The 123,956-nt window shown below is 41.0% G+C and overlaps 6 protein-coding genes and 3 long non-coding RNA genes across 18 annotated transcripts; 6 read left to right on the top strand and 3 right to left on the bottom strand.

The window, feature by feature from the left end:
- Window positions 1-22,218: 22,218 nt before the first annotated feature.
- Window positions 22,219-28,610, bottom strand: LOC103707184 (transcription factor GTE11-like). The gene is made up of 11 exons (XM_039126066.3): window positions 28,451-28,610; window positions 26,305-27,599; window positions 26,138-26,189; window positions 25,927-26,061; window positions 25,786-25,850; window positions 25,611-25,668; window positions 25,430-25,504; window positions 25,035-25,153; window positions 24,848-24,914; window positions 23,194-23,315; window positions 22,219-22,994 (listed from the first exon to the last, which is right to left on the bottom strand). Exons 2-11 carry the CDS (start codon window positions 27,460-27,462, stop codon window positions 22,728-22,730), a joined length of 2,118 nt encoding a protein of 705 aa, XP_038981994.2. The 5' UTR covers window positions 27,463-27,599; window positions 28,451-28,610; the 3' UTR covers window positions 22,219-22,727.
- Window positions 28,611-30,912: 2,302 nt separating this feature from the next.
- Window positions 30,913-39,767, top strand: DEG15 (protease-like protein). Of its 3 annotated transcripts, none has more exons than XM_088722677.2 (15): window positions 30,913-31,247; window positions 31,372-31,418; window positions 31,602-31,782; window positions 31,872-31,922; window positions 32,067-32,144; window positions 32,493-32,609; window positions 34,492-34,623; window positions 34,787-34,890; window positions 36,332-36,417; window positions 36,499-36,593; window positions 36,666-36,767; window positions 36,850-37,390; window positions 37,523-37,724; window positions 39,230-39,318; window positions 39,433-39,767. In XM_088722677.2, exons 1-15 carry the CDS (start codon window positions 31,182-31,184, stop codon window positions 39,663-39,665), a joined length of 2,124 nt encoding a protein of 707 aa, XP_088578803.2. In that variant the 5' UTR covers window positions 30,913-31,181; the 3' UTR covers window positions 39,666-39,767. The 3 variants fall into 3 exon arrangements, with proteins under 3 accessions (XP_088578803.2, XP_008789792.4, XP_088578805.2); XM_008791570.5 differs by having other exon boundaries at window positions 32,493-32,630; XM_088722679.2 differs by lacking the exon at window positions 30,913-31,247 and having other exon boundaries at window positions 31,872-31,971.
- A 2,705-nt stretch (window positions 39,768-42,472) lies between these two features.
- On the top strand, window positions 42,473-62,593 carry LOC103707176 (uncharacterized). Of its 4 annotated transcripts, XM_088722663.2 has the most exons (21): window positions 42,481-43,005; window positions 44,483-44,539; window positions 44,849-45,020; window positions 46,674-46,701; window positions 46,790-46,912; window positions 48,627-48,738; window positions 48,906-48,943; window positions 49,062-49,115; window positions 52,970-53,038; window positions 53,120-53,236; window positions 53,368-53,436; window positions 56,740-56,819; window positions 56,978-57,193; window positions 57,295-57,541; window positions 57,627-57,719; window positions 57,821-57,988; window positions 58,099-58,190; window positions 58,284-58,422; window positions 61,841-61,965; window positions 62,056-62,214; window positions 62,313-62,593. In XM_088722663.2, the coding sequence occupies exons 5-21, from the start codon at window positions 46,877-46,879 to the stop codon at window positions 62,350-62,352; spliced, it is 1,854 nt and encodes a 617-aa protein (XP_088578789.2). In that variant the 5' UTR covers window positions 42,481-43,005; window positions 44,483-44,539; window positions 44,849-45,020; window positions 46,674-46,701; window positions 46,790-46,876; the 3' UTR covers window positions 62,353-62,593. The 4 variants fall into 4 exon arrangements, 3 of the variants coding, with proteins under 3 accessions (XP_008789788.4, XP_088578789.2, XP_008789790.4); XM_008791566.6 differs by lacking the exon at window positions 44,849-45,020 and having other exon boundaries at window positions 42,473-43,005; XR_015987512.2 differs by lacking the exon at window positions 44,849-45,020 and having other exon boundaries at window positions 42,478-43,005; window positions 61,576-61,965.
- Window positions 62,594-63,144: 551 nt separating this feature from the next.
- On the bottom strand, window positions 63,145-71,886 carry LOC103707175 (uncharacterized). Its single transcript, XR_003385730.4, has 3 exons — window positions 71,687-71,886; window positions 63,552-64,261; window positions 63,145-63,452 (listed from the first exon to the last, which is right to left on the bottom strand). It is a non-coding gene; the product is annotated as an uncharacterized LOC103707175 (long non-coding RNA).
- On the top strand, window positions 64,049-68,806 carry LOC148715186 (uncharacterized). Its single transcript, XR_015987519.1, has 2 exons — window positions 64,049-64,190; window positions 68,547-68,806. It is a non-coding gene; the product is annotated as an uncharacterized LOC148715186 (long non-coding RNA).
- Window positions 71,887-73,328: 1,442 nt separating the features above from the next.
- Window positions 73,329-76,938, top strand: LOC103707174 (uncharacterized). Its single transcript, XR_016412389.1, has 5 exons — window positions 73,329-73,480; window positions 73,707-73,752; window positions 73,852-73,996; window positions 76,498-76,604; window positions 76,801-76,938. It is a non-coding gene; the product is annotated as an uncharacterized LOC103707174 (long non-coding RNA).
- A 281-nt stretch (window positions 76,939-77,219) lies between these two features.
- LOC103707173 (protein TPX2-like) lies at window positions 77,220-106,045 on the top strand. 4 transcript variants are annotated; one of them, XM_089930577.1, is made up of 23 exons: window positions 77,220-77,340; window positions 99,181-99,263; window positions 99,365-99,432; window positions 99,616-99,700; window positions 99,780-99,832; window positions 99,929-100,044; window positions 100,931-101,177; window positions 101,259-101,364; window positions 101,457-101,573; window positions 101,676-101,771; window positions 103,301-103,477; window positions 103,563-103,625; window positions 103,705-103,785; window positions 103,868-103,944; window positions 104,063-104,141; window positions 104,230-104,364; window positions 104,455-104,541; window positions 104,637-104,756; window positions 104,851-105,017; window positions 105,095-105,203; window positions 105,479-105,538; window positions 105,638-105,732; window positions 105,852-106,045. In XM_089930577.1, the coding sequence occupies exons 2-23, from the start codon at window positions 99,186-99,188 to the stop codon at window positions 105,937-105,939; spliced, it is 2,304 nt and encodes a 767-aa protein (XP_089786703.1). In that variant the 5' UTR covers window positions 77,220-77,340; window positions 99,181-99,185; the 3' UTR covers window positions 105,940-106,045. The 4 variants fall into 4 exon arrangements, with proteins under 4 accessions (XP_089786703.1, XP_008789786.4, XP_088578726.2 ...); XM_008791564.5 differs by lacking the exon at window positions 77,220-77,340 and adding an exon at window positions 98,423-98,833 and having other exon boundaries at window positions 101,262-101,364; XM_088722600.2 differs by lacking the exon at window positions 77,220-77,340 and adding an exon at window positions 98,423-98,833.
- Window positions 106,046-107,841: 1,796 nt separating this feature from the next.
- On the top strand, window positions 107,842-119,234 carry LOC120110601 (putative protein phosphatase 2C 62). 2 transcript variants are annotated; one of them, XM_039126071.3, is made up of 5 exons: window positions 107,842-108,114; window positions 114,124-114,375; window positions 114,552-114,828; window positions 118,522-118,676; window positions 118,894-119,234. In XM_039126071.3, the coding sequence occupies exons 1-5, from the start codon at window positions 108,082-108,084 to the stop codon at window positions 119,029-119,031; spliced, it is 855 nt and encodes a 284-aa protein (XP_038981999.1). In that variant the 5' UTR covers window positions 107,842-108,081; the 3' UTR covers window positions 119,032-119,234. The 2 variants fall into 2 exon arrangements, 1 of the variants encoding a protein (XP_038981999.1); XR_005511772.3 differs by having other exon boundaries at window positions 107,867-108,114; window positions 118,522-118,814.
- Window positions 119,235-120,457: 1,223 nt separating this feature from the next.
- LOC149768594 (uncharacterized) lies at window positions 120,458-121,561 on the bottom strand (the record flags this gene model as incomplete). The annotated part of the gene is made up of 1 exon (XM_089930553.1): window positions 120,458-121,561. A coding segment is annotated over one exon (987 nt), but the record flags the coding sequence as incomplete, so codon positions are not given.
- Between the last annotated feature and the right edge of the window lie 2,395 nt (window positions 121,562-123,956).

Below are 123,956 nucleotides of genomic sequence, written 5' to 3'. Positions count from 1 at the left end.
CGCTATGCAGAGGGTGTCGCGTCGGCTGGAGCTTACCAAACGGCGCCTTCGCCGATGGAACCGTGAGGTCGTCGGCAATGTCTTTCGGAGGTTAGAAGTGGTGGAGGCTCAGATATCGGAGTTTCAGGGGCGGGAGGATCGAGGAGAGGAGCTCACGGTGGAGGATATGGCGGGCTTACGGCGATCGCTAGCTACCCACCACTCTTTGCTTCGTCAGCAGGAGATCTTTTGGAGACAGAAATCTAGAGTACAGTGGGTTAAGGATGGTGACCGAAATACCAGCTTCTTCCACCGGTCGACAGTCATTAGAAGGCAGAGGAACATGATTCGCTCCTTGCGGGTGGGGGCAGGACAGCGAGTTGAGGAGGATGCTGCAGTGAGACAGGTGCTAGTGGAGTTCTTTAGATCGAGATGGATGGAGGATGATGGATCATATGTTACAGGTCACCTCCCCAGGCCGAGGGCCTGCATTGGGGAGACAGAAAATGCAGCTTTGATTCGGCCCGTATTAGAGATGGAGGTGAAGGAGGCGCTATGGAGTCTTGCTGAGGATAAGGCCCCAGGGCCGGATGGGTTTCCACCTTTTTTCTTTCGGAGGTATTGGTACATCATTCAGAGGGGTGTGGTGGAGGCAATACAGCTTTATTTTAGTCGGTCGGTGATGGCAGATGAGTGGAAGGCCACCTTTATAACATTGATACCGAAGCGGCTGGATGCTTCAGAGCCGAGTCATTATAGACCCATCAGTTTATGCACTACTTTGTACAAGGTGGTCGCGAGGATCTTAGTGGGGAGGATGAAGGATATTTTACCGAGGATCATTAGCCAGGAGCAGGGAGCTTTCGTGGGCGGGAGGAGTATTTCTGACAACATTCTGCTAGCTCAGGAGCTGATGGGGGACCTAGTGCGTGCCTCGAGGAGACGATGTTTGATGGCTGTGAAGTTGGACATGGAGCGTGCCTACGACCGGATACGGTGGAATTTTCTTCGGAGGGCGCTGGAGAGCTTTGGTTTCCACCAGATTTGGATTGACTGGATTTTGGGATGTGTGCAGAGGCCCAGTTTCTCTATTTTGATTAATGGCACGCCATCGCCGTTCTTTCGAGCTACTATGGGTCTGCGTCAGGGATGTCCACTATCCCCGTATCTTTTTATTATTTGCTCTGATGTACTCTCTCGTGCTTTGCATGCTGCTTGTGGGAATCGGGAGTTGGTCGCCTATAGTCCAGCTCCTGGCACCCCCATTTCTCACCTATTGTTTGCAGATGACTGCCTCTTGCTCACTCGGGCGAGAGGGACTGATGCGAGAGCCCTTCGGAGGGTCTTGATGGAGTACTGCGAGATGTCTGGGCAGAGAGTCAATCTCCAAAAATCTGCCATACACTTCAGTCCGAGCACGGAGCGGAGGGTGCGACGGGAGGTCAGGGCGATCCTAGGGATGCAGGAGGAGGAGGGGGCCCTGGTTTACCTGGGGGTCCCCCTTACAGGGAGGAGGCTGCGGGTGGCGGAGTGCTCTACCTTGGTACAGAGGGTGCGGAGCAGACTCGAGGGTTGGAGAGCGTCCTCTCTCTCTATGATGGGCAGATTGACGCTGATCAGGTCAGTTCTATGCTCTATGCCTATTTATTTGATGGCACATACTGTTGTGCCGAAGACTGTACTGGAGGAGATTGAGAGGCTCATGAGGAGGTTCCTATGGGGCTCTGGTGGGGGAGGTCGCGGAGTACATTTGATGGCCTGGGAGAGGGTATGTTTGCCACTGCGGGAGGGAGGTTTAGGGGTGCAGTCACTCCAGGCGCGGCGCGAGGCTCTACTGGCACGACGGGCTGTACAGGTTGTTTTGGAGCCACAGGGCTTTTGGAGCCAGATCATGTTAGCTAGATACGGTCGTGCGGGATTCACTGTACAGGCGGTAGGGGGCCGCAGAGTTTCCTTTATATGGCGAGAGATTGGGCGGCACTTGCCGATGGCTTTGGCTCATACTAGATGGTTGATCGGCGATGGACGGAGTATTGATGTGACTGAGGACTCATGGGTGGATGCGCTCCCATTGAGATTATGGCCGACGATGTTTAGTGGATCGGGGGCAGAGGGACTCCGGGTTTCTGACCTTCTCAGGCCGGGGGCGGCAGAGTGGGATGGTGACAGACTTGACCAGCTGTTTGGAGAGCATTTGGCAGAGCGGGTTCGGGCACTTCCCATTCCAGTGTCTGCAGGTCCGGATGTCAGGGTCTGGAGCACTACTTGCAGAGCGAGTGTCGGGGTTGGTGATGTTTCCCGAGTTATTCAGCGGGAGTCTATGCCAGGCCTAGATTGTGGCTGGGTGTGGAGGTTTGGGCTACACCAGAGGGCTGCTCTTTTCCTCTGGAAGGTGGCTTGGGAGTGTTTGCCGACGTGTTCAGTGCTGAGCAGACGAGGAGTGGGCCTCTCTCCTCTATGTCCGGATTGTGGGGAGGACGAGTCGGTGGATCATGTCCTATTCCAGTGCGATCGGGCACGGGATGCTTGGAGGCTGACTGGGATTCCGGAGGATGCGTGGAGTCGGAGGGACTGTTTTTTGGAGAGGGTCCAGCGATGGGCGAGCACCCCTCTGAGGCGCAGGATGGCTATTCAGGTAGCTTGTACAGCTTATCAGATATGGCTGGCCAGTAATGCCCGTGTTTTTGGCGAGGGTAGGCCTTCACCGCGTTTTGTGATGGAGCGGGCCAGTGCTCAGGCAGCAGAGATTATACATGTAGACTTAGCCCATAGACCTTTGATAGCTCGGGACACCTGGGGCCCCCATTCTGCTTCGGCAGCTTCACATAGGGTATTTTTTACCTGGGAGCCCCCACCCCCGAGTTTCCTCAAGGTCAATTTTGATGGCTCAGTCTTGGATGGAGGTAGGAGAGGAGGGGCTGGTTTTGTTATCAGGGGACCGAGCTCTGGTGTGGTGGTGGCAGGGGGCTGTCAGATTTTTGACACTTCGGTTCCTGGGGCAGAGCTGCGGGCAGCCTGGATGGGTATGTGCTATGTGCGGCGTGTGCTTCAGGCGACTTCTGTCCTGTTAGAGGGAGATTCTGCTACTGTGATCAGCTGGGTTCGAAAGGGCTCGTGCAGCTATGGGGGAGTTCACCCTCTGATCCATGACATTTGGGATATGGCGAGGGAGGTTAGTTTCCAGGCCATGCATGTATATCGCGAGGCCAATGGGGCGGCCGACTGGGTGGCGGCATATGTTGCGAGCCACTCAGGAAGCACCCTATGGTCAGGCGAGTGTGAGTTGCCCAGAGCTCTTCGGGGCCTTTTGTTTTCTGACTCTATTGGGTGTATTCGTACCCGTGTTGTATGAAATGCCCGTTTCATCAAAAAAAAAAAAAAAAGAGAACGACTTCTACACAGTTGGTTGCGTTGCCAGATGGACTAAAGCATCCTTGTTTTATTCCTTATGGCTCTCCTATGAGTATAATTTCTTCCAACCAACGAAGAGTGACTAGAATGAGGAGCAGGAGCGCAAAAAATGGATATTTGTTTTAAAAGAAACTATGTTTCTCTTCTCTTTTTCTCCTCTAACACTATGCGTTACTCTCGATATTATTAAACATTATTAATCGTTCAACGCAGTCCGGCATTCTCTATGGGTGTAATTTCTCTCTTTCTGTTATTATCTGTATACAAGATTAATAAAGAGTAGGAGGAGATGCAGGAGAGCGCAAAAAAAAAAAAATTTATTTTAAAAGAAACCATCTTTCTCTTTTCTTTTTATCAAAGTTAGGAGTCAGCATTTTTTTTTTTCTCTTATCTCCTCTTTTAACCATATGCGCCCCTCTTAATATTATTAAACATCATTAATCTACTAAAATATTATTAATAAAAAATATATTTACTAAAATATATTATTTTTATTAGAATAATATTAGTACTATCAATATTATTATTATTTTTATATTATTATTATTTTTATTAAAATATTATTATTATTAATTAATGTTTTGAAATATAATATTGTGGACGTGCTGTTGGACCAATTTTTCCAGAGATGGACGCAAAAGAGTGCGGCTGTTCAGCGTGTCTATAAAAAAAGGTCCCACCTTGGGTTGGCTCCAGCTGGTCGTCTCCACGCGATCTCGTCCGTCCGATCAATGCTTTTTTTGTCCCTGGCAATTCCTTTAATTACCTTGCGATGGGGTGGTTCTATATACACCCCCCTATTGCTAAGGACACCCCCAAAAACCAAAAAAAAATACCCAAACTAACCTTTAGTGTAATTACCATATTGCCCTTAAAATTTTCTCAGTACACCCCCCCTTCCTCCTCCTCCGTTTCGTTTTGAAAAGAAAAAAAAAACACCCCTCAAACCCCCCTTAAACCCCTCGATCCATTTACATCGTTTAGGCGATCTTTGAAGGAGATTTAAACCCCATTCGAAGCATGGACAAGCAACTAGTGATTTGGGACGAAGAATCGGCCGCAAAGGTACGTGTTCCACCTTGTTTCGAAATTTTTTTTTTTTCACGGTTCGTGCTCCGTTCGGCACTGGATCGCCGAACAAGGTGGGACGTACCATTTCTAAGAAACCCAGAATTACGTTAGGTTGTGAGAGGGGTGGGACGTACCGAACCAAAAAAAAAAAGCGAATAAAGACTGCCTGTGGGACAAAGAAGTGTGGATGCCCTTTTACATTAAGAGGAAAGAAATTGGATACTGCGGATGATTGGATATTACTGGTCGTATGTGGAGTGCACAATCATCCCGCTGCAGAGAATCTGGAGGGGCACTCATATGCAGGGAGATTATCTGAGCAGGAGACGGAATTGTTAGTGGATATGTCAAAGAGTTTGGTTCGTCCAAAGGACATATTATCCACATTGAAGGAAAGAGATGCCCTCAATGTTACGACTATCAAGACTATCTACAATGTACGTCAACGGTTTAAGGTTGTAGAGAAAGCCGGGAGGTCTGAAATGCAACATCTATTAGGTAAATTATCAGAGGCTAAATATATTGAGTGGCATAGGAATTGTACTAATACGGATGTTGTGCATGACTTATTTTGGGCACACCCTGGCAGCATTGATTTGTTCCGTGCATTTCCCCGTGTGTTGATAATGGATTGCACGTACAAGACGAATAGGTATCGTCTTCCGCTCTTAGAGATTGTGGGGGTGACATCTACTGACATGACATTTTCAATTGCTTTTGTATACTTAAATTCTGAGCGGGAAGAAAGCTATACTTGGGCATTAGAGAGATTGCGCAGTGTCATAGCTGATGATGTTTTGCCTGAGTTGATTGTTACAGTGCTGTCGGAAAAAAATTTTTTGAATTGAAGGAGAAATGGGATAAATTTATTATGAGTTGGAATATACTAGTGCTGTCCTCCACGGAAGACGAGTATAATGATCGCTGGAGTGCACTGCAGAGAGAGTTCGGTACCTATCCAGATGCACTACAGTATGTGTCAGATACTTGGCTGAGCAAATACAAGGAAAGATTTGTTGCGGCGTGGACGGATACATGCAGGCACTACGGAAATATGACGACAAATAGGTATCACAAATAAAGACTCATTTAATTTTAATTTGCCTCAATTGTTATATCTAACTTTCATTTGTTTACTAGGGTCGAGAGTGCACATGCAAAGCTCAAAAAGCAGCTTGGATCAAGCCAAGGAAGTTTCGAGTCATCTTGGACTAGAATACATGGATTGATTGAGTTGCAGCACAGCTCCGTTAAAGCCTCATTGGAGAAGAGTTTATTGGTAGTGCAGCACAACTTCAAGCCAGCTGAATTCAAAGAGTTGCGAGGTTTCATATCTATAAGTGCGTTAAATCATGTCCTCGCCCAATCGAAACGAGCCAATTCAATTGGGTTTGATGATTCAAATTGTGGGTGCGCTATTCGACGCACACATGGTATACCATGTGCTCACCAGATTGCGCGGTACAGGGTGGAAGGTCGGCCCATTCCTCTCGACTGCATAGATCCTCATTGGAGGAAACTTGATATTGTGCCTACCCCCCCCCCCCCCCCCCCCCCCCGTGCAGCCAATTCAGTTGAGTTGTGATGCAGAGTTAGATTTGATTGCGCTACGATTCAAGAAGTTAGATGGGGCTTCTCAATTGCAGATGATCAAGAAGTTACGAGAGATTGCAAGTCCAGATAGTACACCTCTTTTAGAGCCTGCAAAACGGAAGACCGGTTCACGTGGGCGCGCTTCAATGAAGGTTGATACGTCTACTCGACGTGACCCGTCTGCGTTTGAGTTGGTTCTATCTGGACAGGATAGTTATTCACCTGGTGTTGAGAAAGTTACCATCCGCAATCCATCTACTCAGATTCAAAAGAGGCGGCCCAAGCAAAAGGTAAGTACCAAATATTTATTTCCTTACAATAGGTATCACAACGTCTACGGGACGGTCCGTGCCGTGCCGGTATGTGATGTGCCGATACGGGACATGTCGGGACGTGCCGTGCCGAGATGTGCCGATACGGGACATGTCGGGACGTGTCGTGCCGAGATGTGCCGATACGGGATGTGCCGTGCCGAGATGTGCCGATACGGGATGTGCCGTGCCGAGATGTGCCGATACGGGACATGTCGGTACGTGCCGTGCCGAGATGTGCCGATACGGGACATGTCGGGACGTGCCATGCCGTGCCGGTACGGGATGTGCGGAGACGGATAACTATTTGGATATTTCTGCCATTGTTACATATTTTCTATCATTTGATATTATTTGCAGGTTTTTCGTACTAGAGCCCAGTCACATACGCCCATTATCTATATTGATGCTATTCCTTCTGCCTTGAGACCATACATCCAGCATATCAAGGATGTAAAAGCTGATGGGAATTGCGGATTTAGGGCAATAGCTGACTTACTGGGATTTGGAGAAGATGACTGGGTGCGTGTTAGGAAGCTGACCAATGTATTTTGGTCGGCCCCATGGGGCCGACCCAATTGCAGCGGGTCGGCCCCATGGGGCCGAACCGAAGGCACTGGTTCAAAGAACCAGTGCCGAACTGATGACCCAAAGATTGATTCATAGATTGATTTTGATAATCACAAAATCTTGAAGTATAGATACTAATGTTTATGTTGCAAGGAGAAAGATATTTATTTTGCAAGGAACATAGCAAGTTGGGAGAACACAAGAAGGCCTCCAAAGCTCTCAAGTTGGAAGAAAGCTACAATTTATTGGCCCAAGCTTAAAGTTCAAAGGATTCAAATTGGAGGAGTAAAATCAAAGGAAAAATTCAAAAGAATAGTCTTCGAGTCGACTCCTGAGGAATTCGAGTCGACTCCAATGTTTACCGAGTCGACTCCGGGGAAGTATGAGTCGACTCCTAGGAGTCACAGGCAGAAAAGTCAGAGAGCAGTTTTCGGGTCTGAAATTCGAGTCGACTCCAGTGGAACGCGAGTCGACTCCGATGGTTGGCAGGTCGACTCCAAAGAAAGCAAGAGTCGACTCTCAGCGGTACATAAAGAAAAAATCAGAGGGCAGTTTCTGGACTCTGAGATTCGAGTCGACTCCCGCATTGCACGAGTCGACTCCGAGACACCGCGACCCCAAAGAAGACAGAAGACTAATTTGCTGACTCTGAGATTCGAGTCGACTCCCAGACAGCTCGAGTCGACTCCAAGGCAGCACTTCACCAAAGACACAGAAGACTAATTTTCAGAAACTGAGAGCCGAGTCGACTCCAAGGAAGTTCGAGTCGACTCCAAGACTGGACGAGCCAAAAGACAGAGGATCGGGAGTTCGGGCTCTGAGATTCGAGTCGACTCCCAGGACAGTCGAGTCGACTCGAGAGGACAAAATTCAAAATTGGATCCACGGACTTCAGTGGATGAGCCGACTCCGAAATTGCCAAGTCAGCTCCAGAAGTTGGCGAGTCGACTCCAGGTTAAGACGAGTCGACTCCCAGTCGAGGCAAGCACATTAATTCAAATTTGGAACAGTGGCCGAGTCGTCTCCGGTAAAACACGAGCCGACTCCTGCAACAGGCGAGCCGACTCCTGATCGCGCGAGTCGACTCCGATCCCAACGGTAACATTGTCAGGAAATGCAGACTGTGTCCAACGGCTCTTTTTCTTGTCTCTAACGGCTATATTCTTGTTTCCACGCCATCTAAAGCTATAAAAACAAGAAGAGAGCTAGGGGAGAACTTATGGAAGTGGGAGAGATCATTTAGGAAAGAGATTCCAACGAGATTACAAGGAAAATCTCCCATAAGCACAAAAGGGCCATTCAAAGTAAAATAGAGAGAAGAAGAGCATCCAAGTGAATCCCAAAGCTTCTTCTCCATCCGTGTGCTGCCTCGGTGATCCTCTACTTCGTGCCAAATCAGAAGAGGGTCAAGTAAAGAAGAAGCCGGGCTCCTTCATCTTCAAAACTCGTTTGAGGGCTTCTCTTTACTCTATTTGTTTATATTGTCATATTTGCTTGTTTAAGAAGCTTTGTTTTGTTTTATACTTTGTTTTAATATCTTGTAACTTGATTCAATCAAGGGATTGAATCAAGGGGTTAAGGTTTGTTGGTGAGCCAAAGGGAAAACCAACTGTGTAAGGTTTGTTGGTGAGCCAAAGGGAAAACCAACTGTGTAAGGTTTGTTGGTGAGCCAAAGGGAAAACCAACTGTGTTAGGTTTGTTGGTGAGCCGAGGGTAAAACCAACGAGTAGGGTTCGATTGTGATCCCGGGAAAACAATCGGAGTGGTTCTAGTCGGTGAGCCTGGGAAAACCGACCGAGTTTGTTATGCGCTCGTAAAACAACAAGTTGGGTTGTGAGCTTGTAAAACAACCGGCTGTAATCGGTAGGATTATAGTGAAATTCTCAAGAGGTCTTGGGGAGTGGACGTAGGTGCTGGGGTGCACCGAACCACTATATGTCCTTTGTGTTTGTAATGCCTCTCGTTATTGTCTAACTAACACACTTACTTACTTAGATAAATTGCTTGCTTAATTCTTATCCGCACATCCTTTAGTTGCAAGCATATTTAATCAAGTCGAAGTCTATACATCAAACCCTTGCTAAGTTTAACTTTCACTGTGCATCTATACAACTTAGCATAGTTAATCAAAAAGTTTTAGAAGTAGCATAAAAGTTTTGAAAGACCCAATTCACCCCCCCTCTTGGGTTGTATCTACTGGGCAACAAGTGGTATCAGAGCAGGTGCTCAAGATTAATTATTGATCTCACGATCAAGAGCCAAAGATCATGACAACTCAAATAGATAGTTTTCTAGGAGAGGGACAGTTAATTAATAGGCCTCCACTGTTTAATGGCATAGACTACACATATTGGAAAGCACGCATGCGCATTTTTATTCAATCACAAAACTATTATTTATGGAAAATCATAATAAATGACCTTCATACACTCTCTAAAACTATTAATGAAAAGGACTTAGCACAATTGAATGCTAATGCTATGAACATATTATATTGTGCTATTCATGAAACAAAGTTTAATGAAATTTCTGCATGCTTATCTGCTAAGGAGATCTGGGATACTTTAGAAACTATTTATGATAAATCTCAGATTAGCTCACATGTGCTTCAATTGCGTACTAACAATGAGATTGCAGAATCCTCCACAGTAGCCGAGTCGACTCCCAGTTTGTCCGAGTCGACTCCTAGAGAAGAACAGTCTGAAAGGCAGAGACACAGTCTTGAAGACCCTGTGAACGAGTCGACTCCAAGTAGTTCCGAGTCGACTCCCAAGCTAGCCGAGTCGACTCCAGTAAGGTCCGAGTCGACTCCGAGGCAAATCAGCTTCCTAAAGACAAGAAAAAAGAGGAAGCAAGAAGAAAGGAAGAAAGAGATAAAAAGGAAGAAAGCCTTGACCAAGAAAGAGTCAAGCCAAAAAATAAAGGTTAGGAGCAACAATGATGATATTAGCTCCAAGAAACTACAAGAGGTAACTGACTTGTGCTTTATGGCACAAGAAGACAAGGTAAAAACTGAATCTACTCTTACATCAAATAATTTTCAAGAAAAATTTTCTTATGATGAATTATTAAATGCTTTTCATGATTTGTATGGTGAATGTAGAAAATTAGCTGTAAAGAATAAAAATCTTAAGAAACTAAATCTGAAAATTTCAAAAGAAAGAAATTCTAATGATGAAATACAAGAGAAACTAAATTCTGAAAATGAATGCTTAAGGTCATTTTCAGAAGAATTGATTCAGAAAAATCATAGCTTAATTAAAGAAAATCAAAACTTAAGCGAAGAAATTAATCAATTAAAATCTTGCATTAACAAATTCACCGTAAGCTCAGAAAGATTAAAAATGATGTTTGAAAGCCAATATGTTACTTATGATAAATCAAAACTTGGCTTGACTTCTTTACTTAACAATAAATCTCTAGAGAAAAAGGTTATTAATTCACCAAACAAACCATTAAATAAGACAACTTATTTCAAAAACGAAAAGAATGGGCATAACAACTTTACCTATCGTTCTAACACAATTAAATCAAATGGTAAAGTTATTAATATTAAACAAATATGGGTTCCAAAAGGAACCATATGTCCTAACTCTCAAGGACCCAAGCAAGCTTGGGTACCCAAAATGAAAATATGAGGATGTAGACATAGATGTGCCAAGATACCCATGGAACAAATAGAACTTTCATACAAATGGGTGCTCTAGACACACATCAAAAATGAAACTTAAAATATACTTATGAAAAGTAATTTTAAATGAAATAATAATAATAATGAAATCAGTAATCCTTGCATCTCATCATTATTTTTGCTTTAGTATTTGATATGAATTGCTAGTATTGATCAATTTTGTGATATAGAAAATACTTTTGAAAATATAATCAAATCATTTCATTTTATAGTATACTTTACTCACTATTGGATAAGTTGCTAAATGATTAAACAATTTATTAAGAATAACTCTATGAATTCTCTATATGCTTGATTGAGAGTTTTTATCCATGGCATTATTGTTTAAATGATAATGTGTACTTGGTATGCTTTTGAATATATGCACTATGAATACCAAGATTAAAGAAACCATCTTTGACATATAAAATCAACTCATGCTAGTATGTACTTAATCTCAAAAGACCTTGTCATTGCCTTACTTAGATTATCTTCTAAAAGGTCAAAGTTTGCTATGCATGTTAACTAAGGAAACAAACAAAATCAATTTCTAAATCTAATGATGTTGTTTCCAATACTAAGTTTTCAAAAGCTTACACTGGCTTTGTTCTTGGCACGTAAATTGAAATATTTTCTGCATTGGCACAAACTCACAAAAAGGGTTCAAATGAAAAAGGTTTGCAAAAGTATCATGGGATAGTCTTGAAAACCAATTTTTTATCAAGTTGTGCATAGAAAATAATATTGAATACAATTGTTTCAGCACCAAGGACACCATAAGTAAAATAGGATTAATAGATTTCTTGAAGAAATGAAAAAGACAATTGTGTATGTTAGTAATTTTTAAAAGCTATCATCACTGCTTGTCATACATATGATTTCTATTAAATCTATTTTTTTTGATGAAAACTCTTTTTGATATTCTGAAAAATAGAAAATGAACTATTGCATATCTTTCATATTTATCAGTAGTATATGTTATACTTGATATGGTTTCTTGAAAGTAATGCCAAATCTGATAGAGATATGTCTATCCTTGGATATCATTCATCAAGCAATGCATATAGAATATTCAATGAAAAGATTTTAGTTGCAGAAATATCAATTCATTTTATTCTTTATGAGACTATTGATTTATTATCAAGATACTAAAATCAAATTATATATGTATATGGTTAATCTTTTACATATAACAATCTGAAAACATGTTAATAATTAGAACCAAATTGAGCTTTTCAGAAATGCACTTAATGAAGAAAAATTGATGACTACTAAAAGACTAAATCAAGAAAAGATGTAATAGATCTTGATTCTTGCATGATTAAAAGTAAAGATCACCACTATCATTTGCTTGCCTCATGAGCTTTATATTCTGTCAAATGAATGTGTAGAATTCACTCCTATGTGGTTATTTCATTAAAAAGGAGATCTAAATAAAATAACCACCATATTTAAAGATTACACATTACATATATGATAAAGCAATATGTGATTTGGAACAAGCATCAAAAGCATGATAGCTTAAGTAACCTTTTTGATAGAAAGTAATCGTGATAAATCTATGCATCAAAAAGAAGAACCTGTGAGGTCTTATTTGCTCAAAGTATACATAATTTTTGGTTCTACTAATGAAAAGTTATATGAAGATTTTACTTAGCTCATGTTAAGTGAGTTTGAAATATATATGATGAATGAATCAACATCTTCTCTCAAACTCCAAATTAAGACAAACAAGAAAGGGGATCTTCATTGACCAACATTAGTCCACAAGAAAACTCTGATAGAAGATTGGCATGAAGAAGGTATGTCTATGATCCCATCTTGTAGAATTTGTAAAGGATGAGCAAAGTAGATCTATTGTTTAAAGCTGTATTGAAGCATGATAGAATAATTATTTTATCATACAGCTAGTAGACCAGATTGTATGCTCATTATGTGACCTTGTGCAAGACTTCAATCTAACTTTAATTAATCATATTTTATTGATAACAAATACGTCATAATCTGAATTTTGATAGAAACAAACGTTTAAGATAAGTTGATTAAAACTTAGTTAACACATCTTATTGATAATTATCTTAAGCAAATAGAATCTAAACTAAATTGATTTGACCTTGATAAATCTGCCTATTGCCTCACATGCTTGTCCTTGAACAGTCTTGGTTAATGAAACTATCTCTTTAGTTCAAGTGACATATGTTTGCTTATGTTTAGGCAATTTCTTGAGTAAAGTGACTCAACATTCAATTATTATCATATCTTAGGTTGAGTTACCTAGTTAAGAAATATGCTATATGAATGTTTTGTATCTTAAAGAAACTAAAGACTTTCTTTCAAGAAAGAAAAGGAGTTTGATAATAATGCAGAATCCTTGAGCAAGAAAATGAGTGATTTCAGCTTGAAGGACACCTCCACATAAGATACAATAAACATCCACATGCAAACAAGAGAGAGGATCTTCTTCAGCCAAAAGTTCACACATAAGAAATCTAGTTTGGCTTGAAGAACATATAATGAATAAGTAATTCTAGATATCTCTCTCATAAATTAGCTGAGCAAAGTCAATAACTTTAAATCTTATTATGACATGATTAAAATCATTAATTGTTAATCTTTTGATATCATGTCCATATATGTATTAATTGACTTATGCTTTTAGAAATTGTTTCATGGTTTGCCCAAACTAAATGATTTCTTAGCCTATATCATAACCATGAAATACACAAGTATATGCTTAAAATTTTGGATGTAAAATAACTTGTGAGAAGTTATGAATCCTTGAGCATAATGAAAATGTTGTTTGCATGATATACATATATATGATACGTAAGATTAATTCTCTATTCTGCTCTCTCATGAAAATTACTTGAGAATAACAAAAAGAGAGAGAAATAAAGAAAAGAAAATGGATATTATTCAAGAGAAGTAAAATCCAAGTAGAGGCAAACACTTCAACCTTAAGGAAAAGCAAAACAAACTTAATATATTCGACACATTTGTGAGACTTGTGTGAGCATTCTTTTGGAAGGGATAAAATCCATAATTAATTACACTTAAACAGGGAGGTTTTGAAGTAAACATTTTAACCTTTCTATATTGCTCAGATGGTGCCAATGGGGAGGCTAGTGGTAGTACCCGGCACTATTTGACCCAACTATTCGGTGTAGGGCATATTAGGGACGGCACAAGAGGGAGGCTAGTGGTAGTACCTCGTGCCCCTTCCCAACTCCACCGGATAGGGAGCAAATAGAGTATAGAGCATAAGAAAGTTATAAATGAAAAACAAAGTAAATGAAAGTAGAATTAAGTCAAATTTTTAATCACTTGAAAACACACTTTAAGGATGAAATCATTGCAAGATTATATTTAAATAGGGGGGTTTATTTGAAAAGAATTGATTTTGATCCTTGACATTCTTGTTCTTAGTATTTTAATGCATGACTTAACACATGGTATATTTTGCATATGGTATGATGTCTTGATTTATGGGTTCTCAATATTTTGTAATGTTTCATACTTGGACAATTTGATTGAATGTTTGAATTGCTACATAACATCTTTTGTTTAGTTTTATTGAAAAGAAATTTCAGATTTGTCATTCACAATCATTGTTAAAATCTGAAAGCTAAATAAAATTGTAGAAAGGAGAAGAGAAGAACATCTCTATTTAGGGAAAATAAATTGATATTGATCTATCTTTCTACTTGCCTAACTTTGATACATAATGTCCTAATACTTGTTAAAATATCCTTTATTTTGTATCGAAACTCAAAATTAAACACAAAGATTCTGAAAGTGCTTTAATGTTATTGAAATATGTATTTTTCAATCGTAACAATTTAAGATGAGCTATATTGTGAAAGATACATATCTCATATTATGACTTAGAAAGCTTCTATTAAAAATCCTATGTAATTCAGAATCCGATTTTGTATAAAAGTTTAAACTCCATATGATTACTAAATAAAATATTAATGTAAGAAAAACAGAATTTATTTTGATTGCTCCGATACGCATCCGAAACATATCATTTCTTATCTTCAAAGTATACTAATTTTGATTCAAATGATGTGTCTTACGATGATCTTGATTGCAAGTAAATATTTTTAAAATATATGACTTTATTTTAATATTTAAAAATTTATTGAGCTTCATGTATACATCGCTGAAAAACTATGATTAAGAAATTGAGTTCTAAAAATATATATACCTCAATGATCATCTATATATTTTTCTCGCCTACATTCTTAAAGATTTCCATCAGAATATATATAGAGTGAATGATCTAAAAACTAGAAATATTTCACCTCACTCAAATGACTCTAAAAGAAAGAAAATGTAAATGCTGTTGAAAGAAACTGAGCGTCAAATGAATCATTTTCTGATTAATATTTCAGTACATTTTCTCAAAGATTAAGAGGAAGCATAACTTGTTCTTGATAGATTAAAAAGGGTGATTGCTATAAATTTTGAATAATTCTTGATCACTCTCCATTCTCGATATCATAGAATTTCAGTTCTATTCACGTTTGTCATTAAAATTTGAAATTCAACAAAAGAAAAGAATGATTAAAGAAGTATGCATCTTTTGAGGGGGAGCTTTAGATATTCAGTATCTTATCCTAAAGTTACTTCAATTTGATGTATACCTTAAATCTTATGGATTGATTTTTATGAACTTCCTTATATTGCAAGACATGCTTTAAATTACCTTGAGATGAGTTCTATAAAGGTTGTCTTATCTCAAACCTTGAGTCTTATGAAAATAAGCTGAAACTTATAGAAAATATATTTTTGAGATTGACAATTTTATTGAACATCATCTTAGGATTCTAAACTCTTAAATGGAATGATCAATTGAGGGGGAGAAAGAAAATTTCAGAAGGAGAGGTCTTATGGAACTTAATCGCATAAATCTATAACTAAAGGAGAGAGAAAGAATACTAAATGAAAAGTGATTCTAATACTCTCCAATATATATCATCTGAAATTTAAATCTGAAAATCTTTATGATACACCTTGAGGCATGTTATTTGGTTAGTATATCTCATGCATCACTCTTGAACCAAATTGCAAATCTTAAGAGCCTCTAATTTAATGAAAAAGGAGGAGAATAATGTGTTAAATTTTCTTGAGTATCTCTTAGAAAATCTATTTTTTTAAACTTCACTAATGAGCTCTAATTGGCTTGGTTTTTGGAACTTCAATTTTGTGCAAATTCATTATTTTATGTATCAAATTGTGCTTATTTTCTAAAGAAATAAAAGAAAGTCTTTAAAAGAGCTCTAAGATGTATCAAAAATTGCATGAATGTATATTTTGATATTTGTGCCCCAATGCTCCTATTATCATAAAAGAACATTGATGTCATTAAGAGAATTAATTAATTTGCTCTCATGGTTGATAAAATACTTAATAGATTGGGCAAAAGGTCCTAAATGAACAAGCTTTCATACTTATTATTGAAGAGAGGTTAGATTTCCATTCGTGTGGTACTTCTTGAATTAACTTAAGAAAGATTCCACCTACACTTGCTTAGAAAACTATCTGTGGTATCACATTCGATGTGTTCTGCTCTGAAATTATCTTAATTGGCTCTGATCTATGCTCATTAATCTGATTCTAATATTATTGCCTTGAGTTATATGATTCATATCCTTGCAATAATTTGACTTGCAAATCAGAGTACAATAAGGAAAAGAAATATATGAGCATTCTGATCTTTGTGCTTAATGTTTCACTATCTTTTTGATGTTGTCAAAAAGGGGGAGAAATATCTAAGTATATGCTCATAATGCCTTTATGCTTTGAATTGAATACAAATCAGCTTAAATTGAAATATGTTGATTGTGTTAAGCTGATTAAATCTAAAGCATTATCATGAAGTATGTTTTTTAAATATATATGTTTTCTACTTCATGCAACTTAGCTATGTATTACTTCTAGAAAACAATATCTTTTATATTGCATATACTCCAAGTTTTATCATCATCAAAAAGGGGGAGATTGATGACCCAAAGATTGATTCATAGATTGATTTTGATGATCACAAAACCTTGAAGTATAGATACTAATGTTTATGTTGCAAGGAGAAAGATATTTATTTTGCAAGGAACATAGCAAGTTGGGAGAACACAAGAAGGCCTCCAAAGCTCTCAAGTTGGAAGAAAGCTACAATTTATTGGCCCAAGCTTAAAGTTCAAAGGATTCAAATTGGAGGAGTAAAATCAAAGGAAAAATTCAAAAGAATAGTCTTCGAGTCGACTCCTGAGGAATTCGAGTCGACTCCAATGTTTACCGAGTCGACTCCGGGGAAGTATGAGTCGACTCCTAGGAGTCACAGGCAGAAAAGTCAGAGAGCAGTTTTCGGGTCTGAAATTCGAGTCGACTCCAGTGGAACGCGAGTCGACTCCGATGGTTGGCAGGTCGACTCCAAAGAAAGCAAGAGTCGACTCTCAGCGGTACATAAAGAAAAAATCAGAGGGCAGTTTCTGGACTCTGAGATTCGAGTCGACTCCCGCATTGCACGAGTCGACTCCGAGACACCGCGACCCCAAAGAAGACAGAAGACTAATTTGCTGACTCTGAGATTCGAGTCGACTCCCAGACAGCTCGAGTCGACTCCAAGGCAGCACTTCACCAAAGACACAGAAGACTAATTTTCAGAAACTGAGAGCCGAGTCGACTCCAAGGAAGTTCGAGTCGACTCCAAGACTGGACGAGCCAAAAGACAGAGGATCGGGAGTTCGGGCTCTGAGATTCGAGTCGACTCCCAGGACAGTCGAGTCGACTCGAGAGGACAAAATTCAAAATTGGATCCACGGACTTCAGTGGATGAGCCGACTCCGAAATTGCCAAGTCAGCTCCAGAAGTTGGCGAGTCGACTCCAGGTTAAGACGAGTCGACTCCCAGTCGAGGCAAGCACATTAATTCAAATTTGGAACAGTGGCCGAGTCGTCTCCGGTAAAACACGAGCCGACTCCTGCAACAGGCGAGCCGACTCCTGATCGCGCGAGTCGACTCCGATCCCAACGGTAACATTGTCAGGAAATGCAGACTGTGTCCAACGGCTCTTTTTCTTGTCTCTAACGGCTATATTCTTGTTTCCACGCCATCTAAAGCTATAAAAACAAGAAGAGAGCTAGGGGAGAACTTATGGAAGTGGGAGAGATCATTTAGGAAAGAGATTCCAACGAGATTACAAGGAAAATCTCCCATAAGCACAAAAGGGCCATTCAAAGTAAAATAGAGAGAAGAAGAGCATCCAAGTGAATCCCAAAGCTTCTTCTCCATCCGTGTGCTGCCTCGGTGATCCTCTACTTCGTGCCAAATCAGAAGAGGGTCAAGTAAAGAAGAAGCCGGGCTCCTTCATCTTCAAAACTCGTTTGAGGGCTTCTCTTTACTCTATTTGTTTATATTGTCATATTTGCTTGTTTAAGAAGCTTTGTTTTGTTTTATACTTTGTTTTAATATCTTGTAACTTGATTCAATCAAGGGATTGAATCAAGGGGTTAAGGTTTGTTGGTGAGCCAAAGGGAAAACCAACTGTGTAAGGTTTGTTGGTGAGCCAAAGGGAAAACCAACTGTGTTAGGTTTGTTGGTGAGCCGAGGGTAAAACCAACGAGTAGGGTTCGATTGTGATCCCGGGAAAACAATCGGAGTGGTTCTAGTCGGTGAGCCTGGAAAAACCGACCGAGTTCGTTGTGCGCTCGTAAAACAACAAGTTGGGTTGTGAGCTTGTAAAACAACCGGCTGTAATCGGTAGGATTATAGTGAAATTCCCAAGAGGTCTTGGGGAGTGGATGTAGGTGCTGGGGTGCACCGAACCACTATATGTCCTTTGTGTTTGTAATGCCTCTCGTTATTGTCTAACTAACACACTTACTTACTTAGATAAATTGCTTGCTTAATTCTTATCCGCACATCCTTTAGTTGCAAGCATATTTAATCAAGTCGAAGTCTATACATCAAACCCTTGCTAAGTTTAACTTTCACTGTGCATCTATACAACTTAGCATAGTTAATCAAAAAGTTTTAGAAGTAGCATAAAAGTTTTGAAAGACCCAATTCACCCCCCCTCTTGGGTTGTATCTACTGGGCAACACGAACGACTTGGGGAGGCGGGGGGGGAGCTACCTCGAGGTGGTCGTGGAGGCGCCGGCGAGGTGCTCGTTGCTCGGGAGATGGCCGGAGAGGTGGTTCCGGGAGAAGCCGGCGAGGTGGTCGGAGATCGGGAGAATGCCGGCGACGAGAGGGAGAAGGGGGAACGGGGGGGTTTTGGGCGTTGGCGGGTGTTTTGGAGGGGAAGAGCGGGGTGGGGGGGGGTTTGGGGGGTGTAGAGAGCAATTTAGGTGAGGGGGTGGGGAGGGTGGGGGGTAATTTAGGAATTTTTAATTTTTTAGGGGTGTCCTTAGCGGGCAGTTCTAAATACACCCCCCTATTGCTCAGGACACCCCCCAAAAATTTAAAAAAAAATACCCAAACTAACCTTTAGTGTAATTACCATATCGCCCTTGAAATTTTCTCAGTACACCCCCCCTTCCTCCTCCTCCGTTTCGTGCTCCGTTCGGCACTGGATCGCCGAACAAAATGCTTCTGTTCGGCTGAACGGTGCCGAACAGAAGGCTTCTGTTCGGCGATCCAGTGCCGAACAGAAGGCTTCTGTTCGGCAACCCTCAACCGAACAGAATCCTTCTGTTCGGCGGAGGGGAGGGGAGGAGGGTGGGGAGGAGGCGGCGGAGGGGGGAGGGGTAGTTGGAGGAGGGGGAGGTGGAGGAGGAGGAGGAGGAGGAGGAGGGGGAGGTGGAGGAGAAGGGGGTGGAGGAGGAGGCAAAGAAGGGGGAGAAGGCGGAGGGGGATGCAGAGTAAGAGGGGATGGGGATGGGGGGTGGAGGTAGAGGGGTGGAGGAGTAGGAGGAGGGAGGAGGGAGGAGGAGGAGGAGGCAGAGGCGGGGCGGAGGAGGAGGGGAGAGGGATGAGGAAGAGGCAGAGGTGGGCGGGAAGAGGGGGAGGGGGAGGAGGAGGATGAGGAGGGGGGAGGAAGAGGAGGCAGAGGCGGGGCGGAGGAGGAGGGGAGAGGGATGAGGGGGAGGCAGAGGTGGGCGGGAAGAGGGGGAGGGGGAGGAGGAGGATGAGGAGGGGGGAGGAGGAGGAGGCAGAGGCGGGGGTGGGGAGGTGGGGGGTGGGGAGGGTGGGGGTAATTTAGGAATTTTTAATTTTTTAGGGGTGTCCTTAGCAAATGGGGGGGTGTAGAGAGTATTTAATTTTTTTTTAATTTTTGGGGGGTGTCCTGAGCAATAGGGGGGGTGTATTTAGAACTACCCGTCCTTAGCAAATGGGGGGGTGTAGAGAGTATTTAATTTTTTTTTAATTTTTGGGGGGTGTCCTGAGCAATAGGGGGGGTGTATATAGAACCACCCCTTGCGATGGGAGTGTCACACTGGGACAACCATAGAAATACTCTTTGCTTTCTCCTAAACTACACAAATGCCCTTCAGAAACATTTCCATGCGAAATTAAATGATGGAAGGGTGCAAGATCCTAATTTGAACTGCCCTTCCTTTTCTCCTAAACTACAAAAATACCTTCCGGAAAAACTTTTGCGTTAAATTAAATGACCGAGCTCTGCATCCGCTTATTTTTATATTATATTATATTATATATATATATATATATTAATTTTGGATATTAAAAAAAAAAGCTGAGACCCTCTTTCTACTAAAGAAGCAAAATCCATCTTTATACATGGGATGGGATGGACTATACTCTTCTAGAGATAAGAAGGTACCTACTTTTTTTTAAATCCAAAATCAATAATCAAATATTCAAATCAAAGATTCGCATCATTAATCATAACCTATATCTATTAAAACATGTATAAATTAAAAATTAATAGATTTTAACACTTAGGTCATAACAAAATATGATCTTATGTCATTTTAACTGTCTATTTTTTTTTTACCTACTTAATTATAGGCTTGAGAGCATCAAAATATAACTTTTCGTTTTCTAGATATATTTAACAATATATATCATAATTAATAGTATAGTTCTTTGATTTGAATGTTTGATTGTTGATTTTTTGAATCTAAATTGAGCAACGCCCTCTACTATCAAGAAGAGCAAAGTATTACTTCTCTTCGTATGAAAGAGTATCTTTATCTCTCAAATCCAGGATGAATAATTCTGCATCCAAATCAAAAATCCACACCGCCAATTACCTTCTATACCACTAAAAATATGTAAAAGCTAAAAATCATATATTCTAGCAGTTTGTAATGTACATATCATATGAATACAAAATTGAATGTTAAAAAGCTATAAGGTTATGTTTTGCTATGATTTAAGTATTAAAATCTATTGATTCTCAACATATATTAGATTATAGCTAATAAAATAGATTTTCAACTCAAACACAAAAATCATTTCTTTTTGTCTCCACATAATATATAGGTTACATATTATCAAAATATTTGATCTTTGATTTTTAGATATTTATAATGTTATAGATTATGAATAACGGTGTAGATTTTCAATTTGAATACTTCTTTATTATTTTTGAAACTAAGAGGAGTAAATACCCTCTCTTGTGGAGAGAGGAACATAATCAATATATATAATGGATATTTAAGTTGGTTGCTACAGTAAGAAATATTGTTTAACAATGACATTTGTTGAGCTAGTTAAAATAACAACCATTAGTGATTCAACTATGTAAATGAGTTCATAGTTTATACAATAATATCTGATTTTAGAAATAAGGATAGAATCAAATTATGTATAAGTGTCATAGTAGAGTGCCAATCTACAGCCTTTACAAGTACATATATTTTATTCATTCGTAAGGAACCAGAGGCCCTCCTTTGTTTTCAAATATTTTTATTTCACTAACTCTATTAAAGCTTATTCTTCATTTATTCGATAAAACTGTTAATTCCTTTCATGCTTAATATTTTTATTATTAATTAAAACTAGAGTTGTTTTATATTTTTCCGAAAGAGTAGTGCTTTGCATGTATGAACGGGTGCCAAAGTGGGTTTCTGTGCACCATTAATGGGGAATGTTGTTGATGAAGCTAACATGGTAGCTTAGGAAAAGCCACGTCGGAGGTACATTAAGCATTTTCCCTTCTGAAATTTCAAGAAAGTAACGCTCATCATTGGAGCTTTTTGTCAAATAATCAAGTTAATTGTTTGATTGTTTAAATGCAACTAAAGCTTAACAAATATTGTGTTTATGGAGATTTATCTGTAAACCAAAGAAGATTTGAAGATTGGATTGAACACCAAAAGGGGGGAAAACAGAATGGATTGAGCCAGTAGCAATTGTCATCTTGCTAAAGCAATGGGACCGCTGCTTCAGTTTATTTGCATGGCACCATAAAAGTTTCAGTTTCAGTGCGAGCAAAGCCAGAATAAAAACTAGTCTGCTGATGCAGTAAATAGGTAAGATAAAATTTAGTTTGCTGATAACATTATTCAGATAGATCTCATATTTCTGCTACTTATTTGCACAAAAAAAAAATAAATCGTAATATAACCATTATAATAAAGTGTAAAATGTCCACATATATGAGATGAAATTTAAAAAAAAAAAAAAAAATCAAGAACACGGTTTAAAAGCCTCGATGAAAATTGAAAACTAGCTAACATAAAGGCTAAAGCCTCCACAGGTTGCATCACAATTATCTCAAACAGCACGGAAATTACATTAACTTTAAAATCTCCAGAGTACCACCATGACTGTCAGAGAGACTGGCAGCAACCATTCGGGCTAAAAGACTGCTTCGGTGAAAAATCCCAGTTAGTTTTGAACAATGAACCGCGGGAACAAGACTTCTTTTTGTCCTTTGAACAGGGTGCCACAAGATCACATATTTCTTTATTCATTCTTTTCTCTTTCAATAATTTAGGATCCGGCTGCAAAATTTCCCAATATCAAATTGTGCATCTCACATCATCAGCTGCCAGTGATGGAGAATCACAAGCCAGTGTAGAATGAAAAAAAGAAATCACACTGAAGTTCTTCCTCGCTTTCCCTCTTGAAACAGAACAACAGAACTACTATCACCTATCACCCCAATGTTGATATAGGGCAACGTTACAGAAGGACATGTGATAAGATTACGAACAACCTATCTCCCCCTCTTCCACGTCACCATTGTCGGTGGCCGAGATCCAGTTATCAACTTCCTCATCCATATCTTCGTTCTTCATGAACAAACCCAACTGCTCCAACGGATGAGCAAGACCAGACTGCACCTCAAACCCGTCCATAAAATTAACAACCATTTCATCAGGCATGTCAAGGTTGTGCCCTGGCTGTGGATATCCGAAGTTTTCAAGATCTTTCACTAAATGGCTATTGTCAACATCAACAGTCTTTTCCATCTGTCAACAAAAAAGAACACAAAATATACAACCATATCAGTTTGAGGACTCAAAATCTGGAAGAAGAAGAAGAAGAAAAAAGAACACAAAATATACAATCATATCAGTTTGAGGACTCAGAATCTGGAAGAAGAAGAAGAAGAAGAAATAAAAACAGAAATCAGTTGGCTACATTTACGAAATTAATATGTAACAAGACCTTTTGCAGTGCCAGGCGAGCTGCTTCTCTTTCCCTCTCCCTTTGCATTTTCATCTCAGCTTCTGCCTTCATTCGTGCAGCTGCTTCAGCAGCCTTGACTTCGGCCTCAATCCTTGCCTTTTCTGCTCCAAGGAAAAAAATTACAAGCAGAAAGTTAATTCCGGAACTGATATCAAGAGTATGGAGTTTTTCATACGCCAATCATCTACAAGCACAAAACTATACAGAACTTCCAACTATCAAGCCTTGTTACAACTATATGGGGTTGGCTTTAAAAATTGTCATTTAGCTATCAATCCTAGCAAGGGTAACCACTGATACACATGTTCTCCATTATTCCTGCGTACTACAGGTCACTAGGACTAAAAGAGTACATTTCAATCTGAGGTAGATGTGCTCTGAATATAGGAAAGGCAACTCTCAAATGTTTTACATTTGACATTAAAATTTAAGAGATACAGGTATCTCAATACTAGTGTTTTTAGTATGCCCTGCAATATTTGCCACTCTCAATGCAAAATCCTTGGCATTATATTTGATAAAACAGCTTGTTCTTTTGACTGGACAATGCTGAATGTGTATATACAATGCAATTCGATGATATAAAACAGCATATCTCTTTGTTACTTATGGAAGAAAAGCAAGGCAGATAAAGGCTTAATGCGTAATAACGAGCCAGCCCGGAATAAAACAAATATAGAATATTTGATGATAATGGGATCAAAATGAGTCTCTGCAAATACACCACAATGATTAATTCCACAATTTTGCGTATCATTTAGTGAAATTGCAAAGACAGATAAAGGCCTTTCTAGCAGAACTAGAGGACAGTGATCGAAGGAAAACACTTCCAGAGTGGTGTGATCTCATGTCTAGAGGACTAATATTAATCAATAACAAAAAGGGTGAATGAACTCAAAAAGCTGAGTAACAGAAAGGGTGAAACAACATAATCTGTGCACCATAGATGAGTAACAAAATGGACGAGCAACAAATCTATCAACAACAGACCTTGGAAGTAGTGCACTGGAGAAAGATCTTTCATGGAGCTCGGAAGTTGACCGCATAAAAAATGTCACTAGTACATGCAATAATAGAAGATGCTCCAGTGACAAGAAAAGGCTGGAATTTTAGAGTCGAATGTTGTAAGGAAGAGTTTTTGTGTGTGTGTGTGTGTGTGTGTGTGTGTGTTTGCTTTGATAAGTAATTAGCCCTTGACATGGAACGAAAGGAAGGACTCATATTGAAAAACATGCATAAAAGTTAACTGTAATTATAAACTATCTCCATAAAAACACCTTCTATAGGCATAATCACTAATCATCTTGATAATAATCGCATAATTTCCAAAAAAATAAAATAGTTATTTTATATTACTAATTTTACATTCTCTAATCTATTAATTATGTAAAAATGCAAGCTACAAAATCTTCTCTCGATATAGAAAGTGAAGGCTGATACCTTCGCTTCTTTCTAATTATAACATGGCGTAAGATAAATGTATGCACAACAGATTTTAACAGCACACAATATTAATCGTCACGGTTACCAGCATGCTTTCCAAGAATGGAAAAAACCACAATTTTAATGAATGAAACAACTTTGCATGAATATCCAGGTATTCGAATTCATAGGGCACATAGACATCATTTACCATCCCGCTGCTTCTTTTCCAACTTTTCTCTTTCTCGCTGCAACTTTGCCGGGTCTACTTTCTCACCCTAAGTGATGAGAAGATAAACAGGTCAGTGCAAATCACAAATTTGTCAAGCTCTTCAACAGCTTAGATCAATCTTTAATAAAAAGTAAAATCAACGAAAGCATCAACAGAAAAGGAATACATGACTCAGAAGTGTTTTCTGTTGTGCTTTCAGGATGGTGTCAGCAAAACGGCTCTTCAGCATTGCAGCACGGAGAGCTTTAGTTGGTGATAACTGCCCTGCACAAAGATCAGCCTCTCCTGGATATGAAACAGCACCCAAGCACCATCAATTAGAAAAATTACCCAAGCTAATGATCAACAAAATCAAAAACTAGTAAATCTGAATAACAATCATGTCTTCTTGAAGAAGAAAAGAGAAGAACAGGGAGGAAAACTAAGAAAGCGTTATATAAGGAAGACCTTTACCTAGCAGTGGTAGCTGGAGTACAAGTGGAGATGACTAATAATTATGTCTTATTCAAGATATTGAATCAAGATTAAAAGACAGGCAGAGAGAGAACCAATAAGGAAAACCTTTTGTAGCAGTGGTAGCTGGACTAGAAGGATGAGAACCAGATTGGACAACATCTTTGTCAACAACTGAAACCCCTGGATATTTCATTCCAACATATCAACCAGTAAATAGCATGACAAAATGATGATTTTAAAATAAACTTAGTACTCATAGATGTTAGAAAATAGAAATAGTGCTCACCATCTGAATCAGAATTTGGATCAATCCTCTGCATTCCAATTTTAGTCTTCCTAAAATCCTGCTAGTTCAGATCAATGAAAGGACTGTAAATGGATTCTTATGTTGTACATAATCTAAAGACTTTATCTTCCCAATAGGCTGATACATTTACAAGGAAAGCATACTCAACACATACCGGATCATACGCAATGGAATGGCATGAATGACCCTCTCTATCTGAAGATCTTTCAGAATCCACATCTGGCCCAAAACATAAAACAAATGTAAGCATCAAAAGCCAACGAAATGGCCAAACTAAGAAAAGTTGGTATCTGACCACTAGATGAAGCTTGAGTAAAGTCATTGTGATAATTGCAGTGGCTATCCATATTAGCGCATGTCATACAAGCTGAAAGGCTCAAAAGGGCTTTACTATTGGCACCATCAGATCTAAGTCCGGTTCCGCCATTACCTACATCACATCTTGTCAATTAGGCCTTAGACAAGCTATGCGGCAGGTAATGTCAAGAAAATTATGACATCCAGACCTTTGCATGAGTCCTGCAAAGGGCGCATGACACTTTTTTTTGCCTGTTCAGACTGTAAAATATGACATTTCAGTATCAGAAAGACGAAGGGGAAATAAAATGGTCTCCTTCATCAAGAACATGATTGCAAGTTACAATAGCATAATACTTCTACCCATACTACTTACCTCAATAGGTCTTACATCCACAGAACTCCTTATGATCTGTTGCAATTCCCACAGAGTCTCCTCATCAAATATACCAATGTCCACCTTGATTATGTCTTCAATTTTGCCAAGTAAACAAGTTTTCTTCTGAAGAAAATCAAGCAACTGTGGTGACATTTTTCTTACTGGCATATTTGCTAACTCTTCTCTCAGCTTCAGTTTGTCAGCTGATGTTAAGCACCTTCCGGGCAATGAATCCGCGCGACAGACAGGTTTTCCCTGACCCACTTGCCTTGAGGCAAGAGCTGGTGTCTGCAAGTTCCTTACTGACTGCTGCAAAGATGTTGAGCTTTCCTTTCTGCATTTTCCCTCCAATGTTTTCCATCTTGTATTGAAAATGTTATTTAATTCCTTGGCCATGATATGGACATCATTTCCAGGAGGATTATAATGCATTGCGTTGGAGAATGTAAGTTTAACATCTGCTGCAAACTGATGAATGCTCGAGTACTGCTTGCTTGCAAGTTTATGTTTTACAGTGCCTAAGTCCATTGGTTTGGAGATAATTGCAAAATAATCTGGGATGTTTAACTTCACCGGATCTACAGGTTGCTTGAAGACCCAGCCAAAAGGATGATTCATTAGTTTCCTCAGGATACTAGCACACTCCCTCATCTTCGTAATATCCATTTTCTCACCTTTTCCAGTTTGACTGTCCACCTTTCCCCGGGTATTTCCTTTATAACCACCAGTCACAATGGATGCTGGTTCAGACTTCTCAGTGAGCATGATCTCTTCATTATTAGAACAATTATCAGTATCATTTTGATTTGTGTTTATTTCAGGTGTTTTCCTTTTCTTGTTAATCGAAGCCTGATCATTCTCACTGGTCAAGAACAGCTGGCTGTCGGAATCAGAAAAGGAATGAACAGATTCAACAGTGTTACCAGAACCACCATTTTCAAGGACATCTACATGGTCTTCCACGACAGCAGAATGTTTCTGAGACAATCTTTTCTCACAATCTACTATGACATTTTCAATTGCGGATCTCACTTGGACAAGTTCGGTCTTAAACTTCTTCTTCAGTGACAGTTTTTCAGCACCAGGCATTTCTGTCAGGTGAAAGAATTGAAGAGGTGCATTTTGTATAGTAATCAAGTTGCCTTCAGAGACCATGATCAAAATCAAATTTCAAATACTCTCGTCTACTCAGAAGATTGATGCCAAGAAATTTTGGCAAACAGCTGAATCTGCTTCTCAACTCAATCAGATAGCACACAGACAAGTAGAACAGCAAACCCAAGAACAAAAACCTGAAATATATCATGAAGCTGGTAAGAAGACTAACCAGGACCAAGAAAATCCTATTGTTTTTATCTTCTAAATTATAGATACCAAATGCATCAAACTCTTCACCTGCGATCTTTTGCTATAAATTGCAAAAATTATCCATCCTTAAGCTTTAAATGCAGCAAATCATATCTCATCAGCTTCACACATTAAAGTGCAAAATTATTTATCTTTGACGACATCACAAAACCAGTTTTAACCTACCACTATGTGTCTGTGAAGGCAAGTTAGCTGGAACGAAAATTCGAAATTTTGATCAGCCAAGATAGCTGAACTGAAAACCCATCAAGAACTGATCTTTATATGACAGCAACACCTGATTAGTCGAGTTACAAATTTGAAATTTTGATATTATTATCCTGGTTTATTTCTATTTAGGATTCGACTCAGTAACGTCTTGTATTCTTGGCGACAAAAATAGCTATCAACGTGCAGCTGAAAAATCCCCGCTCTTCCCCCTTCTTTATAACACCTAGTGAAAGTAAGAAACCTCCTTCGCATTGAATCATAGTATTATAGAAATTTCCACAGCCTATCCTTCAGGAAACTGTACGGTACTAAAGATTTAGGGTTTAGCTTTCGAGATACCATAAAACCTCGTGGACGGGCACAGTAACTACGGTGAACCAAGAAAAATTACTTCCTTGTGACCAAAACCCTAGATTTTCTCTTTGTGGAAAAGAAAACCAAAACCCCAAGGCTTCAAAGGGCAGCAGAAATCATTTCAGATTTCCCAACAAAAGAAGAGAAGCACTACTCTACTGGAGAGAGGGAGGGGGGAGGGAGGGAGGGAGGGAGAGGGAGGGAGACTTACTTTAGATCGAGGGCGAGAGGTGGGCTGACCTCACCCGCTCAGCGCGAAGGAGAGCGAGTGAGACACAGGGGGGACGACTGAGGGCGGCGAGGAGGAGACTATGTAGGGCTAAGCAATCCGAATTCGAGCTGATGTGGGTCTTGGAAAAAAAAAATAAATTTTATATATATATATATATATATATATATATATGCAGAATTGCTCGAGACTTGCGCGTGAAGGAACCGCGTCCGGCTACAGATGTTTCACCGCTGTCCGGAGTGAGAGGCGCGTGGGAAGGAACGGCCTTTTGGCTTTAAGATGGAAACGCGTTTTCCGCTGCGTTTCCCCACGATCTCCCCGCAGAAGGTGCAAGCCCGGTTTTTTACTGCCAGTCGGCCACGGCGGCCAGATATTAATATCGGACGAAAATACCAATTTTGCTCCTGAAGTCCAAAACGGGGTTTACACTTTCACAAATTACAGTGCGGATTTATAGTTGAGCTTAATGGATCCGATTGCTGAGTTTCCTAAGGTTACAGAATGATGCATTGCTTAGTTTATTATTGTTCTTGGAATCTTGATGACTCTCATTTGGTGTTTTTTTTGGCTTATACATGGAGAACAAAAATCATATGGGTCTAGTACCCAAAAAAAAAAAAAAAATGGCGGATTCCTATTTTGCAACATTTTTTCGAGTGCTCATCTTTAATTAAAAAAAACCCAAAAGTTATGGATCTCTTTTACTATTGGAGCCATTAGTTTCGTAATTAAAAAAACAAAAAAAAATGGAAATCGCAATACATGCTACATGGTCAAGTAATATACACCAAATAAATTAGTTATTTAGCAAGTCAATACATGCATCTAGGTAACTTGATCCACAGTTTTTAGAATATAGTGTTTGCTGGTAAACAGTACACAATCAGGTGGTACACACTTAGTAAAATAACTATCTAGCAACCAAATATACATATCCAAGCAAATTAATATATATTTTTCAAAACATTATATTTATCAATACACACTACATGGTATGTGATATACACTCGTCGCATTCTTGATACAATTGCAAACTTATCTGATACGCACCTATCAGTGATCTAATACACACCTCTAGATAAATGTTACACAGTTTTCAGAATATATTTTTTACTCATACACACTATATAGTCAGATGATACACATCAAGCAAATTAATTATCCCGTAAGTCAATATACACCTCTAGTAAATTGATATATTTTTTCAGAATGTAATGCTCATCAGTACTGATAGACAGCTTATGATATATACTCATCAACTTTTTGATACATGTTGCAAGCTTATTTGATACACTTCTAGCAGTGATCCAATATACATCTTTATGTGAATTGATACATAGTTTTCAGAACATGTTTTTTACTATTACACAATATATGGTCAGGTGATACATACTAAGTAAATTAATCATCTTGAAAGCCAATACATACGTCTACGTAAATTGATACATAGTTTTTAAAAATATTGCTTACCAGTAACGATACACATTTTTCTAGCTTTGTTTAACATAAAAAATATTATACATATCATTCAGATTCCATGAATTCTTAGGTGCTAAGATCTTAGAAAATAAAAAAAAATTTATAAGAGGAGAAAGGGACTCGAAAAGAGAAGGAAAACTTTATGGATGGGATAAATGGATCGATAAGTAAAAAAATAAATGGAGAGGCTGAACGAGGAAGAAAAAAGGTGCAAACGATTTTTCTCCATGGACGATATCCCTTGGTGCATGTATTTTTTTATTTTCTTAAAGTTATAAGATTGACGGACTCTGTTAGTAGAAGAAGTCTTATTCTTATTTGACTTTTAGATCTTCTCAATATATAATATCATATGTGGCTGGATTTTTATTTTGCTACGTTACCTCTATAATGAGATGTGACAATAATTCCAATTTACTACAATAAGAAAAGAGTATGTTTGTGGTGGAGAAAAGTACAAAAAATTGTTGCAATAAATATTAAAGTGATTTTACATAGTATAGAAACTCGTTACCTGCATAACTTATCATAGAATAATTTTTTATATTAATATTAATAAATATTAATAAATAATTTTTTGTATGTTTAGTTTATCATAGAATAGTGGCACATTTCAAAATAATTTATATTTAGTAGTGTTTCTATTTTTTTAAAATTTATATACAAATCTATTACATCTTTAATAAAAAAATATATCTAATTTTATATTTAAAAACATATTTAAAACTTATTTTAATTTTTTACGTCTTATATCATTTTTTTTCTAAAATATAAAAAAACTTATTTCTATAACAAACTTACTTTTTCTTATTTTTTTTAAAAAAACCTCAGCTTAATAATTTCTTTTAAAAAATTTTGCTGTTCACCGTATTTTTTTTCCTCCCCTCCGCCAAAGCTGATGGAATTTTACATAATCTTCCCTTGTCTTGTCCTATAAAAGCCAGCCGACTCACTCAAACGATGGCCATCCCTTTATATAAGACTTAGGAACGAATGTATAATAAAGATTTTGTTAGGTACCTCCAAGTAAATTTTCTTTCTGAGGAGCCTCTGTCGCCGTGGGGCTTTCCTCCCTGCCGAGCCTCTTCTTCCTCCTCTTCTTCTTCGTCCAATGCCTCCTTTCCTTCCAAAACGGCCCCAATAGATCCATCTACTCCATCTCTTCACCTGGTCTTCTTCAGTCCATCGAGTTCTTTAGTTCTTCGAACTGGAGGTGGAGAAGAAGAAGAAGATGGAGGTGCCTGAAATTGCCCGATTCGCCCGTGACTTCTCGGTCATGGTCAGGATCCAGGGCCCTGTGAGTTCCTCTCCTACCACCGTTTCTACCCTCTCCCTTCTTCTCAGTTTCGCTCTTTGATGACTTTGGAGCTGATACCTACCTTCTTTACCAAACCTCTCCATTTTCTCCGCGTTTCTTTCAGGATCCTAAACGCCTAAAGATACGGAGGCATGCGTTCCACCTTCATCAGTTAAGCAAGATCAACATTTTCGTTTTCTCTTTCTGTTTTTTGATAAAAAAATTCTTCTTCTTCTTCTTCTTTGCTTTTACGATGGAATTTTTCTATGATTTCTGTCAGCTTTTTTCACCCTTCAATCAACTGATCGATTTTTGAATAATAATGCAAAATTGTTGATTTCTAACAATTTTCAGGTCAGGAAAGACCATCCTCTCCGCCTCTGGTCTTCTGCTGCCGATGGGTTCACTGAATGACACTCCTCCGGTTTTCGATCATATCTGCAGCATCCATGGTTACTCTGGTGCTCTTGTTGTTACGGTCGCATCAGTTGTGGAGCCTTTCATGACTGCTCAATATAGAAATAACCCCTCCCAGGTTAATGCCGAGATCATGCTCAAATAACTTATTGTTGGGGGTTTTTTGGTTGCTTGTAATGGAAAAGTCTTGTGTCTGGACTTGTTCAGGAATTTGTCCCCCAGTTGATTCCCGGTGCTTCCATTGATGTTCTTGTAGAGGTATCTACTTAAAGAATTGATGGATCATTCACAAAAGCACACATGTCAGGTTTAAAGATATATGTATCTATGATATACTATAAGTATTTCTTGCATCTTGTATGCATTTCTTACTTATAAACTGTGTTTTATGCTTGACTGGAGGGTGAGAAGACAGGGACTAATGGGCTTGGCGAACATGAGACTTCTCATAGTTGGCTTCCATCTCATCTGCTGGCTTTGGTAGGCTCTCGCTATTTCTACCCACAATGCTTTTGCCTTTCTAATGTCTCTCATCTTTGTTGTGCATGACCAGACCATTACAATTAGTTCGCCACTTTACCTGTTGCATCACTTTGGATGAAATATATCTTTCTGAGCTGTTTCTTGATACTTATTACCTCTAACAGAATTTTGATGCCAAATTGCATAGTTAATTGCCACGTTCTTATCTGTTGGTTGATGCAAGTTTTATTTAAAGTTTTAGTGGAGGCTACTATTTCTTAGTTTTCCATACACCGGATCTAGACTAAATTCTGTGAAGGTTGCCACAGGGCTTTCCTAACTTAGATTGTTATCTATTTGTAATAGGTCGATGTTTCTGCATCTTCTGCTGCTCTCCTATCCTTGATTGGTGCTCATAATGGTTCATCTGAGCATTCTTCATGGGAATTGGGCTGGTCCTTGGCACCCTTGAAACATGAGACGGTAGGTGCTTTCCAAAAACAGGTTTTCTTCTTTTTTTATTACTGCAAGGCTTTCATTTTTGTATCTATTTTTTGCCTTTCAATATTGTAGTGCTTTTTGCCTGCAGTCATCATGTTAGTGTATCCATTTAATTGATTAGTGCAAAGTTGCCAAGTTGGAGCAAACAAAAATTTAATTTTAAAAAGAAAGGAAGGGATGGCCTGCAATGGCCTGGGCAGAAGTGTAAGGGATCAGAAAACCTTTCCTAAATGAAGGACATGCCAATAAATAGGAATTTTGGTAAAGATAAATGCAGAATCATGATAAAGTATTGCTTCTTATTTCTAATCATGTATTTATCATTTTAGAATTCTTTTACTTATTTTATGTACTTTATCTGTGGAGGCTCCTATAAGGAGAGATACTTGAGTTTATGTTGAAGATTTTAAGAAAAGGAAGATCTAAATTAACATGAATAGAGGTTGTGATGGAGGATATGGAAAAACTTGGAATAACATCAGAAGTGGTCCTGGATAGGAATACTTGGCGAATGAGGATCCATAAAGCCAACCCCAAATAGTCAGAAAAAAGCTAGATGGTTATGATTATGTAGAAAGAAAATAAGATCATATGTATGGATATTTTCCATTAGGTTGACTTCTTCACATAATTGGAAAGGATCTCATCATCTATAGTTCTGAAACCTTTGACAATTGAGACTGGTTCTCAAGAAAAGATACATAGAATCAACAAAAGGAAAAGATATATGACTAGATAAAATCTATGGTGACCAAGTGCCGCTCGAGTAAAACTAAAATACAGCAAACCAATAAAGACAATATAAATGATGCATTCTTACTGCAACCTGGAGTTGCTCAGGACCAGCCTAAGCACAAGGTCCTAGCAAGCCTGGAAAACCGGGCTGAAATGAGCCTTGAGTGGCAGTGTGTCTCCTATTTCAGGTTTAAGTTGGCAATTTATGCAGATTAGAAATCTGGATTTGAGCAGGAATATCAAAATATGGCAGATCAAATCAGTGATACTTTTGTCTGTTATTCCTTTCCTTTTATTTTGGAAATTTAAGTTGATTTGGAGATGCATTCTAGTTTATTCTTAGTTCCGTATGCAACAGTCATTGTGGAACAGATTGATAAGATATTGGTGTTTGGCTGGCTGTCTACACTGGCTACACCTATTAATGAATTAGAAGACTGGCTGCAAGGGGATACCTTTTTTCCCTTTTTCCGTTTATTTTCCTTTTTGGAGTTTTGGATGAGAGGAAAGGAATGCAAGACTACAGCCCTCTTCTTCTCCTTTTCTAAGTCTCTTCCTTTTCCTTCTTCCTTCTCTTCCCTCTCTTCTTTTGTTTTTTTGCCGGCGGCAGATGTCAACAGTTTCAACAAACAGATATGTATGGGTCTGAGTAGGAAAATCATCTATAGATCTCAACAAGCAGCATCCATCAATTTAGGGTGTATATTCTGATACAATCAATACACTGTGTTAAGATTATTTTGTGATTCATTATTGGAATACTAAACTGACTTGAAGATCGCTATTTTCCTAGGGGGTTGGTTAGGAAGAAAAGCTGCAATACCACGTTATTGTTCTTCAGCATTCTAGAAGAAAAACCTTTTTCAGCGTCTCTCTACTGACAATCCCTTCCTTACTACACTTATTTATTCAATTTGGCTTCTTTGATATATTGCTTTGGTTTATATCATATGTTCACTTTTATCTTTTTCATGTGTCCTATTTGTTTTCTACAATGCAAATTACGGCAAAGAAATTGATATATATTGAGTATTTTTCTAGCTTTCTACTAGTACTTTTCTTTTGATGTAACAAAATTATTAAAAGAAACTGTGTTGTTGGAAGTTACTAGTACATTTATATTTGCCAGGTTGGGAATGATATCAGGTCTTCGCTTGACATTTACGGGAATCAGTCATCTGATGAATCAAGCAATCTCTCCAAAATGGCGAAGTCTGCCACAAGAATAGCTATTCTTGGAGTTCCTGATTTGGATCTTGAGGTATATATATATTTTCAGTTCTCAACAGCTCACCAACTTATTACTTTCCGTAATCAAGGAAGAGCCACAAAATTTGGATGCTTTTCTATTTTTCACTGTTTCAGGTTACAGTTTGTTTAGCTACATGCTCATGAGCATGAAATTATTCGTTATGGTTTCTCAGAAACTGATTCACATAAATACATCACCACCTCAAGAGAGAGGAAATCTTCTTTTAGTGATGGGTTCACCTTTTGGGGTCTTGTCACCATTGCATTTTTTTAACAGGTATGGTAATATAGAACTTTTTTGTTCCATCATTTGTATTTGTCATTCTACTTTTGTGGGTTACTATGTTCCATCCATCACTTTTCCATTGTGAAAATCATACTTCAGATGCTTTTTTTGTCCTATATATAATCTTGTAAGTTATGTGATAGTCTAATTGATACAACAGAAAAAGAAATGAAAAGATAATGTAGAATCATTTCATATGATACTTTATATGCTAAGGTAACAAGCATCAACATGCATAGGATAGAGAATATATGTATGGACTGGAGGGGACTTTCAGAGAAGACAGTTATTCGACCAAGTTAGACCACAAAAGCAAAAGAATGCTCTGATGCAATGTCATTAAACTGATTGGCTCTCTTAATTTCTGCTCATATGTTCACAGAGTTCTGATTGACTACTTACTTTCTGCAGCCAAACTTTGACTTTATCTTGTACAACAGAATTAATTTAAGGACTCAGACCAGGCTAAAGCCTGAAGAATTTCCTGATATAAGCAGAGTTGGAACAGGAGTGAGAGAAAAGAGATATTTTCAGTTTGACTGAAAAAATAGAACACACCAACTTGAAAGGCTGAAAACTGGTGATTGAATTATTTTCTTCTGATGCTCTCAAAAATAACTTTCCTTGGATAGTGACTTCATTTCTGCTTGCTATAGATGCCTGTCATGAAGTATCAAGCAAGGGTTGAAGTACTGGTGCAGATACCTGCACTGGTACCTTACCAATACATTTCGTACCATCCTAACACATGGCATGCCTCTGATGCCAGCACTGTAAACATGACGTGATGTACCATGCCTCTGGTGCCAGCATAGTGCTGGTACTTTATTGGTATGGCCTTGTGCTGACCAATGTGCATTGAACACAGATATCGGCATCTAACAACCATAAGGTGAAGTGGTCAACAATGCATCTATTGCACTCCTCCACGAGTTTCATACTAAAAATCATGTCACTCTAGCTCAAATTTCTTCGGTTGTATAATGATGGTCCATTTGTTCTCTATAAATATCAGCATATGTCTCTCACCCCCTTCCCATTTGTGGCAAGTCTGTATAAGGAATAATAATCAAAATCCTGACTGACCAGACACACTTGGTGTTAAATTGCCAAATTGTTCCAAAAAATACAAATTTTCCTACACATTGTGTTATTAGATATAGTGATCATGACGATTTAAATGCTTTCCTGCAGAAGATTCCTTATAAACAAGTTTTCACATGGTAATAGTTCCAAACAGTTCTCCCTATTAGTTTAATACAAATGAATATGCTTATTTTATTTCTACTTTGTGTCATTGTGAAGTCACCATTTGCAATACCTTTTAGGATGGCTGAGGACTTTGTGAGTTGTACTGCTTATTCCAGGTCTATTGCGTCGTTGCAGATTGTTTTTTCTAGTTGATTATTTGACCCTTCTCTTTTTCATCCAGCACATTCTATGGAGCTGTAGCAAATTGTTGCCCGTCACATTCTCATCAAAGCTCACTACTGATGGCTGATGTTCATTGTCTTCCTGGTACAGGAAATAGAATACTGTTCTATGCTGTCTTAGCGTTCATGCTATATTAACATTCAAGTTTGATAATTAATGACCCAGGAATGGAAGGTGGGCCTGTTTTTGACAAGCATGCTTGTCTCACTGGTATCTTAACAACGCCACTAAGACAAAAAGATGGCAGAGCTGAGATACAGGTAAGTTTTACACCCTTTAATTTTCCTTTTGCATTTAGAGTATGGTACGTACTATCCGTCCTTTGAATACAGCTGGTGATTACTTGGGATGCAATAGCAACTGCATGGGTTAATCAGGTGCAGAAGGAACCTAAGAGAGCCCAGAAAGAACAAACTGACAGACAAATTGATAGTGTAAGGAGAAAAATTGATGCTGAGTTGCAATAACTCAAGTTCTGTAAGATGTTTACATCCTGATTTTTCTTTCTTCTTGCAGTCTCCATTCAAAAAGGCTCTCTCTTCAATTGTTCTTGTTACAGTAGGTAGTGGAGCTTGGGCTTCAGGGATTGTACTCAATAAACATGGCCTTATTCTCACAAATGCGCACATTGTGGAACCATGGAGATTTGGAAGAACATCTTTACTGGGTCTACCAGACAAAAATACCATATTATCTGTTCGACATGATATACCTGTTTCTTCGCAAGAAGGAAACGCTGGTGAACAGGAGAGCCAGATCTTGTTTCCATCACTGCTGGGAGGTTCCAGTTCTTTTGGGGTTAGGGAGCATGGTGCGTCACTGTTGAATTTTAGTCACAACAGATATGGAAGCATATCAGTTCGCTTGGATCACATGGAGTGTCCAATATGGTGTAGTGCTAGAGTGGCTTATGTTTCAAAGGGGCCACTTGACATCGCACTGCTTCAACTTGAATCTGTTCCAAATCAACTCCATGCAATCAATCCCGAATTCAGATGCCCGCCTTCAGGTCTATCTGTCCACGTTATTGGACACGGTCTTCTTGGGCCTCGATCCGGTAAGAAGCATCAGAATACCTTTATCTCTGAAATGCATATATTTGGATGTCTGAGCATGTCTTTATTCTTGTGCTGCTTCATTGAACTTCATCTTCTTTCCATTTGTCTTATTAGTTTTCTCCTTAACACAGATGTCTGCCCATCTGTTTCCTCTGGAGTTGTAGCAAATGTCGTCAAGATGCCAGGACCCCTGCACCTCCATGGGTCTAAAAAAATGGAGGCTGAGATAAAAAATATCCCAGTCATGCTCCAAACAACAGCTGCTGTTCATCCAGGAGCAAGTGGTGGTGCTGTAGTCAATTCTGATGGTCATATGATTGGTCTTGTCACAAGGTAATTCATTTTCCAGTGACATTGATTCGTACACATGCACAAGAGCACAAGGAGAGTAGGAACATTTAAATGATGAGAACATATAGCAATGGTGTTAAGTTGTTAATATAAATTATGACTGTTGAATAGTAATACTGATATGATTAACAATCACAAGGATATGCTATATTCTATGAGTGGTATGCTGGTCCTAGATGATGTAGAATGCTCATCAATTTTTCTTTGAGCACATAATGCTTTACAAGCTTCCCTTATCTAGTCTTGAAAACTCCATCAGGGATACCAATAGTTATGAATTATTAGCTCGGTTGATTGTGAGAGGTTATCAATCTATGTTTCATTAGTTATTTCCTTACCAATTTGAGTTAATAAGGCCTCTCCCTTATTCGGTTCTTTTGTAAGTTGAGCACAGCCCACTGCCTGATTTTTTAGGGATGACCTGCACTAAGTATTCTTATTTCAACCTGACCTGTAGTCTGTATTTTCCTTTTACAAAAAATTATAGCTATTCCACAAATATTTTTACAGCTGAGTTGGAACACAATTTCTTTCACAGAAAGCTGGGCTTCTGTAACATCATTAGTACTTCCTGATGACACTAATTAAGTGCTTTACTCATTTTTTTTCCTTTGGAGTCCAATATGGTAGTGCCAAGCCTACGACTTTTAAATTTGGTCATGTTCAATGCATCAATTTGTATGAGTTTCAAATTTTCAATACTTGTAAGTGCCACTTGTGAACTAACCCTTTGTCTTATGATCTATATGTCCACCAATGATTCAATAGCTCGGAGGAATTTTCCTCTGGGGTATAGCCTTGTTTCTGGTCTTCTCTATTTACCTTCATGGTGCATTCCTAGGGAGCTGTTATTGCATACCAAATACTGGAATTTGTGTGTTGATCCTAACTCCAGGGTCTAAACATAAAAAGCAAATAAGGTGAAGAATTCTTGTTTCCACTTTAGATGCTGCAGAAAATTGTTTGTTACAAGTCAATGATACGACTGTTGCCAGGCTTTTACATGGTAGCAAATTATGTAACCTATGTACTTGTTTTATACCTGGTATTGTAAATGTTTCCAATGCTCATGTTATCTACTTGTTGATTTTGTTACTTCGCAGTTCCTATTATAATTTCTGGTCTTTACCACCAAACCTATAGATTGATTAATTCTAAACTTGTTTCTTAATTAAACTTATGTCTTATGCTTGTTTCTTAATTAAACTTATGCCTTATGCTGTCAAGTAAATATTTTATTTTTACTTCACCTTCACAAGGAGGAGAGACAATCACGAGCTACAGAAGTTATTGTTGTAAGAGCATATTTCAGTTTATTCGGTGGAAACCATATGATGGATTATCCATATTTAAATGGAGATCTTCTTGATTGATAGGAGATAGCAGATGGCAACTGCCTCTTGCGGACTCGGCATTAGTATCAGCTCTAGTTATTAGTGTCATGGAATATCTATTGGGAATCATGCTAATTCTCTTCCTTCTTCCAGCAATGCAAGGCATGGTGGAGGGAACATCATACCGCATTTGAACTTCAGCATACCTTGTGCAGCTTTGGAACCTATCTTCAAGTTCTCAGGTGGCTTTTATACTTGCTCGGACTTTTTGTAGTTAAGGGTTTTGTATTCATTATGGCTCTGCACCTTAAAAAGTAACTATTCTCATTGATGTTTTCCTTTTGTATCCCTGACAGAGAAGCAGGATCTCTCATTATTACAAGTTCTAGACAAACCAAATGAACTGCTCTCATCCATCTGGGCATTGGTTCCCGCACAATCTCCAAAGTCGCATTTGCCATTAGAAAAGAGCAGCAGGGAAGGAAAAGGATCTCGTTTTTCCAAATTTCTTGCTGAGAAGCATGCAGAGTTTACCCCTCGAAGGGATGTAGAGGCGCTTAATAAAGATAAGCTCCATAGCAAGATATGATTAAGAAAAACAGTGTTGGGATTTAGAGAAAGAGGTGATATTTTTGTAACCTAAACCAAGGAATAAATGTTGCTTCAATAATAATGATTAACTATACCCTGATGTCATCGAGCCTAGAGTTATGGATTGGTTTAAATATATCTCTGTGGCTCTGTTTTTGAGGGTGGTGGTTAGGCATGAGATGGTTCTTCTTGTCTCAAGACATCTATGAGAAACAAATACAAGGACAAGATGAATTGCGTTTATGTTAGATTCATGTCTGCATTTCTAGATATAAGAACTTTTATTCCGGTTTTTTTTTTTTTTTTTTTTTTTTTGCTAAGGCCGATGGATCATACCTGACGGAAATGGATACACCCAATAAAGTCAAAAAATAGGATACCTTGGAGCGCCAAGGGCAACTCCCCATCACCAGTCCACAAGGTGCCTCCGGAGTGACAAGCTACATACGCAGCCACCCCATCCGCAGCACCATTGCCTTCACGGTAAATATGCTTGGCCTGAAAGGTCCATCCATCCCTCGCCATAGCCCAAATGTCACGGAGCAAGGGATGGTCACTACTGCCACCCCTTGGACCCCTCCGGATCCAACTGATGACGGTGGCTGAATCACCCTCGAGGATGATGGACCTAGCCTGTAAGACGCACCGGGCATGGCGAAGGCCCGCCCAGGCTGGTCTCAGCTCCGCACTCAGAACCGAAGTGTCAAATAACTGACTGCCACCGGCAGCCACAACCCTGGCAGACGGGTCCCGAATAACAAAACCCGCGCCTCCCCTCGTGCCACCATCCAGGATAGATCCGTCAAAGTTGATCTTGAGGAAACTCGGGGGTGGAGGCTCCCAGGTGAAGAACACCGTACGAGATACTACTGAAGCAGAGTGGGAACCCCAGATGTCCCGAGCTATCAAGGTCTCTCCAACAGGGATGGTGTAACACAGCTCTGCCGCCTGCACGCGGGTACTTTCAACCACAAATCGCGGCGACATTTGTTGTTCGCCGAAAACTTTTATTCGGTTCTCCTTTCAATTTTTTTGGGGAGTATGATAAGGGGAAGGAGGGCATAATCATAAATTCTTGCGCTCTCTTACAAGCCAAAAGGAATTTGTATTGTATGGATGCATCATGGATAGCCTTTTCTTTGGGCTTCGTCTTATCGAGCAGCGTTAAGATGACACTCCCATGGAGAGAAGGTTGGAATGATAGCTTTGTTTCCGGACCGGTCTTTCAAATTGCTTTAGAAGGAGGAGCAGAAGCATAGGAGGTAGTGTAGGAACCAAGCCAAGATGCACTAAAATGGTGAAAATCATAGGACAAATACACTTCGTGGTTAGTTACCTGTTTCTCGACAATGGCAACTCAAACAAGCAGTAGATTCTTTCCCCTTCGTTTCCTTGTGAAGGGGTGTAGAAGAAGGAAGCAGCAAGGAATTGATGAAAAAGTCTTGGGCTATGTTTAAGGGGATGTATTTATTTGGGCTAATATCTCCTATTGTTTAAGAATTAGAAATAGGATTTTGGAGGACAGCAAGATATGAATGGTTATCCATCACAGCCTGAAAAAATGCATATATTTTTGAAGTACAAGGCCAGATAACATTTCTTGAACCATGAATACCATCACAGCCCTACAAGAATGCATATATATTTGAAGTTCAAGGCCATGTTAACATTTTTTGAAGGTTCCACACCATTTGTTGCATAATCTCTACCATATACAACAAAAAACCTTGATATGGTTGGGTGTCTGCATGCAAGGCCATGTCTTTCGTCTTTTCTAAGCTTGCTCTTCTTCTACGAGATACACCCCTCATATATTTTTACAAACAACTAAGAGAACGGTGGGTAGATTTAAAATGGAAAATATATTCTTAAAGCTACTCCAATTAAGCATGATTAGTAGCATAGTCACAATTTGGTGCTCTTAAATAATTTGAGATGAAATTAATTTGCAAACATTTGGCGAATTCAATAGAAATGATCACCAAAAGTTCTTAAAGAATCTAGACACCATAAACTTAAAAAAGAAAACTAAAGACTTAAGATATACATATATATATATATATATATATATATTTGTATGCTATATTCTAAGAAAATGAGTGTAGGAGATGTAAAAATGAATGTATGATAAACAATAAAAAGAACACCACCATCATTAACAATAACATATAACATTAAAATTTGGTAATTTATAAAGGTTAACGCTTTCAAATCAAGTTCAACAGTGAACTAGAAATTATAATGACACGACAACAAATAAATGACAAATTATCATTTGTAGACTATATTATTCGGTCTTCACATACTTTCTCCATTTAAGTTCGGACGTTCTCGTCAGGCTAAGAGTTCAAATCTAATCACAAATACTACGGTTGTGTTCTCTAATCCACGTAGGTTATGGGCGGAGTCTGTTCTGATGCTATTTGTAACAATCCATGACTTCACCAAAAATGGCTAGTTAGAAAGTATTATTTGGATTACTTGATTTTATATAAATATCCAAGATCGACTGATGTAGAACTAAACACATGCCCGCACGGATTCTCACCGTATCAATGCTCAAATTATAGCCCTGCAAACAGTTATTTCCAACTTAAAACGGAATGCATAGGTGCGTTGTGCCCGTTTGACACCCTTGACCCCCAAAACCAGACCCAACTCAACCGGTATTCTAGTCATGCTCAACCTAGACTCAAAGCTGGCTTGACCCACTTGCACTTCACTAACATCTGGAGTCAACTTGGTCTGACCCTTGACGCTTTTTTGGCACGTGCCATCACGTATTCAGGTAACATTTCTTGAGTGACTGCGCGCCCCTTGGTTCATCGCATCTTTTCGGCATAGACAAAAGGAGAGCAGCGATACAAAGAGACAGCCGGACAGCATGTTCGCCTTCCGGACGAGAGCGACGGCCGCAGGGCTTCTCCCGTGAAACCCTCGTCCGTTTCCCTTTCGATCCACTCCCATCGTCTCTCTTTCCTTCCTTCTCCTCTCGATCGCCTCCCATTACCTACCGAGAAGTGGAATCGAGAGCCTTTTCTTGATCTTGATCGAGATCCAGGATCGCTCCCTTCCCTTTGAATCGAAGCGACCTTTCCGTCGCTTTCTCGTTCGATTCCGGTAGCGGGGCTTTCGGGCAATCGCCGGATGGAATTTGGTGGGCTGGCGCTGCCGTGAATTTGGGTCTTTGAGCAGCGAGAGAGGAAGTATTTATTCACGGGGGGTCTTCTGGTCCCCAACATGTCGGATTCGGCGTCAGCCATGGGCGCGCCCATGGAAGCCCGATTCAGCAATCTGGATCTCATCGGGAGGGGATCGTTCGGCGATGTCTTCAGAGGGTAATATCTCACTTTCAGTTTCAGTGTAATTCTTTCTTTCTTTTTCTTCATGGTAGATTACCTTTTATTATTCTGTTTCCCACTATTGCAATTTCTGGAAATTTATGGATTATGGGGTTTTTTGAGGAAAGAAAGATAATGTGATTATATATATATATATATATACATATTTGTGTACAATAATACGCTTTTATCTCAGCGCAAATAGAATGGTAGTAGGTAGGAGTTGGGTCTGTTCGGGGTTAATGTAGCAATTAATAATTACTCAAAAGAAAAGTAACTGAGAAATGATTAGTCTTATTTTAGGGATGCAAAGATGGTAGCTTGGTATCTACTGATGTTAAATTGTGGTTTTGGGATGGAGCTGCATTCAGATTAGGAAAATTTTGAATGGCAGCTTACAGATTGATTATTTGGATTCATAGGGTTACTTCTCAATGATTTCCTTCTTTCTTTGAGTTTTTTTCCCCTTGTTGGTAAGGTTTGCAGTCTTGCTTTCCCTTTCCCAAGCAGTGTTGCATGGGCGTGGATGCAAGAATCAGATTAACATATTTATCCAATCATCTGATTTGGCAAGAGAAAGAAAAAGGAAATTACAGGATACATAGGGAAAAAGGATAAATTCCACTAAATTATACATACTTATCCTTTGGATAAAGAAATAAAGATGTTATTTGTTAAGATCTTTAAATCTACATGTTTTCCATCCAAACTTTCAAGTTAGCTTAAGAATTTTTAAAAACATGACATTTCATAAAGTTATTTTTGATATCCACATTCTTGACATTCTGCAAAAAGTTTATAAGCTTACTTTTGACATTGTTATGGTGGGTCAAAGTAATTATTGGAAGAGTCCAACTCCCTACCGATCTTTAAAAGCTATAACTGAAGGATTTGTGTCTGATCCATGGTCAACTCACCAATACATATTCAACTTAGATTCTTCAAGCAGGACAAGTGTCCAACTAGCCCAATTACCAAGGCTTCCTCATACATTTAGAGCCATCCAATGGATGGTTGAATTCTTTCATGCATGGACTTGATGTTCCTTTGAAGCCTTTTCCGAGTGGGATGAAGCCAGAATCCAGAATCCAGCTATTCTTTATTCTTTTAAGTGTTTTTTTCTTCGAGAGAGGGGGTGCGGGGTGGGGGGTCGTGTGCGTGCAAAATTATGGACCTGCCATCTTAAGAAGGAGAGGAACTGTCTGTTTCAATTTGATAAGCAAATTATTTAGTTAGAAAAGATAAGATCTATATTCACTAAAAATATTGAAGTTTTGAGCATATTTTGTTTTACATTATTAATCATCTTTAGTAGATATCATGCTGATATTTAATTGAAGGTCCATCCAATAATTCGATTTCCACTACCACTTCAATCTCCAGACACTCTTAAAAGTCAATTCCTCAAGTACAAATGCATTCTTGGCTTATGATAGAAGCTGTACCATTCTCTAACAAAATTCTTGCCTTGCAGGTTTGACAAGGAGCTAAACAAAGAGGTTGCTATTAAAGTTATTGATCTAGAGGAAGCGTGAGTTCCTAGTTTAGAGATCTATACCATTATGCTCTTAATTTATTACTTCATAAAAGTATTCCACTTATTACCATAACCTTTATCCTTGCAGTTGTGGCTTCCTGTTATTAACTTTTCTTGACATCTTGATATTCGCAGATATTGTAACCATAAATAACCAGAAGTACTGACATTAGGATTTTAAAAACAATATGTATGACAAGTTATGGGCTAGGTAGAAATGTGTACCTATATACAGTCATGTTGACACATATCACTACAGATTGGCCTGTACTAGCATGTCTCACTTTGATATGTATTTTGTAGGCTGATATGTAGCAATATGAGCTTGTTTACTACCAGTGAGTGGTTTTATGCCTTGCCTATACCTTTATCTTACTTTTTTTGAGGAGGAAGCCCGGATCCGTGGACTGGATTCATAAAAGACAAAATTGTTGCTCCACGTCAAATTAAAGGCTGGAAATCAGGGTTTGAAAAAGTATAAAATCTTTCCACCCTACTACGACATCATGGGCTTTCCATAGCATTGAAAGTACTTGTAAAGTACCTACAATGTGTCATACTGAAAGAATGAGTTCATATAATAATTTGTGTCATATTCTTTATCTTCAATTAAGCTTACCTGTATGGTCTATGTTTAAACTTTAAATTTTAAATGCAAATTTGTAGGATAATTTACTCGAAATGCTTGTCAAACATCTAGCACAGATATATAGATTGCTTCACGATGCTGAATTTAAATGTAACAAGTTTTCAAACATTTTAAATGCTAGTATAGAATAATTAATGTGATCGATATTTGGAAATTAATTAAATTATCATATCTTAGTATGCCCATTGCAAATATTTTTGCAGGATTGTATATAATTTTGTGCCTGTTTGTGCCGTGAATCAGCATGCAGCTCATGACTTGCATTACCATACTAGACAGAGGACTACGTTGGATGTTTTGATTAATTATGCTATACTATATCAATTATATACATGAGTTATCATTCTTTCTCAAGCTCAATGTGGATCATATACTGAATTTGTACAATGAGGAGAAAAATGCTAGAAGCTGTGAGACTTCGATGGAAAGGGAATGTAATGATCTCATTAAAATTGAGTTAAATTGTAGAGCATATGAGGAATGCCTTAACTATTGCCCATATCTCATCTCAACACCGTCACATCAGAGGAGGTCAAGTTAAGACCTGAAACTAATGTAAAAACATGACTTTTCTTGCATAGGGAACAACATCGATGATGACTTAACATTGGTAGATGATATTAATTCTTAACTACATTTTGACACATGCAATGCACGTGGAGGGCTATTAATTTTTTATTTAAACAATACGTATTTATAAGAAGGTAATTGAGAAAGAGAGAGAATGTGTAGATTTGACTACTTTCTAACCTGCACAAGGGTTTGGGAGATTTTCATAGTAACTATTTTCTATTAAGAATATCCACTAGGCTTCCATGTTGGGATTCTAAGAAAGAGATAATGTGATTATGTTGAGAATTTAAGAAAGAAATTGGAGAGATAAACATTTTCTTTCTCACAAGCTTATCATATGAGGAAAAGAGGGGGGGCCTTGGCATAATGGTAAGGTTGCTCTATCATGACCTAGAGGTGTTATGGATTTGAAACATGGAAATAGCCTCTCTCCACATAGGGGGTAAGGTTGTATACATCTAAACCTCTCTGTACACCATAATGGCAGGAACCTCATGCATTGGAACGTCTTTTATCATATGAGGAAACCATGGAATGTGAAATTGACAACTGATGGATGGTCAAGAAATCCCATAATTTATAGTAACACATATAAAAGAATGCTATCTAAGGTAGATGAGAGGTGTAAAAATATCATCATTGCATTGATGGTCGTCATTTGATATGAAGGGTGCATAAAATAGTCATGTCTACTCTGCTAACTTCTTATCTGTGATATGAATACAATATGGTACTAGACATCAACCAAGCTTGTATACTTTATATTTCTAATAACTCGCTGTCACATTTGTTGCACTGTAGTTTGGTGTAAAACTTCAGTACTTAATGTTCAATGGTGTCATCTTTTTCTTATGCAAAATCTTTTCCGATATTACTAATACATGTATGTTTTTTCATCTACTATAGCGAGGATGACATTGAAGATATTCAAAAGGTTAGTTTTGAAAATAATGACGTAGCTCTGAACCCCACTATAAGTTACCAGAATTTTACTAACTTATAGCTCCTTTGTCTTCTTGCAGGAAATTTCAGTTTTGTCCCAATGCCGGTCTCCATATATTACTGACTATTATGGCTCCTATCTCCATCAAACCAAACTGTGGATAGCAATGGAATACATGGCTGGTGGTTCCGTTGCTGACCTAGTAGGTTTATATTTACCTTTTGCCTTTTGGTATTTGTTCACTAATCAAATTTTGCATGGTTCTTAATTCAGCTACCTATATATATTATCTTTATTTTTATTTCATGTCCTTAATTTAGCTTCCTATAGTATCTTTATTTTTGTTTTATTTCCTTTTTTGAGAATAAATTACACTGTGCTGGTTATACTTATAAATTAATAAAGAAATAAGGCTATCAATTAGTTATGATGGCTTCCTATCTTTAAGGTCAATTTCTATATAGAGAAACCTTGTCTTCTCTCTGTTATTCTTTTGAACTGGTGAAGGATGGATTTCTTAGTGCAGTGATTATCCGTAACATCAACATTTGAACCTATTGGCTGATGTGCTCTTTTGGTAATATAGTATGGAGATTATAGGTCACATCTCTGATCCCATGCCCGTGGCTAATAAATCATAGTACAAATTCTTTCATCTTGTTGGTGCTTCTTCAATATCGCTTTCTGTAAACTCCTCATTGAGGTTTTTTCCAACATCTGGTCTTAATCATATGGTGCCTTCTTTGACTTAGTGCCATCTGAGTTATTGAGTCAATCTAGATGGGAAATAATATATGGTTTTCTATGGGAAGATGAGCTCCACTTTGGGTGGTGTTCTGCAGGGATAAGCAACCATCTGTGATTCTGTAGGTTGGTGTCTGGTGAAGCATGATTATCACAGTGATATGCAATGATCTTGAAGGAAGTTTATGCAGGTCCCTAGGAGGAAAGACTACCACTGCTGGGTGTTGATGAATTATACAAACTGGGGAAATTATTTGTCTGATCTGCTCCACTGGAGTTGTGGGAAGTTGTTTTTCCAACCGTATACTGAATATCATGTTATTAATATATTGTTTCTCTTTCTTGGTTGTGGGTGTTGGGACAACCAACACTGTAGACAAGATCCTTGTTGAAGTGCTTAAACTGGTTTTAAGATCTTACATGTGGACCAAAGTGGGGAGGACCCAGTAGATTGTCATTGTGAGTTATATTTGGCAAATTCCTGAAGGGAAATGTGGATTATCGTCTTGTGTCAATCCTAACATACCGTGATATTTTTGCAGTGCACTTACCCTACCAGTCATGAGCTGATTACTGTCATTCTTGTTTGACAGGATTTTCTTCTTAAATTTTTTACTATAGCTGCTTTCAGTTTTCTAAATGAAATGTGGGGTTACTGCAATAAATTAATATTGGTGGAAATCTTTCAATTTTGGTTGGCTTAATCTGTTCCAATAAATTTCTCCCCAGATTACTGACATCTTTCCAGATTCTTTTTATACATCTCAAAAATTTATCTGGCTATATGAAAGATCATTACGTATAGATTTCATCTCTGATTTGCATGAGCCTGTGGCGAGATCTGTGATGAAACTTGACCAGAGTTAGTTTTCGAAAATGTTAGACACTGGGGTCCTAACTTGTTGCGGAAAGTGTAGTTTTAATCCATAGTAAGGATTATTTATTAGTGGTCGATGCCAGATTAGTTTGATGTTATTTTTTCTACTACCAAATGAAGAGGTGTTAATCTTCCTCTAACTGCCGGTCAGTACGAGAAAGCTGTTTAGGAAAACTCTCAGAGGGAGTATATTTTATTGGCACTTTTCCCCCCTTTATGGTCAATGTATTTGTAATGCCTTTTTTTTTCTGTTAACATAGCAATCTATCTATAACACTTTCTTTTTTCCTTGTAGCTTCAAACTGGTCCTCCTCTGGATGAAATGTCTATTGCATGCATTCTACGGGACTTACTGCATGCACTTGACTATCTTCACAGTGAAGGAAAGATTCATAGAGATATAAAAGGTCTATCCTGACTCTGTAACCCTATTTGTTGCATACTAGTCCATTTCCAAGATTGTTTGAAATATATGTTAATGGCTGTGCTTGCCTTTTTGATTTTTGTGGTGACCATCTTATCTTGTCTTTGTTCAAACGATACAACTACCAACACAATCTGTTATCTTTTGCAGCGGCAAACATTCTGCTGACAGAAAATGGAGAAGTCAAGGTTTGAAAATTCTACTGCCTAAAGAGTACTTGATCCATATGAAAGACAGGAAACTGTAAAACTTTACTGTCAACTGTTGCATCTAGTTAACTTCTTTATGGTGCTTTTTATATTGTAGGTTGCGGACTTCGGTGTTTCTGCACAATTAACAAAAACAATATCTAGGAGAAAGGTAACATCTTTTTTTTGTTACATATTTCACTCCTACAAAGCTTCCATGGCTGTGTTATATATATTATATATTATATTATATATATATATCAGTGATGATATATACTTTGATTGCCTTGCTGATGAGTTATTATTGATACTTAAATGTGCGAATCTGTACCTTGGAGGGAACTGATTCCGTTCTGCCAAATTCAATCTTTTACATGCTGCCAACTTAATTCCTGCTTCTAACTTGCTTTAGTTGATGACAAAATAGATCTTATTGGTCCTGAAGATATCTTGATTCTCATCTGTATGGATCAGTGAGCTTATTTCTTTTTTTAAAAAAGGCATTGTTTTTGTTAATTGTGCAGAAACACCATAAAGAAGCTAACTAGTTGCTTCCTTAAAAAAGGCATTGTTTTTTCTATCACATGATGTGTACAATAGCATCAAATCTCAATGGAGAACTGTTGTGATACCAATTGAAAAACTAGAAACATACAATATCAGCAACCTTAAAATCAGAAACAAACAAAAGAAACCTCGACTAATGGAATATCATAAAGGTATATTTTTGTGGCAGAACATGTTCGAGTGTGCACTATCATATGAAATGCCTTAAGGTGCTTATGACATGAGATACACTACCAGCAGCTAAGAAAGCAAATAATCGCCAACTTAGAGTATGATTTATGATTGGAAAAACAAAGACGCAGCTATGTCAAAAGACTTGTTCTCGACTATAAATTTTCATTGAGATCAAAGATTTTTAAGCTTGGAATGTTCTATGCATAGGGAGGGAAGTCTTTGTACAATTAGCATATGTTATTACTAGTGGAAAAGTGGATCGGCGATCACAGAACCGACCCGAATTGTGTGCTTCAGCTCGTAATGAACCATACCGGTGCCGGCCCGGGATGATTTAATTGCTCGGTTCGATTCAGTCGCTTGTTTATAAAATTCGGACTTTTTGAGGCTCTCTTGTGATGATTCAAGAGTTCTAGATCCAGTCACTCCCCCCTCCCCACCATTCGAGAGCCACTCATTGGTAAGCAGAAACCAAGCCACCTTCTGCACTCGCTCCCCCCTTCTTTGACCCGACCATCACCGGTGAGCGTCACCCCCTCTCCATCTGTCTCTTGCCCTGCTAGGGATAGGGAGCCATAGTAAGTGACCTCTGCCCCTCTTTGACTCGCTTCTTGCTTCCGCTTATGGTGGAGATCCGGAAGTACTGCTGGGAGGACAGTCGCTCATAAGCCTCCCCGTCCTTTCCTCCCTCCCTCCCTCCCTCTCCCTCTCCCTCTCCCTCCTTTCCTCCCTCCCTCCCCCCTCCCCCTCATCCTCCCTCTCCTTGTTTTAATACATCTTGGAACGACACAGAATGGATTTGTACCATTCTGAATCAATTGTCGGCCAGTACAAGCCCTGGTATTGGTTCAGTAGACCTTGGTGGAACCTATTCAATAAATTTTCCGCCGGTTGGATTGCATGAAATTTGAAGTCTTTTGGTGATATGCTTCGTCATGAAATGTTGAGTTAACAATGTCAAAAATTGGAAGCTGCAATCTCTTGCTAAGTAATTTTGAAAGATATGGCTTGTGTAAGTCAATTATCAAGGAAAAACAGGGGAAAGAGTTTGATGAGTGGAGATATAGAGCATTGAAGGATAAATTCATTCCCTATAGTGAAAGATATCTCCAAGATGGATGAAGAAATGTGTAATGGATGGATTAGAAGTTAGCAATGGGCTACAGAATTAGAACCATTACTGGCCAATACTTAGGAAGACTTTTTTGGACTTTGGAGGTCAACACATAACACTACTTTAAAGGGTCCAAGTGTCCAGCAAACTGCTGTTTGGAACATTGAGTCCGAAGAAGCTTTCTGGTGGGGCACAAGGAGCATCTCGATCATTCTTTTCATATGTCTTCCTTAGGCACTTTTCACTAGTCATTTGAGAAGTAACTTTGCTTCACGCATGTTGCGTTGAAACTTCACTTTAGAAGTAATATTAACCTCAGAAATTGATTGCTTCCTATTTACCCATTAATATGACAATTTTTAGGTAAAATTTTCCAATATGTGCAAATGATATTATCTTTCACCTCTCTCTTTATAAACGAATGCAGATGTGCCAATTTTGTCAGCTTTGAGCACAACTGTAAGTTGAGAATACTTCACAGAAAAAATGGAGCAAAATTTTTTGACCAGCTGTTGACCTGAGACCAACCCTTGATGAGTGCTAAATTTTTTGTCGAGCCAACCTAGGCAAGAGGGAGGTCTGCCATAAAAGGAGCCATAAGGTAGATATACGCAAAGCTAGGTTCTTATATCGAGCAAGTTTTGAAGGGCATGCATCATCTCACAGATCATTAAACTAGGTATATATTAAAAGGAGCCATCACAAATGATCATGATATTGAGCCAAATGGTAAATTTGTTGCAACAATATCTAAATGCTATAATGTACATATTGCGTACTGGAAATGCATATGTAATTAAACTGCAACACACTTAGCATGTATATGCTATCTTAAATACCCTATGTTTCTCTAATAGTTTGGAATATTGCTAGTCCTCCGGAGATATAGGTCATGTGCGTAGTAAGACATGATAATGTACCAAGGAGAACTGAATTATAAAGGGATGCAATTTTTTAAGGCTTTAGCTTTTTGGGAAACACATGGGCCATAATTCCTACCACGGTATGTCGTACCGGCCCGAACCAGGCGGTACGGGGCGTACCGTACCGGTTCGGTACCGGTAGCCGATGCAGGTGGCGTACTGATATTTGGTACGCCAAAAGAACTCCGTACCGTACTGTACCGACACTGTGCTAGCGTGGCACTGGTATGGGGTCCGGTACGGAGACGGCAAGCCTTGATTCCTACCGTTTAATTATCCTCTATCTCTTTTCTTAATTGTTTGAGGAGTGAAACTGCCATCGTGCACTTAGATCTCCTCATTTTGACAACTTAAAAAGTGCTAAGATATCTTATGCCTAGGAGAAAGCCATGCATGACACAGCTATCTTAAAAAGAACTTAGTAATGTTCATACCATTGTATCCTAATATCTGAATTGCAAGAATGCTGCAATAAGGCTATGAAATAGTTTGTAGTTATTCATGAGTTATACAAGGATAATCAAATTTCAGAGTCACAATTGGTGGTCTTGAGGAAGAAAAGCTCGTAGTTCTAGCTTTGCAACAACGGCTGACAGTCTCGTTGCTCTAGCTTCGGAATGAGGGTTGGATAGTTTCTTGCTTCAAGGATCGGCCTTTGCTTGGGTTATGTCTTTTCTGATTAATTGGGCCATAATCTGTCCTTCCAATATCTCTTCATTCTATCTCGGGGTGGGGAAGAGGGGTTTTTGAGTTGTTTTTTCTTTGTTTTTCTTCTCCTTTTTAGTGAAAGTTTGGATGGCAATGCTTCATTTCAGTCTTCTTCTAGGTATATATTTATTAACTGCTAGGCCATAAACTTTCTTTTCAATCACTCTTGATTCCATCTTGGGTTGGGGAAGAGGTTTGTTTGATTTTCTTTTTCTTCTTTTTAGTGAAAGTTTGGATGACAAGGCTTCACTTATGTCTTCTTCTAGGAGTACCTTTATTAACTAGAAATTCTCTAATTGTACCACCATGTATATTTTTCCTAAAAAGAAAGGACATTCTAATATTTGGATGATGGAGTTTGTGCTGGTTGCTATTTTTGCATATTTAAGATTATATTGTTTTCTGTGATACTTTGCCGATGCATTTTCATTCTTTAGCATGTTATGATGCACCTATATTCTATATTAAATGGCAGAGTATCTTAGCTTAATGCATTCTATTCTCCTTGTGTTGTGTACTAATAAGTTGAAGCCTACTTAGACATTTGTTGGAACCCCATTTTGGATGGCTCCTGAGGTCATTCAGAATTCAGATGGATACAATGAAAAGGTACCTGACAAAGCTCTTATCGTTATTATTTATTTTCAGACATGAAATGACTTTCTTAGACAAATCTTCTTTCTGATGCAGGCAGATATATGGTCTTTAGGTATAACTGCTATAGAAATGGCAAAAGGTGAACCTCCTTTGGCGGATATCCATCCAATGAGGGTTCTTTTTATGATACCACGCGAAAATCCTCCCCAGGTATACTTGGACAATATATAGATTTCCAAATTTTGTTAGCTATGAAGTTAAACTATATGGTTTTTTCTGATTAATTGGAAAGTTGATGTTATTGTCATTTTTGAAGCATGTGTTTTTTTGATTTGATGCAGCTTGATGAGCACTTCTCTCGGTCAATGAAGGAATTTGTATCATTATGTTTAAGGAAAACTCCTATGGAGGTAATCTTTTCTTCTTCTTAATCATTATTGTCTCCATTTTTTTGGTTCGATGGTTACATTGTACAAACTTAAGTGACTTCTAGAGAAGGAAAAAATTATGATGTACGTAGGATCATGCTTTTTGGTTGTTTGATAGTTCTCTCTCTCAATTTTTCAAAAATCTGTACTTCAGGTTAAAGACGTACCAATTAGTGTCAGTAGTGACATATCTGATTTAATAGCTAATTCTCATTTAGTTCATACTATCAGTCATTACTTGCTTGAGGATTCTTTCAAACTAGTAGTTATGAAACTATGTGAGACAATAAACTAGTATGTGGAGCATGTAATGCATTTTTTCGATCAGAATCATCTGGATGCTAGTGAGTGTAGAAAACTCATAATCACAATCATCCAGCCTTTTCCTGGATATTTGGAGTCACTTTTATGGATCCTCATTTGCTGGATATTTCTATCTAGGCCACCTCTGATGTTATTCCAAGTTTTTCATTATCCTTCCTTACAACTGCCATCTGTGTTAGTTTAGGTCTTCCTCTTCTTTCTTATGACCTTCAGTACAAACTAAAGTATCTCTCCTTATAGGAGCCTCCTCAGATCTTTGAGGTACATGTCTATATAGTTTTAATCAATTTTCCATCGCCGTCCTTAATTTGTATAGCTCCTACAGTTTCTCTAATATATTCATTTCTTAATCTATCCTTCCTAGTAATGCAATCTAGTAAACTAAAGAAGATAAATAGGAAATAAATGTAAAGATTGACAATTGAAATCATTAGGGTATAAATGAAAACTTAGATAGGAACAAACTTTAAAAATAAAACAGAACATATGAGATTGCTAATATAGATAAATTGCTTGTAATTTGAGCAGCATTTGGAATGGTAGAATATACAAGTCCCACCGCGCTTACGTTATCTGATTTAGTTTTTTAAAAAGAAAGACAGACCATTCAACATGCACTAGTGTACTCCATACTGAAGTGACTGATTGATGTAGCAAAAATTGGGACATGAATTCTCATCATTGTTTTTTTTGTTAAAAACATTTTTTTAACTGGTGCTAATTTGCATTGAAAGTTTGTTGATGTTAAAGGAGGGACCTCTTACAAGTGTAGTCCTTTAGTAAGGTGCTGTTGAGCAGGTGCCATCCTCGAAACTAGCAGTTACGAAGCAATTTATTTTCAGTTAGACTATGTTGATTAGCTAGAAGTGCAGGCAAAAGGGTCAATTTGGAAAAAATTATGTGGTGAAGTTGCATATATTCAACCCTTGGAAAGGTTGGAAGTTGCATCTTGTTAAGCTCAAATACATTGTTGGCTGATTCTTTAACAGCTTAAGTTGTTGGGATCAAGTGGCTAATTAACATAATAACATAGCTAAGTTTCTGGAGTTCCTGGGTTCAAATCCCCTTTAAGTCAGCTACTTATCTAATTAACCTGGTTATCATCTTGATATATATCATGTTAATCCCTCCATGTGTGTGGTCAGGGTGCACATTGGGCAGGGGTTGTTAGTCCTGGCATACATTGTTGACCCAGTCCACAATAGCTTAATCTTTTGGGTCAACTTGTGAGCATATAATGAATTGAAACCATTCGCTTTCCTGAGAGGGATGAAAATGACAACTGTGGTTTACAATTGCTACAATGAAAGTAAATGCAACATAAAAAGGTTTAAGTGCCAATCCATACCATTATGTCACACCTCACAAGCAAAATACACCTTGCATATATTCCTATAATATTTAGTATCAGAGCTTTGTGCTGTAACTACTATTGGAAATTTCATAGATAATGGCAGCTATATTTACTATAAAACCCTGATTTGTTAGAAGGATTGTTTTTTTGTAGACTACCTTTTTTTGTTCTTTTTTTAAGGAAAGTGAACTTTACCTTCTTGGTATTGTGATTTGATATAATCCTTATGGCCCCTCCTTTTTAATATATACCTACAGCACTTCCGCATCAGGTTTGGAATATGTGAAAATGTATGTTGGCTGGGCTTGTAAAATTGACTAGCCAAAGAGTGTGTTTTATGCTGGTCTTCTAAAGACAATTGAGAATTTTGTTCATTGATTGATCTTCAAATTGTCTTATGGAAGATGCACTTTTTAGAGCTGGGCCTTCATCAAAGGATGAATTTCATAGTATGGTCTGATAATGTTATTCAAAACTAAGTTAACGGAAGCAAAATAGAAGGTACAGAACTCTATCTAGAAGATATCATGAAGCCAAAATTAATTACCTCAAAAGATAGAGGAGGACCAAACCAGCTGCGGGATGTTTCACACTAAATGTTGACAGCTGGAAAATGTGCAGATAATTCTGGCTTCTGTGTCATTATTTGCAATCTTGCAGGTGCACAAGTGCTTCCACTTTTAGTGGCCTTGAGAGGATATTGCGCAGGCCTTTAAAAAGGAGCCTCCTAGTCTGCCAGCAACAATAAGATTTGGCATGAATAATCTGGTTCTTATTGTTAATTGCATCAACTTGATCTTCCTACCTTGGGGAAGCAGAAGGTTGTTGATTCTCATATTTGGTGTTCCTTCGTGGTTGTATCCTTGATGAAGCCACATCCATGTTATTTGGAAAAATCTAATAGACCTCTTGATGATTATTTTCCCACTCAATCCTATCAGTCGGTGTGGATGAGAAATGCTTAATAAGATTTCATGTACACCCAAGATTGGCCGTCTCGGTACCGGACCCCGTACCGGTGCCACATTAGCAGTGTTGGTATGATAAGGTACACAGTTTTTTTGGCGTACCAAGTGTCAGTACGTCACCGGTACCGGTGGCGAACCGGTACGGTATGGTACATCCAATACCGTCCGGTTCGGTATGATATGGCATACCATGTATACACCATTGTTATCCCTTACGCAAACCAACATCCGCCTCCTGCCCTCTATAAAATGTAAGTTAGAATCATGGGAACGTGCAAGCCATTAATCTTAATTCTAAAGATGCTTTTGGTTCATAGTTTCTATTTTTTTATAACAGCATAATTACCTCATTTCTCTTTGCATTTTGCTTCTCATAACTTAATTTCTCTGGACTGATTCTGTGCAAGAATTACAGTGTTTTTATTGCTTTTACATTTGCTGTTTTGCCTTTTGATTATGATAAGTTTTGACTTGGGCAGGAACTTGAGATTTCTCTAGTCCAACTGCTTCAACTTCATAATTATACCAAAGTTTACTTGGACATATCGGCTAGAAAAATAAATGATCACTTTTAAATTTTGACTTATTCAATCAATATGTTTCCATGTCTAAATATGGTTTTGAATATCTTGACTTCAGAGACCAAGTGCCAAGGAGCTTCTGAAGCATCGTTTTATCAGAAATGCTCGAAAAAGTCTAAGGCTCTTGGAGAGAATAAGGTCCACGCTGTTCTTATTTTCTGTAACCATCTGCTTATAATAGCTAATAGTCACTTTTTTTTTTGTTAAAATAGCAACATATTTTACTTGACTTTTTCTTCATACTTTGACACTACTTGTTTCACACCTATTGTCTTTTAATGCTGATTTGCTGACAGAGGGCGTCCAAAGCTTAATCTAAAGGAAGGTATGGAAACTCAGAGAAATGGTCAACAAGTTTATGAGGACGCAACAAGCTGCGTCAGAGTGGTCAGGGATATGAGAATGAGAGATGAAGGAACAGGCACTGTCAGGGTGGTCCGAGATGCAAGAGATGAAGGAACAGGCACCATCAGAGTGATGAGGGATGCAAGAGAGGACAATGCTCATTCCTGGTATTCTAGTTTCCTTCTCTTCTGTTAGGTCATCTTTCACTTGCTCCTTACATTTCACTATAGTCATTGAAGGTCCTAAGAAATGCTAGTTGGTATGTTAGCTTGGATGTATCACAGGCTACAGGGACTGTCTGCAGTGCTATAAAGCCACCGCTAGTTGCTGTGATGAGAGAAAAAAGATCTGATGTTTCCTACAGTCCTAATATGACAAGAAAGACAGCGGATGGAGAAAATCCTTGGATGCCTGCATCAGGAAATGCATTTGATGATTCAACTACTGGAACCATTTTGCGGAAAGAAGCTGAAAGTGAACTGGATCCTAAAAGACTGGAAAGTTCTTTAGAAGATGTAGATTTCCTATTCCTGAAAATTTAAGCAATGTACTTCAGCATAATGTGCTAATATTGACTATGTAGTTGTGCTTATCATTCAGGGTTACCTTTCAATAAGTGGATCAGGAACCATTATTGTGCATTCTCCAAGAGAGAGTCAGATGTATGCAGCATCATGCAGTCAAAGTACTAAGGTGAAAGTCTTTATTTGTGAATTGAGGGTGCTATATGGATTATATCTCTTGTTTGTTAGTGAGATTGCATATGACATCAATCTTTTTTCGTTTATTATTAGCCTGTGGGCAGATACTCTTCATTTGAAGATATGTCTACCAGTGACACAGTTGTTCTTCGTGACCACCATGATGAATCTGAGACCCCCCGAACTTCAAAGTCTAGGTTTGGAATCCAAGAAAAAGGATCAAATGTCTTACATGAAGATAGTGCAACCAACCTTGCAGAGGTGATGGTGGTTATGCATATACAGCCACTGTTCGCATCTACACATATAAATGTTATTTCATTGTTGTAGCATTGCTTCATTCATGAGATCTTCCCATGGATTAATTTCAGGCAAAAGCTGCATTGCAAGGGGGATTAAGAAGAGGAAATGATCGGGAAAGACCCGTGGCGGGCAAACAGTCAAGTAACTTCAAATCTTCTAGGTAGATACTGCTTGTGGTGCAAATGAATGTCTAAATTACTTCTAAACATTCATAGACGGAAATGTTCAATTTTTTCTGAATATGTTTTATTAGAGATCCTACTGAGAACATTGATGTACAAAAGCTCCATAATAAATCACAACAATTAAGTGATATGCAAGCCAGCGCCCGGGCTTCTGCAGCAGCAGCTTCTCCTGCATTGTCGTTGTTAATCATTCCTTCAATGAAAGAGGTAGGAGAAACAAGCTATATATACATATTATTTTCTATAATTTTAATTTAATAATTATGGTTCTACTATCGTGCTGGTAGAAAACCTTGACTGGAAGACTGATAAATTGCTGTGGCAACTAGAGTCTAAGCAAAATACTAGTTCCACTTGTCAGAATTGACCTGTAAATATAATGTTATATGAATAGTATTAAAGTGCCAATCAACAATCATGACACAGCATGGTACATATCATGCTAGTGCCTTACCAGCAAGCAGCAGTGGCACTGGCATGTACCTGTGCTAGTGCATGCCAAGCATTACATGGTACAGCGTGCATGTGCTAGTGCTGGGTGTATGGTGCTAGATCCAGGCCACCATGCCACTGGCACATGATGCCTTGGTCCATGAGATTTGATATGTTACAAAGAAATCTTTTATCTTCCATTATAAAATGAGAAATTATGTAACAAGATTTTCACTCAACTATTTCTTTGGTGAAGTTTTTCCCTGTCACAAGGTTTCACAAGATAAGATACTTTCTCACTTAGAAACTTGCTAGAGAACTTATATGTATTTATGTTTTGATTAGATGATAGATTCATAGGACTTTTGTGATGCTTTAGGAATATATTCTTTATTCTATATTGACTGTCATGTCTACATGCAAGTTAGATTATGTGCTTAATCTAAATATAATATCTTTTTGGTTATTCTATAGCATTAAAGCATTTTAGATAGTGGACTTAGTACTCGAGGAGTGAAGACATTGTTGGGACAAGTAGAAAAAGCATTTGCAGCCTCTAAAGAAATGTTCGATGAGTCTAATAGTTTTCGACTAGAGCCCAAACATGGTTCACTTTAAGCTAATATATTACAAGTGGCTTTCTTTTTAAAAAAAATTAATGAGTTAGCATTGTGGACAATGTGCTTTCATGCAAGAAATTTGCATTGGCTTGAAGAAGGGCTTGATAAAGACAAAGCTGGGCTAGGAAAGAACTTCTAGAGTTCTAGTGGAATGTAGTGGTCCTCACTAGAGTCGTTGCTCATTGATACCCTACTTTAATGCTTTGAACTAATGTTCGTAATCTCAGTACCGGACCCTATATTGCTACCATCTTGGTATAGTGTCAATATACCCAGTATGGGGGTCAGTTTGGTGTACGTCCCTTGTACCACAAATAGATTTGGTACTCATACAATATGGTATGCTTGGTATGCACCGCTATGAGAACCCTTTTTTAGGAGCAAGAGACCTACTTACCTTACTGCCCCCTACGTTGCCAGCATCAATTTGTTTTAACAACACCTTGCCTGTAAGCCATAGTTACCATACAACACGGCTCACAAGAATTTTGATGGTAGCAGCTTAATAGTTTCTCCATTTGACCCCATTTGACCCCATTTGAGACACTTCTGCACTAAACTTTCTTGGAGAGGCCTAATGGGTCAGACATACTCAAAAGAAGCTCAAATCTTAAGCTGAGCCGTACATAGCCAACCCTAACAAACACCTCACTTTTCACTTGGAGGCACCAATTGTCTAATCCTAGCAAGTTGGGCCTGTAGGGTTGGAGGAGTATACTTGCCTCTGAAGTCTTATGTTGAATGAGCTTACACTCACTGAGATGATAGCCTGATCCACCAACTGGACTTTTAGGTTCATGGCAAGTCTTTGTCTTGTCAGAAATGCCCTGGCCCGATTTAACACCAGTTTTGAGGGTTAATGTATAGTTGAGAGCTATACTACCTACTTGGAGTCTTTAATTTATCCCCTTGTCGTTCTTATTGGGCTCTTTGACTTACCCGCTGAAATCTATACAGACGTGATATCTAAATGGAGTGTGGACGTAGCTGTGGGTACCAATTGGAGAGAAGAAACTGTGAAGGCCCACTTATAGCGCAACTAAAATGGAATAAGCTAGCCTTATTCCACTTTATCCCATGAAATAGTCAATAAATGATCTAAAATAAAGGAAGTTGGTGGATGGGCGGTAAGAGAATTTCCTGAAAAATATTTACTTGCTTCTTCTGCCTAACTCACATGAAACTATTTGAGTGAAAAGGGAAAACACATTTATTCCAGTTTATATCTCCATTTTGCCCCAAGTTATTCCACTTAACTTTGTAGAACTACTCCCGGAACAAAAAGGGCATTAAAGATTGGAAGGATCTGAGAACTAAAAACCATATATCACCTAACTCTTGTACTATAGTCCATGTAATGTAGGTTGAGAGCCAGTCAAAAAAAAAAAAAAGAAAAAAAAAAGGAATTTCGATGGTCATACCTCCATCCTAGTTTATTGTTCATGGATAGGATAAAGGTGATTTAAGTTTTAATGGATTAAATCTGTACGTTTGATAAAATTTACAGCACAATGGTTGTGTTCTTCATTTTTGCTGATTATTGACCAGAAAGGATCTTACTTCTTGATGCTTAAAAACAAGTGTGCATTCATATTTCCCAAATATTAACTAGATATACCCTTCTAAATTGACCGTGAATACTCTTGAGACTGAGTCTTCTTGTCTACTTGCTCCTCAGGATGCTGTATATGTGCCTAGATCTCATCATCCTTGAACTTTGAGGATCACAATCATGAAACATAATTGTCATTTTGCCATATAATCCTCAAATATAATTGTGATTCTACCATATCTTTCTACCTCTCTCCATTCAAAACCAGGCCATTGTGATCTTAATTCATATAATAGGACCTTAATTTCTTTGAAGGCATTGTAAGTTTGTTCATAAGAATTTTATTCGTATGGGTTGCCTCCAACAGAACTGGCCATGTGTTTGCCAGCAGCACCCTTATAAAGCTTTGATGTTCAATTATAAGGGCTAGCAGAAGTTAACGTTGCCTTTATAGTTGGGTTATGTTCAAGTTGTAGAGTAATTCAAGAATAATTTATGACCAAATGCCTCATCTCGAAAGGATATTTGATTGATTCACATATGAGCTTAGCTGGGGTCAACCAAGGAGATGTTACACTCTTGACGAGCATCTATTGTCTGTTTGGAAGTGGTGGTAGTATAAGACAGTATGTGTTGCAATCATCATTGTATAATGTACCATCTTGACTGCAACATCACGGCATCATTTCTATTCATAATCTTAGGTTGCCTGCATTTTCTAGTTCTCTGTCCAGTTACTGTTCATTTTCTCGGCAGTCACTTATGCCATCAGTAGTCTGTCTTTAATTTTCAAGCAACTTGACTATTTCTAGCCACTGGGAAGTATGCACAAATCCACATGGGACATGGCACATCTATCCTGTAGTGAAGAGAATGGAACATGCCACCGTGTTCTGTACATTACAGCATTTGTCCAGACGAATTATAATTATGTTGTACAGCAGAAAGACCAAAGCTGCACAATATAGTCTTGAATCTAAATCCAGCTAGGCTGTCCAGCTCAATCTACTGTCTCTTACAGGCTGCTGGTGATAAGTCAGAAGGGTCAACTGTCCATGCTGTGCTTGAATCACTGATGGATATGGAGTACGAAATGCCAGGCTCTTGTGAAGCTCTTGTCAGCAAGTTGCTGCATCGACTGGGAAGGTCCTAATTTTTTCTCATGTTTTTATTATCATTCCCTTCTGCATTATAGTTTATATAGGCTATATGAAAGATGGGCATTTTTTTCTGCAGGTCAAAGGAATCATACTTTAGGGGACTCCATGATTTGGCAGCCAGCATTTTCACAAAGAAAATGGGGGCGCCCCATGATTCAGGAGATGGCAAGAAGCAACCAAATGCACAATCACTTGAGACTGGCCTAAGCCCACTTACCAGGTTCCTCCTCAGTAGGTCAGTGTGCTTAATTTTACTGCTATCCATTTTCTTCCCTTGAGTTGTTTTGAGTTTGCCATGAAGGGAGAGCTAAATCGATGGATCTACTAGTGCAGATGGCAGAGCCAAGTTTCCCAGGATCTTAACTCAGTCTGAAGGGACTGTAAGAGCTGATGATGTTCCTATTTGTGGTTTTAAATGTATAATTAATTTTAACAGTGTACATAAAATTGAAAAGAAAATTTCTGTTTTATTTTTTATTTTTTGCATGTCCTTTCTGCAGCAGCTTTTCTATGTTTTGTTTCTCATTTTCGCTTGTGTTATTGTATTTTTAAAATTCATATTCATTTTGCAATTTAACTTTGCGGTCGAGGAAAATCAGTTCATTTGCTTGTAATTTAACTATTCCACTTCTCTCTTTTGTCCAAGTTGCCGTTGATACCTATTATAGACTTTGCTTTGTTGCTTTAATTTGGAAAAAAGAAGTGTGAAAATTTTATGCAAGTGTTAAGAAGAATTTGGACAAGAAAAGAGGGGTGGGGTGTGGGGGTTGGGGGGTGGAGAGAGATTATAGAAATAAAAATGAAGATGCATCTATAATTAAATCAAAGAGACAACAAGGATGAAGAATGACTAAGAATTGCCAAGCATGAATGTATACCATGGGAAGGGAGTCTTGTTGGAAGCCGTTATGAGAGACAAGCTGATAATTAGAGAAATTTGATATTTCATTTAGGATCCCGAGGGAAATATCTTTAGCTGTGGGAGGCTATAGAGATTTTCGTTCTGATTCATTTATTAAATTGAGTCGGAGTCATGTTGCTTGGGGAGGGGTAAGAGTCAAAGGTTGAGTTCTCGTTGGTTAAGACAGATTCCTATCTTATTTTACACTAGTTATACATTATTTTTTGTAATAGACATAATGACTGTTAAATGCAAGTCTCCTGCTGCCATCAAAACATAATGATTATTTAATTGTAATTGTCCTGGTGTCATCATATCACAATAAAGGATGTTATAAACCAAAAGATCTGATGTAAGTCTTAGTTTATCTTCATTATTTATGAAACTGCAACATTTCAGAGACCCGACGTCTACTGTTTGAGAAAAATATGCGTATCTTTGCTATTTTCCGGGCACTTGCCAATAGAATGATTAATGAGTGGAAGCAAGCAATCCCTGGAGGGAAATCTTCAATGTTCGCGAGGCGCAACCAAACTGTAGCTTATACATGATGGAATATCTAAATAAATGATCTGTAACATTCACAGTAATCTAAAAGTTACTACGTTTGGAAACAAAATTGTGCTTAATCCATGTTTAGAACTGTTCAAGCCACCTGATTTTCAGCTTACCTTTGTCGAGTTACATTTCTGAGGACAAAAAGAAGAGTAGATCATTGTCTTCCATCACCAAAATGCTCTACAAACACAAACTCCCTGAAAGAGGAAAAGAGCAGCATATAGCAGTACCAACTTGGGTTCAATTGTGGTTGCATCAGAACTGAAAGAGGAATTGCACTTCGTAAAAATAATATCACTTAAGCAAAACAAAAGCAGCAGTATCTTAGTAGCATCAGACCAGGCAAGATCTGCATGAAATTGCATAATGGATGGTCAAATATAAAACATATTGCCAACTATCACGGTGAAACATAATTTCTCTTAAAAATTGATGAGAACGAATGCGATGCCCCGGAAATGGTAGAATTATGGTGTCTGCAGTATTCACCTTTTGTTTCTTGTGAGCCACTTCGATCGCAATAACCACCCTGATGCTCTATATTTTTATTGTACAACAGCGAAATATCCTGGTAACTGCAATTGAATAAGCGGCAATATAGATTTCCATGATCTTTCAACAGCAGCTTGTAGAATCTATGGAAGCAGGAAATGCAAACATTTTGCGGATGCGTTTGGCTGCTCAGTTAAAATGCCAGCTTGTGTTGAGCATGGTTAAAAAATCACATTGTCGTTTTGGTGCCATAAAGACAGGTACAGCCTTCCATTTCAGATTCTGATATATTATCTACATACAATGAGTAAATCTCTTTGATTTGCTGTACCTGCATCAGGATACTAGGAAAATGAGAAATAAGATTTTATATGTCCAAAGGCATGTAAAAGTAAAATATTGCACTTGCCAGGATAAATGAATTTTTTTCATTTTTAAGAACAAAAATGGACTGAAAATGAATGAGAAATGACATTCTATTGTCATGTGAGATGAGCTTCTTGTTATTGACTTCAGCTGCATTTTGGCAAATTTCTATCTTTGGACTCCCATGATTCTGATGATTATTTAAACTTACTGAACCACAAAAATAGACAAGATAGGCATAAACTAAATCTCAAGCTAGCATCACAATAACAGCATGATTGCATGATGATGGGAGTTCAAAAAGAATTCAGATCTCCCTGTGAATGAACGAACAAATGCATGCACACTAGTGACACTACAAAAATACCACGACACAAACTACAAAAATATTCTTTGCTACAAGCAAATAGAGGATATACAAAGCTGTTGATAACACAGTTTTTCCATGAGGTGTTCTAAAGGAGAAACTTGCTTGGATAAAACTCCTGAGCAAGGTTCGCCGTACCGGTACCGAACCCCGTACCGGTGCCGCACTAGCATAAGCATACCGAATGTCGGTACGGTACGGTACGCGGTACGTCAGGCATACCGACACTGGCGTACCGATACCGGTATCCATCGGTACGGGTACGGTACGCCCGGTACCGACCTGTACCGATCGGTACAGCATACCATGCTCCTGAGAGACCAACAGTCCTGTCAGGCTTCCCATAAGCAACAATATCTTCTGCCATTTCTTTCAAAGGATTCAGAAGTACATTTGGTATGACAATTTCTATTTTGCCCTTTGCAGATCCCAATTCAAGGTCATACAAGGTTTTCTCTTTGGGTTTGAGAATTGTAGTGAGCTGGTCTTGCTAGAAACCAAGTAAACCAACACTGTTCGAACCTGTGCCATTCAAGGCAATATTTTGACGAGCAGAAGCCACTGCCCAGGGGTCTATGTCTATTCCAACAGATAATGCAGCTCCCATGTGCATTTAAAACCATATTTTAGGTGAGATTGCACCTAAGATAGATAGTGCTAGCTGGCAGCAAAAACAAAACCTGGAAATTGTAAGAGATAAGTTGTATAGATGATGAGAGAAAAGCTAGATCAGTAGAGATGTTTGCATATAAAAGCACACTGACATTTTTCATATTTGGCACCACAGCAAGAAATGCCGAACCGGCCCATACCGACCAGTTCAACCTATACCGAACCGGTCCAGTTCGATGTTAAAAAATGGTACCGGCCCATACCGACCAGTTCAACCTATACCGAACCGGTCCAGTTCGTACCGGCCGGTGCAACCAGTCCGGTGGCCGACCAGTACATCTACTGGTATCAGTTCGACGATCCTTGCACTACAGTGAAAGTAATGTGAAAACAGACGAGACAAAAAAAAAAAAACTACTATGATGCACAATCTACTTCATTACTATTGTTAGAGCTAAATAGCACGGAGGCCGTATGCCATCTATGGTACATTCCTTTTGTTCGTTCAATCGTGCAAGTCTGTACATGTGCACTTGTATGTTGACCTTTGTTTAAGCTCATGTAAATTGTAAACATCTATGTCTATGCCCATTTGGATAATGGTTTGTTTCCTGACAATGCTCCTTGAGTTTTATGGTAATAGAGCTTACATTCAAATCTTAGAACTTTGCTAAAGACTACATGTGGGATAAAGACTAGATAATTGCCAGCCAGTTAAGGTGGATTGTTTTTGGAACAAGGTGACTTGATATCCTGTAGCCACGCACACACACTAACACAAAAAGGAAAGAAAGAAAAAGGGCAGAATGTTACTCAGGGTTTTAAGGCTCATGCTGTTCTGGTTCAAAAATTGGAGTTCAATCATTGAATGGTTACTCGAAAAATAAAATGAAAGTATTCATTTTCCAGCAGTGAAAGCAAAAAAAAAAGAAAAAAGTTAAGCAGGGCACTCTTTTTTTTGTTGTTTTTGTCCATTCTTGTTTCATGATCTTAACCCACCTATTTCAACTAACACCAAGACGTCTATGTGGACCTTCCCCACAGTACTCCAGCCATCCTCAAGGCTTTCCCGGTACCTCTACTTGCAGTATGGTTTTATTTTTTGGGTGGTTGACCTGTTTTTGACATGATATTTCAGGATCAATATTCAAATACTGATGTAGCACGCTAAGGCATCTCTGGAGCCATTGCCATCCTGTATCCAACTTGCAACATTTTTAAGCTCGAATCCAGATGTTTGTGGCTGATTTTACTGCTAAACAATAGGCATTTCTCATGTATAGGAAAAACCTCTCAAAACCTTAAATTCCGTCTCTCCAAGCTCTAACTAACCTTCTATAGGCTTAATTTCCATCTCTGAATATTGATCCCTTTTTTGCAACATGGGTTACACTTTTTCAGTGTTTGGGAGATTATCTTCCAACTTCTACGATGCCTTTTTCTTAATTATCACTGAAATTTGCCCAATTTGTTGACCTATTTTTGTGGCTTCTAATGTTGACCTAAATGTCAGACCGTGCAGGCAGCTATGTTGCTAATACCTAGCTCACAATTCAACACCCCGTTGTTGGCTCATACTGCCTGTAGAAAACCCTCTTACTTTATTGGCTCACCAAGTTTGATGTAGTCTCTTCCTGGCATTCTCACGGATCTCATAGACTACTCAAGGACCCGCCATCGTTTGACTAATCCTAAGGTCTATCATTCTTGTGAGCTTGCATCATTCAACTGGCTAGTCAATTGGTCTTATACAAGTAACCATTCGTCACTTCTTGATCGTCACCATTATTTGCCCCGCTTGTAGCTTATCAATAGAAGTATTCCCTTCTTCAGCTTCCCCCATTGTCCTCCCTCTTCTTTTCTTTAATGTGACAAACAACTGATATAATAAGAATAACTGGATTTCAGTGAATTCCCTAGCCAAAGGAACTCACCTGCCAAAAAAGCTAAGTGCAATTACAACCCTGACTGCTAAACTTTCCTAATCCTTAAAAAAAAGGGAAAACCTTTCAACAACTTTAACTGGATCTTAAAGGACACATAACTATAAAAAATGGCTATGTTTCAAAGATACCATTCATAAGACTGTTGGAGAAAATCATTGATATATCACAATCTTGACAAAACACAACATTTGGAACTGCAGGGAAACCAAAGAGAAACCATCCTCTCAGCCCTTTCTCTCAGAACAGGGCTGGTGTCAATCAAACAACAAACAACTGCTTGGAGACTGAATCAAACCACTTGTGGCTTAAATACTTAAGCTGCCTTTTTTTTTTTCTTTTGCTGAAAACGGGTTTTCATACAATACGTGTATGAATACACCCAATAAAGTCAAAAAACACTAACTCGCGGAGTGTCAATGGCAACTCCCCCTCCCCCGCCCAGAAGGTGTGCCCTGAATGATGAGCCGCAAAGGCAGCCACCCAGTCGGCCGCCCCATTGGTTTTTCTAAATACATATTTGGCCTCGACGGCCACCCCATCCCTCCTCATCATCCCTATATCCCGAACCAAGGGGTGAGAGCACAGACCACCCCTAAGCTGCCTTTTCATCACTTTCTTTATTGGCAGGATCTGATGAGAGAGCTGCCCATCCTATGCCATAAACAGATGAAATATCCATAGGCCCTATATTGCTCTCACCACAGGTGGATAGGTACCATCAACTACTTACCTACCTACTATCCCTTTCTCTCTTGATCACCTCTACTGTGTCCTACCACAAATGAAACTTCCTTTTGCCTATCTGAATAGTCGACATGTATGCTTGCCCTACCATGCAATCTCTTACTACCAGCTCTCTCGCTTGCACATATTGTTGCCAACATATCTCCTCCTCTATGGCCCTTGTCAGCGGATTATAGTAGCTCGGAATACGGCCCCGCCAGTAGGTTATAGTAGTTGGCATGATATTAAGTACGGCTCTATTACAGGTATAAGGTGACCTTAGCATTTAGTATGAGAGAATTATTAGAAATTATGATATGAAAAAATGACAAATGATTTTTGACTTTGTAAAATTAGCATGATTTTATTTATGGACTGGAAGCCATATTCATGTAATTTGCATGATTTATACATACGCAAGAATATGATTGATTTATGATTATACTGTTTTTATGAAATATTTTTTATTTCTAATACTAGTTATCTTCTTAAAATGATTTATTGATATATGTAAAAACTTATGCTTGATCTGGTAAGGTAGTAAAAGGTTTACTTACTAAGCTATGTAGCTCATATCTCTTTTTATTTTTCTCTTTTTTCAGACGAATAGGATAACTAGGAATGAAGGATGATCCAAGTTTGGAGTTCGCGCTAGCAAGCTTGGCAATTTTATAGAAGAATTTTAGTATTTTAATTGACTATAAATTTGTAGTTAATGACTTTCTGAATTTTGAGGATTACGGGTTATAGTATTCCTATTTGGATTTAGGCGCTCTGAACCGGTGTTTGCTTTATTGTTTAATGGATGATGGATTTGGACCATTTTACTATGTTTTTATATAAGGTGGATTTGTTTACAGATTATGATTGTTGGCTTCATGTTCTCGTAGGTGGTACCCCTCAATAGCATGATCGTGTTATGTCTTGAATTTGGGGCATGACAGAAGCAAACCACCTATGGCTAAAATACTTAAAGTTGCCTTTCCATCCCTTTCTTTATTGCCAAGATCCAATGAGAGAGCTGCCCATCCTATGCCATAAACTGATGAAATATCCCTAGGCCCTATATTCTTCTCACCACAGGTGGATGGGTACCATCAACTACTTACCTACCTATGATCCCTTTCTCTCTTGATCACCTCTACTGTGTCCTACCACAAATCAAACCTCCTTTTGCCTATCTGAATAGTCGATACGTATGCTTGCCCTACCTTGCAATCACTTACTACTTGCTCTCCTGCTTGCCCATATTGTTGCCAACATATCATCTCCTCCTCTACTGCTAGATCGCTTTGCTTGGTTAATGCCTCACTCTTCACACCATGCTTGCTTGAACTTATCATTGCACATGACTGCCCCTAGTATGTACATGTTTCACATTCAGTCTTGCTAGAAGACCAAACTGTACATTAGTAAGTTGTCTCAAAAGCACTAGTCTGCATGAATGACCATTTCAACAAAAGAAAATGCATTAAAACGTTTCTCCACTTTTTATTAGCAACTCATATTTCTTTCTATGCCCACGTAACAATCTGACAAAAGGGCCAGGTCCCTACTACTAGCGGGGTAAGCTTACTTGACTGAGTAATAGACATAATAGATTAGCTTCATCCAATGATCCCATCCATCATTATTTTGAATATAATCACGCACGAGTCTCTCTTACTCATTCTTCCACAAATTCTGCTTCTTAAGATTTATTTAGGAAAATAAATCAATTGTCTTGATTTGTGTTTCTAGGTTTAAATATATTCAACAATATATTTATGTCTTTTTTCCCCTCAACATTTTTATAGTATCTCCTCTTTTCTGTACTCAAAAAGCATAGTGCACTAAATATGCCTATCAAGCAGTACGCAGCAGTTACAATAACATAAAGTTGATAGATATGCAGAGGTACCAAAAATATAAATGGCACAACCTATCACCAATCGATGTATTAATCAGAAATACTTCAAGCATCTAATTTGATTGCATAGTCCAAATTACTAAAACTAAACCATGAGATATTGGAATCCCACTTTCCATATTCTCCAAAGAGAGATACATTCTACGACATCAAAAACTGCAGCAACAAAAATGAAAAGTATTACATCCTTTAGCTTCATTGAGTAACATTGTCGGTGATTCTTGGAGCAACAAATCATCATCAAAATTATCTACTGGAGTCCTAATTTGCCATCTGCAGTGAGATACAGATCTGAAAGACAAGCATTGATGTAAAATGGATAAATCTAATTGTACCTATTCAAAAACATCTCTTCAACATCTTGAAAGAACATAAGAAGGATTTAATGGAGCAACAGGCGCAATGAGAGAGCACTGCTCATCCACAAGTGCAGCGATTCAACAACGAAAATCACATCGAACATCTCCATTAAATAAAATTAATAACAAAGTCAGACCCCATTATACATGAATTACTGATCTTTTTGCTCGAACACTAACTAGAAATACCGAATCAAACTATCATAAAAGGCTGCACATGCATATCAGTCAGAAAGATAAAGAAGACAGTAAAAATTGCAATAAATTGCTGCATTCACAAGCAAGCTAGGTGAAGACTATGGAGGAATCACTATGCAGCATAACTAGACTAAGATAAACAGAAGGACGAAGCCATCTGAACATAAATAACAAGTATTTACTTCAATTGCCAACCCAAAATACCAAATCTTTCAAAGAAGTATCAGTAAAACAAAGGGAGGCAGACAAATAAAAATACAAAATGCTTATAGCCACATTCCCGTCAACCACACTGCTTACATAGTTACATCTCTGCATGATCAAAATGACTCCATAACAACTGAACATAATGTTAAAACCCCATTGAAACACAAAAAATAAACTCCAAATCTCATTCAAACCAAGCAAAGCAACAGGAAACATCTTTAAAAATCATTCCAATCATCATTTGATATTGTAAAAGATATGATTAAAATCAAACAGAGTTGAAAGATCGAAAAGAAATATCCTTTTAAAAATACCAAGTTGTAAACCAAGGGGAAAACCGAGAATAATATGAAAGACATATCAGCAACAAAGTAAAACCACCTCAATCACTAAACGAATATCTCAAAGAGACTATATACTTTTCCAATTCTGATCGCTGCACAACAGTTGTCTACCTGTAAAAAAGCTAAAGAGGAGTTCAACCTCCACAAGAATTCAAACACCATTAGACATGTTACCAATTCAATCAAAATAAACCAAGAGACTTTTATAACATAAGACAGTTCTATCGACCTGTTCATAAGGAAATGATCTAACGCCATCTATGGAAATTGGCATAAAAACAAACTCTGGAAACGAAAATAAATCATCAAGACCTCCCAAGATTTAATAAATCACATGGTCAAGCCCTAGAACTGGACGATCATCACAAAACGAGGACTCGACAGATCACAGCTACGATAGGAAATAACAAGGGAATCACCACATAACCCTAAAACCAGACTAGAAATCAAGAACCAACCAAACCCGAGCTCGAAACCAAGAACCATTACTGGAATCCAAAGAACACCAAGACCAAACTAGAAATCAAGAACACATATAACCCTAAACCCAGACTAGAAAAAAATCAAGAACCAACTAAAACCAAACTGGAAACCAACAACCATCTCAGGAATCCAAAGAACATCAAAACCAAACTAGAAAACAAGAAACAAGTAATCAAGAACCGCATCAAGAATGCAAAGGAAAAAAAAAAAAAGAGATACGAAATAGGGGACGGATCGCTTGCCTCCTCGTCGTCGTTCTCATCTTCCGGCGGTGGCTGAAGTTGATAGCGGGATCACCGCTCCAGGGATGCGAAGAAGAAGGCAGACGCCATCCCTTCAAGCCTCTCGCGCGAAAGGCAGCTCAGGTTCTCCACCTCAGGGCGGTCCTATCGCCGGATCCCGATGGATCGCTGGGAGAGAAGGGAGAAGAGCGGGAGGAAGGGTAGAAGTCCTCCAGGGAGGCGTTCTATATATAGCATAAGCGCCGGGACCATCGGTCAGCTTCACTTCCGTGCAAGTTAAAATTAATTAAAATAACGAATTTTGGACAGCGATAGTTTTAACATAACGTTATAAAAACCGTTACGGTGTTGATGTTGATGTTTGCCGTCAAACATTGTTACAGGTCCCTGACTTCTTATTTATTATTTATTATTATTATTAATTACAACAAACCGTTATAATTTTAATAACAACCGTCCTTTTCACTTGTAAGTTCTTTCAAATAAAAAATATTTTCCAAAATTCAAATCTTTATCTACAAATTCCCTCCAAAAATATTTTTATAATTCACAAAGTATTATTATTTGATAATAATAACCATTATTTTAGTGTATATTTTAATATTAAAAATTTATTTTTTTTAAGACAAGTAACAACTTTATACTGATCAATAACAATTTTTATTTTTATATAAATATTGTGATTATAATTTTGATAATATTTGTGCGCAAATATATAGCCGGCTTTAGATAATTTATAAGTTCCTAACTTTGAAGTTTTACGAAAACTTTGTAGCAGTTTGCAAATTTTTTAAAAGAGATACAATCGCAAAGTCTGCTAGAAAGTCCACAAATGGGCCTTCAATTATTTGTGGGCTACTTTCTAAAATCTTTGTGCAAAAAATGTTGAAAACAAACTTACATCATGTTCTTAACCAAGTTTTCAATTAATTAAAAGTCTCTAGCTTATAAACTCTATATAGATTATGGATATTTTGTGATTACATCATATCCAATTGTTTTTACAGACTTAGTGACCAAGTGGTCATCTTAGCGCATCACTACAAAAACATATGCTTGTGATTAGTATGGTGCACCACTACATGCACCTTGGTGTAGGATATAATTTTTGTGCCATCTAGAGATCTCGAATTCTGCGCATTAGAAAAAATTATTGACTTGTGCTTGTATGTGTTGTTTTGCAGTTGCAATGATCCATTGCTGAACTAATGGATCTGATCCAACCCACAATTTCTTGTTCACTAGTAATATGACATACATCTTGATATAGATATGGATGGATAGAATTACTTAAATTTGGTGGACCAATTCAACTGCAAAGCAATATATGCATACTGCATTGCGGTGGGATTGGTCCATCTGAGATGGTAAAATTGGTCTAACTAATAATTTTTTGTTCACCGGCATCATATCACATAATCACTTAAATCGGCCAAAATGGAGGGCACATATTTCACGAAGAAAAAAATACAATATGCGCGTGCGATAATATATATAACGGTTTTTTTTAAAAGAAAGCTATATAACATTTATTATATGGAATGTTTATTCAAGTCCTCCTTTGACAGCTGGTATACTACACGGATCTGGTGGACCGAAGCTCCGCTCTTATAAATAGGCTCCCACCTTTCCAATTCTGTGTGTCACGTTTCTTCCAGACGATACGGTGAGGAAGAGTCTCAAAGAAAAGGAGGCGGCCGGTCGCTGAGAGGTGGACGAGAGGAATGACCAATGGAAGTCCATGATCCCCGTTCACTCCAAATTCTTCGATGACCAGAACATCTCAGTGCTTTCGTAATTATATCTCTCCTCTCTCTCCTCTCTTTCTTCCCCCTCTCGCTTTTCGTTCTTCCGCCGGGTTTTGAATGAATGCTAAGGGTTTCTGTCCGAGGGTTTCGTCTTGTTTCACTTTTTTGAGTTTAATTATTTCTTATTCCAATGAGGGTTTTCATCGATTCTTGGAGGGTTTTAGTTTAGGGGATTTGATTCTTCGTTGGTTCTTCTTTTTCTTGATTCCTAGAGGATCTTGGTGCATTGCCGGTGGACGTGACGGTACTTTAGATCAGGTTCGGTTTTTCTTTTTCGTGTTTATTTTTAATTTTCATAATGTGCAGTTTTGCTTCGTTAAGTATGAATGAAATTTTTAACCAAAGATAGGCCGGTAGGTGAAGGAAGTATGGACCTTGTCGATGATGGTGGCTTGGATGGGGAGGACTCTGATGGACGTGTTGATGAGAGGAGATGATCAAGAGGATCTGGGGTGTGGTGATGGAAAGAGATAACAGGAAGGAAGTAAAGGAATAGGATATTGTAAGGAGATATGCAAGAGATAAGAAAATTTCCTTTGTTTATATGCTGCTTATTTTAGAATTTTCTGTTAACAAATTCTCAAACCTCAGGGGACTCTGTTGGAAGAGTTCAGCTGCAAATGTATTCTGTTCTAATATTTTATCTTAGAAAATCTGAAAATAATGTATTTTGATGCCAATGAACTTAGTTTTATATCACTACTGTGTTTGCGATAATATTGTGGATAATATTTCTTGCAGTTCTATTCTATTTCATTCAGTGTCACACAAAATCACATAATCTATTCTTGTTCTTCTTCACATATGATGTTTGTTTGTATAGGAACAATATTTTCATATATTCTTTTCTTTAAATCCATTGGTAGTGTGAACTATATATGTATCTGGGAGCAGTGTTTTTTCTTTCTTACACCTGAATCTTTTAATCTTATCTAGGTCCGAAAGTGGGTTGGATTATATCTGACAGTATCTGTTTATGTATCCGATTTGAGTTGAATTTGGATACTATTTTTTTAGTCCGATCGGATCCGGATTCGGATAATCCATTCAAAAATCTTCCGGATACGGATGTGGATGCAGATATACCTGATTTTTCTGGATTCGGATCCGAATCCGGATATCTATATAATAAAGGTAAGTGAAAAGAAGAAGTTTAAGTTAAATTAAATTGGGAAACTAATTAAGCGATAACCAAACCTAAACTAAAAGGAACTCAGATATCGAATGACCGTCACTTAAGATAGTAGCCCGAATACGGCATATCCGATTCGAATAAAATTCTTCGAATCACCCCGCATAAGCGAAAGGCTCAAACTTCTTGTTCGTTCGTTTTGTCCCTTTTTTTTCTTTTCGTCGTCTTTAAGCAATTAGGGTTTGAAAGATCCCATCTACTTTCTAGTTTCTACCTAGTGATTGCAACCGACGACAGTCGTGAGATGCTTTAGAGGCGTTATAGATCCGGTCTACTTTGGTGACGAACAATTTTGAGTAGTATATTCTTTATGAAATTATTAGTTTTTATTATTGATAAATGCTTGTTAAAATTATATTTGTTTTAATTGAATCTTTCTTTTATGATCATATCTTTATTGCTAGTTTCTATTATTGAATTTTGCTCAAATTTGATAAATATCCAAAAAAGTATCTGATTTATATCTGTATTCGGATGAGAAAATATGTATATGTTTAATATCCGATTAGCATTTGTTACCGTTTAGAACAAATATGGATATGCTTAATATCCGATTCGTATCCGTATCCGTTTAGAACAAATATGGATATTAATTTGATATCCATTTAATATTCGTATCCATATCCTTATTTGTTAAAAAATATGGATATATCAATATCCGATCTATATCCGATCCGTTTTCAGCCCTAATCTTATCTCTGTGAAACTGAGGAGAATTTACTACATTGGACTTTTTTTTCAAGTTTTCTTTTATATCGGTCTTGAGTTCCATTTATTTTCTTTCACTTCTTGGGAAGAAAAATTCATATTGCTAATGATCTCTGTCAGTTTAATTTTGACCCTTTTTAACTTAAATTTCTTGAGGTTCTTTAAACCTATTATCTTGTTACATTCATATTTCTAATGATCTCTATCACTTCTTAGCTTGTTACATTCTTCATTTTGCTATTCTTGTACATAATTATCTCTTTAAAACTATTATTTGTCTCATAGTTTGTTCTGGGAAACTGTTTCTTCAGTTGTTGAAACCATAATTACTATCTGGACGCATTGTGTAGCTTTGTGCATTTAATAGTTTTCACTACAATTTTCCAACCATAATGTGATAAAACTATATCTGAGTTTCTGCTTTGTTTTTCTAATGTTTCATTGGTCAGTCTACTGGAATGGGTAGAAATGGTGCGTGATTTCTACCCCTGCTCTGTTCCATATTGGCTTGGAGGCAGGGTCTTGGTTAGTTTTCAACTGGTTGGAATTAAGACAGGAATTACTGTACTGGAACTCGATAAAACTCTGAAAGCTCACCGAAAGAAGAGGTGGTGTCTAAGTTTATCCAGTCATTGTTTATACTTAATGCACTCAAAGTCTGCTCAACCAAGTGCTTCATGAACAGAACACTAGCATTTACAGATTATGCAAGTTATCCTCATTTCAGAGAACTACTTTATTAATCGTGATAGGATGAGCAATTGAGTGACCCTCATTTCAGAGAATACTTTATTAATAGTGATAGGATGAGCAATTGAGTGCAATATGATATTAATTATTCTGGGTACATGTTGCCTATTTTTCTTTTACTTTTGTCGTTTTCTTGTGTGCTCCATGTATATCTTATATTGGATTATCCAATAACTATTGTAATTTTAGAAAGTGATATTTCTTTGTCTAATACTAATGGCTTCAACATTTTCTAGCATTTGTTATATATTATAATATGTTTAAGGATGTTGAAGAGTTTTTAGATGTTAAACTTGGTGTGCGTTATCACAGTTATCTTTTAAATCCTTATATTTGATTTTAAATTTTGTAAGGTGGTGATACACAAAATCAGTGTCTCCGACTGAATGTAAATTGTGAAAGGTGCGTTCAGTGCAAGGAGGGACCATGTCTGTGCATTGGTCTCAGTAAGGATAAACAGGCAGTGACTTGTTCCTCATTCTTTTTCTTTTCTTTTTCAAATTTTAACTCTTTTGGAGGGCTTACAGCTTTCTATACTTACATTACTTTTTCTTTTCTACTAGCACTTGATTATCCGAGGCTGTAATTTCATTTATGATTATTATTAGTCATAATTAATATTTGTGTCTAATTTGTGCGCTGCTGCAAACTTTCAGGACAAGAATGTCAATATGGGGTTCTCTGGAGTGGATGAGCATCCATAATGAAGTGCAGAATTTTCAAGGCACAGCACAAGACTGTAATTGTAACTACCACCAAAAGAGAATTTCCTGCCACTGCTACTCATGATCCTGGTATTTGCAATAAATATTGTCATTTTATGCTATCATCATGCTGCAGTTTATTTGAATCAATGCTGTCTGTGATTTAAATATGCACCAGCATCCCCATAACGTACTAACGAGTTTCAGTTTACATATGCACTCTTTCTGTCATATGTCTTTATGTGATTGAGGGCAGGGCATCAGTAATCTAGCTCGTATGATGCAAGTGGATGGCAGATCTGAGCACCCAAGGGTGTCCTTCTGTCAATGAATGCCGGTCATATCCTTAAACGGATGTCTGTAAAAGGGGAACTGCATGTGATTTGTCGTGAAAAATATGGTGAACAAATATGAGGGGTGGTTAGGTTGCTGAGAAGGGTCTGATGAGGGGTTAATGAGGAAAGCATGGAAAAGAGTCCGGGAGCATTACAGGTCAGTTATTCTAGATTCTTTGTTTTTTTTTCTTTTTTCCTTGAGTGAAAACATCTATTTTCTCTTGTCTTAGAAAAGCATTAATTTACTCAGTGATGTAGTTTAGGTTGTGACTAAATATTCTATTCACATTACATGTGGTACTGATTATGGTGGCATTTACCTCATTGTACAACAGCATATGAATATGCTTTACATTTGCTGCTTCTAACCCTGCTTTAGAGTCTTTATCTTATTTTGATTTTTCTTTGTAAAATATTTGAATATGCTATACATTTGTTGCTTTTTTCCCTACTATAGTAGATTATCTGGTTTTTATTTGTTTATAAGTGTGTGATGATCTACTTTTGGTCTATGAGTTTATCTTGTCTAACCACAGTTTCTAATATGAGATGCAAATATATATTTGGCTTCTTTTAATCTTACAGTCCTTTCCAACCTGACTCTTCCACTTAGGATCTAATAGTTTTAAAGAGATTTTGTTTTCAAAAAATCTTTGTGCGCAACCTATTCTTCAAAATTAAATGTTGTTCATTTCTTTTATTTCTTAATCATATTCTTACAGTAATGGGTTTTCTTTAAAGAAAATTGAAATAGAGGAAGGTGATGTTGGATTGATACTTTTAACCGAGTAGATGGTAAAGAAAGAGCTAATCTTGATTTAGTGTTGGTGGACATTACAGTAGTTTGGACCTAATATGCTTCCTTTTTTATTTTATATTTTGTCAGGCTTTTATTTACTTTTTTTTTTGTTTCATGCTTGCTTGATCAGAATTAGATGAGAACAAAGGAGAAAAAGAAAACAAAATTTACTGATGCAATTTCCCCTCTTCTTTTTGGGGTATGGTGCAATGTTGGCACTTTGAATGATATACGGGGGTGAAATTTTAACCGAATAGAGGGCAAGGGGTAAAGGCTGTGTGCCGTACGTACACAATGTTGGTGCCATGGAAGGATGGGGAGGACTCTGATGGTAGTAGTGATGAGAAAAGAGGATGAGGATCTTAGGGGTGGTGATGCTAGAAAGGGATGATGAACGGATAGCAAAGAATAGGAGATTGATAATAAGATAACGAGGTAAAAAAATTTCAGTTGTTTATACATTCGTTATTTTAACATTTATCTTTGCCAAAGTAATAAACTTATTCTATGGATAATTTCTCCAAAGTAGGAGGCTGTGTTTGAAAAGTTAGGTGAAAATGCACTATGTTGTAATATATTATTTAAAATATCTGAAAGTAATGTACTTTGATGTCAGTGAACTTAGTATCAATATGACTGATGCATTCAAGACGATATTTTACCTTTCTCAGCCTCTTACTTTTTATTTATAAATTTAAGACGAACTGAAACAATGTAGATATTGTGCCTGCTCTGTGTCTCGTTTGCTTGGAGGCATAGTCTTGGTAAACTTTCAAGCGATGAAAAGCAAGAATAAAGTTGATGTATTGGAACTCGACAAAACCTTGATAGCCCATCAAAGATAGATGTGGCGCCATGGTATTATATCATTATTTATACTTCATGCACTCACAGCCAGCTGAAGCAAGTGACTTACGAACTGACAACTAGCAACTACTGGTAATATAGCTTCCTAGGTTAGAAAATTTATACCTTAGCAATAGTGATAGGATGAGCAATGACGTACCTATTTTTGCTTTGTTGTCTGTTTTTCTTGTGTATACCATACACATCAGACGTTGGATTCTTTTTCCTAATCCAAGAATCATAGTAAGTTTAGAATCATTATTTTGTATGATTCTTGCAGCTTCCGCATTTGATATTCACTGGATTTTGGTGAGGGGAGAGAGGATGCTTCCTTTGGCTAGGCTTCTTGGTGGGGGAGGAGGGAAGAGGAGAGATTCTTGATGGAGCTGAGACTAATAGTAGTGGCGAGGGGCAGGGAAGGGAGAGGGATTTGGAGGAAGACATAGCATTTGAGGCGGCGGCGGCACAACATCCTGTGTGGCTTGATATTAGGATGGGCTAATTACTTCTGGTTACATCCACTAGGAAAATGATCAGTCTCGTGAACTCGAGAGTAATTTTTAACCTCCACCGGGTGCTTTGTAGTATTTTGCACCTGTATTTGTATATTCTGAACCCCTGACGGTTCTTGGGGTCACTGTGTAAAAACATGTAAAATATAATTAAAAACAGGTCCCCTTATTGAAGGATATTGTGAACTTTCATGCATTAATTATTATTTGTAGTTAATAGTTAGCTGGTCCAAGTTAGCTAAAGTAAGCCTTAGGTTCAATGAAATTAAATTGTCTTTGGGTGGTTTAGTTTTCAACCTGGGTCATGTAGTCATGGAAAATGGCTGGTACCTCTCTTTGAATTGAAGTCTTATTTGGTCCTATAATGTAACACAAAGCTAGTTGGAGAGGCATCCATAGTTCATTTTCTTAAGGCATCTTGTAAAGCGACGAATTTTTTATATGTTTTTTTCTCTCTAATATTTTTCTTACCCTCTTCTGACTTTTATTCTTTTAGTTGATTAATGCTTGTTTTGGATCTTGCGTGGGCATGTTTAATCCACACCGAAAAGCGTGCCATTTTACACCCTTATTATTATTAGTCACAGTAAGTGTGTATTTCTTGACCGCAAAATGCTTTTGAGATTAGTAGATTAGTGATCCCTATATAGAATATGTGAAACAAAAAAAATAATATTGGTTCTTACAAATGTAATTATATCTAAGTTCAGAATTTGTACAGTCGCCGTCTCACTGTATAAAATATCTGAAAGAAAAATACAAGTGCAATTAGTCCTAAATGATTTTCAATTATTTGAAGTAAAGAGTTTGCATTTGTACATGCAAAGTCTCAAACGTTGTCTGCTTAACTAAGTACGACATATGTTAAGAAAATTATGTATAAATATTTCTCATAAAAAGAAAATTATTTATAAATCCCTTATTAAACATAGATAACTTGTTATTTTAGCCTTCTTTTATTTTCTAGTGTAGCAGGTAACGTAGTCTACACACGATCTCTTTGGTGAGAAAGAAGAATAGTGAAGGGGAATACGAGTCAAATAAACAAGAGTTGTTCTCTCTTTCCTTTGAAGAAATGCTTTTCCTTTTCAACATTGATCATTTGACTTAGCTTGATTGGCCTGATCTAAAGTGAAATTTTATCTTATTTCATGCGATCCAAGGTTCAATCTTTTGTTTATTATGCGTAATAGATTTTTCTACTGTAAAGTTGGTGAAAAGTGGCTTGACATTAGCTTTAGACCATGTTATAATTCAGTACAACATTTTTATAAATTGAAACATCTTTGGATGAATGCCCATGTTATGGTACGTCATGGTGGCGATGATCCTCATGTTCACATTGATCCTCGATAGATAGCAATGAGGAGGGTAAGCATTAGACAAAATCTACTGTAGATTCATAGAGCTTATTCCTTTGTTGGGTCCAATGAGAGGCCATGGTCAATAATGTCCAATAGTAGATTAGATGAATTCAGTAATCTTCTCTAGCCCAAAACTCTTTAGCTCACCATTGAGTTAAACGACCAACATCAATTACAATATTAAGGCTATGTCACATGGGTATAGATATCATAAGTAAAGGAGTTTAGGAGTCACAATGCCAGCTATATTGCTATTGTAGTGGCCTCCATCCCATAAACAAAGAAATACCTCTTATTAGAAAAAACATTCATCTTTTATTTTTCTTGGTATACTGTGATCATTATGACTTCCAACCATCAAACCCGTCCCTAATATCTAATTTTCTTTATGCATAAAAAGCTCCACCTAATTGAGTCACTTAGATCTGTCTACTAATACAATTCAATAAGTGCTTCCTTTGTGTCAAATTACACAAGATAACCCACAGGTCTAATAGGTGTCACGAGATCCAAAGCCAGATTCAAAAAAACCCTTGAATTGTGCAAAATTAGAATGGCATAGGGGGCCCACCGCTTTTGGTTTCAGCCATGCGACACCCATCCAAGATCATTTCTTGCATTGAGCTTCATCTGTATTCGGCGGGCTAGATCGCTTCGATATGGCCCAATTTGCCGACTTCATCCCAGAAATGCACCTTATGGATCCTCCAATTCGAGGAAGGGACTTCACGTGGTCAAATTATCATGAGAATGTATTCCTTTGCCAAGTTATACCGCTTTATACTCTCTACTGATTACGAAGTTTCGCATCCACTTTGCTATGTGCATGCTTTGCCAAAGGCCCAAAGCCAACTCCTGACTGCATCCTCATTTGCCTTTATGATGGAAACATATACTCTGGTCCAGCCTTTCCGTTTCGAGTTGCTTTGGCTACAATAAACCAATTTGCACTGCCTAATCCCCTTACTAGTGGGATCTAACCCACCGCGGCCTAGCTGCAATCTTGGTGCGCAAGACTGAAAGGCACACGGAGTCAATTCCAGGTGCACAACATAGTCCGCAAGCAAAAAGAATCTATGGCACCACTACATGAAACTGATGCTCTTGAAGAGTAATGGGATTTGATGGCAGCTGAACCTTCTCAGCGTTGCACTATCAAAGAGTGGCTGGAAAGTTCAGCGCACCAAGGCGAGTTGTCATGGAAACAACGTTTGTGTCAAATGGGCTGCACCATGGTGACAAAACATGGCTTATCTGGAATGGCAAATTGTTGCCGTCACCAAAATAATATATCGGTTAACGCAAATCATGGGATCATGCTAAATGAGATTGCAGGGGAGTTTACAAACGTTTTCTTTAATTGAAAAGATTTTGAATACTTATATAAAACTAAAAAATTTAAAAAATATTTTTCAGCTAGCTTTTTTTTTTAGTGACGTTTTGGATTATTACAAATAATATCATAGTAGATTCGGCTCATAATTAATGTGGACTAGAGGGTACTGCAGCACAAACTTATTGATACTGACCACGGATTGATTATAGTGCTTGTGATTAGATTTGGATGAATTTATATTCTTAGTCTGACAAGGATATTAGGCTTAAACGAGGAAAGTATATAAGGATTCCTATAAGTGTGTATATAGTTCTATATTGATTATTCGTCAGAAAGAAATTGAGTATTTATATAGAATTAAGAAATCTAAAAAATATTTTTAAACTAGTATTTTTTGGATAAGGTTCTGGATTATTACACTGTCAACGTCAATTTATCCTCCTTTATCCAAGGATGAAGCAAAGATGCGGTTTTTGAGCTTGGATTGGAGAAGGCTCTAGGACCACTCGGGTTCGAATTGAATAGGAAAAAGACATCTCCTGGGAGAAAAAAAATATGTACCGACCAATCAGCCTTCCCGATGGGATCATAAGAGCCATCACCGCAATTGCTAGTCAATCGTCTTAAATCTGTCATGGTGGAGCCTGACAAGCACCACCCAATTGACCTTTTTGCATGACAGATGTATCCTTGATAGCTTCATCACTTCTCATTAGATGTACTGAGAGATTTCAACCAAGTCAACTGGCAATTCCTTCTCACACTTCTATCCGGGAACGGGGTTTTACAAGTAACTTGTGCTCCTTGATCAGATCAATCCTTCTCACCAGCAATTCATCCACCTCGCTAAAATAACGAGCGTGGCCCCTGTTCGCGCGCCAGCGCGGGCTATCATATTCGTAGAACGGACAGAAATTTGGGGTTCTTACGGGTCTAGACCCTGAACCACCATTTGAGGGGGGAAAGCTGCCAATCAATTATCCTGGCTTGCCTTCTTTGCATGAAAGAGGACTCTCCAAACAGCACTGGCAGCCTCCTATTTGCCGACTTGACCCCAAACTGGCGGGATGTAAAGGCTCCACTCTCTCTTGAGGCGAAAGGTTGACATTGGTCAACTCAGTCCTATCGGTGATCGCACAGTACTACATGTCGGTATTCCTTCCACCCATTTGGATGATCGAGCAACTGGACCTTATCCACCAATCCTTTTTTTTGGAAGGGATCTATCCCAATATCAGCTGGCTTCTGCCTCATTAATTGGAGGAAATGTTGGATGCCGGAGCAGCAGGAAGGACTTGGAATCAAAAACTTCAACCAAAAATGAACCTAGCTTTACTAGGTGGGGACTTGTACCATACCATGCTCCAGCAAAGGCTATTGCTAGCAAAACATTACACAAGAAGACCGCCTCGATTACACGTCTTCGCTGCTTTGACAGTTTCTTTCATGCAGATCGAAAATCCATACAGGAGATAGAGCAATAATAAGGGCATGTTTGGTTGGAAGAAGTTGGGCTTTGGAATGGAAATGAGAATGAGTGGCTCTTATTCCAGTTATTTGATAGGAGGGGGTTTCATTTCCATTCCTATTCCAGAGAAAAAGTCCCATTTTCTCAAATTTAATCTAGGCTTTCTTCTAATATTCAAATTCCATTTCGAATTAACCAAACGCGCCCTACGGTATTTTGGAAAGACCCTGTTGGGGAAATATGCTTTTCCCCCAGCAACATAATTATTCCTAAGAGGCCGCACAACCGCCGACTTGGGACAGCCGAGGTCGGCGTCCGACCTCCGACCTCAGAACCTCCGACACCTGAGGTCTATTCTTGTCGACTACCCACGACGGCCGTACCCCTCCGAGGTCCGGCCGAGGGCCATATCCTGCCACTGCCCCGGCATTTATTGCGCACGACCTCTGCAAACCCTCGGTTCACTCAACAATTAATGTGGATCTCCAGCTCACTCAACAATTAATACGGATCTCCAACTTATTCCACCATTAATGCGCGTGGCTCCTGTTATCTACGGACCCGCAACTCTCCACGGCAAGTCAGCCCAGCAGAGTCCAATCAACGATGATAAGTCTCTGATCTCGGCCTTACCCCCGACATCAATGCAATGATTCGTCCGATCGCGTGCCGCCTCGGGTCGTACGACGACCTCACCTCCGACATCAATGTAATGATTCACCTGATCGTGCGCCGATCTGAGCAACATGCCGAGCCGTACAATGGCCTTGCCCCATCACATCACAGGTAAACCGACCCCCCTATAAAAGGGAGCCCTTGCTTCTCAGAGGGGGGTTGGAGACTGGGCACTCTACAAATACTATTCTTCTTCTTCTCTTACACGATTTGCCCCCTCTGACTTAAGCATCGGAGGGCCGGCGCCGGAAGACCCGGCCACCGGCTTTCCTGCAGGCACCCGGACGGAGGACGCCGCCCGCCGACGGACCGCCGCTCCCCTGTGAGCACCTGCCGCTCCCTCTCTTCGACCGACGATCGCCCCCGGGTCCAATTTCCAGCAACAGTTGGCGCTAGAGGAAGGGACCGAGTAGCGATCATTAAGTTGAGAAGCAAGGGAGCCTCCAACATCTCCCGGCGTCCCCCGCAGAGTCCTGGACATTCCGTCCAGAATTCACTCACTCCGGCTGACCCAGCTCCTCAGGTCCAGCCGGAGCAGTTCAATGCCCTGATACAGCAAGTCCAGGCCCTGGCCGCCGCCGTTCAAGGCCTGCGGCGCGAGGAGGCCTTACCAATGCTCCCCCCGCAGGCCCAGGTCCTGCCAGAATTTCCTCCCAACGGCCCGGTTCTCCCAGGCCAGAACTTGCATGGCTCCTCCAGAGCCAACAATGAAGAGCGGACTTCTCCCCAGAGAGAGCTACCGGGGGAAGATCTCAACAGAAGACCCCAACCCTCTGAGGCTGAGTCAGCCCCAGACCACCGTGAGCCGGAGCAGACCACGGTGACAATCCCACGGGTTGGGGAGCTCGACAGGAAAGTTGAGCATTTGGAGCGCCAAATCGCAGCGCTCCACAGTAGGAAGGCAAGGCAGGAGGGAGACTTCGAGTTCACCACCAAATCCCCTTTCTCCCGCCAGATCGAGGATGAGCCGGTCCCCGCGAGGTTCAAAATGCCTCAGGTGGAGCCCTACAGCGGAATTACCGACCCCCTCGACCACTTGGAGAGCTACCGAGCCCTCATGGCTCTACAAGGATCCTCGGAGGCCGTACTTTGTAAGGCCTTCCCAATGACTCTTCGAGGGACAGCTCGGCTTTGGTTTTCTGGACTAAAGCCGAACACGGTGTCCTCCTTCGAGCAACTCGGCAGGCAGTTCGCTACCAATTTTGCCGCCAGCCGACGCCACCGACGGACGTCAGACTCCCTCCTGGACATCAAGCAGAAGGAGGGGGAATCCCTCAAGGAGTATCTGGACCGTTTTACTGCCGCCACGTGGGAAGTTCGCGAGCTAGACCAGTCAATAGCCATGTCAGCTCTGAAGACTGGAGTTCACTCCTACCGATTCCTCTTCTCCATTGAGAAGAGCTTCCCGGCCGACTTCACCGAAATGTTGGCCCGAGCCCGGAAGTACGCCAAGGCCGAGGAGGCAGTTGCCTCCAGGCGGGGAGCGATTGAGCCCGCCTCAAGGAAGCAGAAGAAACGCCGCGAGGAGCGCGGCCGACAAAGGAGCCAATCCCCCCGTCGAGAGAAGAAGCTCCCCCGACTGAGGAGCCCGCCTCGGCAGTAGGGACGACCTCAGCGGAGGACTCCACCTCGACCAAGGTCTCCACCGCGGCCTCGGACGTACCCAGGGAGGTACAAGAACTATACACCTGTCAATGCCCCTCGGGCCGAGATCTTGATGGAAATCGAGGGTCGGGATTTCTTCCGACCCCCGCCTCCTATGCGGGATACTGGAGTTCCCCGCAATCCCAGGAAGTACTGCCGCTTCCACCGAGACCGTGGGCACGACACGGAGGATTGCTTCCAGCTCCGGGACGAGATAGAGACGCTCATCCGCCGGGGAGTACTCAATCGGTTCGTGAGAAACCGACGTGAGGAAAGAAGGCCGACGGAAAATGCCACACTGCCCGAGAACCCGGACGACAACAGGCCTATCGCCGGCACCATCAATATGATCGGAGGAGCCTCGGTAGGAGCAGCTGCCCAGGGAGCCCCCCGAAGCGCCTGCGTGCTGATGAAGTCATCTCGTTCTCGGACGAGGACTTGGAAGGGGTTGAGACCCCCCACGATGACGCTGTGGTCATCTCTATGATTGTAAACAGGTTGGATGTAAAATGTGTCCTAGTTGACAATGGAAGTTCAGCCAACATTTTGTACTATCATGCCTACCAAAAAATGGGGTTGCCAGAAGGACATCTCCGAAAAATCAATACCCCACTGGTTGGGTTCACCGGGGATTCGGTCCCAGTTGAAGGTGAGGCCAGCTTCCTTGTCACAGTTGGCCTCGCTCTCCGGGAGAGCACTGTGAGGACGGACTTCCTTGTGGTCCGCCTGCCCTCAGTCTACAATGCCATCCTTGGGCGGCTAGGGCTAAACGCCCTCCGAGCCATGGTCTCAACCCGTCATCTGCTCATGCGGTTCCCCGCCGGCCAAGGAGTAGGCGAGGTCCGTGGAGACCAGTTGGTTGCCAAGCAATGCTACATGGCGGCCTACCGAGTAAGGCAACTGACCGAGGCGCCGATTCAGCCAACAGGCCCCTCACTACCCATAGAAACCATGGATGCGAGGGACACCCTTTGGAAGAAGCAAGTAGAGCCTGGTGAGCTTCTTGTTCAAATTCCACTACGAGAAAATTTTTCCGAGCTAACTGTGCAGGTCGGCTCCGGCCTTGGCGCCCGCGAGAGGAATCACCTCATCAGCTTCCTGCGGGACAATGCTGATATCTTCGCCTGGTCGCCCGCGGACGTACCGGAAACTGACCCTGAGGTCATGGTCCATCGACTTCAGGTGAAGCCGACTAGCAGACCTGTAAAGCAGAAGAAAAGAGGCTCCGCCCCGGAACGGCAACGAGCTGCGGCCGAGGAGGTGGATAAACTCCTTGAAGCCGGCTTCATCCGGGAGGTCTCTTACCCAGATTGGCTCACCAACGTAGTCCTCGTAAAGAAGGCCAACGGAAAATGGCGCATGTGCGTGGACTACACCGACCTGAACAAGGCTTGCCCAAAAGACAGTTTCCCTCTCCCAAGCATCGACCAGCTCGTCGATTCCACTTCAGGACACCAACTGCTGACTTTTATGGACGCCTTCTCGGGGTACAATCAAATTCGAATGGTGCCAGAAGACGAGGAGAAGACGGCCTTCATCACCGACAAGGGCACCTATTGCTACAAGGTGATGCCCTTCGGCCTGAAGAACGCTGGAGCCACCTATCAGAGGCTGGTCAGCCAAATTTTTAAAGACCAGATCGGCCGGAATATGGAAGTTTACGTGGACGACATGCTGGTGAAGAGTCGAGCGGCGGAGCACCATATAGCTGACCTCAACGAAACGTTCTCCAAGCTCAGGAGATACCGAATGAAGCTCAACCCAGCGAAGTGCGCGTTCGGAGTCACCTCGGGCAAGTTCCTGGGCTTCATAGTAACCCAGCGCGGAATCGAAGCCAACCCCGAGAAAATCCGAGCGCTGCAAGAAATGGCGCCCCCGAGGACAGTCAAGGAGGTGCAGCGGCTTACCGGACGGGTCGCCGCCTTGGGGAGATTTGTCTCCCGATCGGCTGAGCGCTGCCTCCCATTCTTCAAGATCCTCAAATGGCCAAAGGACTTCCAGTGGTCAGAAAAATGCCAGCAGACCTTTGAAGAGCTCAAAAGCCTTCTGGCCTCTCCCCCGCTGCTCACCAAGCCTCAAAGGGACAAAGTCCTTTACTTATACCTGGCCGTCTCTCCAGTTGCAGTGAGCTCAGTCCTCGTCCGGAAAGAGGACAAGCTCCAAAAGCCGGTCTACTACGTCAGCCGGGTCCTCAGGGATGCTGAGACCCGATACTCCAAACTTGAGAAGACGATCTTCGCTCTTATTATTTCCACTCGGAGACTCAGGCCTTACTTCCAAGCCCACACAATAACCATATTGACCGACTAACCTATGAAGCAAATACTCCAAAGGTTGGATCGTGCGGGGAGGATCGCCAAATGGGCGGTCGAGCTCCGAGAATTTGACCTCGAATATCGACCTAGGCCGGCTATCAAAGCTCAAATACTCGCCGACTTCATCGTAGAGTGCACCCTGCCGGACGACCCCGAGCTGCCATCCGTATCCACAGAGGAAGCCCCAAGGCTACCATGGGTCCTACACTCGGACGGGTCTTCAACTTCGGGGGGTAGCGGGGCTGGACTCATCCTTACCAGCCCAGATGGAGTGGTGGCTGAGCAAGCCTTGCGCCTCGAGTTCCCGGCCTCGAACAACGAGGCTGAGTATGAGGCTCTCATCGCCGGGCTCAAGTTAGCAAAGGAGCTGAAAGTAGAAGACCTGAAGGCCTTCAGTGATTCCCAGCTGGTGGTAAGCCAGATTCAGGAGGATTTTGAAGCAAAAGAGCCATCCATGCATAAGTATCTCCAAAAAGTGCGGGAACTCGTGTCCACCCTGAGCTCTTTCAGTATCCAGCACATTCCCAGAGCGGAGAATCTCAGGGCAGACCAGTTGTCCAAACTGGCGACCTCCCGCATGAGCGAGCTTTCCAAGGGGACAACGCTCGAGTACCTTCAGACCCCCAGTACGGAGGAACCCGAGCCCACCATGTGCATCGACTCCGAGCCGAGCTGGATCGACGGGTTCGTCCGCTATCTCCAAGACGGAACCCTCCCACATGACGAGACAGAGGCTCGCCGGGTCAAGCGCCAAGCTACACGGTATGTCCTATATGAAAACAGACTCTATCGTCGATCGTTTACTTCTCCTCTTCTCAGATGCCTCCGCCCCTCTGAGGCGGACTATGCCCTCCGAGAGGTCCATGAAAGAATCTGCGGAAATCACCTGGGGGGTCGGGCGTTAGCCCATAAGATCCTGCGGCAAGGATATTACTGGCCCACGCTCCAGAAAGATGCGACGGATTTCGTCCGGAAGTGTGACCGGTGCCAACGGAATGCTAACATCCAACGCCGACCTTCAGCCTTGCTGACTTCAATCATCGCCCCCTGGCCGTTTGCCCAATGGGGGATTGACATTCTGGGGCCCTTCTCTCTAGCCACTGGGCAAAGAAAATTCCTGGTCGTCTCCATCGACTACTTCACTAAATGGGTCGAAGCCGAACCTGTAGCCCGGATCACCGAGCAAAAGATGCGGGACTTCGTGTGGAAGTCCATAATTTGCAGATTCGAACTTCCTCATATCCTTATATCCGACAATGGCCGGCAGTTCGACAATGTCCACTTCAGAAAATTTTGCTCTGAGCTCGGCATTGACCACCGCTTCACCTCGGTCGCCCATCCCCAGACAAACGGAAAAACTGAGGTAACTAATCGTACCATTTTGCAGGGACTCAAAGCTAGGCTTGATCGGTCCAAAGGACAGTGGGTCGAGGACTTGTACAACGTCCTCTGGGCGTACCGAACTACGTTCCGACTGCCCACGGGAGAGACCCCCTTCAACCTAGCATACGGCACTGAGGCCGTCATCCCGCTGGAAATCGGCCTCCCTTCTTCAAGGGTGGAGCATTACGACCCCGACACCAATTCTTTCCGGCTCAGGAACAACTTGGACCTTGTTGAAGAGACACGAGAGGTCGCCCGGGTCCGTATGACGAGATATCAACAGAGAACGGCCCAATACTACAACTCCAGAGTCAAGCCCAAGCTCTTCAAAGTAGGGGACCTCGTCCTCAGGAGAGCCGAGGCTTCTCAACCGAACGAGCAGGGAAAGCTCGCCCCAAATTGAGAAGGGCCGTATCAGATCGCCCGAATACAACGACCCGGAGCATACAAGTTGAAATCCCTAGAGGGAACTCCAATTCCGCGAAGCTGGAACTCCGAGAATCTACGAATATTCCTCGACTAAAATCGGGATGCCTCGAGGCTCGACCGTAGAGTCCCAAACTCCCTCGACCTCGGGAAGTATCGCAGGACGATGAAATGTCGACTTGACGCAAGACCCCTCGACTAAGGTCGGGATGCCCCGAGGGTCGACCGTAGAGTCCCAAACTTCCTCGACCTCGGGAAGCGTCGCAGGTCGATAGAGCATGCCCAGACCCATCGACCTGACGAACGATTCCTCGACTAAGGTCGGGATGCCCCGAGGGTCGACCGTAGAGTTCCAAACTCCCTCGATCTCAGAAAGCGTCGCAGGTCGATAGAGCGTGCCCAGACCCATCGACCTGACGAACGATTCTTCGACTAAGGTCGGGATGTCCCGAGGGTCGACCGTAGAGTCCCAAACTCCCTCGACCTCGGGAAGCGTCGCAGGTCGATAGAGCGTGCCCAGACCCATCGACCTGACGAACGATTCCTCGACTAAGGTCGGGATGCCCCGAGGGTCGACCGTAGAGTCCCAAACTCCCTCGACCTCGGGAAGCGTCGCAGGTCGATAGAGCGTGCCCAGACCCATCGACCTGACGAACGATTCCTCGACTAAGGTCGGGATGCCCCGAGGGTCGACCGTAGAGTCCCAAACTCCCTCGACCTCGGAAAGCGTCGCAGGTCGATAGAGCGTGCCCAGACCCATCGACCTGATGAACGATTCCTCGACTAAGGTCGAGATGCCCCGAGGATCGACCGTAGAGTCCCAAACTCTCTCGACCTCGGGATGCATCGCAGGTCGGCAGAGCGTTCCCAGGATCACCGACCTGACGTAAGATTCCTCGACCAAGGTCGGGATGCCCCGAGGTTCGACCGTAGAGTCCCAAACTCCCTTGATCTCGGGAAGAGTCGCGGATCAATAAAATCTTCCCAGATCCTCTCAACTTCGGCGGGCGTCATCGGGTCCGTGAGAAGCCCGAGCCCCCCCCAACAAGTCAAAGAATGACTCCGAAAGTCGATGAGGAAGGGGAACAACCCACTCCGCTATGTGGGGCACAACTCTGGGAATGCAAAAGGTACATCCAACTCGACACTCTCCTTGTCATATTTTATCTACGCGCTGCTAGCGAAATCTCAGTCAAAGTCGAGACCTTATTTTGGCCAAAGTTGGACTACTCCTATGAGTCGGTTTAAAACTGATCTCCCACCAACATTACGCATACTCCGTTTGTTAAATCTCCACGACAACTTATGCAAGTCCTCGTAAACTAGGGCCCAACTCGGCCCCCATGCGTAGACTCCGATGTCGAGCTATGAAAATGACCTCGATCGCGGGCGTACCGATCGAGTTCAAAGATGCCGAGATATTCTTTAAAAGTCCCGGCCCCGCTCACCGGAACCTCGGCAAAGTCCGAGGACGAAAGTTGAGAAAACCCTGGCGACAACTCGATTATTAGCTCATGCTCCCCCATGGGGGATAGCACCAACCCTTTCTATGGTCCTACCATCTGGGAACCGAGTTCGGAAGATCAACTAAACTCCCCAGATAGTGGCCAGTGCAAATCTGGCATGGCCCCGCTTGGAGGACCAAGGCCCAAGTTCGGTGCCTTACAAACCTAAAAGCCAAATACGGCAACTCTTGCGACTTTAGAGTCCGAGCTGTAAGACTTAGAAAAATTTCCTAAAAACCTAAGCTCGGAGCTTCTTCCGGTTAGCGCGATCGGAACTAGCGGAAGCAAGGGTATATTCGATGAAGAGACGCGCCTCTATTGAGCAACTCGAAAGCTAAGGTATGAAGCGGACCGCTGGTAAGACGATGGGTTGAGATCCCAGCCTCGTTTGCAACAAAAGAAGAAAGAAAGGCAAAGTGACAAAAGGGATTTTTCATTAGCAAAATGCCGAAAGGCTAAGTACAAAATTGGAGGTCGGTCGTTTAACGAATTTGAAGGCCGACCTCATTTATAGTAAAGAGAAGATAAAAGCCTAAGCCCTAAGAGGCGGCAGCAGCGTACGTGTCACCCTCGGGGTCGTCCATGGAGATGACCTGGGGGCCTTCAGCGGGCACGGGCTCGGGGTCTGCAGCAGGTGCCTCCGGAACGCTTTCCGACTCGACCACCGCCGTCGCAGGCTCGGCGGCGTCACACTCATACAACCCCGCCTCGGATGTCAGGATGGCGGGGATGTCGTCCGAATCAGACCCGTAACCCAGGTTCATCCTCGGACGAATTGTTGAGAGGTCGAACTGGGGGCAGATCCGAGCCATCTGCTTCCGAAAGTTGTCGAAGCCCCGGAGGAACCCGTCAACGGTTTCCTCCTCTAACATGTCGCGGAACTCCTCCGACTCCTTGAAGAGCTCCACGGCATTCTCGGCCCGCTCGAGTGCCTTCTTTTTCCGAGCCTCAAGCTGCTCGATCTTGAGGCGGAAGACCCCGCACTCGTACTTGAGGCCCGCGATCTCGGACTGGGCCTCCCCCAATCGCGCCTCCGAGGCGCGCAGAGCCGACTTGGCCAGCGAATGGGCGGCCCTTTCCTCCTCGAGCGCCTCGACCATAGCTAGGCGCCCGGCCTCAGTGGCCTCCCTCCGTGCCTCGGCCTCGGCCAGTGCCGTCTCCAACTCGGCAATTCTTTTCTTAGCTGGCTCCAATTGCCGGCCGAGCTGCTGAGCCTCTTCTTGACACCCTTGGGCGATGAACACCAAGGCGTCGACCTCGTGAATGTGCTGCAAGAGAAAACGGATGAAGCGATTATGAGTCGAAAAACATACAGCGTGTTCGCCAGTAGCTTAAGAAAAGTTGGGAAAGTAGCTTACCAGAACGGTATTGCGGTAGGTACTGTCGACGATCTCTTCCAGCGGCAAGTTCCGGAACTCGGCCCGGTCCGCTGGAAGCATCGCACGCCGAAAAACGGCTCGTGCGACATCGGCGTCGTGTAGAGCAGAACTCCCCTCGAGGAGAGGGGACCCCGGCTCGGCCGATTCCTCCCTTGGCCCCCTTGAAGAGCTCGGCTCTCCCGAACTGGGGACCTCGGGGCCTCTTCTCGGCTCAGGCCCCGATCGTTGCTGGCGGATCGTGGCTGGACCCTCCCGCTGGGCGATGGGGGCAGGGCAAGGAGGGATCGCTGGGCCCGCGTCGCCGGCGGCCCGTGTTCGCCCCTGGTCGGCCGAGGAGGCCCCCGCCTCTAGGCCTCTCGTCCCGGCCGATGTGGAAGCACCGTTCGACCTCGACTTTTTCCGAGGCTGGAGAATGGCCCCCCAGGCCTCGGCCTCTCGCCTCTTTATTCGCGAGAAAAGAGACGTGTTGCTAGTCGGCATGTGGGGAATATCTGAAATCAAAAATTCTCCTAAGTATCAGACCAATGATAGTAAAAAGAAATAACAGACAAAAAAAGAAGGTAATGAAACTACCTTACCCTCAGGGCGTGCCGAACTCAGACCAACGCTCGCCAGGGCGTCCTCCCGTAGGAGCTCGATCAGGTTGTACCCCTTTCCGAGGGCCCGCAAGGAGTCCAGGACCCTCAGCTCCCTCCCCGAGGGCTCGGAGAGTCTGTTGAGGGCCTTCAACTGAGGGTGCCCCCACCTCGGGTTGAACCCCCACGGCGCCTCAGACGCAAGAAAGAAAAATTTCTCCTTCCACTCATGAATAGAGGAAGGGGCACCATGAAAGAGTGACATACCGCCCCGAAAGGCGAAGTACAGCCACTCTGCATCCGCCGGGTTTTTCTTTAATAGAAAACACCGACGGAAGATGCTCACGGAGATCGGGATCCCATGCCCGAGGCACAAGGACAGGAACCCGATTATGGTCCTCCACGAGTTCGGAGCAAGCTGTGCTGGGACGAGCTAGTACTCGACCAGCAAGTTGTTCACGAACTCGTGAACAGGGAACCGCAGGCCGGCCCAGAGCGTCTCGCGGTGAACCGCGATCCGACCTGGGGGCGGCCGCGTCGCCCTATCCTCCGGTCCCGCAGTTTCAAGACGAAACCCGGGCTGAAAGAAGAACCGGGAGCGGATCAACTCCAACTCCTCCCCCGACAGACTCGACCCTACTTCCTCAGGACCGAGACCCATTTTATGGAAAAATAAAATAAAACTGAAGATAGAGGAGGGAGGAGGAAAAGAAACCCTAGCTAGTACAGGGTGGGAACCTACGGGACATCGCCGGAAATCGCTCCGGGCACCGTCGACAAAATTTGGTCGAAGGGTGGAGCAAGGAAGGAGACGGCAAAAATACAAGGCAACCAAATAAAATTCTTAGGGCAGATTCGTGAGGTTTATATAGACCCCCCTGACGGCCCAGATCGACGAGATCGGTTCCCATCCCCCGTCCAGATCGCGCCGCGTGTCGGCCTCAGAAGCCGAAGCACCACATCCACCCCGAATCAATAAGCCGGGTACGAAATCGAGGCGCCGTCCCATCGGATCTCACGGCCTCATCATGGGTCCGCAAAATCGAATCACCTTAAAAGACGAGCGGATGTCGCCCCCGCTCCCTTCATTTAATAAACCTCCGGGACACGTGGAGCGCCGATGTAGCCTCCACCTCCCCAGATCAGTGATCTGCTAATACGAGATCGGAAACGTCCGACCTCAGATCACGCTGCGTGTCCATTTTAAAGCACGAAACGGCATACTTATTTATGAGGGAAGCCTCGACCATGAGATCGAGGCGCCGCCTCGTCGAGCCCAAGGCCCCTCATCATGGGTTCGCCGCACGAAGCGATCTCGGAGATCCAAAAGGCGCCATCCCCGTTGCAGCTGCTTCGGGAAACGTTAGGACGCAGACCCCATCATAAGCTCGCCGGCTAAAGCGACCTCGAAGCGCCAAAGGGCGCAGGTTCCGTTATAAAAGCTCCGAAAAGCGTAAGGGTGCGGACGTGATTCCCTCCGACTTTAATAATGATAATCTCTACTTCCCGCGTCCGAGCCTGCAAGCTGCTCGAACTCGGAAGTCGGGGGTAGTGTTGGGGAAATATGCTTTTCCCCCAGCAACATAATTATTCCTAAGAGGCCGCACAACCGCCGACCTGGGACAGCCGAGGTCGGCGTCCGACCTCCGACCTCAGAACCTCCGACACCCGAGGTCTATTCTTGTCGACTACCCACGACAGCCGTACCCCTCCGAGGTCCGGCCGAGGGCCATATCCTGCCACTGCCCCGGCATTTATTGCGCACGACCCCTGCAAACCCTCGGTTCACTCAACAATTAATGTGGATCTCCGGCTCACTCAACAATTAATGCGGATCTCCAGCTTACTCCACCATTAATGCGCGTGGCTCCTGTTATCTACGGACCCACAACTCTCCACGGCAAGTCAGCCCAGCAGAGTCCAATCAACGATGATAAGTCTCTGATCTCGGCCTTACCCCCGACATTAATGCAATGATTCGCCCGATCGCGTGCCGCCTCGGGTCGTACGACGACCTCACCTCCGACATCAATGTAATGATTCACCTGATCGTGCGCCGATCTGAGCAACATGCCGAGCCGTACAATGGCCTTGCCCCATCATATCACAGGTAAACCGACCCCCCCTATAAAAGGGAGCCCTTGCTTCTCAGAGGGGGGTTGGAGACTGGGCACTCTACAAATACTATTCTTCTTCTTCTCTTACACGATTTGCCCCCCTCTGACTTAAGCATCGGAGGGCCGGCGCCGGAAGACCCGGCCACCGGCTTTCCTGCAGGCACCCGGACGGAGGACGCCGCCCGCCGACGGACCGCCGCTCCCTGTGAGCACCTGCCGCTCCCTCTCTTCGACCAACGATCGCCTTCGGGTCCCATTTCCAGCAACAGACCCAATCCTGAACGACCAGCCTCAAGGACCAGTTCTCAACTCAAATCTCCTTTTTAAAAACATCCTCCGGCCTCGCGGTGTAAAATTCCTTGAACCGTGACCAGCTTTTCGCCGAACCCTTGGACCAAAATACAGAATATGAAAGCTGGCCAGCCAAGGAGCTCCTTAGCCAACATCGTCAACCCACATTGTAAAGGCTAATTTAGTTGCTGATGGAGTCCGGATGGTCGCTGTACCGTCGAATCTTCTCATACTTTCCTCGACACGGGAGGTCGTGCTCATTCTTGGGCAAGACGGCTTTGGCAAGTAGGCCTCCCAAGAGCAGTTCTATACTCTATGCTTGGGCAGCAATCCATGTGAAACTCCCTACAGGTGACAACTCGGCAACCCAAAGTCGCCCTTTTATGTCCTTCGCAACTGTGAGAAAGAGAATCATGATCTCCTCTTCCTGAAATGCCATTTCACTGGGTGATCCGATGGTCGATGCTTTTCCTGCGGTACACTGAATGAGATGCGTGACATCTCCTTGGCGTGTACCGAACGCGTGCCACGGACCGAGACGGTCGACCTGGTCCTCGACGACGCCGAGACAGCAAAAACGAATTCGTGCAAAGGCAGGCAGGGGAATCCCCTCAACCATTCTGCCGCCATTTACATCCACTCCCCTCTCGCCACGTATGTATTCGTCATTGGTACTTGTCGTTGTTCCCTCCAACCAGCTCTTGAGCTAGTTGTTCGCCTTTTATCATATTATTTAATCTCATTATTATTATTATTATTTGTACATTGGCGTCTCAAACTAATCTCATGTGAGCATAGCTAGCTGATTTCATAAAGAGAAAACTACATAGTAACGAAAGGATAGAAGCGTGCCAAGTCTAGAGAATCCTTTCAGAATATTGGGCAGCAAATGAGGCGACCAAATCAACAGCTCTTTGCCTCTCAAAATACATACACGGCTCGAAAAGCACAATACTCCCTCAGCATCAGCCGGATATCGCCTAGAAGCATGTGCTTTGCCTCCCTAAGTCCAGAGAATCTCTCTCAAATATTGGGCAGCAAATGAGACGACCAAATCAGCAGCTCTTTGCCTCTCAAAATACATACACGGCTTCGAAAGCATAAGCGCTCCCTCAGCATCAGCCGGATGTCGCTTAGAAGCGGGTGCTTTGCCTTCCCCCGACCCTTCTCCAGTATGCGCTCAATCACTGCGGCTGAGTTTCCCTTAAGGATGATACACCCAGCTTCTAGTACACGTCTTGTATAGAAGAGTCCTTCCCACACAGCCCTGAGCTCCGCCCCAAAAGCAGAAGCCTCAAAAGTACGGCGCCCCCTGCAGCAATCAACTTGGAGGCCTGGTCCTTGATTACGAACGCCACTCCAGCACTATCACTGTTAGAGAGTAGACTACTATCGAAATTTACCTTGAGATAGCCAGGTGTGGGGCTCCCAAGACACAAGGACATATCTGGGCACAACACTAGCAGAGAGGGGGTCTTAGATGTCCCTAGCCATTCTAGATAAATCAGCTTCGACTGCCTCAGTGACTTCCATAGCCCTGACGGGAGCCCTGTTCTCGACGACTCTATCGCTCCTGTCCAACTAGATGTGGTAAGACAAATAGACAGCAACAATACCCCACTCATTAGTGCTCGGAGATTGTATGACAGACCTCACGTGCCGAAGAAGATCCGCAGCTGACATCGCGAGCCCCGGTAGGAAAAACAAGGCCCTCCTATAGACCTGTGCTGCCTGTGGGTACTCTAGCAAGATATGAATGACAGACTACACCAAGTCCGAACAGTCCACACACATCGGAGAAATCCTGACTCCCCTCCTAGCCAGTAAGCTCTTAGTCGGCAAACAATCCCAGCCACTTTCTAAGTGAACAGAGCCACTCGGGGGTGGACTCGCATCCTTCAGATCCAACCACCATCAAATCGTCTGGAAATTTCACCACCCATCACCACTTGTAGGTCAATCGAGCGCACTCTGGCTCTTCCCGTGGTTGCCCAAACTGCCTGTCTACCATTGCTCCCTGGGGCAGCAAGACAGTAAGGGTCCTCTGAGCTAACTGCGCCCCGAACGCATCCTGATCCGTACCTCATCCCATCGGCCCTCTCTGGAGATGACCAGGTCACTGACTCTGAGACCGGCCATTCTTGCCGCATCGACCAACATTGACGTTCGACTAAGCGGTAGCTTCAAATCTTATTATTCATCCACCCACGTAGATGTGAAAGCGCGAAGGCGGACAAATCCATGCACAAGATACAACCCGAGTCCATTTCACTAAACAAGTCTGGGTTGCAATTAATCATAAAATCAACATCTATCACGCTTCCTCCTCTATAGACTCCCTTGGTTCTCTCGATGGTGCAACTCTGCAGATCTCAGGCCAGGGCCCTGGCATCATCCGCCCTGGCATTTACTGCTTCTTGCGTACTATGGAATGAATGGAACAACTGAGTATTTAATAGCAAGGCCCAAGGAATTCAATCCGTAATTTCTACAGCACTTTTAAGCCGGTTATTGGAAATGGTCCCACATGAATATGGCCGTTAAACACGTCCATCCCCCAGGCAGCCCACTTTTATGGCCTCCTCCGCCTTTTTCAAATTTCCCGACCGTTGGAATCATAACGTTCACCCTCGCCAATCCTCCTTCCAAAAATATAGGCCCCCTGGAAGGAAAACCAAGAAAGCGCGTCACTCCTCTTTCCCCCTTCCCCTCTCCCCCGCTCGTCCTCACTACGTCTTGCCACTCTCTCCCTCTTTCTTCGCCAAAACCCTACATCTCCGCGCGTTAACCCTAAAAGCCCCTTCTGGTTCCCCGAGATTTAGGAGGAAGAAGGAAGGATCCCCATGGCGACCGATCCGAAAGGAGGAGCAGGAGGCGGCGTGGATGTCCTTCAGATAGACGAGGCCTATGAGTTCTGTGCGCCCCGGTTCTTTGATTTCATAAACGAGGAGACCAAGGAGGACATCCGAAGGGCTGAACGCTGGTTCGAGACCTCCCTCAGCTACGCCCCCTCTCGTACGTTTCTTGCTGATTTCTCCCCTTCTTTTCTTTGATCTGTATCTCTAATGCTGAGAAAAAGAGAATCTTTATTCACCCGAACTCCCCCAACCCTTTTGGGAAGAATACGTACTTCTTGATCGGGGTCATGGTGGTTCTGGTTTTTGTGGTTTTGATCAATGGGGAAGGTGCCTTTTGTATGGTAAGAGATCTAGGGAATCAAGATTTTTGTTTCGTTTAATAGGTTCGCTTTATTTTAGGACGAGGAATAGGGAGGCCGTTCTTCAGATTCTCGTCTTCTTTTTTCTGGTCTCTGCTTCGAATTGGAATTTAGGGTTTAATTGTGTTTCTTTATATTGACTTAGCTTTCATGCCGAAAATCAAAGAGGGCAGATCCATTAAAATGGAGACTCTCTGCGACTTTGGGAATGTAGATCGAGTGCAGAAGGTGATTCTTATCTGGTCCGTCATTTTCCCTCTTTTTGATTCACTGAATTAAGTCAGACGTCTCAAATTATGTTTCTCTACCCTTATTTTACTTCATGATAGGAATCAGCGCCAGCAGAAGTTAGTAATCAAAGAGACAATCCGATGATATTGTCAGACAACACTATCAGGTGGGCTAGTCTACCTTTAGTCTTTAGGGTAATCATTGTTTGATGTTAATAGACAAGCTCTCTCTCTCTCTCTCCCCCCATCTCTCCCCCACCCGCGGGCCCCCCCTTCTCCTCCTCTTTATCTCTGTTACTCTTGATCTATTCTATCTTAATTTGCAATTGATCCTCTTTCAATCTGTCCAGACACGAGCAGGAGCTAGATGTCGCTACAGGAGTAAAAGCAAGCCAACAGCAAGAAATAAAGGATGTAAAGAATTCTTTGGAATTTGTAAGTTCGAAGTTTGCTTTTAAAGAGGTTAAATTTTACATTCTTGTTTCAAATTTTAAATGGCTATTATCGCTTTCAGAATTCTGAGGCTAAGCCTAGTCAAAACTGCAGTCTTCCTCAACAAGAGAATAGGTTCTTATTTCTAAGCCTTCTCCAATCAGATTTACTACTCCCAACTCAAGCTTCTAAACCAGTCTATGATTTTACTATTTTATTTACTGGTTACAGTTTGCCTATTGGTGATGATAGTTCTGCCTCCTCAGCTTCTGCAGCAAATTTGAGCAAGGAAGAAATCTCTTCTTTTGAGTTCCCTCTTCCTCCATCAAATCAGGCAAGAGTCGGAGGTAGAAATTGTTGTATTTATTAATGATTAAATGTTTTATATTATTATTACAATCCTTTGTTGGTATGGTTGGTTTGTGTGTGGTGTTTGTTCTCACAAGGTTGTGAGTTCGAGTCCTTCTTCCCACCGGTTTTCTTGCTGCTTTTACGACCGTGCAAGCCTTGCACGAACGTAAAAGCAAGACGCGTTCTGGAGCCTTGCACGAATGTAAATGCAAGTGCTTTTACGACCGTGCAAAAAGGGAGGCGCAGCAACGCGCTTCCACGCGAAGGATCGCACCCGTCCATGCGAAGGTTTCGTGCCTCACGCAAAATGACGCGCCCTGTAGCCATACGTCTGTAGAAGTCTATAAATAGAAGGCCTCTACAGATTAGAAAAAAAACAATTCTTTAGACAAAAAGCAAAGGATTCCAAATTCTTTTCCTTTTCTACTCTCTTCCTACCAGTTAAAATATTTCTTCCAAATTCTTTTCTTTTTAAACGGGCTTGCTGCATATTGATTCTGGGTTCGAAGCCTTCTTTGATCCGTGCAAATCATCGAGGCAGAAGGAACGAGAGGCTGTTGTATCTCAGGAGTAGAACGCCATCCAAGCCTAGTGCACTGTAAGGCGGCGAAATCTACTTCAAGGAAAGTGACCAACATACCACGCCTCAGCATCTCGGGTTCCATTTTTCCTACTTTTACTTTTAATTTTTTTTATTTTAGCCTATTACTGCCTATTATTTATTGAAGTAGAATAGTTTAGTTTTATTTCTGCTTCAAACATTTTTTGCAACAGAAATACTATAGCTTTTAGACAACCATCAGTTTTCACATCTTTCTCAACCATTACTTGCAATATTTCTATAGTAATTTAATCTTTTAATTTTGTGTACGTCTACTGAAGCTTCCACCCCAAAAGCACAGAAGGTTCCCACAAAAGGAATAGCACTGACCAGTGTAAAGAAACAAGTTAGCATTGAAGCTTGCACTCCGAAAGTACAGACGGTTTCTGTATCAGCACCCACCAGTACAAAGAATTTGACGGCTAAAAAAATAGCAAGTTTGATTAAACAGCCATCTGCAGCAAAGCTGAAAACCAAGTCCCCTTCTGTCCAATCTTCAAAATGCACCAAACCTAAAAGTGTAATTAAGTGAGTGTTCAGTTTGCACATATATCATATTTAAAAGATTTTTTGTTTGGGAGGCTCTATAGTTTGGCCTTTTCAATGAAGTAGGTGTCCTGGTGGTGTTGCCACGAAGAATGCTATGGCTACTGTTATTGCTCAAGAAAATCAAGCCATAAAGAGGCAAAAGCTGGATGATGGAAGATCCAGACAGGTAGTTAGGCCACCTTTTCTATTCAACTTTGAAACTTGACGTTTTTTACTTTATTGTTGATGAAAAGTTTGTTTTAATGCTGTAATCGTCAGATACTCAATGTCAAAACCAGAGTGTTGCCCCACAAGTCAAGACCAGGTTTAACTAGCGGCACTGACATATTTTCATATGGTTCTAGAGTGTGTCATGAAGACTCATCACTCCGGAAGGTATGTTGATGTAACCATGTGACACATCAATCAGTAGGTACAGCCTGATGATGCAGTACTACTTTGAACTTTAAACTCACAGATATGTATGTTTTGAAACAGGAAGTAACACCATTCATGTCTACAGCAGAGTTGGTTAAAAAGTTCCAGTCAACGACTAGAGACTTAGATTTCTCTCGTAATAGATCACTTTCACATGTTAGTTACAGACTTTGCCCTCTCTTTTTTCATTAATTTGTTTTATGTATAATGAGCTTTGTAGGGCTACTTCATTTCAAGTAACTAGCTTGATTAATTTGCTCCCTCCTCACATTCTGTCTTTGTCAGCTTAATCTGATTGCATATTTTAAAGTGCAAGTTTATTTCTTTTGGCAGTTCGAAAATTGCAGATCTTAGTTGATTTTTTTCTTTTCTCCTTTTTTTGCGTCATATTTCCTGCCATTTTTTTTTGTCATTTGAGATAAATACAATCTGTGCACAAGAGATAACTTCATACCTCATCTCTATTTTTTATTTAATAACCAGTTCTATCTCATAGCTTTTATGCATTGTTGGTTGAAAAATGACAAACTTATTATAGTTTTCCATCTTATTGTTTCATATCTTAAAAATATGTTAGATATAATTTGGAAGTAGTCACAATTGAAAATGTTATATCTAGTTAGGTTTATTACCATCACTTAGGCATTGCTCTAGTTGCAATTGACTGAAATTGTGGACCTGACTGAAAGGTTCACCAACTCCATCTCATATGAGTTTATAGATTTCTCAATTAATTGACAGTTTTGTATGGATTGTTGGGCAGTAATTATGGAAGAAAGCAAATTGATTTTCTACTATTGCCATTTGAATATGGTAGTTACTGCTGATAAATGAAGATTATCTCTGGCTGATGATGGACCTTAAGAAATCTTGCAGGGATCATCCCTTAGGCATTGCTCTAGTTACAATTGACTGAAATTGTGGACCTGACTGAAAGGTTGACCAACTCCATCTCTTATGAGTTTATAGATTTTCTCAATTATTTGACAGTTTTGTATGGATTGTTGGGCAGTAATTATGGATGAAAGCAAATTGATTTTCTACTATTGCCATTTGAATATGGTAATTACTACCGATAAATGAAGGTATCTCTGGCTGATGGTGGACCTTAGGAAATCTTTTAGGGATCATCCCTTAGGCATTGCTCTAGTTGCAACTGACTGAAATTGTCGACCTGACTGAAAGGTTCACCAATTCCATCTCTTATGAGTTTATAGATTTTCTCAATTAATTGACAGTTTTGTATGGATTGATGGGCAGTAATTATGGATGAAAGCAAATTGAGTTTCTACTATTGCCATTTGAATATGGTAATTGCTGCTGATAAATGAAGGTATCTCTAGCTGATGATGGATCTTAGGAAATCTTGCAGGGAGATCATCCTTTGGTGCTTTATTTATTCTCTGTCTTTAAGAACTATTACTGAGTGAAAATATAGTCAGATAACTTCCAGGTTCATGGTTGCGGAAGTATGACCCAATCCGAGTCTTTTGGCATGCTGAATATACTGGCAATGGACCTAGCAGAAAACATATCCTTGATGCTTTAAATTTCATCTATAATATGAAGTTAAATGCCATTTGTTTGTACTTCCAGCTGAATATTTAAGACGGTCCTGGCTATTACATGGTTCAGTAGCTAATATCTCAGTGGAAGCTTAGCAATTGATATGCTTGACTGTCCAGGATGATACAGCTTCAATGATACAAAGGAGGACCAGGCTTATCTTGACAAGGCCAAAGGAGCCAGCACTTGAGACAGCACACCGAGTTCGTGCAGTAAGGGTGAAAAGCTCTGCAGAGCTAGAGGAAGAAATGTTGGCAAAGATTCCTAAGTTCAAAGCTCGGCCTGTAAACAAGAAGGTTGGCTTTTTCATCATTTCTATTCATTCATTTGCTATTAGGGCTTCTGAATAATATTCTTACATTTTTCTTATTCACTTGACAGATTCTAGAAGCACCGTCACTCCCTGCATTGCCCAGAACTGTTCCACAACAACCTGAGTTTCAGGTCACTATTTTGCTTTATGCTCCATTGGCCAAAAACCAGCTGTCTTAGCGCACAAATACTTTCTCTTTGTTTTGCACAGGTATTCCATTTGAAGACAATGGAGAGGGCGAATCAATATGCTGAAACATCATCGACAGTCTCAATAGATGCTTCCACCCAGGTAGAACTATTGCTTTCATAGTCATGATTGTCTAGCTATTAGGTTTTCCAAATTATGGAAAAATAACATTTTTATGTGACAGAATCAGAGCAAACCCTCGAAACTTACTGAACCAAGGCCACCCCTTCTTGAAACATCGCTACGAGCACGACCTCCAAAGTATGCATTATTTTCCTTTTGACACTTTGTTTATTATTTAATTTTGATTTTCTGTTAATTGGAAACTTCAGTCATGTCATATCTCGTGCATATTCTTGAAACTTTACCCCTATCACAGAGTCAAAAGTTCAGAGGAATTGGAGCTGGAGGAACTTGAAAAGATTCCAAAGTTCAAGGCCCGGCCACTCAATAAAAAGGTCTTTAATTGTTGTTCTGGATTCATATTCATTCGTATTTATCAAAAAGTTGTTTATTGACTGTTATCTGAAAGAAAAATTCGTGCAGATACTTGATAGCAGAGGAGCTACTGGCTTGTTTTCTTCCAATCCAAGGCCCCAAATAACAACTCCTCAAGAATTCCATTTTGCAACAAATGACAGGTTTGGTCCTTCAGCAACTATGGTGGAGCTCTTTGACAAGGTAGACATCAGTGTTTCCTAGTTATAATTGCTATGCATGGAAGGATTTTTCTTTTTTTTTTTTCAAATTGATTACAACTCTTTCTTTCAGCTCTCGCTGCACTCGGAATCTTCTCACCGTGACAATAGAGAAGTTGCTGGAATCACAATGCCAAATCCTTTTCATCTTAAAACAGAGGTGTGGGGGATTATGCATTATTATTTTTAGCGTTTGCATTCTTGTTTTGAACTCAAATAATGACTGATCCTGCTGTTGTTTTGCATTTCTTTTAGGAGCGAGGATTTGAAAAAGAGAGGCAGTTTGCTATGCAGATTTTTCAGAAACAGTTGGAAGAGGAGAAAGCTAGGATTCCCAAGGCTAACCCATATCCGTACACTACAGATTATCCAGTGGTAAAGAACATTATGTCTGATGACTTGCAATCAGTTTTTTACAGAGTGTCTATTCTTTTTTTCATTTATTTATTTTTCTTTCTTTTATTTTTAGATACCTTCAAAACCAGAGCCTAAGCAGTGTACAAAGCCTGAGGCTTTTCAATTGGAGAGCTTAGTAAGGCATGAAGAGGAGATGCAGAGGAAGCTGGAAGAGAAGGAACGGATGCAAAGAGAAGAGGCACAAAAGAGAATATTTAAAGCACAACGGATCATGAGAGAGTAAATATCAGTACATCTTCAATTTTAATACATGTCGGAAAGAAATACTGAAGTCTTTTTTGTAATGTTGGTGACAGTGATCCTATTCCACTACCAGAAATAGAGAGGAGGCCTCTTACTGAAGTCCAGGAGTTTGTATTCCATTCAGATCATAGGGCTGTGCAGAGATCAGAGTTTGATAAAAAGGTATGCAAGATTTACGGAACGGTTTAATATATCTTGTTTATGTAGTCCCCCACTCCTCTGAAGTTCTCTAGTCTTATAAACAATTAATGTATTTGCTTTCATCCATTTCTGCTTAGTTTCTAGTTTTGCAATGTCTCTCCTGTTTGTTGATTTTCTATTGATCCTAGGTATTGCCTTGCAAATCAATGATGCTCAAGGGTTTTTATAACATTCATTTCAATCATCATTGTATATGCTTATTCTAATCTCAATATTTTATCTTACCCTTGATGCAGATAAAGGAGAAAGAAATGATGTATAAGAGAATGAGAGAGGAGTATGAAACTGCAAAAATGGTAAGGATTTTTGAAATTATTATTCTTGATGTTTTTGGTTGGTGTGTTAGCTTTATGATGGTAATGTTTCTTGTCAAAAAATGGTCACAACTTGCACAGATTGAAGAAGAGAAGGCAGTGAAACAGTTGAGGAGGACAATGGTGCCCCATGCAAGGCAACTTCCGAAGTTTGACAATCCATTCCTTCCACAAAAGTGAGCAATCTTGTTTATGTAGTCATCTTAACTTACTCATGCGAAATTTACTGTCTCTTTTTTTTCTGGCTATGATGACCATGAAATGTAGTCATGTTAATGTTTTCCTTTTTTGGCAGGTCAACAAAGGAAACAACAAAGCCAAAGTCACCAGAATTGCGTGTGAACCAGAGAGGAGAAAGGTGGCATGCCTTTCATATGAGATGATTGCTTGTAATATTTGTTCAAGATTGCTTGAACCAGTCTAATTTGTTGTGCACACCGTGTAACTAGAATCTTTTCTTTGTAAAAGAGGAAGAAAGTTAAGGGCAAATTCGGCATCATACTTGTTTTTCTTTCTTTGTTTTTCAAATAGCAGAAAAACAGGAAAATGGTAGGAGGAAATGCTGGATAAAAGTAGTTTTTAAAATTAAAAATGAGAGTTAAGAACAGCTATTCAGATTGTGGATGATTGTTGGTCGGCAATGTTGTGAATGGTGAGATAATCTAACAGCGTAGTAACCATGCGAATTGGAGCCCAAATTTTGCAGCAGTTGCTTCGTTTTAGAATTTATGGAAGAACGTGGATTATGAATATGAATTATTTTAAATCTCAAAGATGTTAAGGAACTCATCATTAGTAAGGCAAGGATACAGGCAGGAGAATGAGGGAGCTAGGCACAGGATTTATTTATTTATTATTTATATATTTATTTAACACTTTGAAAGATCTAATTTTGGCTGAGATAAGAATCTAACTCAAAAAGTATGGAGACTTGTGGCATCAGGACTAAAACTGTGGTTACAAAAGAAGACGTAGTTAAAAAAAGTTCAGTAACATATAACCTCAAAGATGTTAAGGAACAAATCATTAGTAAGGCAAGGATACAGGCAGGAGAATGAGGGAGCTAGGCACAGGATTTATTTATTTATTATTTATATATTTATTTAACACTTTGAAAGATCTAATTTTGGCTGAGATAAGAATCTAACTCAAAAAGTATGGAGACTTGTGGCATCAGGACTAAAACTGTGGCTACAAAAGAAGACGTAGTTAAAAAAAGTTCAGTAACATATAACCTCTTACTATCAGTTGATGCGCGGTTCTTTGAGCTATATGCTTATTTTATTGATGGTGCCGCGTGTAAGAGCACGGACATGGAATAAAAATCATATGGCACAGAGCTCTCTTTCTTTGACGCATTTCTTTTTCTACCAATCGAGTCTGTTAATCTCCTAACTCAAAAAAAAATTAAAAAAAAAAATACACGAGCTAAGAAAGACCATTTCCAAAAAAAGACCATCAACATTTTCCAAATAAGGCATTAAGCCTTTCATTTTATTCTCTTCCTCATCAAGCTGTCTTTTCTATCCACAAGAGCTTCCTTCTCCTCCTAAGTCCATTTCTCCCTTTTTCTAGAAACTATTGGATGATTATTTTACTATGTGTATATTACTTAATCGTACAGATTGTATTTACAAATACCATATTCAATAAACTCGGTATCATTTTCTAAATTGTGTATTAATTTATTTAGAGATGTGTATTGGGATGTTAGATAACTATATTGCTAGGTGTGTATCGATTAACATATACCATGTATTGGTAAATATCATATTTTGAAAACCATATATCGATTTATCTGAAGTGATATATTGAGTTGCTATTAGGTATGTATGAACGACGCTTACGGTATATTAGAAAGCCAATGAGTGTATATTATTTGACAAAAAAGAAGGATGAGATGGTCTTTTTTTCATGCATAGCTTCTATTGGCGCATGATTTTTTTTAAATTTTTTAAAATTATAACATTGATGGACTTTGATTTTTGGATTTTTTTTAAGATGGGTATAAAAAAAATATGGTTTTTTTTTTTTTTTGCCTGATGTACTATGGTGCCCGGTCTAATATGATTTTTGTTCGTGTGTATTGGGTTAAGATGTTTGCAGAATTGAGTCAACCGACCTTGTCCTATTAGTGGGATTTATTTCTACCCGTACTTTAACGACGCCGTGCCGTCAGCCCGGCGTGTCGGTGACGCCGCAAGTCCTTCGCACACTGTAGACTCGATCAAACATTCAAAGCCGTCAATAATAATAATAATTATTATGATAAAGATAAAAATAAAATGGCCAAGCAAGCAAGGTGTCGACATCACAAAGAGCGGCCACCGAGCGGCCACCGTCGCCTCAGAATACCACGACTGGATCTCCGTCAATCATCCACACGGAGCCTCTCTTCAACAATACAAAGCTCTTCTTCTTGCCTGCCTTCCTTGGGTGTATAATTTGTGCGAGAAAAAAATCTGTGTTTAATTTATTCTTTATTTTGGATAGAAGTAGCAGCGGGAGGAATCACACAAATTATAATGACGGGAAGAGAGATCTTGCACAAGATGAAGGTACGTTGATTAATTATCATTACCCTTTCATTCGTTCTCTTACCGACACTTTTATCGACGATGATTAAATTGCTTATTTTCTGATCCAGATTTATATCTTTTTGAATTTGTATATCTCGTATTGGAATGATTGGGGAAATCTTTTTTACTTTTTTGAGAAAAAAATGGGGCTATCTTTGTTTTGGTAGATTTTAAATAGGTTAAGGTTTTGGGGTTGTTGCCTTTCTTAGATTATGAGAAGCATTTCGGACATTGAACAGTGTTAAGGAAAAGGTCTTCCGTTAAAGCAGTCCTTTCCAAAACTCTTCGCACCTTCAAACTTTGGGGTAATTTATGCTCAGCTAAAGATCTGGAAAGCCACAAAAATATCCTACATCTTTAGATCCTCTTTTCTAATTCCATGATCTCCGGTGTACTTTCCTAGTAACCACTCTCCACTTCTTCTATTTCTTTTCCCTGTAATCATTCTTTATTTTACCTAATAAATTGGGGAAAGCGATTTGCTTCCTTCCGTATCCCTCTCAAAAAAAGGTACCACCATGATGGGCAGGCTGACCCTTGTGAAATCGGTACTCAGCTCCATGCCGATCTACCTCATGTCCAGCATAGTTGTTCCAAAGCTGGTGATGTTGAGGATTGAGTAAATGCTCCGGAGCTTCTGGGGCTCATATGGCAGCAGACACAGGGTGCACCTGCTTGCTTAGGGTGCTGTTTGCCGGTCTACTCAAGAGAGGGGCTGGGTGTTCAATCTTTGCTCGGGAGGAGAGAGGCACTAGTCGCTAGACATGCTGCGAGGCTATTTCCTAAGCCACAGAGCCTATGGAGTCAGGTGATAACAGCCCGGTACGGCCCTGGGACTGCTGATGGCGTATTCTAGAGGGGTTGGAGGTGCTCCTTGATTTGGAGAGAGATATGCAGGCATGCTTCTATTATTTTGGCCAACATTAGATGGCTGATCGAAGATGGGCGCGGTGTGGATTTAGCAGAGGACCCCTAGATGGATACCCTTATGGTGAGACTCTGGCCAACCATGGTCAATGTTGAGGCTGTAGATGATTTATGGATTTGTGATCTCCTCCGCCCAGATGGAACTGGGTGGGACTTTAGCCGAACTAGTCATTTATTTGGAGAGCACCATGTAGAGAGGGTGCATTCACTGACAATTTCTGGAAGCGACGTCCCGGATGTGAGGGTCTGGAGGACTTCTTACAACCCGACGATCAGTATCGGGGATATCTACGACCTGGTCCAAAGTGAGCAGAGTCAGAGGTTGGACTGCCTAGATTTGTATCTTCGGTCTTCATTCGAGGATTGCATTATTCTTGTGGAAGGTGATCCGGGAATGTCTACCGACAAGAGCCGTCCTGAGTAGGTGCGGACTGAGTATTTCTCCGATCTGCCCTGGGTGTGAGGCGGAGGAGTCCGTGGATCACATGTTATTTCAGTGTGATCGAGGTGAGAGGGTGTGGAGGCTGCCTGACATCTCGTCAAAGGCGCTATGCCAGTCCAGTTTGTTTACCCAGGCACTCAGGAGGTAGGCTGGTTCGCCCTAGGCCTAGTATGTGGTCATCAGGACGACTTATGTTGCTTATCACATTGGGCTATCTAGAAATGCTTGGATGTTTGGGGGAGCAGTTCGATACTTAGGCTCGTCATGAAGAGAGCCCGAGTGCAAGCTGTGGAGATCACCCATTCTGGTCCATCGGGCGGGCTGTTGATAGCTCGGGGCACCTAGGACTCTTCTTCTACTTATACAGTATCTCAGACGGTGTACATCACCTGGGAGCCCTCATCTTCGAGCTTCCTCAAAGTCAATTTTGATGGATATATTTTGGATGGTGGCAGCAGTAGGGGTGCAAATGGGTCGGGTCGAGTTCGGTCTTGAGTGACTTCGATCCGACCCGACCCGACCCAATTTCTCGTTCGGGTCGGATCGGGTCGGATCCACCGCTATAATTTTGGACCCAACGGGTGGGTCGGGTCGGGTCGGGTCCATGTATAACCCAGACCCGATCCGAGTAATTCGGGTCCAGGTCGGGTCCGAATCTAGGTCGGGTCGGGTGAGGCTATCCGTGCCTTGGCCCTCTTCCATGGCAAAAAACCAAAAGCCACCATCCCTCCATGGATTCCACCGCCAGCCTCTCCTGTTCCACGCCCATGGCTCCCAAAAATAGAAAAAAAAAAGAAAATAAAAAAGAAAAAAAAGACACTCTTATCCATCGACTCAAAACCCCATTCTCAGCCTATCTTCTTCTCAAACGACGACCACTGGCTCTGCCGTCGATCACCCAAAAGAAGCCTTACATAGCAGGCAGCTCGAATGAGCCTTCAGCCATTCATCAATGCACTTTGGATGGAATGGATGGCTACAGCTTGGCAGCACCTTAACCTTCTCTCCCTCTATCAAGCAGCTGAGGCATATGGAGCACTGGGCTTCGTCGCCCGATGAAAATTGCTGGTGTAAGTGCACCAGGAAGCTACCCACGATCTCCGCATCAAGGCCTGGTGGTCGTGAAGCCAGCCTCAGAGGATAACTCCCCCATGCCCGTTGCCGTTGTCCATCGCTGGTAGTCGCAGGCCCACCTGATGTATAAGCAGAGGAGGGTGAGAAAAACCAAGACGGAGAAGGGACATACCTTGGGAGAAGGGATGAAGCACGTCGAAGTCGCTGGACGCCGAAGAGACTCGCGGGCGCGCGGAAGTGGGAGATCGATCCGGAAAGGAAGGGTCTTCTCGACTTTTTCAGATCTAAAGTTCCTCCGCCGAACAGGGGACTTGGATTCCCCCCTTTCGAAAGCGAATCAGGACTTATATCTCATGGGTTTGGAGCTGGCTAGCGGTTTCTTTGCGAGCACCTTAACCTTCTCTCCCTCTATCAAGCAGCTGAGGCATATGGAGCACTGGGCTTCGTCGCCCGATGAAAATTGTTGGTGTAAGTGCACTAGGAAGCTACCCACGGTCTCCGCATCAAGGCCTGGTGGTCGTGAAGCCAGCCTCAGAGGATAACTCCCCCATGCCAGTTGCCGTTGTCCATCGCTGGTAGTCGCAGGCCCACCTGATGTATAAGCAGAGGAGGGTGAGGAAAACCAGGACAGAGAAGGGACATACCTTGGGAGAAGGGACGAAGCACGTCGAAGTCGCTGGACGCCGAAGAGACTCGCGGGCGCGCGGAAGTGGGAGATTGATCCGGAAAGGAAGGGTCTTCTCGACTTTTCCAGATCTAAAGTTTCTTCGCCGAACAGGGGACTTGGATTCCCCCCTTTCGAAAGCGAATCAGGACTTATATCTCATGGGTTATGGAGCTGGCTAGCGGTTTCTTTGCGAGCTGTGGGCCTGCAGGTCTAAACGGGTAATCTGAGTTCGGGTCAGGTCGGGTCGAATCGGGTCTTTTGGTAAACGATCCAAAATTGATCCCAAAAAAATGGGTCAGGTCGAGTCCAGGTTGGGTCAAGCTTGGGTTGACCCAAACCCGACCCGAAAAATAGAACAAATCCAAATTTAGGACCTAACTCGGCCCTGTGGGTCCTAAAATTCAGATCGGGTCGGGTCGGGTTACAGGTCAACCTGACCCATTTACAACCTTAGGCAGGAGAGGTGGCGCGGGCTTCGTGATCAGCAACTTGGACTTGGACTCTAAAGTAGTGGCAGCCGGTGGAAGCTCGATCTTCGACATCTCTGTCTCTGGAGCGGAGCTTAGAGCAGCTTGGGCCGGCCTGTGTCATGCTCGGCTTGTGCTACAGGCCAGTGCCATCCTGCTTGAAGGTGGCTCAACCACTGTGATTGGTTGGATCCGAGAGTGTCCTAATATTGCTGGAGGACACCACCCCCTGCTTCAGGACATCTGGGGCATGGCCAGTGGGGACATTATCTTCAGGGCAAAACATGTATTTAGGGAGATCAACATAGCTGCGGACTGGGTGGCCTCCTTTGTTGCAAATCACTCTGGGGCTGTTCTGTGGACAGATGAAGAGGAGCTGCCTCGGACGTTTTGTGAATTGTATTTTGACTTTTTTGGATGTGTTCATATTAGACTGGTATGAGTCATCTGGTGTAGCAAAGAAAAAAAAGGTACCGAGAGAACTTATCTGTTGACGGTTGGGAAACAATGGCATATTGCATGCATGCTTTCGCTGCCACCACAATATGCTTGCTTTCATGAGAACATACTTAGGATATATGAATCACAGAAGCCATAAAAGCTAGAGATCGCCTAATACAAGCCAGAAGGATTATGAGGCTTAAGATCCTATAAATTTAAACATTTTTCATAAAAGGGGAGAGGGACCTCACCAACTTCATTGAGATAATAAAGATAATTATAACCAACTTACAGCATGATCTGTTAGGTCTTGCAATTATAAAAACCTCCAAGAGTCTATATGTCTACACAATTAAATGGAATATCATGCTTAATCCATGATTGGAAAGTAAGATTCGCTAAATCGGTAACCGAGGTCACACTGGCTGGCAAGTGGTTCGGCATGGTACAGGTCTAAACTGCATTGTTCCAGGGCGTACTAAAACAGGGAGAGCTGGAGAGGGAGGGGGTGAGTGAGAAGGAGAGAGAGGGGGGAGGAAGGGAGGGAGAGAGAGGTCAAGAGAGAGGCTTGGATCCTCGGATCCTGCATGAGAGAGAGGGAGGGAGGGAGAGGGAGAGGGAGGAAGGGAGGGAGGGAGAGGGGCTTAGATACGGCGAGAGAGAGGGGAGAGAGAGACAAACGCACACGGGTCGTATATCATCATTGTTGAACTGGCTGAGGGCGGAGGGACTTCGATTAGAGTTGCGACATGGCGGAGGGGGCAATCGGACCATTTTATATTCCAATTCGAAGGGGAGGCTTGAACCATGCCGGTAACTAAATGGTCCAGTTTGGTACGCTCAGAACTGGTTAGTTCGGCTAACCATGCTAGAAACATACTAGGAAAATGCAATTCCATATTCTTATATGTAGTGCATCTTCTATGTTAGCATGTTTCCTAAGTTCTAAATAGATGGACCTATTGTAGCTGGTTGTTAGGTGTATCCAGGGAGAGTGATTCCTATAATATTTTCTTTTGAACTATTGTTATATCCTGACTTGCCATAGCCTATGTATGTTATGCGTCTTGGAAAAGAAGGAAAATGAAACATAGTTCACTTATGGCTGTGTAGAGGAGTTGATTTTTGTAGGTGAAAGTGGCAAAATTGTTGTGGAAGGATAAATAGTCGCACTTCAACTATTCCTACATTAAGCAAATAGTTCAGGTGGCTTTGGACCTGTTTTCATTAAATGATAATGAATGGTGTTGTAAGTTATGACAACATTCTGGTCCAGCAAGCCTTGATGCAAGCTGATATGAGACAATTTGAACTGAATTTCCAGTCCATATATTGGTCGTCCCACAAATTTAGGTGTTATCCAAGAAATCAGAAGACTCAGTCATAGTATCAGCATAACTATTGGCAATTGGTAGATAACACGTTAGGGTGTTGTAGTTCCCAAATGCTGTACTCGTGATCTCAGTGCCATATGTATATTGCTTCTGATAGTCCCACAAGGTCCTCAAGATATGTTTTCTCCTTGAGATCTGTTTGTGTAGTACTGTAACTTGTAACTACTTTGATTCATACTCCAAAACAAGAAAAGTCCTTTTATGAGTTTGCAAGTTGTAACGTCATGCTCTTTTTCAGCAATTCTCATATGTTGCTATATTTTATTTACTTGTGGGTATATATTTTTCCTATTTTCTAGTTTGTTTTGGCCTTGACTAACTGTTCACTGTTCTGTTCCATGTTAATTATTGCTTACAAGTATGATTCAGGCTGAAGTTCCACACTTGTTGCAACTTTACACGGCTTGTTTAATCAAATTTAGGAGTGTGTGTAAAATCTTACTTGGAGCTTTTGTATTTCTCTGCTATTGTAGCTATGCTCTTATGTTATTTTCTAATATGTTAAAAGTTTTGATCCTTAAATTCTCTTATGGATGAAAAATATTGTTTTCTTAGAGATTTACATGATTCTTTCAGGTTAAGGCTGGGTTTGGTTCATCTACATCAGATACTGGAAAAGGCAAGAGCAAGATATCAGGCAAGCATATCAGACATGGATATCACTTGGTGAAGGGGAAATCAAGTCATCCAATGGAGGACTATCTAGTGGCAGAATTCAAACAAGTGGGTGATTGTGAGCTGGGTTTGTTTGCTATTTTTGATGGTCACTTGGGCCATGATGTTCCAAATTACCTGCGCTCTCATCTATTCGAAAACATCTTGAGAGAGGTGGAGTGCACTGACTGTAGTTCTCTGTTCTTTCCATCAAATCATGCACATTAAACATTGAACTAAAATTATTTTCTTAATGTATCTTGATCATCCTCTTGGCAATTTTTCACGGCTCCAACACTAAATTGTAAAATTTTGTTGTCTAATATTTTGAATCTTTGGTGTTGCTGCAGCCTGAATTTTGGAGTGACACAGCAGGTGCCATTAGGAAAGCATATATAATAACTGACAGTAAAATATTGGAGCAAGCAGTTGAGCTGGGAAGAGGGGGTTCTACTGCAGTTACAGCTATATTGATAGATGGTGTGAAGCTTGTGGTAGCCAATGTTGGAGATTCACGAGCAGTGATTTGCAGGAATGGTGTTGCTACACAACTTTCTGTTGATCATGAACCAAGCAGGGAGCGTCAATCAATTGAGGGCAAGGGTGGTTTTGTGTCAAATATTCCTGGTAACTAACTGCCTTTAATCTTTTCTATATATAGTTGCTGATATACATTGAGATATCACATAGTATATGAAATTTTTACTACACTGTTTAGTTAATGTTGTAGCAGCTGTGAGCAATCATGTTTTCTGAGTATCAACCTCGTTGTATCCTATTAGTCTACCCAGCCAAGGAAGTGCCGGTATTATCAGACAAACTCAGATATGCCATTTCGCAATTCAGCTCAAACCATTTTGCACATATTCATATATAATGTTGTTAAAATGAGCTGGAATTTGCCTTAGTAGTCATACCCCTCTGATTAGCAACCAGAGGTTCTTGGTTTGAATCTTGGATGACGCATTCACAAGTTTTGGGGCCTGAGTAATTATGGTGCAGGTGGTCATGGGCTGTCGTGGTGTAGATGTTAGCACACCAACTGAAGGCCTACAATTCAAGTTGCGGTGAGGGCGTCTCTTTTGGGTCAGAATTATAATATGGGTGGATCTGCCTTTCCTTTTTCTCAGAAAACTTGGTAATTGTTAAAGAAACTTCATTTTGTAAATAGACAAACACAACTAACCTTCTACGGGGATCCGGCATAAAAATAAAACAAGGTAAGCCCTCCCTACTGGTCACTGGTCCTATCAAGAATTTGACATCAATCTATGGAGGATGGATGCCAGGTTGACAGCTATTTAGAAAAAAAATGGTCCAAGAGCATCTAGTTAGAAAAGATAAGGGATCATTGGAACAGCTCTAGTGGATGATGAAATCAGAGAAACATAGTTGAACAGTTGACAAGGATGAGGGGAAGATTAAAGAAGAATCCCTCTAGACTGCCTAATGTTTCACTTCCGTCTAATTTCAAGAACATTTTACTGAAAACAATCTTAGTTCAATCACAATTAGACTATGTATTATTTTACATTTCGTAATACAACCGATTGAAAAAAATTATATAGTAAATAATATTATTTACACAGATGCTTCCTATTACATCTTTGACATCGCAGCTACCTCGGTTGTGTTCATTCCATATTCAGGCAATTAAAGGTGGAAGTACTGTGAAGGGATTTATCATGCTTTCAATTTTGAAATAGGAGCCATAAAGCCAACCCTAGATTGGTGGGATGAGGCTGCTTGTATTAGTCACAATGAAAAAAGAATTATTACCCAATGGTACCTTCCATGAAAATTCAAGATTCTGTTTTCCAAATATTATATTTGCACTTCCCTTCTGTGACTTACATCCTCTTCTATTTCACCTATCAAAAGCAGATGTCTCGCAGTATCTTAGAAATCTGTGGTAAACAATCTTCTTTATGTGTATCTGAGTTATTAGAGCATGATTGCTTAAGCAACTCGAATAAAGTGAACATACAGAGATGGGATTGCAATGTGAATCTCCTCCAAAATTTTTTTGTATATACTTGATAATTATGTATATTAATAATTCTCCACTGCAGATAACGATAAGCTGCACTTGATAACATTGCTTAGCAATTCTCGATCATCATTCTTGGATTGTTGATTTAAGTCCTATCAATTTCTTCGCAGGTAATATATATTGGCCTTTTCTCTATTTGGCGCATCTAAAACATGCAAGGACTTGCATGCATCTTTTTGAACTTATTGCAACTTCAAAGTAGTTAGTTGATTTGTGCAGCAGTTAAATTAATGGTCACTAATTAATGAAGGATGCACTGTAACTTGTTAGATTTTGGTACTTGCATAGTAAACAGATGCATACAAGCATGTTTATTTTTCTATATGTACTAGAAGTGTTCCATTATTCAATTTCATTAGTTTAATTGTGGGCCAGGCCTCGTTGAATCGTCAATGTGAGGGAAATGGACTGTGTACTGTAGAGAGCTCAAAGTAAATTGCACCTTGTAGTATATGCGAGTCTATGGCTTATCATAAGGAGGTATATTTGGCCTCTTCCTCCATAAGTTTGATTTTAGTACATTATAATTCTAGGAATTAGTTTTGGCATATTATATGATTATAATAATTTATAAGTGCTGGGTGGGAGATTGGTTTACCATCTATGCTCTCCACCATAGTTTGCTGAATCGTGCCGAACTGGCCGGTTTCAGGCGTTACTAAATCGGACTGATTGGTTACCTGCATAGTTTGATGCATTGATTCGAAATGAAGGGAGAGGGAGAAGGGAGAGGGAGGGAGGGAGGGAGGGAGAGGGAGAGGAAGGGAGGGATGGAGAGGAAGAGGAAGAGAGAGAGAGGGAGGGAGAGGGAGAGGAAGAGAGAGAGAGGGAGGGAGAGGCAGAGAGAGAGAGAGGACTCAAGCCCTCTTGGCTCGTTGGCAAGGGGTTCCCTTGTTTCGTTTTGGAATAGGAGATATCTTATAATTTTTATTAAGTGAAGTTGGCAAACCATTTGTCAATTTCAGTTCCAAGATGGCAAAAAATTGAAGTCAATAAATGGTTTGCCGACTTTACTTAACCTCACTTAAGTGAGGTCTACAAATCATTTGCCGACTTCATTTTGAGATCAACAAAAAACAAAATGGTTTGTCTCGGAACGGCATGGTATGGTACCTGTACCATGTCGGTCGCCAACAGCTACGGGCCTGGTACCGATTCGGCGAACCTTGCTCTCCACCTTTGGATGACTCTTATTGGCCCTTATGAAATGGTACTTTGTTGCTAAATTTTATTCTAATCCAGCAAAGCTTTCAAAGCTGACTTTGAATAGATGATTGAAGACAACTTTCATTTCTTCCAAGAACCCATAATCTAGTAAATTTGTTACATATAGGAAGTAGTAGACTGATTGCTATGTTATGTTCCTCTTTCATCCCCGTCAATGCATAGTTATCAAAATGACTATTTGATCAAGGGCAAGAAAAACCTAATTTGCCTTTTTTTGCTAAAAAATATGAATGCTTGATTGTAGATACCTTTCAGTATCTTGTTTCTACATAAACCCTTAAGCAACAACTCAAGTTACTTTTTTGAGCAATTTATCTCTGATATGGATGTTCTGATAGGACTTCATCTCATTGGCACGTCAGAATGTTTTTTTGCTCTTTTGTGCCATTGTTTTTTTGTTCATGTCCCTATGGGAATTTTATTATTGCTTCCAAAAATCTTTGTGCATCTCTCTGCCAACTCATACATATCATTGTTCTAAGGTATTTTGGGTTTTGGGCAGAGCATCGATGACAAAAGAAAGTATCATTCAGTCTATCACATGTGGTCCTGGTCCCCAATTGATCCATTTAATACTCAGCTTGATGATTTTAATTTACTATGAATCTGGGGTCTTGCTATACATGGGACCCTTGAAACCTACAATATGCACAGTATGCTTGGTGCAGGTAGAGAAAAGGACTCTACATATGGTCGATCTGTCCATGCACTTTAGGTAGGGATTATGTCCTGGTGTGCATATTTATGAGAGAATTGGACTTTATATATGGCTGTGTTAATATACCTGGTTTACAGATATGGTGAATCATATATCAGGGATTATGGCCTGGTATAGGTATGTATTTATGTTGTCGTCCCAGTGATGGATCTTATTGCATTATCACAACCTCCCAGCACTAGCTCATGATATCCTGGATTAACACATGCAATCAATCACAGCCTAAAATAAGAAAATTCAAATACTTGATTATGAAATCGTGCCAATTGATTATCATCTAGCTGCAAATGATAGTTTAAATTGCAGTATCTGGTTGATACAGGAGATGTGCCACGTGTGGATGGGCAGCTGGCAGTGGCAAGAGCCTTTGGAGACCGCAGCCTGAAGGTACACCTCAGTTCTGAGCCAGATGTGGTGGAAAAGATGATAGATGATGACACAGAGGTACTAATCCTTGCAAGCGACGGTTTATGGAAGGTAAACACAATTTTGTTGATCTAAGATAGATTCTCGCATCACTAGACATTACTCGAAACTCCCATGTTTCAATGGTGAGCCTCCAACCTAGGTATGGTCTGTCTCCATACGACCGGCATCACCAGTCGTTAAACTAATGTGAGTCTGGTTTTAAAAAACTCACTGAAGTTCAAGTGATAACGGTGAGGTTAGCTTCATGAAGCTTATTTTGGTCCAGGTGATGTCCAACCAGGAGGCAGCGGATGCGATCAAAGATATAAAGGATGCCCAGGCAGCAGCCAAACATCTGACAGAGGCAGCTGTTGCCCGGAAGAGCTCAGATGACATCTCTTGTATAGTTGTAAAGTTTAATTAAACTCTTCTGGAGTTGAGTGTCTTCTTGACATGCATCTATATGTTGGCTACCAGATAAGCTTATAACCTGATTGCTTGAGAATAATTCACGTTGATATTGATCATGTTTGCAAAATACAATGGATAAATTATACAAAATAAACTACCTGTTAGGATTATGCTATGATGTAATGGCCATAGCACACAATACATTGCAAAATTAAACTCTGTTAGTATTGGAGAATACCACACGCTGAAGTGTGTTATTCTGATTTCTGTTTGATTGTTTAAGAACTAGAAGATGCTTGCTGATTTCAGTTGGAGGCCTAAGCAATTGATGCCCTCTTAAAAAAGCATCAGATGAGCAGTAAACATGATGATTAATCATTGAGCTTTCATCATTTAAGCTGGTGCGGTGGCAGTATGTGGTAAGTCCCTGGTAGGGATTCCTATGTTCCAAAAATTAGTGGTCCATTATTTGAAAACTACGTAGTTCTCTAAGTAGGCTTGGGTTAGTGCATGCTGATGTGTCCAGGGCTTCCAAAAGGGAGTGAGATACGTGACATTGATGTGTGAATGTGTCCCTGAGCGAGTAGCTCATTTGTACAATCTCGTCTGTTTGAGCAAGAACTGGGGATTCGATTCTAAGAGGTCTCATTCCTCAATCTCTTGCCCACAACAAAAAAGTTATGGTTCTGTCCTATTTCCAAAAGTAAGAAAAAAAAATGCATGTGATGGTTTGAGGAGTTAATCTCATTAATGGCTGATCTCATCGGTTAGTAAAATGTTTGAAATCAAATTTTCCTTCTTTGTAGTTCTTCATATTTTACTTCCACTTCCATCCATTCTCTTGTTGTGCAGGAGAAATAGAGACATTTTTTTCTAGAATGAAGAGAATAAGATGCCTTTTTTTGGAGAAACGAATTATAAAGAGGGTTTTATATGATAAAAAGGAGAGGTGACTCAACCTGATGTATGTTCCAAATTTTTTATGATCATTGCAGTGTCATGTTTATCTCTTTTTAAAATATAAAGATTTGAGATTCGTTAAAATATAATTAATCTGCTTATATTTTTTAGTTAATAATGCAAGGCTGAACATTTAATTCTATCCAAATAATTTATCTATTTCCATTGGAAAGAGTTTCAGATGCAAACCATGCAAAAGTGGATGAAAGTTTCCTCAAGTATTTTGATGTAAGAAATTTTCAAGTTGCTTTCTTATAGAACAACTGGTGGCGCTTCTATCATCTATCTATACGTAACTTATGCGTAAAAAGATCTTAGGAGGCATAGTTCATCGTCCATTTCATTTATCTCACGTGATGACCTGTTAGAAGTTTGGGGAAAGAATTATGAATTAGTGCTATTATTAGGAGGCTCATGCATGCCAAAATGGTGGTAAAGGGTGAATGAGAACAAAAACAATTCACTTGAAATAGAAAGAAATGACTATTTTTACCCAAACAAATCCATCGTGTCAAACCTACTTCTTCAATTAAAATTTCAAATACCAACCAAACAATAAAGCCATAGATCGCACCGATCCAACGACTGTGATGACATCATTGATCCGGCCCACAGCTGCTGCGCCTGTTGCTACTCCTCTGCTCCACCAAATCCTTCCCCTCCATCAGACCACCAACACTCGAAGTAGAAAAACTCGGAGAAGAACGAGCACCAGCTCCACCGATCCCATAAAAAGTAGAAGCAGTAGTTCCAGAAAGCTCCATCGCCCCTAAAGAACTCATCAACTCCTCGTACAGCGAATCGTAGCCCATCACCCCACTAGAAAACAACACTCCACACTCCTCGTTAGTATTACTAGTAGTATTGCTGTTATTGCCAGCAGTAGTACATCTGGAGGGCTGCAACGGTCCACCAGATGGGGAAATCGGTGGAGAGAAACCCCTGAGTGTCGAAGTTGGCGACGAGGCGGCGGGCCAAACGGCAGAGCGTGAGGGCTCGCGAGTCGAACCAGGGGAGGGGATGGGAGTGGTGGGGTCGGCCGAGGCGATGGAGGGGAGGAGGCAGAGCTGGCGGGGGGAGTGGGCGAAGAAGCAGACCTTGCGGCGGCAGCGGCGGCCGTCTTTGCAGGGCATGGTTCGGTAGCGGGCGGGGTGGAACCAGCACTCGAACACCCCGTGGGCGAACTCGCAGGCGTCCCCGCGCGGGCACCCCCCGACCGCCGGAAGTCCGGGCAGATGGTGCCCGACTAGTGGTATCGCCTTGGGTCCGCCGCCGCGCCTTCTCCCCCGGGTGGGCGAAGGGGCAGTCCGCCTTGAACTCGTACATCCGGAACTCGTCGCATAAGTATCCACTTCTTCTTCTTCTTCTTCTTCTTCCTCCTCCCCTTCTTGCTCTTCGTCTAACTCCTGCTTCGGTTCTCTGTCTTGGTACTCGTCGGGGACGTAAATGCTGAGGACAGGGCGATGGAGGAGCTTACTTGGAGGGACATCGAGATCGAGCAGAGCGTTTTTTCCGTAGTAGAGTAGCTGCTGCTCAGTGCAAGCGGTGGGCACTCTTCTTCTTTTTTGGGTCAAAGCCGCATTTCATTTTCAATAAATCAAGATTGAGTATATCCTGCTAAGTCAAGAGAAAGTAAGCAATACAACAAATGGGGAACGCCTGCTAGACTAATCCATCACCTCACGATACATATGACCAATATGGACAGCTAACATCTCCTAAACTAGTCTGCGAGTATTCCGAATCAAAGGGTGGCCGTTACCATATCTATCCACTCCCCGTATCCAATCAATCACCGTGGCAGAATCTCCCTCGATGCACAATCTGTCGACTTCCAACACACATCTTGCATATCGGTGCCCTCTCAGGCAGCTCGTAGCTCTGCCCCAACAACCATCAATCCTGGTGTGCTCCGACCTCCAGCTGCAATCAATCTACCATGCTGATCCCTAATAACAAATCCCACTCCTCCAGAAGCTCTATCCATAGCCATACCACCATCAAAATTCATCTTAAGATAACCAAGAGATGGGGGTACCCAAGAGAGAGAAGCATACCTAGGCGCTGCAACAGCAGAAGAGGTACCCCAGATATCCCTAGCCAGCATAGATGAAGTCGATGGAGTCACTGAAAAGACCTCCGCCGCCTGTATCATGGCTCTGTCCATCACAAACCTCGAGGTCGATCCTCTCCCCTCAAACAGGCGTCTATTCCTATCCAACCATATATGATAAGCCAGATAGGCAGCCACAACCCTCTTCTCAGCTATGCTAGGCCTCTTGGAGGAATCCCTCAAGAACTGTAACAGGTCCTCCACTGACTCCCACCTCGAAGGTAAAGGCACAGATAAACAACTCCAAATCTGTACAGCCCTAGGGCATAGAAGTAAGATATGATGTATGGTCTCCTCGAAATCCGGGCATACCTCGCAGAACTGTGTCATCCTCAACCCCCGCCTAACCAGCACGCTCCTGGTCGGAAGGCAGCCCCAAGCTACCTTCCAAAGAAAGAGCGCTACGCGAGGATGCAACCTCCACCTCCATATCCAACCCGCGTCAATCTGCCTATCAGGCATCCTGCTAATCCAAGCATGAAGATCCCTAGCAAGGACTCCCGATCTGCCCGTCGGCTCCCAAATCAATCTGTCCGGCTCCTCCCGTGATGGTACAGGTAACGCCATAACTCTCGCCGCTAACTGCCCTCCAAATATCTCCTGTATCAATCCCTCGTGCCACCCGATACTCTGGAAAGTCCTGAATCCATTCAGCAGCGGCAAATGCTCTGTCTAGTCTCTCCCAAACCGAGCTGAGCCCTGTTGGTTATTGCACCATGTGTACCTTGGCCCCACAAAACCCAAGTCAATCAATCCATTCATCGAAATGAACTCTTGAAATTCCCTCACCTTTCTATTGTGACTGAAGGTCTTCCCCCATCTTTTCCTGTGGACCATCAATGCAATTAAAATCACCTGCTATCAATACTGGTGCTCCCTGATCAACCAACCTGGATGCCTCCTCCCACAACATCCTCCGAACCCTGAAATCAGTGCTGGCATAAACTACTGCAAATATCCACGACCGTCCACCCTCCTCAGTATCACCATAATAACTTCTTGACTACACATATTAAAAATATCCAAAGTGCCACAATTTAGTTTCCAAGTGACTATAATTCCACCTGATAGCCCAAGGGATTCCATTGCATAGAACCTCCAGGATCTCGGCACTGCTCTCTTAGCCTTCTGTAAACTTTTTCCTGACAAACGGGTCTTGAGCAAAACATATATGTCCGGACTATGCTGCTGAACTAATCTACGAAAAGCCGAGGCAAAGGAAGGTTTCCCTGCCCCCTGCAGTTCCATAGTATGATCTTCATAAATCATCTAAGTTAACGGCATGACCCTCTTCCTCTAAGCCGTTCCCACCACTAGCTGAAGTTCCTTCTTCGCTGATTGCCTTCCCAGATTTTTTCTGCACAGAAGCTATCACTTGGAGCAACAATTGAACATGGCTAGAATCCCCATGCGCACTGTTCCTTTGTGCCAACCGGCATGCTTCATCCACAGTATCCAACCCCTTTGCTGTAGCCGAATGCTTCTCTTCCAACATCCTGCCGCCGTTGCTTCCCACAGCCGTGGACTGCGTCGTCACTCCCACCAACTCCGGCGACGGCGCTCCTCCCACAGCCATCTGAGTCGTTGAATCCTCCGTGGAGCCGTGCCAAGAAATCCCACCCAGCTTAGTCATTTCACCATCTCGTCCTCCCCCAACCACCGGCGCTGCTCTGGATAGCCGACCAAACTCCGGCGTGGTCGGCGGATGGGAACTCTGGCTTCGTCGACGACCCTTGCTTTCGAATCTCCTCAGCCCCTCTGTCGGAAGTTCCCGGCCGTTGGATCTGTGCAGATACAGATCATCCACCACAAACTGGCCTGAATTTGGGCTTCTAACCCGTCTGAGTGAACTCGGTCCCGCCCCA

Source organism: Phoenix dactylifera, chromosome 1 (genome assembly GCF_051530095.1).
Source record: "Phoenix dactylifera cultivar Ajwa chromosome 1, Ajwa_hap1_PhDact_Kaust_v1.1, whole genome shotgun sequence".
NCBI lineage: Eukaryota > Viridiplantae > Streptophyta > Magnoliopsida > Arecales > Arecaceae > Phoenix > Phoenix dactylifera.
Note: the sequence above shows the minus strand (reverse complement) of the source record. Positions and strands in the feature narration are given on the sequence as shown.

Bases quoted from the DNA above. Each gene is read 5' to 3' on its own strand.
- LOC120110601 (XM_039126071.3), top strand. From the start codon at position 108,082: ATGACGGGAAGAGAGATCTTGCACAAGATGAAG. The intron at 108,115-114,123 runs GTACGTTGATTA...TGATTCTTTCAG, and splicing joins AGATCTTGCACAAGATGAAG to GTTAAGGCTGGGTTTGGTTC. The intron at 114,376-114,551 runs GTGGAGTGCACT...GTGTTGCTGCAG, and splicing joins TCGAAAACATCTTGAGAGAG to CCTGAATTTTGGAGTGACAC.
- DEG15 (XM_008791570.5), top strand. From the start codon at position 31,182: ATGGAGGTGCCTGAAATTGCCCGATTCGCCCGTGACTTCTCGGTCATG. The intron at 32,145-32,492 runs GTAGGCTCTCGC...TATTTGTAATAG, and splicing joins CATCTCATCTGCTGGCTTTG to GTCGATGTTTCTGCATCTTC. The intron at 37,391-37,522 runs GTAAGAAGCATC...TCCTTAACACAG, and splicing joins TCTTCTTGGGCCTCGATCCG to ATGTCTGCCCATCTGTTTCC.
- LOC103707184 (XM_039126066.3), bottom strand. From the start codon at position 27,462: ATGGTCTCTGAAGGCAACTTGATTACTATACAAAATGCACCTCTTCAA. The intron at 26,190-26,304 runs GTAAGTAGTATG...CATATTTTACAG, and splicing joins TGGATGTAAGACCTATTGAG to TCTGAACAGGCAAAAAAAAG. The intron at 26,062-26,137 runs GTCTGGATGTCA...GATGTGATGTAG, and splicing joins TTTGCAGGACTCATGCAAAG to GTAATGGCGGAACCGGACTT.
- LOC103707173 (XM_088722600.2), top strand. From the start codon at position 98,662: ATGGCGACCGATCCGAAAGGAGGAGCAGGAGGCGGCGTGGATGTCCTT. The intron at 103,478-103,562 runs GTTGGCTTTTTC...TTCACTTGACAG, and splicing joins CTCGGCCTGTAAACAAGAAG to ATTCTAGAAGCACCGTCACT. The intron at 103,626-103,704 runs GTCACTATTTTG...TGTTTTGCACAG, and splicing joins CACAACAACCTGAGTTTCAG to GTATTCCATTTGAAGACAAT.
- LOC103707176 (XM_008791566.6), top strand. From the start codon at position 42,908: ATGTCGGATTCGGCGTCAGCCATGGGCGCGCCCATGGAAGCCCGATTC. The intron at 53,237-53,367 runs GTATACTTGGAC...GATTTGATGCAG, and splicing joins CACGCGAAAATCCTCCCCAG to CTTGATGAGCACTTCTCTCG. The intron at 57,542-57,626 runs GTAGATTTCCTA...CTTATCATTCAG, and splicing joins TGGAAAGTTCTTTAGAAGAT to GGTTACCTTTCAATAAGTGG.